The 127,349-nt window shown below is 32.1% G+C and overlaps 12 protein-coding genes, 1 long non-coding RNA gene and 1 other non-coding gene across 18 annotated transcripts; 5 read left to right on the top strand and 9 right to left on the bottom strand.

The window, feature by feature from the left end:
• Positions 1 to 13,996: 13,996 nt before the first annotated feature.
• Positions 13,997 to 15,151, bottom strand: LOC107936863 (protein FANTASTIC FOUR 1). The gene has a single exon (XM_016869638.2). The coding sequence runs from the start codon at positions 15,149 to 15,151 to the stop codon at positions 13,997 to 13,999; it is 1,155 nt and encodes a 384-aa protein (XP_016725127.1).
• A 7,532-nt stretch (positions 15,152 to 22,683) lies between these two features.
• On the bottom strand, positions 22,684 to 27,419 carry LOC107936865 (ARM REPEAT PROTEIN INTERACTING WITH ABF2). Its single transcript, XM_016869641.2, has 19 exons — positions 27,029 to 27,419; positions 26,786 to 26,940; positions 26,532 to 26,704; positions 26,325 to 26,445; positions 26,172 to 26,246; positions 25,976 to 26,070; positions 25,808 to 25,883; positions 25,522 to 25,629; positions 25,203 to 25,331; positions 25,043 to 25,111; positions 24,845 to 24,904; positions 24,607 to 24,730; positions 24,326 to 24,465; positions 24,069 to 24,132; positions 23,857 to 23,936; positions 23,594 to 23,658; positions 23,379 to 23,496; positions 23,109 to 23,233; positions 22,684 to 23,002 (listed from the first exon to the last, which is right to left on the bottom strand). The coding sequence occupies exons 1-19, from the start codon at positions 27,270 to 27,272 to the stop codon at positions 22,891 to 22,893; spliced, it is 2,133 nt and encodes a 710-aa protein (XP_016725130.1). The 5' UTR covers positions 27,273 to 27,419; the 3' UTR covers positions 22,684 to 22,890.
• A 26,657-nt stretch (positions 27,420 to 54,076) lies between these two features.
• LOC107936900 (probable inactive patatin-like protein 9) lies at positions 54,077 to 55,933 on the bottom strand. Its single transcript, XM_016869684.2, has 2 exons — positions 54,723 to 55,933; positions 54,077 to 54,520 (listed from the first exon to the last, which is right to left on the bottom strand). The coding sequence occupies exons 1-2, from the start codon at positions 55,650 to 55,652 to the stop codon at positions 54,305 to 54,307; spliced, it is 1,146 nt and encodes a 381-aa protein (XP_016725173.1). The 5' UTR covers positions 55,653 to 55,933; the 3' UTR covers positions 54,077 to 54,304.
• A 15,809-nt stretch (positions 55,934 to 71,742) lies between these two features.
• On the top strand, positions 71,743 to 77,468 carry LOC107930476 (protein TIME FOR COFFEE). 2 transcript variants are annotated; one of them, XM_016862148.2, is made up of 12 exons: positions 71,743 to 72,173; positions 72,284 to 72,616; positions 72,720 to 72,877; positions 72,988 to 73,270; positions 73,349 to 73,682; positions 73,774 to 73,834; positions 73,935 to 74,021; positions 74,104 to 74,323; positions 74,459 to 74,504; positions 74,614 to 74,680; positions 74,776 to 75,141; positions 75,274 to 77,468. In XM_016862148.2, the coding sequence occupies exons 1-12, from the start codon at positions 72,089 to 72,091 to the stop codon at positions 76,750 to 76,752; spliced, it is 3,519 nt and encodes a 1,172-aa protein (XP_016717637.2). In that variant the 5' UTR covers positions 71,743 to 72,088; the 3' UTR covers positions 76,753 to 77,468. The 2 variants fall into 2 exon arrangements, with proteins under 2 accessions (XP_016717637.2, XP_040964044.1); XM_041108110.1 differs by having other exon boundaries at positions 73,917 to 74,021.
• Positions 77,469 to 79,403: 1,935 nt separating this feature from the next.
• LOC107930497 (photosystem I reaction center subunit II, chloroplastic) lies at positions 79,404 to 80,388 on the top strand. Its single transcript, XM_016862166.2, has one exon. The coding sequence runs from the start codon at positions 79,701 to 79,703 to the stop codon at positions 80,331 to 80,333; it is 633 nt and encodes a 210-aa protein (XP_016717655.1). The 5' UTR covers positions 79,404 to 79,700; the 3' UTR covers positions 80,334 to 80,388.
• A 131-nt stretch (positions 80,389 to 80,519) lies between these two features.
• Positions 80,520 to 83,895, bottom strand: LOC107930487 (NF-kappa-B-activating protein). Its single transcript, XM_016862155.2, has 2 exons — positions 82,024 to 83,895; positions 80,520 to 80,825 (listed from the first exon to the last, which is right to left on the bottom strand). The coding sequence occupies exon 1, from the start codon at positions 83,804 to 83,806 to the stop codon at positions 82,031 to 82,033; it is 1,776 nt and encodes a 591-aa protein (XP_016717644.1). The 5' UTR covers positions 83,807 to 83,895; the 3' UTR covers positions 80,520 to 80,825; positions 82,024 to 82,030.
• A 1,789-nt stretch (positions 83,896 to 85,684) lies between these two features.
• LOC107930508 (FCS-Like Zinc finger 8) lies at positions 85,685 to 87,435 on the bottom strand. Of its 2 annotated transcripts, none has more exons than XM_016862185.2 (2): positions 86,089 to 87,435; positions 85,685 to 85,967 (listed from the first exon to the last, which is right to left on the bottom strand). In XM_016862185.2, coding segments are annotated over exons 1-2 (615 nt in total). In that variant the 5' UTR covers positions 86,702 to 87,435; the 3' UTR covers positions 85,685 to 85,965. The 2 variants fall into 2 exon arrangements, with proteins under 2 accessions (XP_016717674.2, XP_016717666.2); XM_016862177.2 differs by having other exon boundaries at positions 86,046 to 87,434.
• A 13,318-nt stretch (positions 87,436 to 100,753) lies between these two features.
• On the top strand, positions 100,754 to 103,099 carry LOC121224602 (uncharacterized). Its single transcript, XR_005922180.1, has 2 exons — positions 100,754 to 100,928; positions 102,479 to 103,099. It is a non-coding gene; the product is annotated as an uncharacterized lncRNA (long non-coding RNA).
• Positions 102,173 to 105,517, bottom strand: LOC107930519 (tRNA (guanine-N(7)-)-methyltransferase non-catalytic subunit wdr4). Its single transcript, XM_016862192.2, has 10 exons — positions 105,194 to 105,517; positions 104,683 to 104,847; positions 104,416 to 104,596; positions 104,243 to 104,299; positions 104,075 to 104,145; positions 103,691 to 103,769; positions 103,520 to 103,579; positions 103,145 to 103,242; positions 102,989 to 103,049; positions 102,173 to 102,764 (listed from the first exon to the last, which is right to left on the bottom strand). The coding sequence occupies exons 1-10, from the start codon at positions 105,388 to 105,390 to the stop codon at positions 102,375 to 102,377; spliced, it is 1,359 nt and encodes a 452-aa protein (XP_016717681.1). The 5' UTR covers positions 105,391 to 105,517; the 3' UTR covers positions 102,173 to 102,374.
• Positions 105,518 to 106,629: 1,112 nt separating this feature from the next.
• Positions 106,630 to 107,528, bottom strand: LOC107939405 (non-specific lipid transfer protein GPI-anchored 5). Of its 2 annotated transcripts, none has more exons than XM_016872739.2 (3): positions 107,173 to 107,528; positions 106,974 to 107,090; positions 106,630 to 106,867 (listed from the first exon to the last, which is right to left on the bottom strand). In XM_016872739.2, exons 1-3 carry the CDS (start codon positions 107,495 to 107,497, stop codon positions 106,737 to 106,739), a joined length of 573 nt encoding a protein of 190 aa, XP_016728228.1. In that variant the 5' UTR covers positions 107,498 to 107,528; the 3' UTR covers positions 106,630 to 106,736. The 2 variants fall into 2 exon arrangements, with proteins under 2 accessions (XP_016728228.1, XP_016728235.1); XM_016872746.2 differs by having other exon boundaries at positions 106,974 to 107,087.
• A 2,962-nt stretch (positions 107,529 to 110,490) lies between these two features.
• On the bottom strand, positions 110,491 to 111,978 carry LOC107939421 (non-specific lipid transfer protein GPI-anchored 15). Its single transcript, XM_016872755.2, has 3 exons — positions 111,566 to 111,978; positions 111,393 to 111,497; positions 110,491 to 111,279 (listed from the first exon to the last, which is right to left on the bottom strand). The coding sequence occupies exons 1-3, from the start codon at positions 111,876 to 111,878 to the stop codon at positions 111,161 to 111,163; spliced, it is 537 nt and encodes a 178-aa protein (XP_016728244.1). The 5' UTR covers positions 111,879 to 111,978; the 3' UTR covers positions 110,491 to 111,160.
• Positions 111,979 to 112,833: 855 nt separating this feature from the next.
• On the top strand, positions 112,834 to 114,467 carry LOC107930529 (non-specific lipid transfer protein GPI-anchored 16). The gene is made up of 4 exons (XM_016862201.2): positions 112,834 to 113,219; positions 113,345 to 113,371; positions 114,036 to 114,101; positions 114,201 to 114,467. The coding sequence occupies exons 1-4, from the start codon at positions 112,889 to 112,891 to the stop codon at positions 114,392 to 114,394; spliced, it is 618 nt and encodes a 205-aa protein (XP_016717690.1). The 5' UTR covers positions 112,834 to 112,888; the 3' UTR covers positions 114,395 to 114,467.
• Positions 114,468 to 115,068: 601 nt separating this feature from the next.
• TRNAF-GAA (transfer RNA phenylalanine (anticodon GAA)) lies at positions 115,069 to 115,141 on the bottom strand. The gene has a single exon. It is a non-coding gene; the product is annotated as a tRNA-Phe (tRNA).
• Positions 115,142 to 124,056: 8,915 nt separating this feature from the next.
• On the top strand, positions 124,057 to 126,638 carry LOC107930539 (50S ribosomal protein L24). Of its 2 annotated transcripts, none has more exons than XM_016862210.2 (6): positions 124,057 to 124,280; positions 124,364 to 124,429; positions 124,520 to 124,615; positions 124,705 to 124,808; positions 124,894 to 125,030; positions 126,331 to 126,638. In XM_016862210.2, the coding sequence occupies exons 2-6, from the start codon at positions 124,370 to 124,372 to the stop codon at positions 126,411 to 126,413; spliced, it is 480 nt and encodes a 159-aa protein (XP_016717699.1). In that variant the 5' UTR covers positions 124,057 to 124,280; positions 124,364 to 124,369; the 3' UTR covers positions 126,414 to 126,638. The 2 variants fall into 2 exon arrangements, with proteins under 2 accessions (XP_016717699.1, XP_040964043.1); XM_041108109.1 differs by having other exon boundaries at positions 124,350 to 124,429.
• Positions 126,639 to 127,349: the final 711 nt, after the last annotated feature.

Raw genomic sequence — 127,349 nt, 5'->3', positions numbered from 1 at the left:
CTTCTATCTTGATATTTGTAGGCTTTTAATGGGCTATCTCTAATCATTTCCTAAGATGCCACGTGTTGTCTATGCATTGATTCCGGGCTCTTTGAGATTTAGTTGACCTATCAATATTTTATCATCGTAAGTATGAATTATTATACCAAGATAACAAACATATATATATGATGTGTGAATCATAGATACTCTATCTATATCAATGTTGTGATCTCGATGGTATAGAGTCGCGAAATCTTAAACTCACAAAATGATCACTCTTAGTAAAAAATGTAGACTCATGATGTTAGAATAACACGAAAATGAGCTCAAGAGCTAGAAGATAACAATACTACTCCATTATGGGCTCAAGATTTGTGGGTTGATAATTAAAAATGGACTTGGTCCTCAATTAGCATATATTGGCTTTACTCATTTGTCTCAAAAGCACCGGTTGAGCAATTCTCATTTATGTTGACACAATGGGCTTCAATAGCTTATGCAAGATTCAAAGGAGAAACTTAAGAAGCTTCACAGCTACCACTATAATCCACACCACCTTAGCAATCACATAACCCCCACCCAACTGTGGGTGGTCTGAGTGAAATGATTCATATCAACCTATAAGGTATTATTATCCACTTCCACAGCTCATTGAGTTTCACAGCTGTATCACTATAATACACAGCATGTTAATAGTGATGTTAACACTTACATTAAATATCCAACACCAACTCAAAACCTCAAAACCTTTTCTGCTTTACAACTTAACCACAATGAAACCATTTTTTTAATATTTTGTATGTTCATTTTACTGTCTATGTTCGGGGTTCGTTGTTGCTCCTTCCAATAATATTGTATTCAAGGTTCAAACGGATTAAATCGAATAAAAAATGGATTAGGTTGGTGACATGGATGTCTACGACACATTATTATCACATAACATGACAGATGAATTTGAACGCGTAGGGAAAAGTGGGTAAAATGAGAGCAAGGCCACAAGAACTGGTGGGGATATACATATACAAATAGTCTTGATGTTGGCACGATGAGGCCTAGCCCACCATTGGAATAAAACAATAAATTTAGTCATTAAGTTTATATTTTTACCAAATTTATCTTTATTTTTTCATTAAATTTAATTATTAAATTTTAAAAAAAAGTTAATTTAGATCTACTTTTTGAAAAAAAAATTATTTTTTTTATAATTTACAAATTATTTATAAACGTAACATATTAATATGAAATATAAATAAATGACTACGTGGATTGCATGCTAATATCGTTAAAATTTTAATGCTTTTATCTGCATTTCCCTTAAAAATAAGTGGTTTGATTATTTTTTTTTAAATTAATGATGAAATTTAATTACAAAGAATGAAAAATAAATTAAAAAATATATATTTTGAAAATTTGTTGATAATTAGAGATTAGAGCTCGGGTTAGAATAGAACCAAGACATTGTCGGCACATGCCTTTAAGACTCGTCGTTGCAGTATTTTTAAGGTTTTTTATTGGTCCTCCTTAATGCGTGACGTTGTCGTGTATTAATTACGAGGTTGCAACTTTACTAGGCATACTTGTTGCCTTGTCATCTGCACAGAGACAAAGACAACCTAATCTTTGCTGCAGGTTTGTTCTTTTTATGGGTACGTCGTCATATTTGTGAGCGGCTATGGCTTTTGTAGTGCCGTACTAAAGTTTAAAACCCTTTCCTCGTCAATGCTGATGACGAGAGATAAACCCAAAACCTTTTAAACTTTTTCATTTATTTAATGATTATATGACAATCATTTATTAAAAAATTAAAAAGTATTTAGAAATATATAAATTAATTAAAAAATGTATTTTTTTCATGTTAAAAATGAATTTAGACAATCCGAACACATTTGAATCTGGACAGTCATTTGTTCAGATTCATTTCAGATGATTTGTAGTAAGTTTATATGTTTTTATTATTTTATTGTAAAATATCAGGTTACTATTATTTTGAAATTTAAGAATATAAATTATAAAAAAAATTTACATCAAAATAAACCTAACAAATAGTTGTCAAATTCAAATGCATATTGATAATCATTTGTCTAGATCCGCTGTAGATGTGATTTTAGTTCTTTTATCTATTTATCTATTTTTATAAATTTAAATTTTTTTATATTTATATATTATATGTTGTAATTCTTTTATATATTTTTCAATATATTATGTACTTTTTATCTATCTTTGATTGAATATAAATTTATATATTTTTAAAATAACAATAACTTAAAAACTAGTATTTTATGAAAAAGAAATAAAAAAATCTATAAACTTACTAAAAATACATCCAGAATAAATATGGATAAATGATGTCCAAGTTCAAATGTATTTTGACAACTATTTGTCTCGGTTCGTTTTTTATGTGAAAAACTTTAAAATTTTAAATAATTTATATTTTTTTAAAATTTTAATTAATATTTGTCACGTGCCCCAACAAATTGGATGTCAGTGACCACGTTAGCACAAACTAATAATGTTAGTGCAAAAGTACAAACCTGCATGACGAAATACAAATTTAAGTACCAATTAGATAAAAAGAAATTCATTACTAACTAGGAATTTTTACACAAATTCGATTTTTTGGCTCAATTTTTTATTTGTTTATTTTCATAAATGCATTTATATTGGATTCCCATAGCTATCATGGTATTAAAATCAATATATTTTCACTAAAACCCTGTATGAAAGGCTTATATGGTAGGCAAAATTTTCATGTTTGAGGTCACATATTATATGCTTGTCTCTACACTTCAATGGTTTTAATGTAAAAGGACAAAAAAATCACTCCCTTTTCCAATGAAATCAATTATTTGACAAATTCAAAAGGAGTAGACATTAACTGGTTTATTTTTTAGATTTTTTAGCATCCGATGACGATGTTGGGTTCGGGTTAAATTTGAAGTCAAATTAGATTAGACCTTTAAATACGAAAAAAAATTTCTTTTAACATTATTTTTTTATCCATAAGATTTAGATTCGAAACTTTACTTAAAATGTATTAAACGCTTACTGCTTGACCCAAAAAATTGGTTATTTATTTCTTATTAAAAGAAATTGTTGGATAAACTATTTGTCATGTTTTATTCATGTTACTATAATGTTTTGATGAATAATTTGGGGATAATTCCACCAAATGTTCTTGAACTATTACTCGGATTTTAAATTGATTCTTATATCTCAAAGCGTTTAAACTGAACTCGAAATATCAATATTATATCAATTAATTTTTCCTATCAACCTAACTAGTAGTTTACACATTAAATACCAGCTCAAATGCATATTTAAAACTTGTGGATTAAATTATAAGCACGTGTGTATTTACTGTATAGACAATTTGAATATAGCGTGTTAACAGATAACTCTCCTAGAATTTATCAGTACTGTTTGAGTTTTTAACGCGTCAAATCTAAATTATTTATATATAAATAATCCACATATTTCAAATATACTCCGAACGAGATATGATATTGATACATTAGGGACTCAGTTACAATTTATAGAAGTTGGAGCACCAGATATTAGACCAAATTTGCTATGCCAGACATCCCACCCCCAATGAGCCTCACTTACATATTCAACTCAAGCAGCTAAAGGACTTGACTAATTCTACTGTTAGAAACTTTTGCTAAAAAGTCCTTGGACTAAGCTATATTTGACATTTGTTTTATCTAATTTATGGAACCTGAAATGAGATAGGATTGAATTTTAATAGTAAAAATAGATATTAGACTCTTCAGTCATCTCATGCAATATATACATATATATATATATATAGGTTTTCTGCAAGGTCTTAACCTGTTAAGTCCTTCAATGAAGAATGATAACAGTAGCAATGAAAAAGATACCTTCCCATTGCTTTCAATCACATGGCTTCTCCCAGCCAACAAAACTACAACAATATTTGATGTTGTTTTGATAATAATTCAAAAGGAGAAATTCCTGGGAATTGGGTTTTGATGATAAATTTATAATTTAATTATTCTTAGTCTCGTAATTTGATGAGAAATTCCTGGGAATTGACTTAAGTATGGAGTGATTGTTAAAACTTTTGTCAAATACTTGCTTGAAACGGGTTCAAACCGTGTACCCATTCCCTACCCAGTATTATATATATATATATAAAAGATGTATTTTAGTTTCGAAGTCAACTTTTTGGATAGAACTCATTTTAACCTTATATTAACTTTATAATTTCAACAGGAATTAAATCATAATTTTACTATTTTTGGAGGAGCCAATGCCCGTACCAATCCCTGAAACATATGCCATAAGTCTTTGTACAAAAATAAGCCACCAAAAACTTTGAAGGGATTTATCGGAAAAAAATTGGTCTCATGATTGAAAATATACATTTTAAAAAATAGAAATACTAAAAATAATCAAATTAGGATAAATGAACTAAACATATCAAAAAAAATATTTACATAGTACAAGGACCTTTTATATAATTTGACCTAAAAGTTAAGGAGATTTTTTGCTCACTTGTGGGTACAGGGGCATGAAAGGTTTTACAAGCACACAACGCTAAAAAGAGAACGGATAAAAGCAACGTTTAGTGTTTAAAATTGGTACTTTTTCATTTTTTTTAATTTCTTATTTTGCTCATATTAGTTTTAGACTTTTGATAACTTTTCTCATTTTGGTCCCTAATTTCGGGTTCTACTAAAGTATGATGATGTGGTACTTAGAGATTATGTCATACCATTGCTTGATTTTCTTTAAAAGTAGTTTAATAATTTTTTGGGTTTGTGTATACTAGGAGGGGCTTTTTACAAAATTATTACAAAAAAATAAAAATTAACCAAAATATTATAATTTTTTTATTTACCAAAAAATATTTTTTTATTTACCAAAATATACCTAAAAAATAAAAAATAGGAAAAAAACCTACAAAAAGCCTGCACCGAAAATGGCAAGACCCTGGTCAGGCCAATGCCATTGGCGGCACCAAAGGTGCCAAAGCCATTGGCGGCATCAATGGTATAATAGGGGACCAGCCGGTGGTGGGGGGGGGAGAAGGAGAGGGAAAGAAAGAAAGAAAGAAATGAAGGAGAGGAAAGAAAGAAAAAGAAGGAAAGAAGAGGAAAGGAGAAGAAAAAAGAAAGAAAAAGAAGGAAAGAAAAGGAAAGGGGAAGAGAAAAAAAAGAAGAAGAAGAAGAGGGAAGGAAGGAAAAAAAAAAAGGTAATTTTTTTTATAAATTTAATTTTTTTGTAATATTTGTGTGTTAAAAATTTATGTTAGGTACATTATACGTATTTTATCATTTTATTTAGCATATATATTTTATGAAATATATTTAGAATGAAAAAATTCATGGTATGTACATTGTCATTATTTGTGATTAGGGATTTTTTTTTATGAAATTTACTTAGGAAGTTGAAATTAGTTATTTTAGGAAAATAACATTAAAAGTAAAATGATAAAGAAATATGTTTAAGAAAACATAAAATACAAAAAGAAAAAACGGAAATTGTATATTCACTGAAAATAATAAAATGAGAAAAAAATTGTATATGTAATAAATTTCAAACATAATGCATTGAAATAATGTAAAATTATAAAATTAAAAATTACGATATTTTTTAAAATAATAAAATGCGGATAAAAAATATGAACAAATGGCCGAAGTAAGAGTGTATTGGTAAATTTTTTAAAAAAATTCAGAAATAATTAATACAAATAATTGAAACAAAATGTCCTGAAATAATATAAAATAATAAAATACGAAAATAATATATTTTTATTGAAAGTAATAAAAATTGGGAAAATAATAATACGAGCAAAGGGCAGGGAAAAGGGTTTTTTCGGGTTTTTTACGAAAATATTACAAAAAAATAAAAAAATAGCAAAATATTAAAAAAAATTATTTACCAAAATAATAGAGGAAAAAAAAGAGGGTGATGGAGGGGAATAAAAAGGCGGCACCAATGGAGAGGAATAAAAAGGCGGCACCTTTGTGGCTAATTGCCTTTTAAGCCCTCCTTAATTATTATTTTCTTTTATTCCCCTTCAACACATTAAATTAATAAATTTTAAACATTATGCACTGAAATAATGTAAAATTATAAAAGACTAAGTTTATGATTTTTTTTTAAAATAATAAAATGCGGAGAAAAAAATACGAACAAATGGCGGAAGTATGAGTGTATTACTAACTTTTTTTTAAATTCAGAAATAATTAATAGAAAATATTTCAAAGAAAATGTACTGAAATAATATAAAATAATAAAATACGAAAATAATATATTTTTATTGAAAGTAATAAAAATCGAGAAAATAATACGAGCAAAGGGCGGGGGTAAGGGTTATTTTCTTACACCAAATTAATTTAAATAACACACTAAATTAATAAATTTCAAACATTATGCACTGAAATAATGTAAAATTATAAAATTAGAAATTATGATATTTTTTAAAGGAATAAAATGCAGAGAAAAAAATACGAATAAATTGCTGAAGTAAGATTTTTTTACTAACTTTTTTTTCAACTCGCAATGGCAAGATTGATTGGAAACGATGAACACATATATGATGCGGCTAATAACGCGGTATGATTTATTATTTGTTAATCACGAGTTCTATTTATTTAAAAATTATATACGCAGTATATACAAATAAATTATGTTATCGTTATATTTTTCTGTAATTTAACACTATCAGGACTTGTTCCGAGTATTAATGGGTCGTGTGAGTGTTTTAAAGAAAGTTCCGGATGCACGATTGATGCCGTACTTGGAGCTAGCCGGATTTGGGTCAGTAGCATTGATCCGGTCTTCTGACTTGCGCTTTGATTTATTATCTGCGCTAGTGGAGCGGTGGAGCCTGGAGACCCACACTTTTCATTTTTCGTGCGGGGAGTGCACGGTGACCTTGGAGGATGTTGCATTGCAGCTTGGGCTCCCAATTGACGGGAGTCCCGTAAAGGGAGTATCTTCATTTATCGATCCGACTGCACTTTGTTATCAGCTCCTAGGAGACTCGTCAGGTGACAGCGAGTCATATTTTTCCGGCATAAAATTTACATGGCTGAAAACCAAAATTAGACAATTATCAACGAATGCCACTGAAGGTGAGTTGATGTGCGCTGCTCGAGCGTACATCATGCATATGGTAGGGGCAGTACTCATGCCTGATGCAAACGGCGACAATGTGCATTTGATGTACTTGCCCATGTTAGCTGATTTGTCCACTGCTAGGTCGTATAGCTGGGATTCCGCCGTTCTAGCAATGTTGTACCGGATTTGTCGAAACTGGAAACTTGTAGAAAATTTTTGATATCCTTCTCCCACAACGTCTAAGAATTTTTGCATTAATCATTGCCTTCATTTCATCGAAAGATACATTTCTATTGAATCTCATTGCTATTTGTTGCCGACATTCAAATACACATCCAACACTTGTTGTCAATATGACTCCATCGAAATAAACAGATACAAGAAACTTAGCATCCATCTTCAATATTTAATCTGTCAAAAAAAACAAAATCTCATAAAAATTCTCGAACGGTAAATAATTTACTTAAAAGAAATTTAATATTTCAATATGCAATTTTGTACATGAAAACCGTTTAACCACTAATCCTAATAACTAACACAATAATAATATTAATAATTTTATACTCAAAATAATACACACTAAAATTATTAATTAGGGTTTTACTAAAAATAATAACTAACTAACTATAATAATACTAGTTTTTTACTAACTAGTTTATTTTGGTAAATAAAAATAATAACTAACCATAATAATAATACTAGTTTTTTACTAACAATAATACTACTAAGTTACATCTTAATACATTAATAACATCTTAATACTAACAACAACAACAACAACAACAATAATAATAACTAAAACTATCAATTTGAGTTTTATCAATCTTAATAACTAAACTAAAACAAAAAATATTACAAAATATACAAAACAATAACAACAATATAATCAATTATTTTTTTAAAAATACCTTCTTTTTATCTTCTCTTTCTCTCCTTTTCTCTTATTTTCCGCAGCACCTCTTCTTCTGTTTCTTCTGATTTTTCTCCCTTCAGCTGGACAGAGCTTGTGTTTATAACACGAGTAGTGCCGCCAATCAGTATGGCACCATTGGTGCCGCAATGGCTTTGGCCTGACCAAGGTGTTGTCAATTCGGTGCAGGCTTTTTGCAGGTTTTTTTTGTATATTTTGGTAAATAAAATAATTATAATAATTTTGTAAAAAACCCATACTAGGAGTGAAGGCAGAAAATCTTTTTTATGGGAGGCTGAAATTAAATTTTAATTTTTACGATAGTAAAAATGTAATTTTATCATTTGAATGGCCTGTATCATTATAATTTTTAAAGGATTAAATCAAAATTTTATCAATTTTAGGGGGTCAAAGTACAACTTTACCTTTACTAATTTAAATTTTTTTAAAAAATTTAAAAAGATTAAATGAAAGTTTATTCATCTTAGAAGGGCCTTTTATGTCACGTGTATAATAAATTAGATAAATGGTTGTCCAATTTCATTTAAGTATAGACAAAATCATTTGTCTAAGTTCATTTAAACGTATATTTTTAGTAATTTATATTTTTATAGTTTCAAAAAATAATAATAAAATAATTTTTTTAAAATAAATTTTAGGTATTTTTTTTCATTCTAATATTTTAGATTTTTCTTAAATTTTAATTTTTTTATTTTATTTTATGTACATAATAAACTTAGACAAATGGTTGTCCAAATTTATTCATATTCTTTTTTAACATTTATTTCTAATAAATTTATATTTATATAATTTCAAAAAACATAATATAATTTATTTTTTTAAAAGTTCCATGTTTTTAAATAAATTGGATTGGGAGCAAAAAGAAAAAGGAGGCTAGCACAATATAAAGTGCTCTTAAATGGATCTTTATAATTAAATAAAATTTTGGTTAAATAGATAATTAATAAATTTTTCTCAAGCTTAATTAAAAAAATTGAGGGCAGTTTATTTATATGTAAAAGGTTTATGGAAAATATTTTCTGCATTTTTTTGTGTTTATTTCATAGAAAACAGCTTGGTCAACAGAAAATGACTTACAAATCAACATAAAATAAGCTATTTTTCCTATAAAATGACTTACCATTTTGAGAAGCTTAAGTCATTTTTTTATAAAAGAGCTCATCTATAGATAATTTTATTTTTATATAAAAATTAACTTAGATCAAACTTAATATTATTATATTGATAATAATTTTTATTTTTATTTTTAAAAATATTTAAAATATTAATATAAAATATTATAATTTTAAATATTATTAAATATACATATTTAATCATTTAAATTTTGTCTTATAAAAAAAAGTCAAATTTCAAGACTAACGTGATCGAATAGCTTAGCCCAAGAGAAAATGATAGTATATGCCTTATGTTAGGGTAAATTTGGATGGGCGGTGCGTTTACCTACGGTTAGTGTAAAAATAGCGGTGGTGGTGATATTAGATACTGTAGTGTGAGACAAAAAAATAAGCTAAACGCACCGCACCGCACCGCGCCCATCCAAACCCACCCTTAGACAATTTCTACATCGTCCCACTTCTAAAGGCAAAGTACCTGAATGTATGGATACCCAAACTCCACGGTAGGACACTGTCCTCCGCTCCTAAGGGATGTATTATCCCCAATCTCGACTGGACCCGACTCAACAACCAATCAAATTCGACCCTTTATCAAAAGTTACCTTTTCGGCATCCCAATTTTTGTAGTAAAGACTAAAGTGTGTTGCTTTTGTACAAATGAGAAATTTTCTGTTTACCAATATCTAGCTTTGATTCGTTCCATGATCTTTCATCTTCAGTACACATGGATTTTCAGACAGACATAATAAAGTAGGGGTAAGAATTGTGAGGATATGTTTGAATGTGAAATGGAAATTGTCTGTCACATGACATGAAATATAGAGAGAGTAGAACAGAGATCTCACGAATCATATCAGGATCTTTTTTAACTGATTGGGAATTTTTTTTTAATAAATGGGAAGCGGCAGCTACCTAAGCACATGGAAGATCATGTTGTAATGAGGTCAATTTGCATGTTGGTCCCTTTGTGGGTCCAATTGTTATGACTGTGTCCACGCATTTGTACTCCCTTCGTACAAAATACCCCCAACAACTTGCCTTTCATCTTCCACATTGTAATTTAACTACCATAAATCCCTAACCCCATATGTTTTCTTTTCGAAATTCAAGTTAAATTATTAAAATAGTCACTTTTGGTTCCCTCGGGTTACATTTTAATTACTTATGTTTTAAATGTTATGTTTTAGTCATTGAGTGTTAATTGCCATTAATGGTGTAACGGTAAACTGATGTAGCACATTAATTGCCTTATATTTTTTCATTTTGAGTAATTTATTTTTTTCCTTTACGTTAAAAGAGATGGAGGAGGGAAGAAAATAAAGGGAGAAGCATAAGAGAATGACAAAAATAAAGGAAAATTAAAAAGAACATAAAAGAAAAAATTTTACTGAAAACGAAAAAATATGGGGACCAATTGTATAATTTAACCAAATTTTTTTGTTTGAAATGACGATTTAACATTTATGTTTAAATATTTTTTAAAGAATTACGTTTACATATTTACTTGACTTTAAAAAATTTGAAAATATTTAAAATAATAGGGCGGGGCAAAGCGAGAATAAATGTATATAACATCCATAAAGGTTAGAGGACTGAAGGATTTAGCAATATTCGCCCCCGCCCCACTCCATTGCCATCCCTAACATTGAACATGTTCAACCGATTATCGAAAAAGAGAGAAGATGTGTCTTCTCTTCCACAACCACAATTGATCTCTCTCTCTCTCTCTCCTTACTTGGTTTTGAAACTTATTTTTTGTATAATTATTTAAACAAAACCTTAAATGACACGATCAATGGTAGCTTAGTGTTACTTTTTAGCCTTTTAATTTCAACCATGAATTTAAAATGAATCTCACGGGATCTAATTATAATAGATGTTTCTACGGATAAAACCTATTTACAGAATTATCACAAGATAGAAAAAAATGAGAGATCCACCTATCATAGTTGTGAAGTGCCAACTTTAGTTAAAAGTATTGCACGGGCATAGGTGTCTATATTTTGAAAAATGAGCAAAAAGGTCCTTACACATTAAAAAAACTTGTAAAATAATCATATTTTATAACAGTTGCAAAACGCGTATCACTTCATATTTTAAACTAACATTATGTTATTTTTATATGATCCATATTTGTTTTACGATTATCTTCAGAATTTGTGATCGTCCCTTTCAAATATTTTATCTTCAAAATTCAAACACGCATCTCTTTTTAAAAATACAATATGCTTTACGCTACTATTCACTTCATAAAATTAACATTTTCTCTTTATTACAAAAAAAAAATCCCTTCATGCGTTTTCCGTAACATAGTACAGGGACTTGTATACACTGCATTTACCGCTAACCTTAAATTAGACAATATATTGGGACGCAGTGCAGCAGCTTGGACCGTTGCAGACAACCCCAACCATCCATAATAAATGTAGGAACACAAGTACTATGCTATCTGGGGGCAACTTTTTCAAACTTTGCTTTCATGGGTAAAATTATGATATTCTATTTATTTAAAAAAATATTAAATTCATCATTATTGGTTAATTTAAAAAATAAATTAGTCATTTTTACTAAAAATTCTCTCTCTTTATATTGTTAAAAATTGGAGTGGTGTATAGAATAACCACATAGTGACGCTTGGCGTGCTATGTGTACCTCATATTGGTTTATAGGGATCAGTTTTTAATAATAGAAATAGATAGAATTTTTAACAGAATGACTAGTTTACTTTTTAATCCAACATATAGAGATTAATTTATCCATTTTCTAATAGAAAAATCAAAATGAAATATAACTCCTAATATAAAAGCACCGATGATACTTTTACCGCTTTCTTGTAGTAATTTCGAGAGACAAACGAAAGCTTTATCCACTTTAAATTGGTATATAATTTCTTTAAAAATTATAATATTATAAGTTAATATAATAAAATTACATTTTATCCTTTAATTCAATTATAGCACCTCAACAAAAATTTAAGCTTCAAACTTCATGTGCTTATTTAAAAAAACTAGAAATTATGTTATAAATATATACAAATATTAATAAATCTGAAATGGTACTTTAAAACACACCAATACTCATATGGATCTATATTTTTATACTATATTTAAGAATCTTACTAAATTCGCGTCACTCGGGTACTAACTCAGTAGAGAATTTACCAAAGCCTCCTTATATTTATAAAGGCATAGATATTATTTTGAGGGCAATCTTATCTTTTCGTATAAAATTTAGAAAAATGCTTACATGTGACGGGATTTGAACCCAAAAAATCATCCTTAATTTTAACCTTTCAACTTGACCATATCAATCAGAACCACATTTGGTTTTTATATCATTTTTTAATTTGTTAAATAAAATTTTCATCCACACTAATACATAAAAAAACAACCACTAATATATATTCTTTTTATATAAAATAATAAATAATTAATTTATTTTAAAATTTATTTTCTTTTAAAATAATATTATTATAATGAAAACCACTATTTAAAGAAAAAAATGGTCTCACCCATACATTGGGGGATAAGGATTCTATCATATATCAACAATAACGTCTCAGGTGAAATCTTATTATAGTGAGATCCCATGAGATCTTTTTAAAATCAGCGACTATGGTTAAAAGATAAATATGATGAGACTGTAGCCATTTGATCAGGAATTGTTCTGGTGATTTGGAACATGGTAAATCAATTACCGAATATGTTGCTTTTATTTGGAAATCAGTTTCTCTTATTCTAATTTAGTGTTGAAACGGGTTAAATTGATTAAGAGGTAAGATCACATTTCTTAATGCAAATTTTACATGACATGATCAATGATGAATTAATGTTTCTTCTTCTCAGATCTCGTTATAACGAGATCTTTAAACAGACGATACATATCTAAACAATAAAAGAAAAAGACGAATAAGACCTTGGTTTTAACCTTTAAAATATCTCATATAACCAAAATTATAGAAACATTTTGCAAGGCAAAAAGAGGTTGTTGATACCAAAGATGTAAAAAGGTTGAGAGTGAGGTGGTAAAATTTCAATTTTGGACCGTACCATACATGTGGTAGTGGCCTTTTTCTTAAATGATATATGGTCCAGCAAAATATGCCCCCCATTGAAAGCGATGAGGAACACCATTAATTGATCGGGACCATCCATTTCATCTATTCTCGGTGGTTGGAAATTTAAGCCTACATTTCTACTTCATTGCTGTCGCTATGTCTTGTTTATTTCATAATGATGTTGCTATGTTTCATGTAATTAATCTATGCCATGTGGAAGATAAAACTATATATATGAATTAGGGTTCTTTTAGATGATGATAATTCTGGGTTTGAGTTGTTATTTAGGTATTTTTAATTGGGTTATTTTGAATTATTAGTTGAAGCCATTTACTCTCAAAGTCTTGGTTAGATACACTTAATTGACTTTTTTATAATTAAATTGGGTCAAGATGAATTTGGGTCAGAATTAATTGGATTAGGTTTTTTGGTTCTAGCTAAAATTGATATTGTTGATTATGAATTTCATCTCTTTGAGAAATTAGTCTATTTATTTTAATTTGTTAGAATCCGGTCCCTGTATTTTATGAAATTTAATAAGTTAGTTCTATTGTTGGTAAACATAATAATTTAACCCATTTTTTAAAAAAAATTTATTGAATATAAATTGTTAAATTATTAATTTTCGATAATTTATCGCACAAAATTTCTTTAAAAAAAATTAGGAAAAGGAGAAAGAGAGTAGTGCATGGAAGAAAATGGAGGGAAGATTATTGGTAATCTCAAACTTTTTATAGCTAAAAATTAGAAAAATGGAAAGAAAAAAAATTAGTGACATTCAATGCTAGTAATTCTCTTTGTTAGGGTTGAGAAATATTTTTAAGTAGCCACCAAGTATGGCTCCCAATCAAGCAACCCTTTGTGCCCACACCCATTTCCTTTGCAGCTTATTAGCCTTGCCAATTTCCCATTTCCAATTTGATCCCCAATTTTCCCATTCTTTTCATCCAAGTCCTCACCTCCCCAATAACACTTTTCTTCTTCAACTTCATCTTCTACAACACCATTTTCTTCATAATCTATATCTTCTAAAATATCATTTTCTTCACAAAGTACTTCATCTTCTACAACATCAATTTCATCCTGTACAACACCATTTTCTCCATAAAGTACTTCATCTTCTTCTACAACTTCATCTTCTTCGGCTACCTCATCTCGTTCTTCTTCTTCTTCTTTGTCATCGAAAATTGGGGTATTAGCGGTTGTTTCTTTCAAAAGGCAAAGCCTAAGCCTGCCCTCACTTCGTTCTACATGGAAGTACGTTTGACAAGAAGGGACATTAACGGCTTGAAGTACTAACCGGCCGCCTTCGCGGTGAGACGTGACTTGGACGCCATTCGAACCGCTAATGGACGTCAAAGGAGGCGGAAAGCTGCTGCTGCTGCTACGATTCATCCTTTTCATCACCAAAATTTCCCTTGTTTTTAACGGATTATAACTCATATTTGAACCGCTAATGGATGTCAAAGGCGGTGGAAAGCTCCTACTATAACTCATTCGTCTCGTCACCGAATTTTCCCTATGTTTCGATGGACTGCAGCACCCAAAGGTAATGTCGTCGCTGATATCGCTTCCGGTCTCACTGCCTAAGCTTTCGGTGCACATTTCAAGGCTTTTTTTACTTAGGGCAGAAGCTGAACTTTTAACGAGAGGGTGCACGTAAACTTCGTTATTCTCCGTAGAATCTTTGGGACCGGCGAGGGATTGAAGGAAACTCCACACACCCATATCAGCATTTTGCTTGCTTATATTGTCGCTGTTGTTGTTACCGTCGGTAATGTTAATGTCGGTGTCATCATAATCATTGTGGTATGAAATGGGTTCGGGTTCGGCAGGGTTAGTGAAACAGGGCGTGGGAGTTTCAATGGAGTCTTGAAAACTCGTTGGTGGAGCCAGTTTCAGCCTCAAAAAATGTGATTCAACGATCCTTGGCTCAAGGCATAATTGCAAACCTTGACATACACTTGAGAACATTTTTTTTTACCCACCAGAAGGAAAAAAAAAAAAAGAAAACAGAGGAAAAACAGGGGAGCTAAAATGAAAAAAGAAACCCTTTTTTCTTTTGGAGAATTTTCTGAGATCAAATAGGGATGTGGGGGATGTAAATGAAAGAGAAAGCTTGCATGAACAACAAAAAGAAAGCAATATATTTGGTATTGGAGGAGAGGAATATGAAAGAGAAGGGAATGAGTTGTAGGATGATTTATAGTTGAAGAAACAGAGGAGAGAGGTGATGACCTTTTAAAGCCCACTAAAAACTATTTACTCTTACCACACATTCATTACCAAAAGGAATAACACAATTTTGTAGTGAAATTGTTTGGTAAAAGACATATTTTGCTGTTAAAAAATAAATTAAGGTTTAAGTTTTAACTTCTTTCCCATTTTGAGATTAAAAAAGCACTTAACAAAGTTAACCCAAACCCAAATTCCTTCTTATTTTTAACCAAAATAAGTTAATTTGGAGGTGTGGGTTATTAAAAAGAAACAACCATGGTTAAAAAGGCTGGATTTCTTCTTTTAACTGTTTTGGCCATTGCTTCAGTTTTTGTCTTAGCTTTTTACCTTTCCATTTTTTGGTTAAACAAACTTGGATTTGCATATGTGAAAGTATACCAAAACCCTCTTAATTCTTTGCTATTCACTAACCGGTTGCGGTATTATAGAGATTCTTGTACTAAGAGTCAGATTGTATTTTATCCTCTTTACTCAAAAATGGGCAAATTAGTTCCTGTACATTAGATCAAATAGCAAATTGATTCTTTCTGTTAAAAATTTCATCCATTTGTACTGTTAAAAACTGGTGTAAGTGACCCAAATAACCAAACATTGACACACGGTGTGCCACATATACCTCATGTTGACGTATAGAGACCGGTTTTTAATAATAGAAATAGATAGAATTTTTAATAGAAAAAGCAGTTTACTCTTTGATGTAATATATGAAGACTAATTTACTCATTTTTTAAGACCTTCCTTTACATGACACCTGTCCATTCAATTTCTTTTTCTCTTTTTTTTTTACATGAGAATATATAATTGCTAAATTTTAGTTCTAATCTTTTTACTTTTTTGAGATTATATAATAATGGTTAAATTTTAGTTTTAATCCTTATATTTCGTTCAAATATGAGATTTAATCTATATATTTTAATTTTTACATTATTTGGCGCCTCAAATTTTATACTGTCATTAATTACTCCAAATACTTTATTCTGATTAAAATGTTGGTGGGAACTTTTAAGAATTATTAACACTGTTAAAATACTATATCAAATTCAGGTCCATTATAATGTCATTTTCTTGTTACATAGATACCAAGTGAGTAATATTGTCTTTAATCTTAAACATCAGCAAATTTAATAGAAGAATTTTAGCAACGTTAACAAATAAACCTAAATTTTTAAATTTAAAAAATAGAAGGACTAAATTCTTAAAAATAAGAATATGAAGATTAAATTCCAAATATGTGAAGAGTACAAGAACTTTAAATAAATTATAATTTTTAAATTTTTTATTTTACAATTTAGTCCAACACATCATGACCAAAAGTATACTAGTTCATGGTAATTATGTGGCCATAAATTTTGGACTCACATATGGTTTAATTTAGCCTTAATTCTCTTTATTCTTAAGACTTTTGTGAAATTTGAATCTATGCTATTAATTGGATTTTTATTTTTAATTTGGAACGTTGAATATTAAAATATCATATATTCAACTTTAACGAAAATTCATAAACAGGGTTACCAATTGAACGTTAATTTCAAATCGAATAAGTAAAGGGAATAAATTTCTGGAAAAAAAACCGAGAGATCAAATTTTCAAAATTCCAGAAAAAAGGTACAAGGACTAAGAGCCTAATTAATCCCACGGACACTCTCAAGTTTTGCCACTATTTTCAAATTAGTCTCCTTAATTTTATTTTTAGAAATTAAGTTACTTTACTTTTAGATTTCAAATTACAGATCTAACTATTAACACCGTTAGAATTCTTCTTACATTCTGAAATAAAAAGAAAATTACTCACCAGATAGCTATGTAACAAAGAAAACAACATTGTAATGAACCACAATTTAACAGTATTAACAATTGGACTCGCTTTTTCTTTTTCTTTTAAATCCAAAAAGTAAGATTAAGTTCCTTCAAATAAAAATTAAAGGATTAAATTCTAAACTTGTGAAAATACAGGGACTTGGAGCATAAAAATCATTTAATAAAGGGTTGAGTGATGTGTGCAAAATGGTATTTTAATTGGATGGTGAAGAAAGCAACAAGAACCAATAATCTTGTTTGTAAGTGTGAAATGATCAAACTGATTTTATTATGCCATTGCCAGATGCTAAAATCTCATTGGCACCCATTTTCATTGATGCTAAAAACTTAGAATAATTTAACCCATAGATTTTAATGTCCTGTTTTCAGCTATCAATCATATAAAGCTTACAAATCATACCTTAAATCTCACTTCAATTTAATACTATGAATATATATATAGTATTTATAAAGTGAATGCTAAAAAAAAACAAATTTAACCCATAAGTGGTAGATAGGTATATTACGCTCTCGAACATTTTCGGAAAGATTATTCTCTTTATGAACCATAAAACAAACATGGAAGATATTTTTGTTCTTAAAAAAGACAAACCAAAAGCTGTATGTCAATATGTATTTATTTTAAGTGTTTTACTGAACTGGTGTTACGGGTGAATTAGACATCGCCTCAGTTATGAAATTACTAAAATATTTTCTCGTATACAAATCAAGTTATATTTGAACTCAAAACGACATGCATGATTTTAATCAATATATTTATTACATAATTTTTTTACCCGTGTGCCATAATTATTCTGGTAGTAAAGATTAGTAATTAAGAAAAAAAAATATTTTATCTTCCTAAAAAAATATTTTATCAAACTTAACTCCCTACTAAATTAAAAAGATAGTCAAAAGCTCAAAGAGAAGGCAAAACAATAAGGGATCATGCATGTATGAATGGAAAAATTTTATTGTTGAGTATTTGTGTGTGTATATCTCCTTTAGAACTTTAGAACTTTAGAAGGGTTAAATTTTCTATTTATATGATACGGTTATTATTCATGGATGTGACGTCGTAGATAGGTCCTCATGTATGTCAACACGTACCCTACTTTAAAATTAACACGTGTTTTTTATTTGAAGGTTCATCTGTACAGTGGTGTGAACTCACACCGTGCGAGCTCATTAAAAGACGTGAACACCTCACATGCGAACTCAGAGCGCCAACAATGTAGGCTACGGGCCGAAACCCGACCGAATAACCGGATAGCGGATCAATAATAACAAATACCATAACATTTATCATCAAATTTTACTAAAGTTTCTCAAGCATTAGCAGACATGGAAGGCCACAAAGTTCTAAACACAAACAAGCAATCCAAAACCTTATACTATATATATATATATATTGGTACAACTTAAGATTTTGTCCAAGGTCTCCTCTGCCTTTCTCATTTATATGAACTTATGAAGTAAAGTGAACAATGTCGAGACTGTAGAGTTGCTTATGCAGTACTGTTTGATGAGTTCTACACACCCCATTAGGTGAGACGTGGTGGGTTTTTTTTGCTTATATTTTTTGCTTATATCAATCTCATTTTAATAGCACTTGAATTCAATTTTATGTAAAATTTACAATACTTGAATTTGATTCCAAATAAAAAAAATAATTTTTTTCTAAAATATTATATTAATTTTATAAAATTATGAACAACAGTTAAACTCTCATAAAATCTTATATGAAACTAAAGTCGAGTTATTTTGATAATATTTTTCGGGGCGGAATTGATCAAAACTAACCTTGACCTAAACCCAAAAAAGTCTGATTGAATTCGAGTTATTTTGTCATCCCTACTAATTTTAATATATGGTATGGGTTGGAAAACTGGCAAAGAATATGTACCTATTGAAGATACTCTTTGCCCTAACCATCGATTTTGCTTTCAAAATCTTGCCTTTGTTTTTTAAGCTGTGGTTTCATTAGCCAACCAAAGGAATAAGAGAGACTGTTGAAACCAAAGGAAAAAAGGGGCCTCTTTTGCACCCCTCCCACTGCCATTGGCCATTGGCCATAGGCCATAGGCCATTCGTCAGAATCCGCATTGAAAATGAAGTCATGTTTGTATATGCGTCTCTCCTTTCGGCTTTAAAATATGATTAAACCAAAAGAAAGATGATGGAATCAAATTCTTGGCCACCCCATAGCTTTTGTTTTTGACTATTTCAGCCCCCTTTCTTAAAAAGTATAGTTTTCTACCAGAAAAAACCTATAAAATTTACATTTCTTTAATTAAATTTGACCATCAATCTTATAAAATAAGTTAAATTTCATCGTTTGTTTTCCAAAAAAGTGTTAAATTGCTATTTTTAATGAAAATACTGATTAAAATATTTAAATTTTAAACACGGATATCTATATGGATGGTAATCAACGTGTATTTTTTTTAGAATTTTTTTTATTTTTGAATATTCTTATAATTTTAAAATTATCTGTTGACAAAAATAAATAATGTCATGCCAACATAAAGGGAAATGAAGGTCTCGACCAACAGTTTCGTTAGAAAAACTATTTAATTCTTTTTGTAAAGTTAGAAACTAAATTTAACTTAAAAAAGAATAAAAATATATATGTAAATATTAAGGTTTAGACCTTAATAAAAAACCATTAAATTAAAGTTAAGTGTTGGAAGTTATTTAATTAATATAACAAAGGCGTTGACATAAAAAGGAGCTTAATGGAGGGTATAATAGAAAAAATAATAAGATAGCATTGTTGAACTCCACTATCTAAAGCTTATAAATGGTAGCTAACCCACACAGCAATTCCCAATATTTAATACTTTGATTAAATTTCTAAGTCAAAATACCCATTATTTAATACTTGATTGGAACTACTATTTATTGTAGTAGTTCATGTAGATAAAATAATATTATGCTACAATAGGATTTCAAATTCTCAATAAACTTAAGTTAAGGATTAAGTTAAATTTTAAATCTTTAAAATTTAAGAAATAATCAAATAAAAAATATTAAATTTTGTTGTACATACTCAACCAGAGATACCTTCACCTCCTTGCTCAGTTACACATGTTACACCATGGTCGCATCTATTAGTATTTAGAGAATTTTGTGTTTACGTTTTGAGGATTCTTTATTTTTGGGTTTTCAAGGTTTAGTTTTTATCTCCATCTCTTGTCATTATAGTAAATTTATTTTTACCCGGGGTTTTTCCACATTAAATTTATGGGTTCAATTTCTCAATTTATTCCGCTATTTTTTTTTCTCTTGTTGCTTAATCGGGCCAATCCTGACAAGTGGTATTAGAGCTAGTTCAATTTTCATATACCAGCCCGTTCAGAGATGGCAGCAACAAGGTTTGAAATTGAGAATTTCGATGGTGAGACATTTCAATCTGTGGCAAGTTTGGATGATGGCAATTCTAGTTCAAACCGACTAGAAAAAGGTTGTTACCAGGAAAAATCCTAAGAATCTAAATCAAACAGAATGGAAAGAGCCTGATGAAAAGGCATTGTCTGCAATCCAGTTGTGCCTCGCGAATACGGTATTGCAGGAGGTATTGATGGAGAAGACCTCATCCGCCTTGTGGAAATGGTTAGAAACTCTTTATGCGACTAAGTCTCTGGCTAACCGTTTAGTGTTGAAACAATGTATATTTACGTTTCGCATGAACAAATGTGAGCTTCTTAGAGATCACATCAGTCAATTCATTACTCTTTTAAATGATTTAAAGAACGTTGAGGTTCATATTGATGATGAAGATCAGACTATGCTATTATTGTGCTCTTTACCCCTTTATACAAGTCTTTCAAGGAGACCCTGATTTATCGCATAGACAAACTCTCGTTCAAAGATGTGAAAGGTCATTTGTTGAGTAGAGACAAACTCGACAATGAGTTTGGTTTGGATAGCAAGGCAGATAGGCAAGCTTCTGTTTTGGTAGCATCAAAGAAACGAGACAAAATGTGTCGCTATTGTAAAAAGTTAGGTCATGTCAAAGCATATTGCTATAAACTGCGAAATAAAAGAGTTGGTGAGAGTAACAAGGAAGATGTAGCTGGTGCTAATTTGGCCGATGAAAGTGGTGATGATTTCTTGTTAGTGTCAACGAGCGATAACCCCAAGCTCACGTCCAAGTAGATCCTAGATTTGGGATGTTCTTTCCACATGTGTCCCAATAGAGAATGGTTCTCCCCATACAATTCGGTTGAAGGTGGAGTTGTGCGCATGGGAAACGATTCATCTAGTAAGGTAATTGGTATTGGTACTGTTAAAATGAGGATACACGATGGGACGATTAGGACACTCTCAGATGTCAGATATGTATCTAATTTACAAAAGAATATCATCTCCTTGAGTATTTTAGACTTGAAAGGATACAGAATCAACGTCAAGTCGAGCGACATTAAAGTATCTCGTGGAGGCTTTCATTTTGTTAAAAGATAAAAGAGCCGGCAATCTTTATATTCTCGAAGGTTCTACAGTGACCGGTAAAATCGGACGTCCCTTGTCCGTTACGGAGTCGAAGTCAACTCGTTTGGAGCGAAGGCAACTTGGTCATAGGAGGGAAAAATGTATGACCGTTTCGTTGAAGAGAGGTTCTCTTTTGGATGCAGGTTTTGAAAAATTAGGGCATTGTGTTTGTGAAAATCAGAGCCGGGTTAGTTTTGATTTGGCAATGCACAAGTCGAAGGCTAGAAGTCTTCCAACTTCTAAACACATATTTGACTCAATTAATTCCCTACATAGTTCAAAACAGGCTCGTGGCTGGTTTTGGCAAAAATGGCATTGTAAAAATTCGTGCTAAGGTGGAGATTGTTAAAGTTGTATAACCCAAATTCTAAAAGATCGATTGCAAGTCAAGTTAAACAAAATATATTTTCTTTCTAGAAAATTTAGTATTTATTAGTATAATATATTTAGCATTTATTAGCATAGTTTATTTAAATTACTAATTTAGCCTATAAAAAGGTTTTTTTACAACCTTAAAAAATACACCCATTAGATATTAGAACTTATAACACATTTAGAAAATTTTGTATTTACGTTTTAAAAATTCTTTATTTTCGAGTTTTCAGGGTTTAATTTTTATTTCTATCTTTTGTAATTTTCGTTCTTTTATTATTATAGTAAAATTATTTTTGTCCAGAAAATTTTTTATCTCAATTTATTCTATTATTTTTTTTACTTGTTACATATTTCCATTTGTATTTTCTTTCCTTTATATTCGATGACAAAGACAGTTATGCGAAAAAGAATGCTATTGAACAGAACCCTTCGATTTCTCTGAACTATCTCTATCTTTTCTCTCTCTTCTGTCAACAATCTTACCAAGTTGATGCCCAAAAGCTCACCTATTCATCGTTTTAGTCATTCATGGTCAATTACTGCCGGCTCGGTCTAGAGATTTGAATGCCATAACAATTACACTGCTGGAATGGAGACAAATAAAAGGGAACTGTGGAGCTTGAATTATTTTATTATGTTAAAAAATCACAATATGAAAATATAAAAATTTGGGCCGACTAGTAAATTATAAAAAATATTAAAACAACCAAATCATGTACAATACCTAATAACAAGCTGATGGTGTAACCTAATTCCTACCAATTCCTAAGCTATCTGTACAATACCTAATAACAAGCTGATGGTGTAACCTAATCCAACGGCCATAAAGGCGAGCTTACATTAGAATCATAACACTTTACAAGTGCACTTACGAAGAAATTCCTTAAATCTGGAATGACGCGTTGAATCAAACGGCCACACCTGCAAGTTTTACACACCATGGAGATCATCAGATTCAATTCCCATAAATTTCACCCTTCATGACAAGACTTTTCAACAATCAAAACACCGTTTAGGAATTACATACCATGGTTTGGTACTTATTCTTTCAAATTGTTCTAATATGAAGAGTAAGCATGTTTCTCGGAGTGTGGTGGCATTGAAGGCCTCGGCTAGTTCGTACATTAGCATAACATCCCCCACAGAAATATCCTTAAAGACAATTAGAACAAATAAGCATGTGTATCTGTCGTGTAATTAAAAGCTATGGCATCGAGATTCGGGTTTGAGTGACTCCAGTTTCATTTATCTTTTCTAAGTTTTTTCGGGTATCATTATATCAGTAAAACATACACACCTGTGCTATGGCATATTCACAAAGACGCTTAAGGCCTTCAAGAAGATATTGGTCGGCAGCTCTAAGAAGTTCTTGAGCATGATCAATCTCGACGGTTACTGATCCTGTGTATATATACCTAGCAGCATGGACCGGGACAGCATACATGTAAGAACTTTTTCGAAAACACATGGTGTATTTACATGCAAAGGCAAATTCAGGTTTGTCGTTTGTACCTCATCATTAACACAAAAACATCCCATCTGATATTTGGAATCTCTACATCTTTGGCATCCCTCTCCTGCAAATCAATTTTCATATTAGTCATCGTTCTATCAACTCCCCTCGGATCTATGGTATTAAATCATTCTGTTCTATTATCTAGCAATGTGCTCCTCAAATTTATGACAATTGAAGAAGTCCGCGGGATGGTGATAACAAAGCAACAAGGAAAGAAAAACAGATGACAGAAGCGAAATACTTGAACTGTCTGACTCACCCGGTAACCACCATCAAACATGGCCCGGAATGCATCCGAAGAAGCAAGAAGACAAATTCTGTGAGCATAGAATCGTTTACCTGAAAGACGAATGTGGAAATTGAGAGGGAGTACATTACTAAACTTGTGGAAAAGTCCATAGCACATAGGTAAGAATGTTTCAACTAGCACATGGGTAAGTAGCACAATCATTCCAAAGAAAAGATCCGTACCTTCAACCAAAAATGTAACATCAGAAAGTGTAGGATTATTTACATACTGCTCGCCCAAATACACCTACAATTGTGAATGGGAAAAGAACATCCAAGACCACAAAATTTATCAATCTCAAAAGACATTTTGCTAGATATATAAATAAGAAATTGGTAAAATATGCCTATGCATCCAGCACTCCTATCATCCTATGTTACTAAAGGATTTCCAAAGCAAATGTAAGAACCTTCTTGTAAACCAGCAGATATAAACAGACCTGTGGGGTTGGAGATACCGGGGCGGCATCCACAGATGAGAGTGAAGTACCCTTTGTAGCCAGCTTATACAAGGCCTCTGAACCATCTTTTTGCTGCTTGAAACTTTTAGACTCAAGAAGGCCCAGTAGCAGCTCCAGCCCTGGAATAAATTGACAAGAACCCAGGGAGCAGTTAGAAATTGCAACCGGGAGAGGGGAAAAAAACAGAAAGAACTGCTCACGGTAATCAATGTGCAAGAATAAAAAGGAATGATGACAGTTGAAATAGAAAACTGCTATACCATTGTTGTCAACAAAAATAGTTTTCCGATCATTAGGAGCACAAAGATGAGCAAGAGCCAAAGCAACTCGTTTTTGAACAGCCTTGGCTGCTGTCCGCATAAGGTACAACAGATGACTCAATGCCTGTTAAGAGGACGTATCAAATAAATGCCACTTTCTAACTCTAAAAGCTACTGGCTTAACCTTACTGTAAAAGCAAGTAGGAAAGGGTCTAAAGTTAGGAAAGAATAAACTCACTCGTCCATGAATTTTTTCCTCCAATCTCTTCAATGTCTTTGCTACACAATCTTTTGTTGGCTGCAGTTTTACAAGATAAATTCATAATTAACAAACTGGAAAAATTCGTACAAGTCTTCTGACAATATATTCTAAGGGTATGCAAAAAATTAACTTAAAACGGTAGCATCCAAAAAGCAGAAGAATTCTAAAGCACACCTGAGCAATGAACTCCCCTTCCAGGAGTTTCTGAACACCTCCAGTCTTGATAAGATCCACAACATTATCCTATAGAACAGACTAATTAATCGTCAATAGGCTCACCATGTAAAAACTGCAGTTCAAGTTGAAAAAATTACGGTAAACCAGTGTCATTTACCTCATTCTCAGCAAGGCCGTATAGGGCAAATGCAGAATTATGCTGCAATGGTCCACCTTTTGAGTCAAGTAGACTAAGCAACGGTACTATTCCACCACTCTGTACAATTCCAACTTGATTGTGTGTGTCCTGCAATAAGAAAATCGTTAATTGACAAAGAAAGTAAGATTTCAAAAAAAAAAACTGTTGAGCATTTGGGACAGTTTAAAGTGAGAATTTAGCATGAATTCAAATAGTATAAGATATCAAATAACTAATGTTATTCTTCAAGTCCTGCCAGAGGAATTTTAACCCAGAAAGGCAGCAAATAAATACAAACCTGGGCCAACCGCCCAAGCGCAAATGCAGACATTTCCTTGAGCTGTACATCTGAAGATGTGAGCATTTCTATTAAGGGTGAAACAGCACCTCTTTGGACAATGTGTACCTGTAGAATCCCCAACTTCATAACTTTTAACAGAGACGCATTTGCATAAACACAGAATCATACGCAGAATTATACCTAAAATCTAAGCGTCTAAAACAGTATTTTATTTCAGATGCTTTGAGTAGTGATCACAAATTCACAATGTAAGTGCCAAATTAGAATTAAGATGTCAGCCTACCTTGCAATCTGAATCAGCAGCAGCAAATTGACCTATGAGTAAAGCCGCTTCCCTCTGGCTCTCCAAACAACTAGAACTGTTGGCAAAATCATAAACATGGACATCATATGATTAAAACTGAAATCATCCCGAGCAAAAGTGAAAACCTAATGTATAACTCGGCATTACCTAAGTAACCTAATCACAGGCTGCAGTGCTCCAGCAAGAAGAACGTCTTTCTTTATGTTTGGAGAGGAGTGGACAAGGTTCCCAATCACGCCAACCTGAACATCCTTTGATGTCAGCTTATAAGGGAACGGTAACTCTCCAGAATGTGTATTAAGATGACCAAACAGAAAAGATAAAAGTCAAGAAGAGAACTAACTGCTTCATAATGTACTGTAACGTCCTCAGAGGAAAGCATTAGTACGAGGGTTGGTAGAGCATTGCATTCAACAATCTGCAAATATACAAACTATATTAAAACCCGCAAAAGAGAACCAGGTAATGCTACCGCAAAGTGCAAAAACAACCTTACCTGATTTTTGTTTTCGTCGTTCTTAAACGCTAGGGTCCTTAAGGCCCCAGCAGCTGACCTCTGCACCTTTATGTCGTGATACTCCAGCAACTGAACGAGAGGAGGAATTCCACCCTCAGTCCTAATATTTGTAGATCGAAAAACAACGTATAAGGGTGTGAAAATTAATGCTAACAAAATAAAAAATAGATATCCAAAAAAGCCAACCTGATACGGGTTTTAATGCGGGCATTTTCGTGAGCAAGATTAGTTATAGCATCAGCAGCTTTCCTTATAACACCATTCATTTCCCGAGAATTACAATCATCCTTGTGCATTTTCAACAAATTCACTAGACAGGGCAGAGCCCCGGCGTCAACCACTAGTTGTTGATGCTCTGCCTATTTTGACATAAATACAACATATTACCTAAAAAATTTTAAGTAATCTAAAACCAAGTAAATGAAAGTCTGCACAATTACCTTGACCGCGATTAGTCCAAGCGCAAACGCGCATGCTTTCTCTACTTCATACTCAAATGGTATCGGATCGGATTCTGCCAATAGAGGCGGCGTTTGAATTTGCTTTACCAGAGCAGGAACGGCCCCGCACTCCACGATCAAATCCACGATATCCTCTAACAGCCAAATAATAAACAAATAACAAATAAACACCGAAATCCATCCCGCTACAAATAATCGAATATTCAAAGATCCGAAACGTACCGTTCATGGCGATTTTCGAAAGTAACTGAGCGGAACATTTGGCAGCGGCGCGATGGGCTTCTGTAAAAGAGATGCAGGTATTGAGAACGTCGACGTGAATTCGAACATCGCGGATGATATCTTGGTGAGTACGGCGGGACTCGACGACGGCCGCCTTGCACCGACCTGATTTATCTTCTTCGAATTCTTGCTCCAGTTTCCGCTTCAAGCTTCTCCTTGTTTGGGGTTTGTTCTGGTGATCCATTGGAGGAATGAGGGGAAATGGAATTTATGAGAGAGAGAGAGATCTTTATTTTGCTCTGAAATAAATTCAAGGTATTTTAGTTTTTAGCTTTTGGTTTTTATATCGCAGGGTTTCAGTTGCTTAGTCTGAGCGGAAAGAAAACGCGCCAATTAAATTTCGAATTTAATCTACTTTAATGACTGCCTCCCTCCGCTCGCGCCATTTTTGGCCTTTGCCATTTATCTCCTTAAGAGTGCGGGTGTGAATATATTTTTAAAGGTATAATATCAAAATTTAGTCCTCAATCTTTATATCTTTTATTAATTTTACCTGTATTTCTTAAAATGTAAATTTCACTTCATCCTTTTAAAAAAATCAAATCAAATTTAATTTTTAACATTTTAACATAAATGCTTATTATTTAAATATGGTTGTCCGCATAGCAATTTATATGCATTTCATGCTATTTTAAAAAAATAATTATGAAATTTATATTTTTTTTTTAGTTTTTAAATTATTTATTGATGTGGCGCCATATAAAACAAATAGTGCAATGTCAACATGAAGTACGCGTGGACTGCCACATGGGTTATCACACCAATATCGTTAAAAAATTAATGTTTTAGTTACATTTCTGTTAAAAAATAATTTGACTTTTTTTAAAAGGTTAATAACCAAATTGCCCACAAAATTGAAGGGGTAATAATTTGGATACCTCAAGTTGTTATCCACAGAATTAAAGCTAAGATTCTCAGAGCCGAACTGATGGCAAAACTTGTTAAATCATTGGTTATTGGGTTGTTTAGTTTAATTAAATAAATTCTTAAAAATTCATAAAAAAAATATTAAAAATCAGTGAAAATCAATTGAACCGGTTTTTTAACACAGAACAATAGGTTTCGAGCAATTTGCTAGTCATTTCTCTAACCCCTCTTTTCTGACCGATGCCCCGACCGGTTTCAAATCCAACCAATTGACTCATTCCAGTTTAAACAACATTTATTAAGATAAATTTAAATAACGTTATCTTATGATTAATATCAACATTCGTTCCATACTTATGATTAATGTCACATCAACTCGGTTAAAAATTAAAAAGTTGTATAAATAGAAAGATTAAATGATGCTGAAAATTTAAAAGGAAGCGATGAGTTCTGTATGGGGTGGTATTGCTATCAGACAATTGGGCCTTTTAGACTACACCAGAACAGAATCCAATTCGTGTTGAAGCAAACAGCCCAGGCCCAATATAAAGTTCCATAAAACCTTTATTCATCAAATTATGTGTGTATATATATTTTTTATAAAACAATATCAATTTTGGGTGGATATGTAGGTGGAAAGGATTATGTTTTTTTTTCTTTCAAAAAATATAATAATTTATTTGGTGCTCTTATTTTTTTATATAAAAAAAATTTATTTTAGTCCTTCATTTCATTTTTTTCTTTTAATTCTTAATTTTGCGTTATTTGTCAAATCATCCCAAAATAGATGAAAAATTAATATCTGTTTATTTTAAAAGTAAGTTTTCTTTTTGGTTTTCTCTTTAAAGTTGTGGAAGAACTTTTCACTCTCCAATTTATTAGGGTTCGGCCTTAGGAGGTTGGTTAGAGTCATTTGTGGAGCTTGTTGTAGATCATTCTTCAAAAGGTTTTATAGGATATCATCTTTTTCGCCACTTTTCATCTTTCTCGATTCTTTGTTTATCTTGATTTTGTCCAAATTAAATTCTTTTTTAAACGCTCGACATTCTTTTGAAATTTCAAGTTTCAAGATCAAAGGATTTCTTTGCAAGAAACGCAATTTAAACATCAAGAGTATGATATTTCTCAATCGGTTTGGATTTTTTTTTTCATTTTATTTTTCTTTAATTATGTTTTTCTTTCTTTGTTTTTTAAAATCTGTTTGGTTTCTTCTTTTCGGGTTAGATCCGAATCCCCTATTGTCGAAGAACTTGAATATGATCTTCGTTTGCTGTCCCTTATCACATAGATTGTCACGTTAGAAATTAATTAAATTTTTAAATGTAAATTTTCAAAAAAAGAATTAAAAGTGTAAATTTTATTAAAGAATAAAAAATATATAGAAATTATTAAAAATATTTGTTACATGTTTTTTTAAATTAATTAATCGCAGGAAAGTTAAATGACATTAACTTTTTCTTAATATTGGAGTGGTTTGATAAATAATGCAAGTTCAATGACTAAAAGAGACAATAAATTAAATGAATGGCTAAAATAACTTTCTTTTGTAGAATTGGAGAGTCAAATAAGTCATTATATATTTTCAAAATAATAGGTATAAATTGGTTAATAGTTTTTCGACTGTGTAATCCAGTTTACGGGTATCATGAAAAATATACATTTTCCCCAAAAAAAGAAAATGAATAAAAGAGATGTTACTTTGATTAAGCTAAAAATTTATCATTTGATTAGTTTGACCACCAATTTAGTTATTAAAACTTTGTGTTGCCTTAACCACAACACACGGTAAAAGTACTATGGAAGCCTTTGTACTATGAGTTAAATTAGGGATGGCAAAATCCGAACCACCTATTGGTTATAAATCAATTAACTCCAAATGGAGCTTTGGTTGAGTGAAAAATTCAAGGTTTGACCAATTCATTTGGTGTGGGTTCAAATCCTATCATATATTTATTTTTATTGGTTTTTCTTAAAATAAAAAAGATGAAAGTGCCCTAAGTTTATACACCTTATTTTAAACATGAAAGGACATTTTTTTTAAATTTTCTTAATTCAATTAGTGTCCAATTGACTCGTGACACTAATCCAATCAAAATATTGATACAACATTCGAATAAATCATTTCGTAATCGAGGATGAAATATTATATAAAAATTAAAACATAAACCTAATTGGTTCCTTCCAATTACGTAAATCAATAGTTCAAACCGCACTCAAAGTTAGGGCATTTCCCATTTTTATAGGAACTTCTGTACCAGAAACAATGGTATCTCCAATTATAGCCCATCTGAGATGTAAAATTGATCTCTTCTCACCATCCCCATAGTGTATGAGACAAATGTATGCATTTCAATTAAGGTTGTATTCTATGGTTACGACTCACTCATTTTCCATTGCTATTTGTTAGGTCATCATCAATTGATTGGATCGGGAATCAGTTAAAGTATTGGTTTGAAATAAAGGGTTAGAGTAATTGACTTATGAATTGGTTGAATTGAAAAATTGATTGAATCAATTTTCTTATATTTAATACATTTAAATATTTACTATTTTTAATAATTCATTTAATTTAACCAAACAGATTAATTAAATTAAAATTTTATAGTTTGATTGGTTCGACCACTGATTTACATATAAAAACCACCATGGAGGCTCTTATATCGAGAGTTAAATTACATTTTGTCCACTGTGCTAAAAAAATGAATGAATCAATCATAGTACATTAGATCAAAAATCAATCTGATTATTTCTGTTAAATAGTTCATTTATTTATACTTTTAAAAACTGACATGATAGATAAAATGATAAATTTTTTATATATAACGTGTGACATATACATTATTTTGATAATATTAAAAATTGATACGATTTAAATAGAATAACCAAATTATACCTTAGATCTAACTTATTTAAAATAAAAAATAAAAAAAAAATATTTCTATTTTTAATACAAATTATTTTGTCTGAAAGAGGCTCGGGCATGGGTGTCGGCGAGGAAAAGTAAAGAAATAAAGTGTGGAATACAAAGAAAATACGCGTAACAGTTAAGAAGCTTCCACGTCCCCTAGTGTTTGGTCGGCTCCAATTCTGTTTCTTTTCATACCCAAAACCGACAACAAAAAAGTCAAATCAATGAAGACATTGCCAGGTGTTTTTCTCTTCGAAATCATGAAAATGACCCTTCCCCACTCATCTACTGTTTGCCACGTGACTCTCCTACTGTCTACTGTCATCTGCCCACTACTATAACTATTGTTCTAGTGCCTAAGATCAGATCATATACTGCTAATTTGTGATTAATTAGTATAAAAATAAAAATAAAATAAAATATTAGAAATAATCACGGGGTTGGTTCTGCTCTATGATGCATTAATTGCTTTAGTTTTAACCACCAATATCATTTTGAACCTTGTTTGACTTAATGTCATTTGAGAGTTGACTTGTTGGACCCAATCAAACTTCAACCCATTCACATGTTTTTGGATTTTACGTCTAAAGTTTTACTAAATTGTTATTGTTAATAATATGAATAATTTATAAAAATTTATATGCTAATAAATAAGTTATTATATACATCATTAAAGTAAATATAATAATTTAAAAAAAATAAAATCCAGCATCGATTGTATGTGATTGCACAGGAGGTCTATGGAGCCATGATCCGATGCTCCCGCATGGTTGCCAAGTGTTTTCCCGTGTGGTGAACTTGGGAGAGTGTGAGGGCCATAAACTAAGGATCAAATACATGTTATTCACCACACATCTGTTCCTTCTTCGAAGATTCTCACACTATTCTGCAAATTCTTTTTAAGCAATTATCTCAAGATTCCATGAAGGAACTAACATGTTTGGCATGCGGGAAGCCTAAAAGGAAACAAGGAAGTAGCCGTCTCTTGGAAAGTGAGATGCATTGTCATTCTATAAGCTCTTGTTGGCATGAGCCATGTGGTGTAGTTGGCACCTGTGTTAGGATTTCCTGAGCCGAATGTCATCTTTAGTTTGCACGATGATGCGTGGGCATACGACATGATGTATGGCAGGATTCCAGTCACGAATTAAGTGATGAGTATAAATGGAGTGGACATCTAAGTAGAAACATCATATCTGTTGAGTACTATTCATTAACATGATATACTAATTAGGTAAGCTTCATGCATATAGATATATATTATACTCTAGATTTAACACGTGATTATAAGATTTTATATGAGCTTGGCCTGTATATATAACATCGCAGAAAAGTAAGCTCAACCTGCGAGTCGATATTACGAGCTTATTATAATCCAACCCAAATTAATTCAGACTTTGGGTGGGTAATGAAAATTGTCTAACAGTATCATTTTTAGTTATAGCTTTACTTCTCGACCCACAAACACTAGTTCACGTGCTTTTCTTTTTGCACCTTGAGAAATTAAGGTGATTGAAAGAAGTGGGAAAAGGGGGTAATAAAAGAAGTGATTTTAAGTGGTTCTTGTATTACATTTTGTAATACATCTCAAAGGTTTTGTTTTTTGGTGGAATCTCGTGACAGTCCCAACAAATACACAGCAAATGGATACCCATATCTAACTAGCTTTTTACATAACTTTGGTTCCCACTTTCCACCCTTAGCCATCGACAAAAGAAACAATCAAAAGATTTCCAGCACCTAATTTTTATGCTTATACTATTGATTTTCATTTGGTGACAAGTCACTTTCTCCTCTTTATAGTTTTAGGGTTTTCCTTTACTTCGAGTCTTCAAACAGTTAACTCCAAAATTTTCCATTAATTGGTGGGAAGCCAAAATGGGTTAGTAAAAGATCCAAAGAGCATGCTTTGCTTATGAAATGAATCCCACCATAATGCCATCCATCATTGCATAGGAAGAAAATGGAAGTGTCTTGGGGAAACTAAATGGAATAATCAGCCATTTGGTTGTATTCACTTTGCCAAAAAAAAAAAATAGCCCTCCATTTAAATTTTATCTTCTTTTAGTTCTTGAATTCATATTGTTTATCAAATCACTCTAAAATTGATGAAAAAATTTAATGCCTGTTAATTTTGTTGACGTGGCAGTCCACTTGTATCTCACATTAACAATTAACTAAATTTTAAAATTAAAAAAATAATTTTAATTTTTAAAATTTAAAAAAAATTATTTACTTACTAGCATGACATCTATGTGGCAACCCACGTATATTCTATGTCAGCAAAATTAACAGACGTTAATTTTTCCATCTATTTTGGAGTGATTTGTCAAATAGTGCAAGTTCAAGGGCTAAAAAAGGTGAAAAATTAAATGGATGACTAAAATAAATTTTTTTTATAAAGTTAGAGAGCCAAATAAATCATTATGCCGAAACAAAAGGACATGCAGTTACTATATGAAGAGTAATTCAATTCAGATAAAATATGCTATCCATTTATGCATTTTGATAACGTTTTTATTCTTTAAAAGTTAAAAATTAAATCTTTTTCTTTCTTTTTTTATTTGAAAATATTTGTGCAATCATTAACATTATTAGTGTTTACTGTAAAAAAATTCTCAATCGGGCACATTTATTTTCTATTAATCATATGCCACTAATTTTATAAGAAGCGGATCGGAAGTCGAACTAATTCAACCTGATGTGTTAATCACTTAAAAATAAAAATAAAAATAATTATAAAAATTATTCAATCGATTATCAAAAGAGAGAAAATATGTGACTTCGTTGTGTATGTTTCACCCAAAATATAGGTTTATAATGGATTCTAAGGGAATCCACTATAATAGATCTTTGTGTATATTTCACCCAAAATATAATGAAAAAAATATTAAAATGTAACACCTCAAACCCGGCCTAGACGTTATGGTCGAATATGGAGGAATTACATTAGTTTGTTTAAAAACTCAAAAATTGAAATCTAGCTTTAGAAATCATGTGATTAAAAAACATTACTTTTGACAATACTCTTACATGTTATTTATTTTACGAAAAGAACTTAATTTGACACTTAATTTTGTAGCAGAAATTTTGGAGTTAATATTTGAAACTCATGATCTCGATAAGTAAAACATATAATTTTGCCGAATGTGCATATTCTCAAACTTACGTAATTTAACTTTCGTAAAACTTATTTTATATTTGTAACGAAAAAACCTTAATTTATTTAATTTTGGAAACCAATAATTTATATTTAATTGGCAGAAACCATGTGGAAATTTATAAGGAAATAACAAAAATCATCTCAAAACCCAAAACCAAAAATAAAATCCGAAAATTAGTCCAAAACCAAAAGTTTAGAAAATTCAATTATTAAAAAAACAAATCGTTTTATGCGAGAAGCCAACCTGAGTTCTCAGACGCTGCCCAATCCTAATTTTGTCGATTGCCTAAAATGGTTAAAATGAAAAGGGGTGAACTATAAAGCTTAGTGTGTAACTAAATTAAAAAAGAGACACAAATAACATATTAACAAATCAAAACATTGCAAAGAATTTCATCGAACTCAAATAGGCAAAACTTAGCATGAATGGTTATGTGAATGCAATAAATTTTCGGAAAAACGAAATGCAGATTTTTTAGAAAACTTCCTACCCAATTCCACTACACACCAATTAAGAGTTCCCTATAACTCGTCCATCCAAAACACACCAATTAAGTCATTCCGGGTTGCCCGACAATGATGACTTATCAATTTGCAGTTAAACTGCTAGATCAAATATATGTGGTCAAGCCACTATATTGCAGTCAAGCTACCAGAAAAGAAATGTGGTTATACCATCAGATAGTGCAGAATATTAAATTTCTAGATGTTCCTCCTTACCATATTAACCCAACCCCACGCAATGTGACATAACATGCAAACACAGAATTAAAATAGTAAATATGTTGAACATGCAATCGTTTATTTATAAAAAATCAGTAGGCATGAGGTTTCATGCTTTGCAGAAACAGATATGTTAGATTTCAATATTTACAAATCACTTAAATAAGAAAAACCAAAATGTCACATGCAATGGGAATTGAATAAAAACATACTTTATCAGTACTCGTATATACTTAACTAATTAGAATATAAAATCATGCTTATAGAGATTGCATAAATAGTAACAGATTATCAGTTTTCACACTCATATCACAAATATATCGCATTATAGAACCTACAAGCTGAGTAATCTTGAATTACACTTCAAATACGACCCTAACCAAAATTTGGAGAAAACGAGCCCACACCCCCAATTGGCCCAGTCTGTGTGGCCCACACAGTTTGGCACATGACCTAGCACACGTCTGTGTGATCCACACAACCTAAATAACCCAGCCCGTGTGGCCCACACAGTCTGGCATACGGTAGTGTGGCTCACACGGTTTGGTACATGGCCGTGTGACGTCGACAATGAATTTTTTGGCTTTCTACCGTTAGTTGTATTTACGAGATCGAGTCACTCACCTGATCATTTTCTGATGTAATCACAATAGCGAGGATTCCCGCACCTAAATCGACAATCAAAACAAGCAATTTCAGCAACGAAACACTAAATCTAAGCCACTGATTTGACCCCAAACAGTAAATGTTAGGTCTCAACAACACTAAACAACCACTAACACAACAAATTAATTCAGTTATCTAATCGGAACAGCAACCTTACGAGTCTCCTAATTCGTCGTCGATAATCCGCACTTCTTACAAACAGAACCAAATCAATTAGTTTAAAACCTACCTCATTGCAACGAAATAATGGCATACTAACAAGGAGATATATAAAGCCTTACCGAACCTTTACAATACGCACCACCAACACCAAAGATAAAACCACAACAAGACAAAATCACAAAATGGAAAAAGAAAGTCATTAGGTGAAATAAAGAAAATGAGCACAGTTGCTAATTTGAGAAAATAGAAAAATGGCCAGCAAAACCGAGGGAAAGAGGGAGAGACGTGTGGGGGTGAGCATTCGATCGAATCGAATCAAATAAAAAATTTTCGAGTTAACCGAGTTTTCGAATCTCATTTTATCATCCTAACTTTATTTGAAGTTTTCTCGAATCGAGTCGAGTAAGATGGAATTCGAATCAAATCGAATCGAATATATTTGTTCGAGTTAAATTTTAAAAAATAATTTTGAGTTCTTGTAACCACTGTCACCCATCGTAATAAAATTTGTCCGCCTTAATCAAATTTTTTATTAACTTTCATCACCTCATAATTTATTTATTAATTTTTTATATATTGGTTAGCTTCTTTGCTTGCTAAGTTGTTTCAATTATCTTCATATTCTTATCACTATGTATTTTGGAATTAAAACATATATTAAATGTAAAAATATATTTTTTTAATAAAAGTTATTTTAAAATAAAATGTGAAATTGATATCAATATAAAAATTTAACACGAATATTTTATGGCATAATTAATAATTCAATTTTAATATAAATATTCAATATGACTAAACTATTCAATAATATAAATAATATAAAATCTGAAATTTAATTTAATAATATAAATAGTATATATAAATAAAATTATTACAATTTATGTTTAGTGATTTTTTTTGGATAATTTTAATTTTTTATTTGAGAGTAAAGGGCGAGAAGTAAAAGTTTAGAGGGAAAATAAAAAGTTTTGAGGAATAAAAGTTTGAGGGAAAATAAATAGGGGGAGTAAAATTTTGGAGGGAAAATATTTAAAAAAAAATTGGAGGGGGGAGGGTTTGGGGTAGATGGGAGGTGAGATGGGAAGGGAATAAAAGTTTTAGGGGAAAAGTAGGAGGCAGTAAAAATTTTGGGGGAAAATAAAATGTTTTGAGGGTTTTTGGGAGTAAAGTTTTGAGAAAAAGTAAATGGAAGAGTAAAATTTTGGTAGGAAATGAATTTTGGGTAGATTGGGGGGTTGGGAGGGGAGGGGAGCAAAAGTTTTGGGGGAAAAGTGAGAAGGGGTAAAAGTTTTGAGGTAAAAGTAAAAAGGTTTGGGAGTTTGGGGTAAAAATGTAAAACATTATAGTTTGATATTCGAATTATTCGAGTTATTCGAATTTGAAAACTCAACTCGATTCGAACTCGAAATTTTTTAAAAAAATTCAAGTTGATTCAAATAATTCGATTCGTTTAACTCGAAATTTGAATATTTTTCGATTTTTTTGAGTCGAATCGAGTTTTGCTCACCCCTAGAGACGTGAGAGGGAGTGACGGAAACGTGAGAGAATTTTTGGGGAAATTTTTTCTAAAATTAGAATCTCACTAAATCCCAAACTAACCACCCTATCAGAATTTTCCTTGAATTCGAATTCCATCGACCTACTACAACATGGACAACACAAGCAATAAATTAGCAAAAATATTCCCGTTTACACGCATAGGGATTCAAACACAAGACTAAAGGGTAAGCTAAAGTCTTACCACTGAAATAGCGGGCTCATTCTATTATCAGTTGAGCGAAAATAATATATAAGCTATAAGTTCGAAGAAAGGGAAAAAATTCAAACCAAAAACCTCTCACACATAAATAACACACTTAACCACTAAATCAGATTAAATCACTTGACAAAATTTCCACAACCTTAATCCAAAAACAAGACGTGACCACTCCTGATTTCACTAACTCAATTTCTACTAATCTGGTTGTTGGGATATAACACAAAATTTTGCTAATAATGATAAAATATTTTTTTGAATCAAATTTTCTTGTTTTCAATTTTTGATTTTTTACCAACTCAAAACGGTTAAGCTAATTCCGATTTATATGTCACTGGTTGAACTTTTAATTTTCGGTTCAATCGACTGATTTAGTTCTATTTTGATAATTTTGTAAGCCGCACCATATATGAACAACCTAATCAATATGTTAAGTTGATATATTTTAACAAAAAAATACTAACAACATTAACGATTCAACCGATAAAAAAAAGTATATTTTAACCAAATTAATTTTGTCGTTATTGTGTAGGAAGAAGAAGACAAAAATGAGAAGTAAAGCCAAGGAGACAAGATCTTATCATGATCTATATGTATAATCGTTCATTACCAAGTACATTAAGACTCACATATCTCGTGGAGTAACACACGTGTGCTTAAGAGATGTGGGTGCAATGGGGGCATTGTGTTTGCCCTTTGTTTATCGCCTTCAAAAGAGTGTTAACTGTTAACACAAAACTTGGCTTCTTATTTTACATTTAGTTTAGTTTGCATATGCTGACTATTCAACAATAGCCAGCTACCCAGCTGATCTTTCTTTTTGTCATCGCCTCCCAAGTGTGCCCATTGCGCTCAAGTCTCAACATGTTGCCTTGTCTCACTCACTCGTCCTAGTTGTTGCACCTGATATGAATAGTGAATCTGTGTGCTATCTGCTAAAACACTGTGAGATGATGTTTTGGGAGTAATGCAAGCAGTGGGCCAAGATGTTGTTGCCCATCCTGATGTTTGAAACTGAATCCAATCCTATTCGGGTTGAGAATGATATTCAAGTAAAGTTCTTGGACGAGTGAAATTTGTTTGCAGAAAACTGATATGAAACTGCAAAGCATTTCAGACAGTGATATTTAAATGTATTGGACTGTCATTTCAGAAAACATAAAATTCACTCTGTCAATTGTCATCTTACTTTTGTACTAAATTATTTAATGGAAGGTGTTATATTTATTCTTGTAAGGCTGCAACACAGTAACTACAAACAATCTATATATTAATGTAGAGCTGGTGTACCATAATTGTATAGCAATAATCAAAAGATGAAAAAAAATGTGAGCTGGTAGAAATGAGAAATTAATTTAATGCATTTATTTGTGGACCACAGTGATTATACTTACTATGTGGTCTTAAGCAAAGAGTTCGTCTAAGTTAGACTAAATTCTCTAATGTGTCCTATCCTGAGAAAATTTTGTGATCTTAGGTTAGTAATTTGCTTTAAAGTGTCTACCTAAATCAAGCTTTTAATTAGAACAAGTAGTGTGGTCTTAAAATGCTTTAAACTGTTTGTCTAGGTCAACCTGGACCTTCGAAGCTAAGAATCTCAAAGAAATGTAACGTGTCTTATCCCCAAGCAAACGGTGTAGCTTTAGGCAGAAAATTCGCTTCAAACATCAACATTTTAGAGCATATTGTACATCCTCATATGGAGAATTCGCTTTAAACCCCTCAATTTATTTGCTTAAATTAACCTGAACCCTGAAATATAAAAATCCTGAAAATTGAAATTGTCTAAATCAACCCCAACCTTCAAATATAAGAGTAACTTTTCTTTTAGAATAAATTTCTACCTTCACTCAAATAATCAATAATTAGATTATATCTTATTTTCGTTTTTCTTTTTTGGAGAATAACCCTCTCAACATGAAATCAACCAGAGTGCAAGGGTGTGTAGGTACCCATAACCTATCATTTGTACCTACTGTCAAAATTTTGTTTTATATGGGTACAATGTCACATTGCGAATCCAGTAATTAATCCATCGCATTCTATAGGTTCATTAAGAGGTAGGTATTGGTATAATGTATAAGTTTTTCCTCCACCATTTTTTTATCATTATTTGGAGTCTAAACTTAATTACTTTTTTTCATATTGGGGTTTGAACTTTATCTTTTGTTTAAGTTAAGCAATGAACTCTACATTTGTTCCCACATTGGGATTTGGACTAGGCAATAATTTGGCTTGAACTTTTTTCTATTCATGTTAGTCTCTGAACTTGGTGATTGGTCCCATATTGAGGCCTAAACTTTAGGATTTTCAAGGACTAACTTGGATAAAAAAAAGTTCAAGCCTTAATTTGAAAACAATCGTCAAGTTCAATGCCTAACTTTGATAAAAAAAAATTCAGACCCCAATATAATAAAAGTTGCTAAAAATAATTTTTTTTGTTATGTTGATGAGTAACAAATTTGATATCTGGTAATAAAATTTCGGGTTTAAATATTATAAAAAATTATCGAGAAAATTTTATTTTTCATTTAAGAATTCCACCATAATTAATTTTAAATATAATTGAAATTGAATGTATTTTAAATAGGGAATAAATTATATTGGGATCATCTTAAAAAGTATAGTTTTTAGGTACCAATAAAATAGTGCCACGCCATTAAAATTTAAAGGTAACAAAGTATTATTATACACTCATATATATCTAATATCTTCTCCAACTTAATTTAACTTTAATAAAATTACTTAAAATGATTAATTTTTAAATTATAAACAAACATATTTTTTTCTTTTACAAATTTTAATCATTTTATTTTTTTTCCTCTCCATAAGTTAATATTTTTTTATTTTTGTGTAACAAAATTTTTTAAAAAAATTAGTAATTTTTGTGCAATTTTTTCCATGTCATTGGTACATAATTTAGGTAATTATTTTACCTTAAACTATGAACCCTAAATCTTGAACCCCGAATCTTGAGGTTCAAGGTTTGAGTTCGAGATTTAAGATTTAGGGTTCGAAGTTACAAGTTTAGGGTTCTAGGTTTGCGATTTAGAATTTGAGATTCTAGACCCAGGGTTTAAGTTTTGGGTTCGGGGTAAAAAAATTACTAAAATTATGTGTCAATGACATTGAATTTTTTGTTGCTGAAATGTTATTAAATAATTAAAATTAGACTATGAATAATATAGTAGGAAGGGTCCATAAAATATTTTCTCTATAAATAAATGTATCATAATAATTTCATGTCTTTAGAATTTGAAAATGCGAAAAATTCTGACTAAAATTATTCCCTTTTAAATAAGATAAAGTTGAAACCGACCTATGTATTGGAAAGGAGGCTGAAATTAAGATGGCGTGAAACCCAAATCAGGTCGAATCTATGGCTGATCACGACAGCACATTTTTTGTGCAAAATCAATATACACGAATGGCTTTGGAAGTCCATTTAATTTTGGTAAAAGAATTGGAATTTCTTACCGGAAAAAATATTAATATGGACTTTTGTTTTTGTTTAAATATATGAGAAAAATGATAAAAATTAGTAATTGTATCACACGCATATTCGATATTCGATATAAGGATTCTTTTACCAACAGTCAACCCCATTTGTTAGAATAGTTTCCATTAGGTCCCTGCACTTATATATCTGTGTTCATGTTTATTTTTGTAAAATAATAAAATAATAGGATTCGGCTCAGGATTGCTCATTTTTCATTACAGGGTTTCTCTGAATTTGAAAGTTATCACTTAGTAAGTTTCCGTATCAAGGCTCAATCCCATTAAAATTGTCGTGTACTCCTTTTAAAAATTTTAAAAATATAAATTAATATAATGGTAAATTTGCATTTTGCCTCTCCAAAATTTATGATTCATCTTTGCCCCTAAAGCAATTTTCTGACTTCGCCCTTGATGTGTGTATTTGGGAGAACCATATATATAAAATATAGATGTGTGTTTAAAAGTAACATTTGATGAACAATAAAAGATTTATTTAACAATTGAATCATAAGTTGAGTAGTAACTTATAGTAAAACTTTCATCGATCCTTGCTTGGTATTGAGTTGAATTTTTTTTATGTAAAAATATTGAAATTTATAAGAAAAAAATCAAATTAAAGTCTTTGTTAAAGTGATAAAATTGAGATTTTAAGGGAGTTGATGTCACGGGTTCAAACATTATGTGAGATTTTTATCGAATATACTAGAAAAAAAGTTAAAAACTATCTATAATTTATTTTGTGTATAAAAATATTTTTTAATAATTTCTTCAACTTAATTAATGTTTAATTAACTCATGATATCAATTCAATCAATTTAATCAAAATTCAATCCATTTCTATAAATACAAAAAAAAAAATCTTGTCTAGAAAGAGATATCTGTAAAGAGGCATTAAAAAAATCAAATAGTTAAAAAAAATATTGATCTTTTTTAATAATCTTGTTATAGGTTTTGATCATATCTGCTCTTTTTGACATGATGCCTAGAACTACCCATAACCCCTCGCTAATTCGCAAATAAAAGGATAATGTGTTTCAGCGCACTCGAACTCATGTCCTCCTACATTAGCAACAGTATCCATGCCAATCGAATTATGACTCAATGAGCTATAAAGTAATGCTAAAAAAGTGTTTCGTGAACAAAATCGCATAATTAATTGATATAATAATGAGAAAATGGCATGCCGATCCTAACAAACAATCGTTTAAATACATCGAGTAAAGTTAAAGTGATGGAGATCGAGTGATTACCAAACTTCACAACCAATAAATTTAATTTTTGTTTATACTCTTGGCATTATTTTCATTGAACTCCATTACCTTTTTTTGGGTAACAATGAGGTAAAAATACATTTTGTCATTCATTATCCACCTAATTGAGTGATTTTCCAATAGCACCCCAAAAAAAAGAGAGATGAGCATGGATGGTCCCTCACTTTTTGAGTGTGTACCCTACCTAGGCAAATGAATGGTATTCAAAAGCTTTTAGTAACCATTATGATTGAATCAATACTTTAATAGGCAAATTCCCTAAATAAAGGGATAAGAATGTATGTATGATGTCAACTAATTATAAGCCAATTAGGGTAGTTAGCTTGAAACATTTTGCAAGCATTTTTTAATATCATTATCTTTCAATAACCTTTTTGGCTTCGTCTACTATTGGGTGCTTGGGAGGGGCATTAAACTGTTCTTTTTATTGCTTTGGTCATTATATAGCAAAAGTGTGTACATGAAAGAAACTTTTTTTGTGGTTGTTGTTGTTGTTTTGAGTTGGAAATGGACAAATATTCTTAATGAAGACTATATAGTTTGAGTCTTAAAGTGAGTTTGGATGGGTGGTGCGTTTACCTGCTGTTAGTGTAAAAACAGCGATGGCGGTTAGATTAGATACTGTAGCGATACTGTAACGTGAGATAAAAAGTAAGCTAAACGCACCGCACCGCACCCAATCGCCTATCCAAACCCACCCTTAATGTGGGGTGGTCTTTGATTGTCTCCCCACACACACAAGAAAACAAAAAAAAAAAAATGCATCACTTGAACCTTACACCACTCTTCCTCTCCTTCATATTCTACACTCAAAATAACTTTGCTCTTAATCATATTGGAATTTCTTATATTATGTGGTTTTCATCACTTGAATAGGATTGCTCACCAACCATTTTCTTCAACTTTATGATAAAAAAAACATTGCAGATATTATGGTTTAAACCCAAACTTATAAAATGTCGTATTTTATAAATAATTGTATAATCAACCATTGTTAAACGTAATGAGAAGTTACGTTGTATACTTTTCTTGAAAGTAATATTATTGAGAAAAATAAGTATAAATATCGAAATAATTCTATAAATTAAAAAAAAACTATCATACTTCATCATTATTTTTTTGTTTTTAAATAAGGTGGTCGAACTACGAATTATTATATAATTAATTTTTGCTTAGCAAGCCAAGGCTAGAAACCTAACACCCTTGATTCCCTTATCCTTTTTCATGATGTTATGTACCTTCCACTAAATCTCTTTGGGTAGAAGAAAACTAGTTTATTAAGCTTAATCTTTATAGAGAAATAAAAAGGGTGGTGGAATCTTGCTTTACTAAAAGAATAAAACAAACTCTTAAGTGCCCCTTAAAATAAGCACCCCATGCCCATTGGATAAACCAAATAATTAAGTGGTGATGAAAAAGCCTACTAACAATAAGGGAGATGCTAGCTACTCAAAAGCTTTTTCAACCTTAATTTATAGCCATAACCAAGAAAAAAAAATCTCAACAAGATTAATACATGTCAATCTTAAGTGGAGCTTCCCTAGGGTGGAATCTACTCTTTCTTTTCACATAGTTCTTAGTGGCCTCTTGTATATATAAATGTTAAAAGAAAACACTTTCATATGTGTTTTAGTACAAATACCTGATATTTTTCATTGCTTAAATCCTAATCATTAGAATTTTACATGCACTAATGGTAATGCTTAGAAGTTCTTTCATTCCTGTTTTTTTAGAAAGTTGATAGTTACCTTTTCAATATTGAATTAAGAGTTTTTAAAGAAGATTTAGCTTAATGATAAGTTGAGATTTCGAGAATTTTGATATCCTTGAGTTTCACATTGGGTAATTCAAGTTTGGCATTACAACAAATTTGTCAATCAGTGACGCATTTTTAGTATAACGCTTGAAATAATGTCATAAAATATACTACAAATGTGACGAAAATAAATAATCTTCACGTTTAATGATTGATTGTATATCTTAGATGAAAATTTCAAAAAAGTCTTAAGTTTTTGTCACTATATGTTTGGAGCCAAAATTTTAACTCAAAAAATTTGGTGGGAAATATTTTTATGACGTCTTGACAAAATTGTGATGATTTTTTTATCATCACCAATGTAAATTCTTATTAGTGGCGAATTTATATTATTTTATATTTTAAGAATTTTTTCCTTCTTTATGTCATTATTATTAGTAGGTTTTGTTTGTGATAATTTGATTTGTCGTATTTATAATACATAAAAAGTGATGCATTACTTTTATCACAAAAAAATAGGTTTAACATGACAAACACAATAAATTGTCACTCTTTGTTATTTTTTTTTATATTTTATGTAACGATTTCATGAAACATCATGGTATTGTGTCACTTTATCACATCCCAAAAATCGGGTTAGTAGAAATTAAGTTGGTGAAATCAAAAGAGGGCACGTCTTGTTTTTGGTTTAAGGATTGTGAATTTTTTGTAAAGTGAATTGATCTGGTTCAATGGTGATGTGTTATATATGAGTGTTTAAGGTCTTGTATTTGAATCCTTTCCCTTGAATTTTTATTATTTTTGTCTCTATCTTTAAATCTGAACGTCTGACCTTAATTTAATTCTCGCGCAAGTTTAATAAGAATGTGCTGGTTGGTTCAATGGTAATACTTTAGCTTACCCTTGGTCTTGTGTTTAAGTCATTGCGTTTGCAAAATGGAAATATATTTTTGGTCTCATGTGTTGTGCTACTTTGTGTTAGTAGTTGAGTTCAATTCGAACTTTGGGAAAAATCTGATAAGTTATCAAAATCAACCAGTTGGTTGGATATTACCATTTATTATTATTGGGATGTAATACTCCAAACTCGGCCCAAATATTATGATCGGATTTTGAGAAATTACATTGACTTGTTTAAAAAATTTTGATTTAATCAAACTTAGAGTGCGTTTAGAAAGCATAAATTTTGGCAAAACTCTTACAAAAGTTTAGAAGAGCTTATGTTCAGAAATGCGTATTTTAACCCATAATTTAATTTTGAAATCGTGTGATTTGAAAGTATTAATTTTGGCAAATCGTTTCCTGTTTTAAGGAAACGTTCGTTGAAAACTATTTATTCACTTACGGAAAAGCACTTAAGTGTTTACTTAATTTTGCAACGGAAAAATTTCATAGTTTTAGTTTTGAAAACCAAATTTTAGTTTGATAATTCAAACGATTTTGTAGTTTAACTTTGAAAATATCAAAATCCAACAAACAAAACAAAAACCAGAACAAAGCCCAAAAACAGTTTTACAGTCCAAAAATCCAAAAAAAAAAATGCAAACGTAAACCATCATATTAAATGAACCGAGAAACAATTTGAGCTCCCGCACGCCGTTTGTTTTTAAACTCAAAGAATACTTGAAAAGTCAGAGATAAAACAAAGGGGTGAGCTATAAAGCTCACTGTATAACTAAACTCAAATAGAGATCACACATAACACAATATACAAATCAGAGTATCACAAAGAAATTCATAATGATGAATTAAACAGAATAGAGAATGCATGATTATGTAAATGCGGTATTTTTCAAAAAATCATCATGTAGATTTTTTTTAGAAAATTTCCTACCCAACTCTGCTACACACCAAAATAGAGTTCCCCAGAACTCGTCCAACCAAATGACACCAACAGATAATTGTGGACAATACAACCAGAGTTGCAGTTAAAACTGCTAGATCAGATCTTTGTGGTCAAACGACCATATTGCAGCCAAGCTGCCAAACAGAATTGTGGGTAAACCACCAGATAGTGCAGATCATTAAACTGTCAAAACTTTCTCCTTACCATATTATCCCAACCCCATGTAATGTGTCATGACATGCATATATAGAACCAGAATAACAAGCATATAAGACATGCTGATGTATAATAACTGAAATCAAAAGGCATGGGAGTCCACGCTTTACAGAATAGATTTATCAAATCTCACTGAAAACACATTAGTTTTGCCATGAAGTCACATGCATGGTTACATAACAGATTCAGAGATATACAAATTAACATATTCTGACTTCACATGCTCACATCCAGATATAGTAACACAAAAACAAGCCGTCAGAATTGACAGAACACATATCATATATGTATAAATCACACACCTTAAACACAACACTCACAAAAAATATTAACATATATATTATTTCAAGTCTTATTTAAGTAGTATAGACCCTACAGAGAGTTTAATTACGAATCACGAATCAAATCGAGCTTAAATAGAAATTTTAAAAAATGGGTCCACACGTCTGTGTGGGCCATACGACTTAATTGACCAGGTCGTATGGCTCACACGGCCTCACACACGACCGTGTGGCCTATAGGCTCGTGTGGCCCACACGATCCATTTGACCTAAATCGTGTGGTTCACACGGTCAAGCATACGGTCTGGTACACGGTCGTGTGGCGTCAACAATCCACTTATCAAAAGTTTTTAAACTGTTTGCTGCATGTTTCCCCTCACCTTTATTCTTTTCTTTTCTTTTATTATTTTTTCCCCACGTTTTGTTCACTTTTGGCTTTTTTGTGATTTTTCCTTCTATCCCCTTTCCATTCTACTTAGATTCTTTCTTGTGGTTGCTACCTTAGTCCCTATCATATTTAATGTCATCGTCCTTTTGCCAATTAATCCATGGTAACTTTGCGTGGTAAGTATTTCAGAATTAGATTCCTGAGTTTGTTATGGGTAAAAGCTTCGAATGTTTTCATTGAGTGTTTTTATCGTTGAGTTATAATGGGTATTTTGTAATGTTGGTTAGGCAAGGGACGTGGATTTTTGGATCCTCCAATGAATTAAACTCTCGTTGGCTACTATTTTTACAAAGGTAAGTGGATGAAAGTTCAATTAAGGGCTGGATTCATTAGTTTGTGTTAACGATTTGTTTGTGGTCGATGTATCAACAGTTTTTAGAAAAACATTTATTTATTATTTATTAAGAAACGATGATTTAGGTACTAGAATTGCTGTTGTGGTGTCAACATCAACAAATAGTCAGGTGTGTATCAGAAAACTTAAAAAAAGTGAACGACGCGAAGTCGTAAAACTCACTATCGACATCACACGACCATATGGTAGGTCATGTAGGTTAGACAACCGTGTGGACCACACGGGTTGGCTATTTAGGTCGTCTAGGTCACACGGGTATGTGTAGGTCGTGAGTTAGGCCATGTAGGCCACACGAGCATGTGGGCCCATTTTCAAGAAAATTGTTACTTGGGGTTGTTTTGATCTGTGATTCGTAATTAGACTTTTTGTAGGGTTCATACTATTTAATAAGACTTGAAAAAAATGTACCAGTTAATATGTTTCTGTAAGTGATGTGTTTAAGGTATGTGAATTATATCTATATGATCTGTATTTTGATGGTATGTTTTCATTTTGCTATGTTGAGTATGAGCATATGATGTTTGAATCTGTTAAATTTGTGTATATTTGAATTATGCTATATGACCATGCATGTGACGTTATGGCAAAATTGATTTGTTTTTGTTGAATTGTGACATGTCTGTTCTGTTAAAGCATGGAATGCCATACCTTCTGGTTTCTGATATTGTACGACTGCACGTCTTACATGCTTTTCATTCTAATTCAGTATATGCATGCCATGCCACATTGCATAGGGTTTGGATAACATGGAAAGGAGGAAGTTCTAGCAATTTAATGATCTGCACTATCTAGTGGTTTACCCACAATTCTGTCTGGCAGCTTGTCTGCAATTATGGTGGCTTGACCACTATGTTTGTTCTGGCAGCTTGGTTGCAATATAGTGGCTTGACCACATGTATCCGATTTGGAGGTTTTAATTGCAACTCCGATGGCATTGAGCACAATTATCTGTTGGTATGATGGGATGGATGAGTTGTAGGGAATTCTATTTGGTGTGTAGCAGAGTTGGGTAAGAAGTTTTCTGAAAATTCTGCATTATGTTTTTTCTGAAAAATACTGCATTGGCATAAGCATGCAATCTTAGTTTTGCTCAGTTGATCGATATGAAATTCTCTGTAATTTTGTGATTTAATTGTTGTGTTATATGTGTTCTTTGTTTGAGTTTAGTTACACATCAAGCTTTATAGCGCACCCTTATGTGTTTGATTTTTTAGGTAATCAACAATCTTAGGATCGGACTGTGTGTGGGAGCTCAGATTTGTTTTCTCGTTTATGTTTGTTTGATTTACTATTAATTAAGTTTCTGGACATTTGGTTTCTGGACTAAGTGTTCGGATTTAAATTTTGGGTTTAGGGTATTGTTATTTAATTAAAGTTTTTCGGCATGGTTTCTGTTAATAAACAATCAATGTTGGGCTTTCAAAATTAAACAAACTAATAATTTTCCGCTTCTTTTCTAAATAAATGATTAAGCGATTATGTTGTGAAATAAGTGATTTTGAAACTTGAGATTTTTCTAAAACTCATAAGAGCTTAGCTAAAATTTAAGATTTTTGATCACACGTGATTTTTAAGTTGGATTTTAAATTGGTTTTTCAAATGTGTTGAGGCAACTTCTCCAAATTCTGCCATAACGTCTAGGCCAAATTTAAGGTGTTCCACATTAGTACAAGAATTATCACAAAAAGATAAAAAAAATTGTTGTTTGTTGCTAATTCAAAAATTTATTAGTAACGAATGTTGAAATGTGTTGTTTTACTAATAAATTTTTAATCTCATTCTCCTTATCGTAAATACATTTAGTGGGTGACAGTTTAAGTTGGAAATTACTATGATGCAAATATAATGACACCCATTCATATGACATTATAAGTAGCATTGTAACATAAATGGAAACATAATAAAAATGAGGCGTTCAACTTCAGGCACCCATTGATTTTTATTTTTATTTTCATACTCATAGAATGATTATTTCTATCTTTAATTTTTGCGTAGTTAAACTCCAAAAAACCCTAAAAAACGAGATAAATCGATAAAGATAGTCTTTCTCGATTCATTTAATAAGCATGAAATACACGTAAAGTGATTTTGAGTAATATATAATTCACCTTAATTAAAATAATATATATAATATTAATTTCTATACATGTAAACAAATCAGATAACCTTCAATAAGAAATTATGAGGTATATAAGATTTTAAAGATCAGAAATAAAAATACCAGATTTATGATTCAATAAAAAATAAGTTGATTTATTTAAAAGTAGAGACAACCCAATGAAATTTGCATTCATGTGGATGGTCAAAATGCCTAAGAATATTTCAATCAAATGAGTTAGTGGGTTTTGACATTGCAAAGTGTTTATTTATCTATTTATTTATTTTAATTGTTGCACAGATTAAAGGTGGGTTTGATGAGTGGTACATTTATCTGTGGTTAGTATAAAAATAGCCATAACGGTGAGTTTATATATTTTATTGATACTGTAACGTGAAATAAAAAGTAAGCCAAACGCACCCCACTACACCCCACCGCCCATCTAAACTTACCCTCACTAATGCACTTTATAACCTTCTCAAAATAATGGAAAAGAATATTACAAGAAGCAATTCTATGAGTATGCACAAAAGTTTTGAAAGAAGTGTCTATTTTTAGACCATTGTTTGATTAAGTAAAAGGTAAACCATCAAAATAATCACTTTTGTTTACCTGCGGTTATATTTTGGTCATTTATGTTTGAAATGTTACGTTTTAGTTATTTATGTTAACGTGTTGTAACATTTTAGTTATTGAGTCGTTAATTGTCATTAATGGTGTAACGATAAGCTGATGTGGCACGTTAAATCATCATTTCAAACAAAATTTTTATGTTAAATTATACAATTGGTCTCCGTATTTTTTCGTTTTGAGCAAATTAACTTTTTTCTTTTATGTTCTTTTAACTTTCTTTTTTTTTTCCTTTCTTTTTCATTCTCTTCTGCTTCTTCCTCTGTTTTTCTCCATTCTCCATCTTTTTTAATGTAGTTTTTCTATGTTTTCCATTTGTTAAAGCTAAAGGGGAAGAAGAAAAGGGGGAAGTAAAAAATAAAAGTATATGGACTAATTTCAAACATAAGTGACTAAAATATAATCCGAGATAAATAAAAATGACTATTTTGATAGTTTACCCTTGACTACAAGAATAAGCTTGCTAATGATTATATTTTTCTTTTACATGAAGCATTTCATACCCTTGATTCATTATTTACGTGACATCCATGTGGCAAACCTCGTGTATGCCACGTTAGCAATTAATTACTAAAAAAATATTTTTTTTAAATTATACTTTAAAAATAATGTTAATAATTTTTAAAATATTTGTTGAATGTTTAAAATTTTAAAAATTAATTAATTACTGATGTGGCATTCATGTGTATGTCACGTCAGCAAAGTTAACAAACGTTAACTTATTCATCTATTTTTGCAGTGATTTGACAAAGAACATAAATTTAAGTGCTAAAAGAGCCAAAAATTTTAAATGGATAGTTAAAATGAATTTTTTTTTATAAAGTTGAAGGATCAACTAAATCATTGCGTTACATTTGCGATGAAGCGCCGTAACAATACAAAAAAAAAATACCAAAATGATCAAGAGTAATCAATCAAAGATTTTCTAGATTTTAATAGGCGAAGAGAGATCAATATTTTTATATGTAAATCAATTTATCTTATATAAAATATATTTTCAAATTTTATGTGATCAATTGATCTCGCAATCATGCATGTATTTTTGTGAATGTATGCAAGTATATTGTGTGTATTAGATGTTGAATATTAAATGTGTTATTGATAACACTCGTATTTAGAGTTGTTTTAGTATAGTTTTTATATTTTTTTAGGAGATAATTTTAGCATTTAGATTAGTTTCTAGTGCATTTTTATAGTTTTTTGATTAATTATATTTTGTTTAATGTTTATCTTTTTTAGAGTTTGTTTGGATTTACTTGATATTTTTCTCTCTACATTGTAAGTTTCGAATAAAGAATGGAATACTTGAAGCATAGGGTAAAAAATAATGATGAGAAGTCTTCTGCTCCACTGGATTTCAATGAGGTGGAGCACAATCTTCAATTTAGAATTTTCAAACAACAAGCAATCTGCTCCACTGCAATTATGCGCCCGGTGGAGTAGAAGGATAAAAACCCTATAAATAAGGGGTGACTTGATTTAAGAAGAAAAGAGAGGAAAAAGAGCAGAAATTAACTTGGAGGCTAAGAAACAATTCTCTCACACCAAAAGGAACTTCAAGCTTGCAAAGACGAAAAGGAAAAGAGATCTGAAGCACTCGGCATTAAGTGGATAATTATTTTTTCTTTCTAGATTTTTTCTTTTTACTTTTTATCAATGCAAGTTCGTTTTGAATTTCTTCTTGTGATGTTTTCTCAGCTCAACATGAACTGAACTCTATTTTATTGGAGCGATGATGGATCATGCTTTTAGTTAATTAATTTGTTTTCTCTTCAATTGTTTCGATTCTTGTCAATTATTTATCCAGTCTTGTGCTTATTTAATATGCTTGTTTGACCACCAAGTTGCATTAATTTGATAATCTTGATTTGTCTTTGAAGAGAAAATTAAGGTTTAGATTTAGACTGAATAGATTAAGATTAACTTTAGTAGCGTCGACAAACGAGTTAACTTGCCGTTAGTATAGGAATATACTTAATGTCCTAATCAACCCAATAGGTTTGATCGTAGTAACTTTACCCAACTTGTCTAACATGAGAATATAGCTAATGGAGAAAGGAGATTAATTTAACTAGATACGGGAAGAGTTTAGTTACTACCGCCGAATCCTAAGTTAATAATTATATAGATTGAACAATTGAGCGAGAGATAATTGATTAACTAATCAAACTATCAATTTTTAATTCCATCATAATGTAATATAAGTGAGTGAGTAGTGGGATTGTCTCATCTCATCTAATGCCAACGCATGCAACGCAAGTGGGGGAGAAGGGAGAGAGAGTAGATGCCTGCAAATCATCACCCACCAAACCTACCTACCTACCAAAAGTAGAACAAAAAATTTTCAGAGGATCATGCTATAAATGAAATGATTCAGTGTAAAAATTGCCCCCTTTTTGTTAATGATTTTACAGTGGATGAAAGATATTATGTAACAGTAAGAGGATTTGATTCCTCTTCAAGGTCTATTCTTGTGTTTGCATCCACAACTACGGAAAACAAAAGGGTTGAGATTTGGGAAATAATGGATTGGTTAAAAAGGAAAACAGAAGTTTTTTGTATTTAATGCTGGACCCATTTGGCATCCCAATGGGGTCTTGTTTGCCAGTTCGTCCTCGTCCTTTCTGCTTCAACTTCCAACCTATTTTTCCATAGTTGTGATGAATTTTGGTAGCTCAGCTGTATGCATCTGGATTCTAGCTAAATTTTCAATTCCTTTATTTACTTATTTCAACCTTTTAGGTAAATTGCTGAAATTTTAGTAGACCACTTGCTCTAGCCAATTGTATGTATATGTTGGTCAAGGCATGTCATTAATGTCAAAGAGGGCCAAATCTTTCCCACTTACAAGTCAATCACTAAACAATATTATTCATCTTTTGCTAGTTTTCGTTTAAAATCAGAATGAAGTTTTTTCATACAAGGAGTTGTTCAATAAGTTTTTTTATTTAGGTTACTATCATCCTTACTTAGAGGTGAAGTCGAAATTAGAAATTTATTTTAAGGCGTCAAGATCAAATTATAAACTTTTAAATTATAATATTTTGCGAAATTACACGAAAAGAAAATTCTGTCTAGGAGAGTGGGTAAAAAGCGAAACTGTTTGCTATTCTTCCAATCTTTCCTGGGAATTTAACTTAGTGCGGTTTCGTCAATTTTCTTCCTGTTTATTTTCCGATCAGATTTCCGATCATCTGCTTTTGTTGTTCGGCTTCCATTCCTTTCGAGAAGAGCAATGTCAATTGTGTTCCACCTTCTTTGTTCGGATGTATGAATATTGATTACACCGATTATGACAAATTTGCTTCTAATACAATGGTTCTTCCACGGCACAGTGATTGCTATTTTATTTACACTCAAGTTGTTTTTTGTCAGCGCTAACAATTTTGTTTTGCAGCAGTATATTTCCAACAATTTTACTATTAAACTAACTTATAATTTTAGAAACATCCCTTGGCACCGTCCTTTCTCAAAGGTCTACACTCAATTCGTATTCCTTTCGTCCTAATACTCAACCAGATCAATTACAATAACAATAGTTATGACATTCCTAATAAAACCATCTCTTGATTTATCAAAATATTAATGAATACTCAATAAACTGAATCAACCCGTATTGAGATATATAAGAATTTCCGGGTAGACTTGTTAATATTATTATTAATTCATGAATTGTTGTTTAGCCATTAGAGAAAGATATGGGGTGGTCCTTAAATTGGAACTTGTTTATAACTTGAATGTAGGGATGTGATGGAATAACACTCTTTTTTAACTTCTTATGGACTCCCTTCCTAAACTAATTAACCATGAATCCATCTTGCCTAGAGGACCACTTCATAATTCTCATCATTTGCACTTCACATTAGGTTCTTATGGTGACTATTTTTATATTTCATTTATATTATTATATTGTGAATGAGATATTTTTGTTTATAACACATAAATTCTTCAACAAAGTGTGAGTGTTTTTCTTTTTTCTTTTTTTAAGAAAATAATGTAAAAGCGCATTAATAAACAAAATATAAATTACACCAACTAATAGTAATGATTTTAATACATAATTAATAAATATTTTTTTATTATACGAGTATATACAATATTTTTAGAATCGAATTGGTAACCGAACTAATTAGACCATCGATTTTCAATCTGATTAATTTAAAATAAATAAATAAATATTAAATAAAATTATAAAATTTAATTCAACTAATTAATTTATCGACTTTATCGATTTACAATGTTAACCGATTTTTGTCGCTCTTCAAATCAATACCTCAAATGTCTGAGGTATATTTATAATGATATATTTTGAAATTTGGAGTATTTAAAGGAAAGAAACTTTAATTTGGTAATATAGTGACGTGTCATTCATTTAAATCATTATTAACTCAATACTTCAGTACATTTGGCTAAGTAGCAGCTATTTTTTATCCAAAGTAGGGCAGTTAAAAAGTAGATCTTGAGGAGGTTTGTTCCATATTTCAACTTACAAATGGAGGGTTAAAAGAGGAAAACCAAAAGGAGTGGGTAAAAAGAAGAAAACAGAGGAGAACAAATATTTAAAATGAGTAGCTAACGGCCGTTTGCTAGTGGGCTGACGGCTGATTCCTTGCAGGGGCTTGGGGGGAGGCTGGTTTTTCCGGAAGCAACAAGGCGTTGCACAAAGCTTTCAATTCTATTTCCGTTAGTCTCTGTCAGTAACCTCTTCCCGCCAAACGGTAACGACTCGACCCCTCTTTCCTTCAGTACCTCCTCCATTCTCATCCTTCCACTCCCCAGTCCGTTTGCCTGCACGTTACAAACCGTCAAATGTGGTGTGGTGGGTCAAATATTAAATCCAAAATTTTAAAAAAAAATCGTTTAAATCTGTTTGGCTACCGAGAAACCTGAGTAAAATTTACGTTGTTTAACAATGGATTAAAAAGTTTCTTTAAGAACCAAACAGAGCATCGAAGGGAGTAGAGGAAGAAAAGGTTGATGATATGTATACCTGAATTCGAACATAGTCAGTACGGTTCCAACAGAAAGCGTTCCCCAACATCTGGTCCACCGTCTCCGAGACACCGTCAAGCACAATGTCAACGACGGAAGAAGTGGAGCATTCGCCGTTACTACCGACCTTCGACCTTCCGCACGACGGACCGTTGCCTAAAGACAAAACCATCAAATCCTCAACGCCGTTAACGGAAGGGAAATCTCTCTTGTTATGGAGCACGTGCGTTACCGCGGCGGCGGTAGGGTTGTTCATGACCAGACCGCCGTCCACGGCATAGCACGATGTCTTGCCGTCGATGGATGACAATTGGAAAGGTTTGAAGAGGCTTGGAGTGGCTGACGTGGCGCGGCACACTTTCCAAAGCTCGAAGTTGAAGCTAGGTGATCCGGAAGCGTCGGCGCGAGAGAAAACAAAGGGTGCTGAACTGTTGAGGTCAAAGCAAGGAACCAGGAGAGGCTTACACGTGTCCTTCAGTGTCAAAACCGTTCCGTCTTCTCTCCTAAACATTTCCTTCAGCACCTTATCCATGCTCTTACCGGAGAATTTTTTCCGACGGTGAAGAACTCCGGCGAGCTTATTGACTCTAAAGAGCCGAGAGTTGTTCAGCGTGATAAACTTAACAGCTTCTCTAGCAGTGAAAAGTGGATGGCCAGTTCCATCGTCGGCAGAAAGCATAGCAGCAAGGATAGCACCGACGCCAGTGCCGGAGATCATATCGAAGAAATCAGCAATTTGAGCATACGGATCACCGGTTTTGAGTCGGATCTGGTCTTCAAGGTGGATAAGAGCAGCAGCAGCGACAATGCCAGTCGTTCCACCACCATCGATACTAAGGATTCGAATCTTCTTAGTAGGTTCACAGTGAGATAGCCATTTCTGCTCCAGTTTCGTGAAGATCTCGAAAGTTGCCTTACTTTGCTCCATTTTAGAACAAATTAGTTTTCCTTTCGGTCACCAATTAGCATTAATGGTGACGATAAGCAAGAAATACAATGCTTCACTATCTCTCTGACTCCAAATAGTGATTTATCAGTTTTGTGTGTGAGCACTGAGTTGAGTTAGAAACGGGGGTGAGCGAAGGGACGAGTGAGGAGGATATATGAATAGGGGAAATAGGACTGTTTGTTTGGGCTTTAGCTCTGTGCTGCTGGTTCTCTTTATATATGCTGAGTGCTTCACTGCTTCTTCGATTGTTCTTTCCATTTTTGTCGTTTTATTTATTTAATTATTTGTGTATGTTTTACTGAGAGTTTACTTTCTCAGTGGTGGTGAGAGAGTCGTACGTGTTTGGACTGTCCTCGCACGTGTTCTTATTGGGTTAAGCGAAGCGCCAACTTCGGCTCGGCTTCCGCTTCCCTCCTTTCTTTAATGCTTTTGTCAAATCTCTTTTACCTTTACTTTTTTTATTTTTTTTACATAACAAATATATTTAATTATTTTTTATTAATTTATTAAAAATCTTATCACACGCCCCAAAATAGCATATCCAAATTATAAGAAATCTCATAGAAGCCACAAGTGCGGAATTTACACCTTCCAAATTTATATTTGTTTGGGTATGGAAATAAATCACAAATACGATACAAGTAATAAACGCTCAAGTTTCCTTTGGGTCCCCCAATTCCAATATGATCTCCACGCCTCATTAGCCCATACGGCTCCCGAAAGAATTCTTATGGTTAAAAAGATAAACCTTAGACTAATAATATGATAACTCCAACTATCAAATTGTTGAGTCAATTGATATCTGTAATAATTTTTAGACGAAAGAAAATAAGTGTTTAGTAAAACATTGCTTCTTTGAGAGTGTAGAAACAACAAATATGGAAGATAAATGTGTATTTATAAATAATAAAACACATGAAATATATACGATATTAATAATTATCTTATTATGATTAAATTTTGATTAATTTATTATATTTAAAACTCTGCATGATGAGATTAAAATTCCGATACTCAAACACCGAAGACCTTAGCTTTTGACAATTATAAAATATTAACTATTGATTTATAAAAAGAGCTTAATTATTAGTAGTAAAAGTTTTATCACACGTGTACATGTATGTTTAAAAACAACATACAATAACTAATGAAATGTAAGATTTGAAATTAATAACAGTAACACGTATGCAATGTCAAAAATAAAATAAAAATAGTTTAAATTGTGAGTAAAAGGAAATTTAAATAGGTAAACAAAAAAATTGTAAATGCACTCTAATATTTATTATGGTATTCAGGGCGAATCTAGGGGCTAGCAGGGGCTTGGCCCCCTGAAATGGAAAATTTTTCATTTTGGCCCTTTAAAATTTTAAATTAGTAAAGCTAAAACTACATTTTGGCTCCCTAAAAATGATAAAATTTTGATTTGATCTTTTAAAAATTGTATTTTTACTATTGTAAAAATTACAATTTAATTTCGGCCCCCCTAAAAAGAATTTTTGGCTTCGCCCCTGATGGTATTGCCATTTTTCTTGAGCTGGTATCGAGTTTACTTATGACATTAGCTCAATAAATATACAAACAATGTGGGTAAAACAATTTGTGTAATAACATCGGAACGCATCAAGATATCGGGATAAAGCTTTGTTAAAGTGGTAAAAGAATTTGTATAGATGCTAATAATATGGGTTTAAATATCAACATTCGTATATTTTTTTTCATTAGTTTCTTTTAATAAGAAAAAACAGATAAAAATACCATCATAACTATATAACTTATTTAAGATATGTAACGATAGTTTAGTAATTTCATTGATTGAGCTGATGTCGAATAAGTTTATTAATATATAGTTGATTGAATCATGGGATTATTTACCTTTGATATTATCCCATGTGAAACAAACAGAATTTTCTTAATTTTTAATTTAAAAACCGAATCAATGTAGAAACACAGTTGAAGCAGCTCATTAATTTTTATATTTTTTTAAGAGTTTAATGCTATCGATATCATCGCCATTTCAATTTCAAATTTTGTTGTTTTGAATTTTCAAAATTTTAATTTTAGATTATTATTGAAGTACAAATATAACTATTTTTAGGGTGAGTTTGGATAGGCGGTGTGTTTACCTGCGGTTAGTGTAAAAATAGCGGTAGCGGTGAGATTAGATACTGTACCGATACTGTAGCGTGAGACAAAAAGTAAGCTAAACGCATCACACCCAATCGCCCATCTAAACTCACCCTTAATATTTTTTTTATTTCTTTTTAGTATTGTATTAAAATTTAGTCATTTACATTGTTACTCTTTGCTGAGGGCTGAGGGGTGAGATGTCTATATTCAATTTTAGCTTTGAGGTTTTGTCTCTTTATTTTGAGGAGAGTTTAAAGGGGTTCACATAGTAGGGAGACAAAACCCGACTATAGACACCCTTAAATAATACTTCCATTGTTTGAAGATCTAATCGATTACTCAGTAAATGACACTTCAAAAATTTCTCCTAGAAAGAACCCAACTCAATAGATTGGAATTTTGTCTCTCGAGATTGGGTTGAAGTTAAACTATGCTAATCAAACCATTGATAATAATAATAATTACCTAAAATGAAGAAATAGACAAAATTACATGTAAGTAACCTGTTTTTTTCACTCTTCTTTGTAGTGTTAATTCCTAACTCATGGATGTTATGCAAAAAGCCTTTTATGTAACCCAAGGTTATTTGGTTTAGTTAAATGCTTTACTAACTTCTAATAGAATTGATCACTCTTAACTATTTCAAGTTGCAATAATTTTAGTAGGGCTAATTATTATAAGCATTGAATTTAATATTTAATTCAATTCTAACTAATTAATTATTATGAGGTTGACTCTTTCGATTAAGTTTGTTCTCTTCAATTTGAACAAAACTCAAATGCTTGAATTTGTTATAATAGATAGTGAGTTTATCAAAGTAGAAGCATATCGTCGGGATAAATTATGCGAGGCACATGATCATCTACCAAGAAAAAGTAAGCATTTGTGTTTGGCAGAGTTTGAGCTCGTGCCTTATAACATATGACATTTACAGCACGTTTGGATTGGAAAAAAAAATGAGGGAAAGCTGAGTGAAGTGAGCGAAAATGGGTTACTTTCCTTTGTTTGGATAAATTATTTTTGTAACGGATGGGAATTGACAATCCTCACTTTCTTTGGTAAAATAATTCATATATTTTCTTTTCCCCAATTTAACAGAAGAAAGGATTTCCTTTCTAAATTTTAACTGTAACACCCCTTACCCATATTCGACACTGGAATAGGGTACGAGGCATTACCGGAGTTTACTAATTAATTTTCAGACATTTCATTTTTATCTAACGTTCATATTTATAACCAATCAAAATTAAAACATTAATGAGCTAACGTTAACCAAATTAACTTATACACGCCATAATAACCAGAATTAAGTCATCCAAAATTACCGATAGAACCAATGGATAATGTGATATATCTCCCACAAGCTTCCGATAATCATTTCAAAACATCTAATAACCATAAAAATTCTATAAATTGTTAAACTTTCAAATTATTAACATGCTTTTATAATTCTTCACAATATAAATAATGTAACATTTCCTACCAACCACAATCAAGCTTTCGATAATCATCTCACTGCATCTAATAATTGTACATATTACCAATAATAATTCAATTTCAATATTAAAACACATATCCATATAATATTCATCATAAAATAACATTCACTTTAATTAAAATTATACAGAATATAGTTCATACGAACTTACCAGGCTGATATGCAGAAATACCAAGATACAAGGGCATTTTAGTAATTTTCCATTTTTCTCGATTTTCTATCCGATCTTGATCTAAATTAATTTTTCATTTAATAAAACAACTCATTTCATGCAATTTGGTCATTTTTTGACATTTTTCCAAAATTACCCCTAAAGTTTTACTTTTATTCAATTTAGTCCCAGAGCCCAAATCATGCAAATTAACCATTTATAATGCAAACCCATGCTAGCAGAATATCCATACATTTATTTTCCTCCTCCTCCTCTCCATTCCACATCCTTAATATATATAACATGCTTATATGTAACATTATCTATAATTTCACATTTATTTGTATTCATTCAAAGCTGTCCACTTGAGTCATAGTCACTAAATTATTTATATCTTGAGCTACAGAACTCCAAATTGAGATCCGTTAATTTTATCTAAAACTAGACTCACATATATTCTTACCATAAAATTTTAAGAATTTTTAGTTTAGCCAATAAGTACAGTTTATTCTTTAAAGTCATCCCTGTTCTGCTGTCTGACAGTTTCGACCCTTCTTCACTAAAAATTAATTATCTCATCGTACGGGATTCGGATGATGTTACCGTTTATTTATATTAAAAATAGACTTAGTAAGGATTTAAACATATAAATTTAAGCCACTAATTATTTTTCTCCAATTTTTTATGATTTTCCAAAGTCAGTACAGGGGAACCCGAAATCATTCTGACCTTATCTCACAAAACCTATTATATCTCATAATTTACAATTTTATTGCTTACACCGTTTCTTTTATGAGAAACTAGACTCAATAAGCTTTAATTTCATATTTTTTTCATCCTCTAATTCAATTTATATGATTTTTGGTAGATTTTCAAAGTCAGACTACTGCTGCTGTTTCAAAACTATTTTAGTGTAAAATGTTGATAACTAAATTTATAACACTTTTCTTTCCTTTCTCTTCAATATATTCCATCACTTTCTCTTATTTCCCTTTACTAACATAACAAGAATATAGAACCTTATATAATGAAACTTTACATTAACATTAATTTCCTACTTTTTCAATAATATCAAACTCAAAAGTATATAAAAATCTTGATGTTCTTACCTTATGACATTGATTTCAATCTTTAACTTGATTTTCTCCCTCCTCCAGCTTCTATTTCTTGAATCTAACTTGATATTCTAGCTCCCCATAGTCTCCTTGCCATCTTTCTCTCTTGATGGATATGGAAATTCTTTTGATTTCTAAGTGAAAATGGTGGATTTTTGGTGAAAGGACCAAATTGTAAAGAAAGCAAAGCTTTCTTTCTTCCCCTCTTCTTCTCACGTTAATGCATGCAAAAATGGTGGGAATGGATGGATACTTTTCATCCTTCTTTCCACATATATATACTAAATAAATTAATAATAATAAAATAATATCATTAAAAAAATCAAATTAAAATATTAATAAACTAATATTTATTTATTTATTAATCTAAAATATCTCCAACATCATCATTATCTTCTAGATTTCTCTCTCTTCTAATTGACCATTTTGCCCTTTATGATCTTTTAAAATTCCATCCTTGAGTCATCACTTAATTTGGTAAAATTGTGATTTAGTCCCTCAAACTTCTTCACCTTTTTCAATTTGGTCCTAATCCATCCATTTTTCTTAGTTTCTAGATTATTCCTCCCTTAAAATATTTACACTATTGGTCCTTCAACTTTTTCATATTTACACTTTAACCCCTCAAGTTTTGAGTATTTATTCTTGGGCAACAAAACTTTTCTCACTTTTGCAATTTAATCCTTTCTTGGATTAATATGTCATAAATATACTTTCCAATGTTGACATAACTCAATTACTATTTTTATCACTATATTCTCTTATTTTACCATATCAGTATTTTCATGGAACATTCCTATCATAATGCAACCCATGTCATAATTTTAAAATAATTTTTTTTCCTCATCGAATTTGTGGTCCCGAAACCACTGTTCCATCTATCCCCAAAATCGGGCTGTTACATTAACTATCCAAACAATAAATATATACATGTCATTTCCTTTATTTAACATTTTCTTACTTTCTTTTCCTTTCCTTTAATTATGTTTATCCAAACATAGGCTTACAGGTATGTTGCCACTTAGTATTTAGTAGGTAGTTGTTCATCGCGCACAGCCAATCTAGATAAACCGTTACCTTAACCAATCTCTCAAAGCACTTTGGCTCCTCCAAAGAATTGGGAGACAACACTTCAATCGGGGATAATATTAACAGGTTTAAGTATTCGTCGGCTTCAAGCATACGACATTTCAAAGGCTTGTCCCGAACAATTCTCTCTCTTCAACCTTGTGGTTATAATTGTATGTATAAATGAAAAGCAGAGATTTGGGCAGTGCATTGATGTGGAATCTATATTAACAAGCAAACATATTTATGTAGCAAGTAGTTATTATAAGAAAAGGAGGTTTCCAACATTTTCCCATGGAATATGTAGCTGAGCTTGGGGAAGCCAAAACACTTCCCTCACCATTGCCTGCAAATTTTAGAATATGCAATTTCAAAGGGGCCATCAATGAATTGTTTCATGCTTTGTACTGGAAGAATCTGCAATGATTTTGTTGGTAATATTGGGCCAAAACATAAAAGGGTTTAGGGTTTAGGGTTTAAGTCCCTTTTTCAATTGTCATAATTAAATCATGGAATCATTCCATATATATACTAATCTTCATGTAGGCCTGAAATGTAAGTTTTAAATTTGAACCAAATTTGTTTATATTTATAAATAGCTCATTTAAATCCATTTAAATTTGGCAATTGTTCTTACATTAGGGTCTGAAATTTTTTTTGGTCCAAGTTAGACCCTAAACATGATAATTGTTCCCACGTTGGGGTTGAACTTTAGGATATTCAAGAACTAACTCAGATAAAAAAAAAGTTCAAGTCCCAATGTAAGAACATTTGTCAATTTCAGGGCCTAACTTGGACAAAAAAAATTCAAACCCCAATATGAGAAATTTTGAAGTTAAGTGACAAAAAAAAAACACGTTAATAATTGGGGTGATATTGGTTGAATTTACCCAGAATAAATGAATATTTAACATTTTCTTAAAATGTGTCATAAATCTCTGTACTCTTCACAAATTTGGAATTTAGTTATTGTATTCTTATTTTTAGGAATCTAATCCCTTTCCTTTTAAGATGTCAAAACTAAAATTCAACTGTTAATACTATTAAAATTTTTTTTATTAAATTTGTTGGTGTGATGTTTTGAAATTTAAGAAAAGTAAGCACTTGTTAGCCATATAAAAAAAAATGTGTTATAATGAACCTAAATTTAATAAAATAATTTTAACCGTGTTAACAATTGAACTTGAATTTTTAAATTTGAAAAGTATAGGACTAAATTTCTAAAAATAAAAATATAAAAACTCAATTCCTAATTTACGAAGAGTACAACAACTTATTTCGAAAAAAATAAGAAGACATTAAAGGGGATTATCAAAATCATGAAAGGATGGAATCCTTGTGGGTTAAGAGAGTTGGACCCAACTCAACAGTCAATATTAATTAGCTGTTGCCCACGGGCTACCCATTTGGATTCTAAACTTCAGCCCTTTGGTAATACCTCTCAACAAAACTCATTTTCAATTTAGTCCCTATATTATTAAAAAGAATTAATCAAGTCCAAATTGTAACAGAGTTAAATATTTATTGTATAAAAAAATAATTTCAAATTTATGTTTATCAACTGTAACTTAATTTCAAACAAAATATTTCATTTACAAAATCATAAAAACTTTAAAAATATTAAATCTAAGTAAATGATAATTTTTTAAACATTAATGTCTCATTTGGTTATTAGTGTAAAAACACGAGAAAAATGTTTATTTATTATATATGTAATAAAATAGTTAGTCTTAAAATAAAGAATAGCCAGTACAATTATAAATTTGAAATGAAAAAAGACGAGTAAAAACTCTTGGAAAAAATAAGACATCTTCAAAATAAACAAAATTTATTTTTATAATTTATTTTTATAATTTATATGTTTTTTTTATTTTTTATATATTTATTTTCATATTTATATTTTTTAATGTGTATATACATTTACTATAAAAGAAAATATTTGTTTTTTTACATAAAGACATCACGTGGCACTTTGTGAATATAGTACAACATTTTTTAAATATAATTATCTATTTAATATTTATTAATTATATATATTGTTGTTATATTTTTTGTGCTAAATTTGTAAACATAAATATTTCAACATATTATTTTAATATTTATATTATAGTATTGTATATTTAATTTTCGTAAATTACATGATGTATAAAAGAAAATAATAATATATTATAAACTTAAGGTTGGGCGGACAAAGACAAATGGGACCTCAAAAATGGTAAAATTTCCATTTAGTTCCTTAATTTCTTTTTGAAATTATATGTTGGAATAATAAGAAAATTGCAATTTGATCCCTAATTATTTTTTATTCATCTCCAACCCTTTAAAGTAATTTTTTAAATTCATCCTTAGGTTTGGGCCAAGTCCAATCGGTCTCAGGCTTTGAATATTGAAGCCTGGTCTCTATCTATATTTCGGAACAAATATATTAGCAAGGAAAAGCTTGGAGATAGTGGGCCCAGTCCAGTCTGAACTGGGCCTCATACCAACATTCTTAAAGGTGGGATGGTTTGGGACATGTTGGTTCAAAACTTCTTTTTAATAGTTTTATTATATGTTCTGATCATATTTTTTCTTTCGAATATAATGTTTTGAACTATCTATAGCCATTTTTCTAACCCATAAATAGTAGGATAATGTGTTTTAGTACACTCGAACTCACGTTCACCTATATTGACAACAATAACTATGTCAATCGAGCTAAAGACTCAACCCGGCCAAAAACCTTAAAAACTTTGTTAGGGTGTGTGGTTAAAAACAACCGAACATAGACCCTGCAATAAAAGCCACAGAAATGAGAAAACCTCATCACAAACGACTCTGTGGGATGCGGTGTAAAACTAGCCAAATAGTCCACACCTTTGCTCTGCGTTTGACGTATTAAGGGGGAAATATGTGGACCATCCTCCATAACCCAGTTTGACAATGCTACATGTTGCTTCATAAAATAAGTCAGATGTCCAATAGATAGAGTTGCAGCCCTAATTGACTTTCCTTCTCCAAGAGAGCGATGGTGCATTTCCCCTCCTCACTTTTCTGCTTCTATCACCACCTGGTCTTATGCCATATTAAAAAGCCACCTAATTTTCTTTTTAATTAAAATTAATATTTTAAGATGTCAATATGGTATCAATTATATTGTTCTGTCAATCTACTTAGGATTTATCAAATATTTTCGCATATTGCATATCATAAGGATTGCTAAAGGTTTTGTCCCTAGCATGTTCTAACAATCAAAGTTGAAGCAGCTACTTGGATGAGCAATTCATGGAAACTTCAGACGAGTAGTGAAGATAGATAGGAACTTTTTCTCTTTAAAAAATAAACCAGTAAGTAGTAGTATCTATCCCATTGCATGGACCCGCTAGCATAGGTTCCTTTTAATCCAAGATAGTTTCTTTCTTTATTTCTTTATTCATTTCATGGTCCAACTAGATCGGATTCCCTCTCCCCCCCCCAAAAAAAACCCCTAAAAAGAAGATTACTTGCTTTTCTTTACTTCATATTTTGCAAAATCATATACCCTTTTCATCTTTTCTTGTATTAAATCATTCGATATCATAATATTCACATTGGGTATTTATCAAATTCGCAATTTAAATTGATTCAAATGGAAAGCTTGAATCGCCGATTGAGTTTTAACTCAATTAGCATAAGTATTGTTGTCAATGTAGGAGGACATGAGTTCGAGTGTGCTGAAATACATTATTCTTTTATTTATGAATTGAGAAGAGATTATTTATATAAAACTCGAATGAGACACGTAATTTTAAATACATATGCTTTTGCATTTGTATCCAACAAATTTGTGCTTTATTTTTCTTTCTTTTGAAAAAGAAAAAGAGTGATGTTTTAAATGGTTGCTTTTAAGTGATGTTCATATAGAAAGTGGACTTAGACTTAATTAGGTCCCTGAGGGTGGTCGGCTGATCCTATGGCCTACCATCCAACGGTTTACACCTACCCTTATCAATGTATAAATGATTTTTTAAGTAAAAACCAAATCAATTCTTTCAATCGTATTCGGGTGAATAAAATTCGATTTGATTCAAAAAAATTCGAATTTTAAGTATTTCAAGTCAACTCAAATAAGTAATTTGAGTTTCTAGTTCAAGTCGAGTTGAATTTTACAATTCGAATAACAGATTGGTGTAAATACCCCTTTGGTCCTTCTCAATTTTAAAATTGAGCAAATTGGTCTCTCTCTCAACAAAAATTATAAAAAGTTCAAAATAATTTTCAAAAATTCAAAAATTTATTTTCTAAAATAATTATTTTGAAGACTTAAATAAGTTAATTAATTATTTAAGTTTCTTATACTAAAGTATCTTAGTTTTTTATTATTATTTTGCTTTAAATTTTTTTTTCAAATATATATGATTTCAAATTCATGTGATCCGACATTGAGTTAGTTATACTATAACAATATTTGAATTTGACATGTTTAATCTTTTAATTTAACTCGAACAATTTCACTCGATTCGACTCAATCAAACGCTCACCCCTACTCAAACTATGACTTGGATCCTAAATCAACCTTAAAATTTATAACATTCTGATTGAGTTCTCAAAATATCAGTATTATATCAATCGAATCCTTCCGTTTTTAGGTGTTAAATACTAGTTCAGATATGATGTATAATATCTTTAAAATATGTGTGTACTTACTATATGGATAATTTAGATTATAGTGTGTTAAAAGAACAAGTAGTGTCATTAAAATTTAGAAGGGCTGCTTCTTTACACGTTAGATTCAAAAAGTTTGCATGATAAGTACACACATGTTTCGTACATACTACATGGCGCGAAATGATTTGATTAACAGATTGATGCGTTGATACTTTGAGGGCATAATCAGAATGTTTTGAAGTTTGAAAATCACTTTAGAATCTAAAGAGCTAATATGCTATTTGGTGCCTGTATTTGGCTTAAATGTTCAATTTGATACACAAATTTTTTTTTTCAGTTTTGGTTGTCCCATACAAGTATTTAAGTTTAACTTCAATGTTCGATTTAATACTTGAATTTTTCTTGTCCCGATTAAGTATGCAAACAATATATATCAAATACACTAATTTATTAAAAGTTGTTTAATATAATGAAATATAAAAATGGACATTGGAATCACTATATATATATTTTTAAAATGGGTTGGGACCCAAATTAAAAAAAGACATTGACTTGTTTACTTTGCCAAAACCATTAGGTCATGTTTGCCGGTTCAAACATCGTTTCTCTAATTCCCACAATTAAATTAAACATTCTAATCTTCTCACCAAATGTTTCCCATTTTAATTCAGATATTAATATTCAATTCGATTTTATTTAATTCGACTCAGTTATTGCTTAAATCTAATTGGTTCAGTTCGATTTTCGTTTAATGTTACCTAAAATGAATATAAAGTCAAATAATACGAACTGAAACACGAGACTAAAACCCAAAACCTCGACTCGTAATTTTTTTTAAAAAAATAAAAAATTAGAGACCCACTAAAAGAAAACATTGTTTGAAGTAGTATGATTAAAGGGTAGGGTTTAATAATAATAAATTAATGTAAGATGATTAGTTTAGAAATTGGTTGTTTGACCATGTTATGTACCTTCCCGAAACCTCCCTTTGAGGGCCACTTCATTATGGAACACCGTATTAACAAAATAAAATTTATGTTTTCCACTTTTGTCTGTTTAGCCCACTTTCAATATTTTATTCTTAAAAAAAAAATCACGAGTTTTATATGTAAAGAAATCTAGTTTTAAATTTAATAAATAATTGTAAGAAAAAATGTGAGTGTTGGAACTGAATTGAATCGGTCGATCAGATTAGTCAGGTTGGGAATTAACTGATACGTTGATTTGAGACTACGAAAAGAATAAGTTAACCAATCAGATTAAATCGAAAATCAGTGATCTGACCAATTTTAAAATGGATTCAAAAGCACTTGTCTCTATCAAGCAGTGTTTGCTATATTGAGTTGTGCATGTGAATAAAATATGAGGCAAAGCAAGGTTTAAGTCAAAATTAGAATAATAAAAAAACGAGAGATCGAGAGGTGGAAATGCGCGGATAGTAATCACATGGATTAGAGGGTAATTAAAAACGTAGATGAGACATAAACTTGGTTTAATTAATGCTGGGGTAGTGGAAAGAAGATGGATATCTTTATCTAGGGTTTAGTATTAGTTTTAGAGACACAAAGTACTGAAAAAGCCAAAGAAACATGCTTTTATTGCTTTTTTATTACTAATAAAATAAGGTTAAATTAAAAGGTGGGAATAGTTTAAACAAGGCTAGCGTGCAAACCCATATAGAATAAACGATTCTGGTGTACTAAGATTTCTTTTTATTTTATTATTATATCATGCTTTCATCTTTTATTTAATAAACAAATTTTTATTTATCAACCTACTTCTCTACCTTCATTTTTTACATTTTGGTCCTTGTATTTTCTGGAACTTAAGAAATTAGCCTACCTTATCGATCATTTTTACATATAAATTAGTCGAGTTGTTTAAACCCAAACATTTCTACTTTTCGGACGAGCGCCCATGAACCGGTCTAGTTTGAAGTAATAAAATAGGTCTAAGGTAGATTACATATTAAAATTTGCATATTCAGTAAACATAAAGTAATGGAGGATTTATTTTTATATTTTATATCTTTAAATATTCCATATGCAAGTTGGTAAGTGTTGGTGACATTAAAATTATAAAAAAGCACATAACCTTTTTTTTATTATAAATTTTAAATATTTTAAATATGAATTAGTATTTGATAAATTATAATAATGATTTTTTATGATAATTTTACGATATATATTCGAGCTCGAAATTGTTTTTCTAATAATATAAAATAATTGTCTTAAAACATTATATTATTAATTTAAAGCTGACGTGCCAATAACGAGATCCGAGGCCAGTAGCGGTTTGGAACCAAAGAACAACGAGGCAATCACAGCCCCCACGCTCACTGTCGTGATTGTTTTTTTCGGATCCTGCCCTATTTACATGTGTATTTTCCCAGCTACCTGTCTCCCACTCGCCTCCTTTCCTATACTCGCCATGCTACACACACACTTCTTCCTGCCTTAACAATCCTGCCTGTCACGGCGCGAGTACATTGCACATCACTTTCGACATTAATTGGATGCGCTAGATTCATTTGAACACATGGCGAAGAGTGACATGCAGGTAATTTTTTTTATTTATAAAATTTAAATAATTATATTTATTCAATATAAAAATAAATCGATGTATTTGTTTTTTTAAATGTATATAATTAAATCAAAATTAAAGTTTCAAGTATACATTTGAACCACAATTAGAGTTTTACGTGTATAATTACACAAAATTAAAATTCATGTATACAAATGCACATTAAATCAAATGATGATATTTTATTTGTGATATATTTTTTCTCTAATTAATTTAAATTAATTGAGAGATAAATAATAAAATATATTATCACTAATTAAAAACAAAATAATAAAATAGTTTATTTTATATTTAATTAATTAAGTTAATAAGAGATAAATAATAAAAAAATTAATTTGATTCATAGTAAAACAATCAAATGAAGCAGTTATCTTTTACAACAACTTTCTCTTATTCATGAGATTAGATCAAATGAAGCGATTAAATTTTACAAGAATTTTCTTTTATTCATGTATTTTGCATTATAAAAAGAGGTTTCCAAGTCATTCTACACATTCACAAGTTCAAGAACAACGTACAAGTTCTAAAGGAAAGGCGCATTTTGATCCAGTTCAACCGTAAAAAAGAAGACAAAATTCGTTTTTGAAGAAAATCTCTTATCAACCCGTTTCAACTAAAGAAAGGAGGTCGAAACCCATTTTAAGAGCAAGTTGATATGACATTTGAAATAATCCACATCCATTCAAAATCAAGTTAGACGACCCTTGAATCAAAGTCAAACAAGAGAGAAGAATCAAAAGATATTTTTCTTTGCATTCAATAAAATTCCAAAGATTGTAACCTTTTTCTTTCTTTCTAAGTTACCAATAAAATTTAACTCCAAAATTTGACTTGAAATTTGTGTGTACATTAATAATTCTGTTTTAAAATCTTAAACAATTTATTATGACTAGTAATTTTGGCATTTGGTTTACGCTATCTTAGATGATTGTATGTTATCTCACATTTCGAATTAAGATTTTATTTGTTCGGATTTTCACTATTTTGATGATTTTGTACTCTCACTTTCGCAAATAGTGTCAAGACATTATAATATATGCTATAATCTCAATATCACTAATTCTTTGAGTAATCTTAGATTACAAGTAGAAATCTGAAATTTTGAATCAATTTACTACTTATTTTTATTATTTTAATTAATATTATCATTTTTTTATAGCTTAGTTAAAAAAAAATGTTAGGTGATACATTGAGGGATTGCCACGTGGTACCATCGAATTGGTTAATAGTACCACAGTAGCACAATCAACGGGGCTAGTGTGAAGATATCAATTTAGTTGGAGAAATACAAGTTTAGAGACCAATTAAATACAAAAAAAAATTAAAGACTTACTAGGTACAAATGCACAAGTTGAAGGGCCAAATTATATATTAAACCAAAATACTTCCATCCGAAAAAGCATATAAAATATATGTAAATATCTGGTATCTGTTATTACCGCTTTATTTTTGGTAACGTCATGCAGAGATGCCACGTCAGTAAAAAGCCCCACGGGGACCCGCCATTCTCGCACGATTATTGCACTCTCTGCTGCCAAAACATTATTGACCGTCGGATTCGACGGTAGTTGTTGAATCTCGGTTCCAGGTCTGACTCGCTTTATTTTCTAATAATAAATCTAGTTCGTGACAACCAAGTTAAAGCCACGTCGGATTCCGATCCAATGGATGGCATTTCCCTATCGGCGTCGGACAATAAATCTCTATCCTCAATTTCCTTGTGGGTCCCATTAGAAAAAGAATTTGTCTGACCGAGCGGTCATTTCGGGCCCCACCAATTACCACGTGACTGATCTGCTCCTTTTTTTTTCTCCACTGTACGGTAGGGGAAAAAGAACGATATTTCGTTTTAAGTGGATCAGCGAATGGGAAGTGGACGAGTGTACTTTCTGAAGTGGGATCCACCTGGTTAAAATGCGAATCCTTTTTTTCCTTCACATGTGTTCACTCACGCGCCAAACGAACGCGTGGGGTAGAGAGTGATTGAGAAATTGAAGAAGATGAAGGTGACTAGGTGAGCCCCCCCGCTTGTTCCGGCCCCACAAAAAGATAAAAAAGAGAGATAGATTGGTTACGTAGAAACGCCAAACTAAATTAATGATTATTTGTTTATTAACAACATTATTTTTTTTATATTTTATTAAATTTCAAAAAGTATATATTGTCACTTGATTATTAATTAGAGCTGACACATAGGTGTATAATGAAAAAGGTATTCCTATTTTGGTTAAAATTTTCAAGTATTTGTAGAGTCAGAAATTTTTTCTCATACCTAAAATTAAATCGTAAAAATATAATTTTTATTATTTTAATAATTTTTAAATAATTAAATGAAATTATTATTATTTTTTGAGCGATAAAATATAATTTTATTATTATTAATTTAAAATTTATAAATTATAAAAAAAATTTATTTTAAAGAAACCAGGTCCATGCTAATCTCATTACTTACGAGTAAAAAAGATAAGAAAAATTAGTATGAATAGCAACATTTGGTTTGCTTTCTAAGGTTAAACTCGTGTATCTAAAACTCACCTATATAATTGCGCATGAATAATCTCTTGAAAAATGAAAATGAAAATGAAAATATTGGATTAAAATGGTGTCGATATTTTGTGGAATATAATTTGAATAAATAACGACTGAAACGTGGCAAGTTAGTGGTCATTTACCATATTCCATCAGGAAAGTGACGTATCTGTCACGTAGGCATCTAGAATGCCACATCTGTCCAAATATCGAACGGTGAAGATCAAGCCATTTCTCGGAAGTAAAAATCTGGAGCGTCAGAATTCAATACGGGCTCCTGAAGTAGGTTTCCACTATCACGCGAGTGAAATGACCAACAACATTAAAAAAGGGGTACAAATTGGTTCACAGCTGGCCGTTTAAAGTTAGTTAATAATATTTTTCATAAAGTTTCAAATTAAATAAATAATATTTAACTTTTTTTAAATCAAAATATCAGTGTCTGGTTAATATTTCCCATTAAAAAAAGAGAGATAAGTTCAAAGGAAAAGGGAGAGAGATATTTTTTAAGTTATCGCAGAGAGGAAATAAAGACGAAAAGAGGAAACGGTGAACTCTTTTTTATGTATTCATTTCTTTTTACTTTGAAAGAAGTTTGAAGCTTGAGGTTTTGAAACAGTTGTTTTTCGCCGGAAATTATGGCGGATTGCTTAACGGCGGGGTGTTGTCGTCGGAATATTGTTTGTTTTTGAGGTTCAATTGAAATAGAAGTTCTATTATGGAGAGAAATAGAGAAGGAAGAAGATCGAACATAGCTCAGTCAAACGGGTTGCATAAACGTCGTCAACGGAATAATAATATCCGTCAGTCACCTGATTTCAGACTCTTTTTATTTTATTTTATCTCTGTGTGAAGGTTTTTTTTTTTTTGGAGTTTGATTGATTGATATATAGTTTTTGGTTGGGTTTTGCAGAAGATGGAGAGATGGAGATGCAAGAAACGGCGAGGTTAAGAGAGAGAACGAGCAAGAGAGACAGAGAGCGAGATTTGTCGAATCGGAGCAAGCGTAGGCGGTCGAATAAGGTGGTTTTACGTGAAAGCGATAAGAGAGAAGACGGAGAAGAAAGTTCGGAGGAGAGTTCAGGTGGTGAAGAAGAAGAAGAAGAAAACGAAACCAAGCAGCAGCAGAAGCAGCTCAGTAGCCGTAAAATCTCACCTTCTGCTAGAATTTCTGGGCAGGCGACTCATTTGAAGGCCAGCGATGAAATGATGATGAGTTTTCCGGTTCCCAGAAAAGCTCGCTCAGGTATCAAAATTGTTGGTTATTTAATTATTTATGTTTTTATATATAAAAGATGGAGCTGATTTCCTTTTCTTCTTTTTTTTTTGGTATTCTTTTTCTTTTTCAGCTTCAGTGAAAAGGTCACATGAGAATTGGGTGGCTGGAAATGGTGGTTTCGTCGATGAACAAAACCATCTGCGAGGTTCGGTGTCACCGGCTCGTCGGAGCGTTGAGTCTGACCGTGTTTCACCGTCTTCATCAAATGGTTCAGTCAGGAAGAAGATGGTCAGCTTATGGGCCTTTTCTACCCTCTTTTCTCCTTTTTTTAATGTTTGACGAAATTGAGAGGATTTAGCTGTTTTTGGGTCTTTTGTTTTTCCCACGAAATGTTGCAGAAGACGAATCGACCCAAGACTCGGCTTCCAAAGGCGACCAAGTCTTCGAGCTCAGCTCAAGAGGATATTGAGATTGAAATTGCAGAGGTTCTTTACGGATTGATGAAGCAATCGCATAGCTCCAAGAAGGAAGATAGCGCTGGAAACCCTTCGTCAAAGCTTGAATCTGAAGATGCGAATGTTTTCTCTACGGATATTAAGACCTCTTCTTCTCCTCAGATTGCATGCTCTGCACTCAGCCAATCCCAGACAACGGTTTTAAAGGATCCATTAACTGGCCTTGGTAACTACTTTTATCATTAAATCCTTTTGCTATACGGTATTCTTTTTCTTTATTTATTTTTATTATTGGCATTTGTAGCCTCAAACAAGAGCAAAGTTGAAGTTGTGGATTCTCCAACTCCACTGAAAGTTGAGAATGAACAGCAGGCAGAAATGGGAATTTGTTCACCAAAAAGGGGTCAAATTTTGGGACTTAATGCTGCAATTTCTGATAATGGCGTTGCAAAAACTGCACCAGTGGTAATGGAGTCATGGGAGAATGCAATGTTGATTAAGCAAGGAGATCCGAAACCATCTGCTGTAGAAGAACCGAATTCCGTAGATAGAGCTGTGACCAAGGAAAAATCAGTTACTACCAAAAAGGAATCCGCTAATTTGGGTGTTGATTATCAGAATCCCACCGCGACCGAACCGTAAGTATCAAAGAATCTTGCTTTCTTTCTATCTCCTTTAATTAATGCTCTCAAGATATCTGATTTCTTTTAAATGGCGGGACATCGATAGAGTATCGGCAATGACAATTGTGGAAAGCCAGCTTGAAGAGAAGTTCAAGATCGATTTGATGGTGAGAATCTCCTTCTGTCAAAATTAGATTACTTGGGTTGGTATTTTGCTGTCCAAATTACTGAAGAAGGAATAATGAGTAGTGCCACCTTTTCCAACAGGCTCCTCCTATGGCATCATCTCCAGTAAAGGATGGCTGTGTGGATATAATGTCCGATCCTAATTGCAAGTTTCGGGATGCAGAATCGGTGAGTGCATTTTGGCTCTACTGATTTCTCCTTCTGATTTTTGTTCATGGATTAAACATATTATTTTCTCATTTTTATGCAGAAGGTGGAGACCTTGGTCAAGGATGAAGCAAAGGTTGTGGAGAAAGAAATGAAAGCACAAGATAGTAAAGGCAAGAAGATGGATACAATTAACGAGAAACGAGAGTCGTTGAACCTTAATTTGGAGAAGCCGGATCAAGCTGCTAGTGATTGTTGTACATTTGAGCTAGGTCAAAAGCCACAGCTATCTAAAGTTGGCATTTCTAAAGTGACGCAAACAGGTAAATTTTTAATATATTTCAGGTTTTGACTCTCTGTGCTGCTCAATGAGTTTTATTTGTTAACTTTAGCTCTCTCGGTTTGCTTGAACTATGAATTGATGAAGTTTACTAACTGATTCTCTTCTCTTAATTCAGCTTCATCTAGTTCAGTGCCTGTGCCAAATGGTCTGCCACCACTGGGGTAAGCTACCAAGACTTTGTTCCGGACCTGCATTTTGTTTTTGTTAAATGGGGTTGCGGAATTATATCATATTGTTTCTAAGGAGTTTGACTTTTACTTTTTATAACAGGTATATGCCTCCCTTCCAGACATTTCTGCCCATGGATGCAAGCGTCGGATCATCCATGGCATTGCAGGTATGAATTACTGATTTCCTTTCTAGGTCTAAGGTTCAAATGGCTCTGGATTTTTCTTGGCTTTTAATTAACTATTTTCTATCGAAAATATGCAGCCCTTTCATTTCTTGCTTTCCCAACCTCGGCCTAAAAGATGTGTCATGCATCACTACATTGCTCAAAATATACAATCACACCAGCAGTATGCAAAAATGAACCATTTTTTGCCACCACAGACTGGTTCTGTTTCTCTATCTGGGGGCAAGCCCAGCAATTTCAACGTGGCACCAGCTGCAGAAACTTTGATTCTTGGAAATCCATTAGCGAGTCTAGGCCCTACCTTGGAGAAAAGTAAGGTTGCAGCGAGCTTTCCTGGTCTTACCAGGAAAGATAAAATCTCTGAATGCTCGAAGGACGCAACAAAGAAGAAGCAGGTTGTGGTTCAACAGGCTTCCCAACCGCTATCTACTGGTACCTTGAAGGTATGTTAATGCTTTTTAAAGTTAATGAAGCTTTGTTGCTACTTCATTTTTTTTTTGTTTCTTTTATTCATTTTCAATCATTTTGTTTCAGAAGTTTTTGTTTTCTAAGTCTTGTTTTCTGTGATGTTGCAGCATGGCCCTGCTTTCATATTCCCTTTGAGTCAGTATCAAACAACTGCAAATCCATCTGGGCCTTCTAAATCTGCTACCTCAACTGGCAAAGCATCCTTGACTGATAATTCAACACTTGGAATTTCGACTAGCTCTACGGTGTTACCAGGAGTAGCAGGAGCTGTGAGCTTTAATTACCCAAATTTGGCTGCTAACCAGGCTCCGTACTTGACTATATTACAGAACAATGGTTATCCTTTTTCTATCTCTGCACCAGTCGGAAACCCATCAGCAATTAGAGGAGGAACCCCCAGTCAGTCGTTGCCTTTCTTTAATGGGCCTTTCCATTCTTCTCAGATGTTCCATCCTCAACTTCAACAGCAGCAAGCTCGCTCTCAGCCTCTGGTTCAACCAGCTTATCAAAATACAGTCCCGTCAAGTGGTTCATCGTCGTCCCACAAGCAACCAGAAAGTCAGCAACCACGGGGTGGACAAGTTTGTGGCAACAATTTTTTGAGCTCAACAAGCATGCATTCGCAGCAGCTTCAGGAGCATAATGTTCTTTCATCCAATCAATCTCGTAAAATGGAACAGGAGATGAGTGGAGAGCGTCCAATTGCAAACGCCCAGAAAAAAGTTCATTCCCAGAACCCACCTCTTCCTCATCAGCCGCTCAACTTTGCCTTCGTACCCTCTGCATCAGTTGGTGGAGGCGGAGTTGATCTTGTCCCTACTCAAGCATTTGCCATGTCGTTTGCCTCCACTGGAAACAACAAAGCTTCAAATCTTAACTTCTCATCTATGGCACAAAACCCTGCAATTTTGCATAGCCTACCTGAGTTGGCTCGGCAAGGATACCAAGTTGCACCTGCACCACAAGTTGCACAGCAGAAGAATCACCAAATATCTGATGGGAAGAGTGGATCTAGTTCAACCAGCAAGGATGATGGAAAAAAGGCAAGTTCGGGGAAGTCGCATACAACAAATGGTCAGACATATTTTTTTGACAATTCAGCTAGATCTTTGAATTTTGTATCCTCTACCGTCACTGGAAATCGGACTCCGTGCTCCATTACCTCCACTACAGTAGCCATAAGTCCTCCCATTGTTGCTAATTCATCAAATTCCCATCAACAGCTGCTTCAACTTCAGAAGCAGCACATGGTGCAACAACATCATCAGCAACCTCCTACAGCTTCTCGAAGCAAAGTTCAGACAACCAACACCATGCCTGCATCTTCCATTGCTGCTAAATTTTCTAGCAATGCTGCTATATACACACATACTGTGCCCCAAAGCAACCCTGCTGCACAATCAACCCCATGGAAAAACTCAGCTAGAACCCCAGCTTCCCCTGCTACCAATGTTAAAACTTTTCCCCAGCAACCATTGAGGCCTCCACAAGGCCAAACGCAAATATCGTTTGGGGTAAATACCAAGTCCGTGTTATCGCCACAGGCACAAGAAATACCTACAGCAGCCAGTCTGCATCGCCTATGATTGTTTGGTTTCATGTAGCAGTGGCAACTCGAGAACAAGCTCAACAAGCAGCATAGTTGGTTTCATCAGTTCCTACATTGCCATCACAACAGGGCACAGAATTCTTCTGCTCGTAATGGCCAAAAATCATCTCTGGTTTGTGGAAGAAACGTGCCTTCAATCTTTGAGCACATGCACCAGCCACCTTTTCTACAGCAGATGCCTTGTTATTACAGGAGACCCCCATGGAATTATGAAGGGACAAGGTTTTTGAGGGGACCAAAGCTCTTCATGTATGCCTGAGGAACTAAAGATATTAATTGTCTTGACAGATTCAGCAGAGGTGTAAAACCAAAGGAGCTTATGAATTGAATAAAGATTAGAAGATAAGATTTGGGTACAACTCCTGCCGGTACGAAGCATCACAATCACATTGGCTTAAAGGCCTGGGGGGTCATAGCTCTTAAAGAAGAGAGGATACTATTAGAAAAGGGCTGTTATTAAACCATGCCGTTTTGAAGTAAGACCCAAAGTAGGGGAGCAACCGATACCATGTTTTGGATTTTTTTTGCTTTGGGTTGCCCTATTAAAAGTATGTTTTGTGGGGGTGTTAAAATGGGGTCAAATTTATTTGATTGGTTAAAGGTGATGCTGACAGTGTAAATAGCTTAATCATTTGCTGAGAAAAACGATGTTCTTAATTTGGTTACTATTTTATTTGAAAACCATTAACCTTATGCTTTGTTCAATTTGCCATTGATTTTGTTGTTATTGATTGTGGGTGGAGTTGTGGGGGTGTGCCATTAGAGCTATTTGAAGTTAAAAAAAAAGGCAGAACCAAAAAATTCTCAAAGGTCAGAGGTGGAAGCAACTGAATATTATTTGCCCCCTTTTATTTTTTGTATTCTTTTGTTGCTTTACAATTGCACTACCTCTTTAGAATTATTTGGACATGATAGTTCATTTTCAGGCAAGGTTCCTTAAATAATTGGGAAAAGCAGGGTATACTGTCATATGGGGTTAGTTTGTTGTAGTATCTGCCAATAGTTCATTGTTAAGGACAGAAAAAGAAAGGTGGAAGGTATCCAATAATTAAAGGTTCCCACAGTATGTACAATTTTTTGGACACTGAGGAAGATGATCCTGCCAGTCTCTTTAAGAATATTGAAATAATTACCTAGTTCAGATTGAGAACAATTATCAAGTTCAAGACTCATTTGGACAAAAGAACTTCGTACCTCAATGTGAGAACAATTTCTAGTTCAGGCCCTAATATGAGAACAAATAGCAAGTTCATGGCTAATTTGAACAAAACAAAGTTGAGATTCCAATGTGAGAACAATTGTAAGTTTAAGAACTAACTTGGATAAAAGAGTTTAGACCCTAATGTGTGAATAATCATCAAGTTCAAGGATTAACTTGGACAAAAAAAAATTTCAAGTCCCAATGTGAGAATAAGTTACCAAATTTATACCCAAAAAGTAATTTAACCCTGAGAATAAAATTTAGTCTGAAGATGTGGAAAATTGCGATAAAAAGAAAAAGAAAAAAAAAAAGAAATCCTGCTATTATATTTTTTTTTGAATTTTAAAATTTTAATTTTGATCAAATAGTACAAATTAAATTTGATATTTGGATTTTTGCTATCAATCATATAATAGGGAAATTATTTTATGGATCATTCTCACCACATCATCCATGGTTTCTTTCCAATTATCTAATGACATTTCAACAATTGTTTTCCATGTCATTGATACATAATTTTGGTAATTTTTTTACTTTGAACATTAAACCTTGAACCCCCAACCCAAACCCAAACCTGTCAAATTTGGGGTTAAAGATTCAAGGTCTGTGTTTGGATTCGATTTGAGTTTAGGATTACGAGTTCGGGGTTCTAAACTCTAACATAAAACCCTAGACCCAAAACCTAGAATCTCGAACACCAAACCCTAAACATAAACCCGTTGAGTTTGAGGTTTAAAGTTTAGTTCAAATTTGAGTTTTAGGGTCTAGGGTTCGAGTTTGAGATTTGGGATTTTGGGTTTTGGGTTCTAAGTTTGAAGTAAAAAAAATTCCAAAATTATGTATCAATGACATGAAAAAATTTGCTCAAACGTTATTTAATAATTGAAAAGAAAAAGACCATGGATGATGTGGTGAGAAGGGTCCATAAAGTAATTTCTTCATGTATTATACATAAATTGTGGATTTAATTTTTGCTCTCCAATTTAATCAATATTAGTCAAAACTTTTTTGAAATTTAAAATTAAATTCATTTACCAAAATTATTTAATTTTTTGTGAGTATTATGTGAAAATAGGTGGTTAACGTGACATTACAAAATAATTATATGTTTGCCACATAAGAATTTTGGAATGATAAAATTTAACTAGACAGATTTAACAATTACTATTTGGGTCTAAATTAAATCCGTATTAAAATATAAAGATTAAATCCATAACTTACATATGATACAATAACTACTAGCAAAATCTGAAGTGATTTCCATGGATACTGATGCCAAGGCTCACCCTGCCCCTAAACAAATTTACCCATAACTGCAAAATGGAGCATTAGATTAAGTTGGGTATTGGTAAATGCATGAATGTTTAGCTTGGCAAATGGTAACTTATGGGGAATTTCCTAGGTTCAATGCATGTTCCGAAAGAGACCTTGTTAATGTTTTGCCTATAAAATGTGTTGTATTTAGGAATTCCTTTAGAAGATTATGAGATAATCCAAATAAATGTAGAGGATATTAGGAGAAGAGAGAACTAGGCTTGGGTAAGAGTAAGCATCAAAATCAATCATACTATTGGTCCAAGTAAATATCATCTTATCCAAACACCACCCACCCATCAAAATTCATTTTCTTTTTTATCATCCATCACATAAATCTCTAATCCCCCCCCCCAATAAAAATCAACAAAAAGAACTCATCAACTGCAGCTCTAACATCCATCATCTACATGGCCATGGCAACTCAAGCAGGTCTCTTCACCCCCACAATCCCCACCCCAAAATCTTTGGCCCCATGGAAACCAGCCTCATCATTTTCCTTTGCTACCTCTTCCAAGTCCCTCAACTTCTCCATGGCTCAAAGAACCATTAGAGCTGCAGCTGCTGATGAGGAAGCATCATCTGCTGCTGCTACAAAGGAAGCTCCGGTCGGTTTCACCCCTCCGGAATTGGACCCCAACACCCCATCACCCATCTTCGGAGGAAGCACTGGAGGACTGCTTAGAAAGGCTCAAGTCGAAGAATTCTACGTCATCACATGGGATTCACCCAAAGAACAAATCTTTGAGATGCCGACTGGTGGGGCGGCCATCATGAGGCAAGGACCTAACTTGCTCAAGTTGGCGAGGAAAGAGCAGTGTTTGGCTCTGGGTACTAGGCTGAGGTCTAAGTACAAGATCAAGTACCAATTTTACAGGGTTTTCCCTAATGGTGAGGTTCAATACCTTCACCCCAAAGATGGGGTTTACCCTGAGAAAGTGAACCCAGGTCGTCAAGGAGTGGGCCAGAATTTCAGGTCTATTGGGAAGAATGTCAGTCCAATTGAAGTTAAGTTCACTGGGAAACAAGTTTATGATTTGTAAGATGGAAGATGAAATGATGTAACCATGATTTTATATGATTATATCTACTTTTCTCCCTCCTGTACTTTTTATACTGCATTTATGTAAACCGTTCATCAACTTTTTAGGTAACAAGTGAATTACGTAAGACATAGATGCCTAACAACCGAACAAAGAGACCCAAGCAAAACAGATGCAGACCAAAGAGAAAAAAGAGAGGCTTTTAAGTACATTTTCTACTCAAATGATTTCTTTAATAATCGTATTGACATCATATTTTGCAATAAAAGTTGTTCACAAAAACAAGCAAATAACAGTCTAGTTTTCACCGTTGGTGCCTGCTATGCTATTCATCAGTTACATGCATAATACAATACATAGATTCAAACATCCAGGGACGGATATGCCTCGATGAACTTCTCCATTGATCCGTGTAAGGTCAGAATCTCCGTTATTGACTCCAAAGCCTCAGATGACGCGGTTTGGCCAAATTCAGATGGCAAGCTCAAGAATCTGCATGAGCAAGTAATATGTTTAACGTCAAGTCTCCTTTTCAATAGAACATAAACTAATAATCTTAGAAACTCTTTTCAAATGCTATCAGAACCATTTCCTTTTATGTAGAGCATGTTCTACCGTAGTTCGAAGTCCATTAAAAAAAAAAAACTCCCTAAACAGGCTGAAGATCATGCTACAAGCTCTCATTCTTCTTGTTACCTCTAAAAACATTCCTAAAAATTATTCTTAAAGGTTATTGCACTCAAATCTTTCTCCAATGTTCAACACGTTCAGCAGAAACCACAAACCATATTAACAACAACCAGAGCTGGGATACCATAAACACTATATGAATGTATCAATAAGGGCGAAAAAAGAGAACACATTCTAGACATCCTATGGACATGACAAGAGCAGAAGCAAGATGCCTATTCTGCTTCCAAAACTACCACAATGCACATCATTAATCATCGACCATAACTTAATCACTGGGTCAGATCTAAGGTATCTTTAAAATAAACTAGATATAGAATGTAACCAAGCTATTGGATTAAGAGGAGAGTTAACCTAATTAACCTGGTAAAAATCTCAAAAGCCAACTCAACCAAGCCTACCCATCTATTAACATTGAAAAACTTGATATGCTCCAATGAGTTCAAAGACATGGCAAACAATTTAAGTTTCCATAACAAAAATCCAAGCTTTTATCCCCTAAAGCTTAGACACTTGAAAGATGTCCAGCATTTGGACCTGAAGTTGTATGACAAACTTCTATCAAAACTTTAAATATACAACCAAGAACCTTTTTCCAGCTTCTGGAAATGTCGAGATAAGAGGTAATTAGGGATTTTGTTGTCCATGTATATTATTATCATAAACTGAACAGTCAATCACCATGAAGTCCAGGATACCATAAATCTATCCTTAAGTGTTTCTCTTTGTCACCTTTGGCCTCCACCGAGACCAACTTACAATAATATTCTCAATTTATGTACCGCTAATTAACACCAAATAAGGGAAAGGAAGTTGATAACAATGCAAATTGTGCCAACATACCACAATTTTTCTTCTATTCCATATTCTAAAGACAATATAAAAAATGCTGCCTTTTTAACACATACACCCAAAATCAAGATGATGCTTTCATTACAAATACACAAACAAATTAGCAATAAATTAATAGTGCAAACAGCATATAAATAATTGAACATACATGAGATTCAAGCATCAGCCCCATCCTTTCCAGCAAAAGGGTTGTGAGTAGGACCAACATCCTGCCCAATATGACGCTGCACCAGCCGTTGCAAATCAGCCATAACCTTGTGCTCACGTTTTGCTTTCTCTTCATAGTTAAACATAGCCAATGCCCTCTTGTCCTCTGCACTGTAAACCTGGTTTTCTTTCCTAATACGAATGGCATTCATTCTCTGATGTCTGCTACCACTCATCACAAACCCGAGGCTCTCGAACTTCTGAATCTCCTCAGCAGAAAGACCGACTTCACCTCTTCGTGGGATACGCTTCCCCTGTTGCACATATTGTGCAATGGCATCACCTTCACCAGGCCTCAGAGCACCACCATAACTTATATGTCCCTCAGCTCTTGGCAATGGTGCTGGGCCGACCATAGGCTCATTATCCAATGCAGGTTTCTTCTGAGCCTCTATCATTTCTTTAAACATAAGAGCCTCAGCAGCATTAATTTCAGCAATCTTAGGCTCATCTATAATTGTTTTACTCTTGGCATCAACTCCAGAATCCGAGCTCCTATCAGAATCTGAAGCTTGGCTATCAGTTTCTGATCCTCTCCTTTTCTTACTCCTCCTAGACCTCGAATTTGAAGAGCTTTTCCGCTTCTTTGACTTGACACGATCATCAGAAGATCTACTCACATCAGATTCATCAGTTTCCCTTTCACTTGCGCTCTCATTGGAATCACTATACCTACTCTTCTTCCTGCTTCTTTTCCTAGTACTGCTTTTCTTGCTATTCCTATTTCGCCTACTCCCCTTTCTCCTCGACTTCCTTCTCTGCTTGCTATCTTCCTCATCATCGGATTCACACTCGCTCTCATCAGATTCGCTATCACTGTACGACGATGTTTTCCTGCTCCTACGTTTGCTTTTCCTACTTTTACTTTTAGAACTCGACCCCTTCTTCCTCCTCCGAGACCTTGAATCATCTGATTCAGTTTCTGACTCGCTCTCTGATTCGCTACTTCCAGAATTTTCAGACTCAGACTTGGATTTGACTCTCTTATTGCTTGTCATCTCCCTTTCTTTATCTGAGTCGCTCTTCCCATCCCCGTTATCCTCACCGTACTTCTCCGAAATTTCATCACCTTTATCCTCCAAATCATCGCCATCATTCCTCGGCGGACTCGGAGTATTCTCCCAAATACAGAATCTCAAGGCCTTTCTCATCTTCTGTCTCTTCAGCCTCCTATACTCTTCAAAGTTCAATCCTTTCAACTCCTCGTCCGATTCGGACTCTGAATGTTTTCCGTTCCGATAATCCCGGTCCAGGTAGCTGCGATTCTTGCCGAATTTCTTGGGCAGAGAGTTTAGGGTTCCGTCATGTGCAGGGTTCCGCCTTCTAGGATTTTCGTCTCCAGGCGACTCCGAACGGTGGCGGTTTCGAGGTTGGTCGCGGTCGTAGACGTCGTAACTGGGACTGCGGCGACGACGGCGGTAATCAACAGAGTCATCCGATTCGGATGCGTAGCGACCATTTTCGCGGTCAAAACGCCGTCTTCTTTCAGGACTTTCGACAGGGCTTCGTCTTCTAGGGTTCCTGTATTCAGATGAACCAGAAGGGTTACGCTGTTGGTAATCTTTGCGGCTCTGGTGGTCGCGTTCATAGGCTTCGTAGCTAGGGCTACGGCGACGGCGGCGGTAATCGGGGGAACCATCGGATTCAGATGCGTACCGGCCGCTTTCTCGATCAGATTGGCGTCTCCGTTCCGGAATTTCGACGGTGGATGTCAGGCGGCCCATCAGAATTCGTTTTTCGCAAATTTTTTGAAAGAGATCAGATCATCGTATAATAATGTTCATTCAAAAATTTATAATTTACCTAAAAAAAGAATATAAAATAGTAGGCCAAGCCTAACCGACCTTGTAAATGAGCCGAACATCTGAACTGGCAGCAACCCAAAGAAAGCAGACTAGCCCAATTCTTATATAAGCAGGCTCGATATGGGCCTATAGCCCCATTAATGAACCCTTCTTTATTATTATTCAAAAGGATTACTAAAGGATAAACTATTAAAATAATCACTTTTGTTTGCATTAGGTTATATTTTAGTCACTTATATTTGAAATGTTATGTTATCGTGTTGTAATATTTTAGTCACTGAGCCATTAATTACTGTTAACGGTGTAACGGTAAGCTAACGTGGCACATTAAATCATCATTTCAAACGAAAATTTTAAGTTAAATTCTACAATTGGTCCCTATACTTTTTTCATTTTGAGCAATTTAATTGTTTTCTTTTTATTCTTTTAACTTTCTTTTTTTTGTCTTTATTTTCTATTCTCTTCTGTTTCTTTCTCTGTTTTCCTCCCTTCTTCATTTTTTTAGTGTAGTTTTTCTATGTTTTTCATTTGTTAAAGTTAATCCACAAGTTTACCTCACTCGAAAAAATTAAATTTTCCAAAAAAACAAAGTATAGGGGATAGTTTTAACAAATGACAAATATATAAAAACTATGTTAAAAGAAATAGAGAAGAGAGGAAAACAAAGGAAGAAGCATAAGAGAATGGAAAGTAAAGAAAAGAAAGGAAAGTTAAAAGAATATAAAAGAAAAAAAATTTTCTCAAAACGAAAAAATATAGAGACTGATTGTAAAATTAACCTAAAATTTTTGTTTGAAATGATGATTTAACGTGCCACGTCAGCTTATCGTTACACCGTTAACGACAATTAACGGCTCATTGACTAAAATGTTACAACGCGATAATGTAAGTGGCTAAAACGTAACATTTCAAACATAAGTGACTAAAATGTAACCTAAGGTAAATGAAAGTGACTATTTTAGTAGTTTACCCGGTATGAAAAGCACAAAATTTTTTTTATGTCTTTCTGGATTACAGTTTCTTTGGAGCAATGCAATGTTTAGAGTGAAAAACAATGATGCTTGAATCGAATCGAATCAAATTGAATCGGATTGGTTGATTATGATATTTGCTTGGAGATATACATAAACTAGTTAAATCAAATTAAAAATATTGTTGAATTGGTTGAATAATATTTTTTTAAAAATTTTTATTATTTTATAATAATTTATTTAATTGAATCGGATGAACTGATTAAACTAATAAATCGGTAACTTAATCGGTTTGACTACCAATCTGATTGTTGAAAACCTTTGTGCAATAGATTCTTTTGTTACTGGTTTTCTTTTTCACTTGTATTTAAGCATTATAAATTTGTTACTTTCGAGTTATAAATATATATTTGTTTTGATTCAAGTAAATTGATAATCTTTAACCTCTCTATTATTTGATTATTGTAATTTCGACCCCTGTTATAGCTCTCTTGTTGCTGCCTGAGTTTGACACTCTATGGCAGCCATTGAAAATCATTTAGATATCGAAACTTAGGTTGAGTTTGGATGAACAGTATGTTTATTTGTAGTTAGTGTAAAAATAGCGGTGGTAATAAAATTAAATACTGTAACGTGAAACAAAAAATAAACTAAACGCATAACACTGCCTATCCAAACCCGAAAAATTCTTCGTAAATCATAATAAATCATAAGTGAAAGAATTAGCCTACCCCTTTCAAATTATGGGATTCTTTTTAATAATTAAATAAATTTCATTCATATTTATGAAGAATGATTGAGGTGAATGATAAAGAAAAAAGAGAAATAAAAGGCAAGATTTTCAATCATTTATGATCAACAAAATTAATATTTAATTAAGTCTACATTATCTCATCCTCTCTTATCTCTCTATCTGCAGGGCTGAGAGGATTAAAAGCAAAACCCAGAAACTACAAAAGAAAACAAGAACGGGGCAATGTTTGGTTTATGAAATTCAGTCATTTTTGTAATTGAAAAATGATTTATCAAATGAAAATCCTCAATTCCCCTCTCCATCTAAAACCATTTCTTGGTATCGACACTGTTGACTGCAAAATGCTTTGTCACCTCTGCATTAACAAAGTAGATACAACAATGACCAAATTATTTATGCATTTAATCAAAGTTGGATTTCAAGGAAAACGAACCTGTAAATATAAATGTCGATTTTCTGTCGAAGATTTTTCTTACATGTGTGACAAAAGCTGAGGAAATTATTACTCTCTGATGGTGCAGACTTGGGCTGAGTATTCGATATACTACAACAGCACTCCACGACGCAGTCATGGAAAATATGGGTGGTCTTGGGGTTAGGACCGTGAGATATCACGCATGTATAATCCTCTGATAGCTCCATAATTTCTTTAACTGGAAAACACCCATTGAAGACCATAGGAGGATCCTTCACATGAACACTAGTTTTGGGAGAGGTAAATGGTGGAGATGGTGTATGAAGATTCTTGGTTTTGGTCCCAAAATCTGGTGGGATTAGTGGAATCTGAACCCTGAGTTCTGTCCCAAACAAAACCTTACAACTCTTGTGTGTGTCGATGATGGCAAGGCCGATACCTTTTGGTTCTATATTTTTTACAGGCGAGGAATGTTTTGGGGATTTTGGATGGTTTATATCGTAGTGGAAGGATGATTTGTTATCGAGGATTGAACTGGGGCTGTTGAGAGCTTCGGTTTCATTGAGCTTTTTTGCAATGAAAGATGGGATTTGGGCAATGAAATTCTTTTGGGAAGGTGATGTTGCCATTAAAGCTTGCTTGCTGGTCACTGATTTGGACCTATTCCTCAGCATAACTATCACTTATAAGGGAAAAGGCAAGAAAAAAATTTACCTGGAAATGATGAATGACACACACACCCCACCATGAGTTGCAAATTCCTCTCTGTTCTTTTTTTTTTTTTTTTTTTTTCTGGTGAAAACTTTACTGCAAATCCCTTTCAAGCCTTACACACAAATCTATGCAAGTTTTTTTTAAGTTTCAAATTATGGGAAATTGAAATGCTTCCTAAATCTTTGTAGCCTCCATGACAGAACTGTAAGAAAAGAAAGGACTTGGTTTTCCTATATTTTTATTTTTTCCTCAGTTTCTTCGATCAAACTGCCTTCAACAATGACAAGAATCAATACCCATCATAATAATACCCCAACGTGCAAAGCACATGGTTAAGAACAGGCACGATCAACTGTTCACCGCTCTGCCATTTTACTGTATATATATATCATGAAACCATAAGTGCTTTTACCAATTACCTTATTTATAATCTAATATTTATATTAAATATTTAAAATTTATTTCAAATGAAAAACTTATTGCAATTCCTATGAAATGGAAGCCATCACCAAGTAAATGGAAAGATTGTAAGCTTCTCTCTCTTTCTCTCCCTTATTTCTGAACTTTTAGTTTCAGTTAGTGGCAGTGGGGCTGTCTCTCATTCTTGACATGGATTTAACCCTGCAAAACCGGCACGAAAATATGCAGAACTTTGCAAAAGAGAGAGAAAAGGTAAGAAAGGAGAAGGGTAAGGGTTTTGTCATTGCGTGGAGCCTTTTTAAAAGAGAAAGAAGAGAGGTGAATGCAACTATGCTGATAATTAATGACCTGCTTTGCAGTAAAAGCCTGCAACAATTTCCTTTTTCTTTTGTCTCTCTGTGTTGTATATAAAAAGAACTGCAGCGATTTTTGTCGTTTCCTGACTCAAATTCTAAGTGCAGGTTTTTAAGGATTAATTACATCAAATACGTCTCTAAATTCTAATTTAGTTTTCAAAGTTATAGTATTATATCATTTAGGTCCTCACTTGGTCAGCTTAGATTTTCTAAATCTTAATTTGAGTACCACGTGGAACATATTTGTAAATACATGTGTACGGGCAACTTGTATCTAATATGTTAAAAAAATAAAATTTAGAACGTTACTTTTATAATATGTGAAATCTAAATTATCATACAATAGATACAAACATGTTTATAATTTAATCAACAAATTTTAAACATACTCTATGTCAGATTTGAACTCGTATTTAGTGCTCAATCTTAATTTATACTAGAAATACTATCACACGTGTACGTGCGTGGAAACCACATATTTATAACACAAATGTTTGTTTAAAAATAACATACAATTAAATGTATGGTTTGAAACTAATTAACCATAATAACACATGAAATATATATGATATTAAAACAAAAATATATTAAATTATGAGTAAAACAAATTTTAAACACATAAATACATCAGATAAACAATGCTAAATGCACTACAATTATTTATTATGGTTTTATCATCAATTGCGAGTTAGTGTCGAGTTAACTTGTGACACCAACTCAATTAACAATATTATTAAGATATACAATTGGTGGAGATAATAACTTGTTCATATTGAAAATACAATGTATCAAAAAGATAAAATAAAGTTTTGATTGAGTGGTAAATTTAAAGTTTTACTAGTTCAATTGACGAGAGTTCAAATATAACTGTATGCATATTTTTCTTGGTTTTTGTTAAAAATAATTTAATTACGAAAGGATATTTTTGTAATTTCTTAATCGAGTAGGTACCTAGTTAACCCGTGACACCAACTCAGTGTTAAAGATTCACTTAAATAGCTGTTGGAAACGGGATTGTAGAATTTGGATTTGGATTCCAAAAGTAGTGTAAGTTGAGTAGTAAATTGGTGACACGTGTCAAGTTTTATTATAAGAACACGAGTTTTACATTTATATTGATGTGAGCTTTGTAAGAAAAGGGGGAGTTGTTTGAAAACACCATTGTTAACTTGTTTTGGAACTGATCAGGGATCTTTATTGTTGAGGTAAAACTAAGGATTGGAGTTCATGCAGAAAACTGTCTCATGCATAAAACTAAGGAGTTGTTTGAAAACACCATTGTTAACTTCTGAAAGAGTAAGGGTGAGTTTGGATGGACGGTGCGTTTACCTGCGGTTAGTGTAAAAACAGCGGTGGCGGTGAGATTAGATACTGTAGTGTGAGACAAAAAGTAAGCTAAACGCACCGTCCCGCACCGCATCCAATCGCCGATCCAAACCCACCCTAAGTTAAGGTGTTGTATACATATTTTGATATATATTCAAATATTTATATTATTTAAGGTTATTTATTTCTTTATATTATCACTCCCCAAATTCCAAGCAAAAGCAAAAGCATGAAATGTGCAGAGAACAAGACAAGCAGAGGCCCACAATCTCATCAAACATCATCCAAGAAAATAATTCGGTCTTTTGTCTAATGGGGCCCATTTCTGTAGGAGGTGGGCCCTTTGAAAATTATCCGTTAGGAAATAAGCTGGGGTTTTAAGTAATTTTCTGTAAAATTAACTCTAGCGATGAACGTTAGATTGAATCGAGTGAAATTTTTTGAATAAATCAAGTTGACGAGTCTTATTTTATCATGCTAACTCGATTTTATATATATACATATTTTGAATCGATTCAAGTGAAATGAAATTCGAATTGAGTCGAATCGAGTGAACTTGTTCGACTTAACTTAAAAAATTAAACATATCAAATTAAAATCTTATTACAATATAACTAATTACATATTAGAGTACATAAATTTGAAACCATATATATTTGAAAACTTTTTCAAAGTAAAATAATAATAAAATATACTTTAGTATGATAAACTTCAATCATTAATTAACTTATTTAAGTCTCGAAAATTATTATTTTAAAATTTTTAAAAATTTAACTTTCTTTGCATTTTCTTTATAATTTTTTTAAAATATAAATTTTGGATTTTTTTGTTAAATATTTTGAATTATTTTTATAATTTTTGTTGAGAGATACCAATTTGCTCAATTTCAAAATTGACAAGGACCAAAAGAGAATTTATACCAATCTGTTACTCAAATTATTTGAATTGTAAAATTCAACTCGACTCGGAACTCAAATTACTTATTCGAGTATAATTCAAATAACTCAATTCGATTAACTCGAAATTCAATTTTTTCCGATTTTTTCGAATTGAATCTAATTTTACTCCACCCAAACTATAACTGCACATTTTTTTTCTTCTTCTTATTACTTACGGTTTGGAAAAATAAAATATGTAATAAATATAATCATGAGGTTTGGAAAAGATGTGTTTTAAGTTAAAAATCTATCATAATATTTTATTAATAAAATAAAAATTAATAAAAATATACTCAATTAGTATTTTTTACTTTGTAAAAAATAAATGACATTTAATCATTTCTCAATTGAATTGATGTTCGATTGACTCATGAAACTCACTCAATTAATAACTTTAATAATAGCGCACACACAACTATGTAAAATTATTATAAATATATGTTAACAATTCGTTATAAATTTAAAGGGTAAATTATAAAAATAAATATTTAACTATTGGCGTATTTTTGTTTTTGTTACCTAGGTTTAAAAATTTATATTTTAGTCAATCATTTGTTAAATCACTAACGAAAGCCTTTTTTATTGGCATAATAACAAATTAACCCTCCAATATTTATAAATTCTATCAACTTGGTCCTAACTTTAAAAATTCAACAAATTTATCCCTCAGTTTTACACATTATGTTAATTTACAGTCTTGATTCTTAAAAATTACTTGACCATTCTTTAGTCCTTAAGCTTTAATTAACTATTTTATCGATGAAATTACTAAACCATTCTTTAGCATATTTTCATATTAACTTTGTAAATGTTCTTATTTTATATTTACGGACTTGATTTACGAAAATAAGATTCCAAAACTGTATTTTCCTATACCATTGAAAATCAGGTTGTTACATTTACAATCCCTATCCTTTTTCACAAGGTTAAGATAAAACATTTCCCCTAGTTTTTGTGGCTAAACTAAAGCCCTTTCTAGTTTTTGTAGCTTAACTAAAACCCTTTACAAATTACTTAAGGTTTTATACCTTAAAAACCTTAAGAAAAGATGTAAACAATAAAAGCTCTCAAAGGTGTGTGTGTTAGGAATCGCCCGATTAAGCACAAGTAACAAAAATAGCGGAATAAATTGAGAAATTGAACACACAAATTTAACGTAGAAAAACCCCTCCAAAGAGGATAAAAAACCACGGGCAAAGATAATTTTACTATAATGGCAAAAGAACGAAGAGTACAAAAGATGGAGATAAAAACTAAACGAAAACCCGAAAACAAAGAACTCTCAAAACGTAAACACAAAATTCTCTAAATGTGTTATGAGTTCTAATCTCTAATGGGTGTTTTTACTAATGTTGTAAAAGAGCCTATTTATATGCTAAATTCATATGTCAAATAATAATAAAATAATCTAAACTAATCAGTGTTTGACTGAAACAAATAAACAGAGTTTAACTAAAAGATTATTTATCAAATTTGACTAAAAATAGGAGTCATACTTAACAAATCTCCACCTTGACTCATATTTTCACAACGCCATCTTTGTCAAAGCCCGCCACTAGCCTATCTTGAACTATGCAGGGAATTAACTGTGTCGAATCTGTGCTTAGAAACTGGAAGACTTCTAGCCTTCGACTTGTACACTGCCAAATCAAAACTAACCCGGGTCTGATTTTCATGAACACAGTGCCCTAACTTTTCAAAACCTGCATCCAAAAGAGAACCTCTCTTCAACGAAACAGTCATACATTTTTTCCCTCCTATGACCAAGTTGCCTCCGCTCCAAACAAGTTGACTTCGACTCTGTAACGGACGAGGGACGTCTGATTTCACCGGTCATTGTAAAACCTTCCAGAATATAAAGACTGTCAGTTCTTTTACTTTTTAACCAAATGAGAGCTCCACGAGATACTTTAATGCCGCTTGACTCGATGTTGATTCTGCATCCTTTCAAGTCTAAAATACTCAAGGAGATGAGATTCTTTCGTAAATCAGGTACATACCTGACATCTGAGAGTGTCCTAATCGTCCCATCGTGTATCCTAATTTTAACAGTACCAATACCAATTACCTTACTAGATGAATCGTTTCCCATGCGCACAACTCCACCTTCAACCAAACTGTATATAGAGAACCATTCTCTATTGGGACACATGTGGAAAGAACATCCCGAATCTAGGATCCACTCAGGCGTGAGCTTGGAGTTATCACTCGTTGACACTAACAAGAAATCATCACCGCTTTCATCGATCAAATTAGCACCAGCTACATCTTCCTCGTTACTCTCAGCAGCTCTTTTATTTCGCAGTTTATAACAATCTGCTTTGATGTGACCTAACTTTTTATAATAGTGACATCTTTTGTTTCGTTTCTTTGATGCTACTAAAACGGAAGCTTGCCTATCTGCCTTGCTATCCAAATGAAGCTCATTGTCGAGTTTGTCTCTACTCAACAAAAGGCCCTTCACATCTTCGAACGAGATTTTGTCTCTGCCATAAATCAGGGCCTCCCTGAAAGACTTGTATGAAGGGGGTAAAGAGCACAATAATAGCATAGCTTGATCTTCATCATCAATATGAACCTCAACATTCTTTAAATCATTTAAAAGAGTAATGAATTGACTGATGTGATCTCTAATAAGCTCACATTCGTTCATGCAAAACGTAAATAGATGTTGTTTCAACACTAAACGGTTAGCCAAAAACTTAGTCGCATAAAGAGTTTCTAACCTTTTCCACAAGGCGAATGAGGTCTTCTCCATCAATACCTCCTGCAATACCGTATTCGCGAGGCACAATTGGATTGCAGACAAGGTCTTTTCATCAAGCACTTCCCATTTTGTTTTATTTAGATTCTCAGGCTTTTTCCCGGTAACAACCTTTTTCAAACCGGATTGAACTAGAATTGCCATCATCCGAACTTGCCACAGATTGAAATTTGTCTCACCATCGAACTTCTCAATTTCAAACCTTGTTGTTTCCATATCTGAATGGGCTGATCTTTGAACTAGCTCTGATACCACTTGTTAGGAATCGGCCCGATTAAGCAACAAGTAACAAAAATAGCGGAATAAATTGAGAAATTGAACACACAAATTTAACGTGGAAAAACCCCTCCAAAGAGGATAAAAAACCACGGGCAAAGATAATTTTACTATAATGGCAAAAGAACAAAGAGTACAAAAGATGAAGATAAAAACTAAACCCAAAAACCCGAAAACAAAGAACTCTCAAAACGTAAACACAAAATTCTCTAAATGTGTTATGAGTTCAAATCTCTAATGGGTGTTTTTACTAATGTTGTAAAAGAGCCTATTTATAGGCTAAATTCATATGTCAAATAATAATAAAATAATCTAAACTAATCAGTGTTTGACTGAAACAAATAAACAGAGTTTAACTAAAAGATTATTTCTTAAATTTGACTAAAAATAGGAGTCATACTTAACAGTGTGTTTACAAGTGTTTAGCTCTATCAACGAACTGATATGAGAATGATAAAAATATCTAACAATAAGCACCTAAGAGATACGTACAAGAGAAAATGAATGAATAAAGAATTTGATGCTTTTCTCTTAATTTCTATTCTTGACTTGAATATTTACTCTTTAACTAATTTCTAGGCGTTTGGAATCGTTGGAGAGAGTTTCTAGCTACTGGGAGCATTTATTTTGTGCATTTAATACAATTTGCCATAATATATCTCGAGACATACAACCCTAGGCTAGAGACAGGAAGAACAAATATGATCACTGAAGCCTGAGGTATCGACACATAATAGGCATGTCTCGAGACAATTGAATATATGCCTTGAGACAATTGCTCGATTATCTTGAGACAAGGCTCCCCTGAAGCCTACCTTAGTTTTGGTGTTGCCTGGGCTTGAGACAATATATCTTTTGTCTCGAGACAAGGTTTATTTGAAGCATTTTTAGTTTCGATGTTGGTCAATCTAGAGATAAGCTTACTTGATCTCGAGACATGATTGGGAACTTTAAAAAATGTGGCTTAGAAACATTTTAAATGATTTGATGGATATCAAAAACTTTTGTAGAAAGTTTAAGCCATTTAGAAACTTTAGTTATGAATTTGTAACACTTGAAAATATATTTGGATAAGATTAAAATAATTTATGCAAATTTAATTAATGGAATTTATAATTAAGTTTATTATATTAAAACAATTGAAAATCACTTACTACACCCTTCATCGTCTTTGGGTGCCTAGGTATCCACCGTAAGCCTTTCCTCATTTGAACCTCACCCTTAACTTTATTTTACTTTAATTTAAGGCTATATCATACTAAGATGCTACTAAGTGAAATGGAAGGATCTTATCAACGTCCATGAATGATAAATCATAAATCGAACTAACCTCTAAATCAGAAAAATTAGGTACTATCATATAGCTTTGTTTCGGCTAAGTTCACAAGTTGGAGATAAACGAACTCAAACCATTGACATTCGCCATAGAGTAAACCACCGCCTCTCAGGCCCTATAACTATTTACTAAAGAATATTGAAATTTTATTTTACATCAATGATCAAATCCATAAATCAAATATGAGGTTTCACCTTTAACTAAAATATTATCATATTGATTTTTCATATTTTATTTTCAATCTTTCTTTCAACATTTTTAGTTTTTATCTTCATACCTCACTAGTTATTAATTTATTTTTATTGAATAAATAGAATTATTACTAGTCTTTTTATATACAACCTTACTCACGGTTATCCATTAAATATTAATTAGTGTGGTTTACCCTTTCATTGACATTACATGATAGATGAAAAATAAATGTGGTCATGAGTCATTCGTCTTTGCGATGAATGACTTAATTACTATTTGATAGTAATTGACTTTTCATGAAAGAAAATGTAATAGTTACCATGAGATAAAATAGGATTATATTGGGAGAGCGTATTTATTCCAAAGAGATTGAGGATATCCTATGGGGGTAACTAAACACCGCTAGACGTGTGAACGTATGGGTTGGAAATACTACAACAAAAAAGATATAAAATTAAACAGCGGTGTTCGCAAGTATACATGTCAAATTGTAATATAGTAAAGTGTTACAACGAAACATTTCGAGAAGTATTCCAAAGATTGTACCCAAAAGAGGTTGAATTAAACTAAAAATTATTTCCTACACTAACAAGACTAAATAGTGATAATCTAAAATCATAGTACGAAAAATCAAATTAAAATTAAATAAAAAAATAACATAAATTAGATAAAACTAAGGAAAACAAATTAAAAATCAAAATTGACTCATATGACAAACAAACAGATGATTAACTCACATTAGTGGTCATAATTAACTTCAGAACTTGGGTTTTAATGAATTAATTACTAACTAACCAGTTATTACCTCTCGACCTAACTAATTAATTAATCAATAAAAACAACTTATCTCTCAACCTCACCATTTAAATCGAGTTAAATTAAGAGATGCTCGGTAAACCATTCTCTCGACCTCATTTACCTAAATTACTTCTTAAGGTTGTCAATCTAGAGTTTAAGCATACATAATTTAATCCAACTAATTCTAAGTCAAACCCTATTTCTTCAATTAATTAATCCCACATCCGATCATTAATCTCCTTAAGGAATTTAACTACTCATAACTCTAGATGCACAATTTCCTAACTTCAATTTAAACATGTAGAGCAAATTAAACTAAAGAAAAATGAATAAAGATCTATTTAGTATTTGAATGCACTTCGGAGCCAAAATCCCTTTTAACAGTTGTCGAGATAACATTGATTGCAATTGACGACCAAAAAGAAACTATAAATTACTGAAGGAATAAAAGCTTGGAGTCTAATAGAATCCAAGTCTGAGCAATAGAGAAAATTCTATGTTTTAAAATAAGAATAAATTGAAATAAACTTTTAACTGAAATAAAATCCTAAAATCTACTCTAAAATGAGTTTCCAAAAAACCTCCCTTTAACTTAACCAAAGTATTAATATATATATATATACAGCAAAAAGGGTTCTGCCTTAATTAGGTCAAATACAAGTCATTAGACTGAATAAGATGCATTGTGCAGACGAAAATACCCTTGACTTTTAATTGCTTTCTGCCACGCCGGTGTTGCGACACCATAGTGTTGGAAAATTGGGTTTGGAAAACACAGTGGAAATTAAGTTTAAGGAAAAAATAGAGTTTTAAAAAGTTTTTCAAAATTAGAATTTGGTTGTGATATCTAAAGTAATAAACACTTAATCAAAATCAAGAAAAATATCTCTAGAAATGTTCTAAAATAATTTCTTTAGAGAATTTTCCCTCTACAACTTTATCTTGAATTCAAGTGTGTAAAAAATAATAACCCATAACTCTCTTATATAGGAAGAGTTTAAAGAGTTCAACTATTATTAAACTTAATCACTTTAATATTCAATTAATATAATACTTATCAAGATAAATATTAGATTAAATTTAATATTAAATTTATTAAATTAATAGAATATTTATCTTAATTAAAATTAATATTAAGATAATCACTTTAATATTAAATTAATAAAGTACTATTAATATAATAATTAAATTAAATTTAATAGTAAATTTATTAAAATAATATTATTTTTGAAATAATTAATCTGAAATCAAATTATCCACTAGAGTCCCAGTAGGAGTGGGATTCCTCCATTGCTCAGCTGTTGCCGGCACTATGTGCTATCGCAGGTGCGACACCTTCATGGCACCCCGAGCCGGTTCAGTCTAGACCTAATGACGGCTCGACTGGTCCAATCCAGCCACTGGTTGGATCATTGTTCCAGTTTCACATATCAGGCTTGATTGGACCAGTTTTTGGGTATTGATCTTGGTTTTGGGTTCTACGTGCCATTACAGGTGCAACACCGGTTGGATCATCGTCTCAGTTTCACATACCAGGCCTGATTCAACTAGTCTTTAGGTCTCAATCTTGGTTTTGGGTTTGGGGTCCAATTTTTGATCGCAAGTCTAATTTTCAGTTTCAAGTTCAGGACTGCTTTCGTCGTTGATGGCTTCTAGCAATATGAGAATCGCTTATTTAGCCACATGTACGAGTTCATAGCCATGTCGTTGATTAATTGACAGACTCGCTCGTAAGTTAATTTTTTGAATAATTTATGCAATCGATTGCATAACTTTCATTTATGCAATCAATTTCCAAGATTATCAAAATCTAGAATATTTTGAAAATGATGGGAGATTTTTTGAATATTTTCAAGATATTTATAATGTTCCAATAGTTATAATTGAAAAGTTACAATTTATTCAAAAGCTATGTCACTTGGCTATTAACCGAGTTGTCACTATTTATAGTAATGAGCAACTCTCCTAAACATTGGTTTCCACATCGATGGCCAGAGGAATCCAAAATTACGATAACAATTTCAACTTTTATAACTATACTAACAGAAAAGGTAGCAGCGGTGGAAGCCAATACTTAACACAATCTTTTCTTTCCGCCTCCCTTTTGACATTTTTATAAACATAATGGCAACAAAAGTAGCCGTGGTGGAAGCCAATACTTAGCGCAATATTTTCCTTTCGCCTCCTCTATCACTTTTTCTACCACTTACAAAGAAGATGTGCTCCATAATTATCACAATGAAACAACATAGAAATACTTGAGGTGGGGATGAAAGAAAAGGCTAATCTCGAATTTAAAGTGTGTTGAGTTCATGAAACTACTATTACTACTATATTGCTGCAGATATATAATATAGTTGGATTTAATTATTGATTCATTTCTAGTTGGTAGAAGTTGAAAACCTTTTGTAATTTTATGTTTGTATTTTTGGATTTATTTATATAACTATTTGTAAAAAGAAGGAGGTTTTAGGGCTTGCCTCCTTTGTTGACACGTGGGTATACCAATTCTGTTCTATATTAAATTTCAATTTTAGTCTTCTGTTATGTTTAAATTTGAGATTTGATCTTTATACTTTGATTTCTAATATAATTGAGTTCCTGTATTTTTATAATGTTATTAATTAAACAAAATAGTTAATATCGTTAACTTTCTGATTAAAATGTTACGTGGTTACATATAATTTGAATGTCCTAAAGCTCCTAGATATTACTCCAAATAATTAATATCGTTAACTTTTTTATTAAAATGTTACGTAGTTATGTATAATTTGTATGCCTTTAAGATCCTAGAGATTAACACGTGGCTTTCCATTTTTTTTGGGATTCATCTTGCTTTTTTTTTTTGACATTATATAACTATTTCAATCAAAATATTGACATCAATTTTTCTTAAAGAACACTATCCCAACAAAAAAAAAAAACTATTTCACCATGACAAGTTCGAATGAGTATTTTTAAGAAAAAATCTACATTAATATTTTTAATGTTATTTTTATTGTTACATGACTACCAAGTAAATATTTTAATTTTAAAATGTTACACTAATAAATTTAATAGAAGAATTTTAGCATTGATAATAACTGAACCTGAATTTTTAAATCCAAAAGTAGAAGGATTAAATTCTTAAAAGTAAAAGAAAAATTCCAAATGTATAAAGTGCATAAGAACTTAAATCATATTTTGACCTTTGAAATTTGTACTTTATAATTTGACACAAACATATAATCAATTTAAAGTGTAACGTAGATCAAAACCATACTGGTTTCTAATAGTAATAAGGAAATCAACCTTGCACTTCTACTTTTTTTTTTGGGTACAATTTGCAAACCAAGTTATGACCATGAGAAAGAGATGAATGTTTTAGAAGCACAAGTTGCCCACTGTTTTGTTTCCTTTTAAGAGTTTCCACCCTGCAATAGTGTGCCCAAGAACAATATTAATCCATTTTTTTTTATCTTGTTGAGGAGACCACAACGATCAACATTATTTAATTTGAGAGAAATCAATATAGATCGCATTGTAAGGATTCTAGCTTGGAGTTTGTTGATAAATTTGTAGCTTTTGATAGAAATCAACTGAGATTCATCTAGTCCTTTGGGCGATCGCAACTCCACCTATAAGACTCTTGTGGCAATCAATGGAGAGATTTAGGCAAAGGGTCCAAGGGGACAAATGAGATTCAAATTGGATATGTCTTGAGACAACATGTTTGAGAGTTAGGTAGAGATTCATCATGGAAAGAGTTAAGGATAGATTGGGCGAAACCATTAATCTTGATTATGGCTCTAATAAGGGTGGGATCAATATTTGTGAAAATGAGCTCATTTCAAGATTTCTAGTGGGCACTAGCAACCAGAGTGTAAAATCTTCTAGTTTCCTCAGTAATAGTATCATTAAATTTGAGCCAATAGAGAATCAAGAGAGAGATAGAAGGAATACCATTAGGATTAGGGCAAAGAGATTGTTGGTACATTTTCAAAATATTTATAATGTTCTAATGATTATAATTGAAAATTTATAAGTAATTCAAAAGTTATGTCCATTGGTTATTAACCAAGAGTTGTCATTATTCATAATGATGAGTAATGTCTCTTGTTACCAAAAGTTATATTACTTAATTAATAACAAAGGATCATAATTATTCAAAAAATATCTATTGGATAATTATATTTATTGCTAAAAGATGTGACTACCCATTTGGATAGTTATGTCTCTATGAAGAGACATAAGAGCTCTTATAAATTTGAGTTAAAATTCATTTGTTCGATATATTAAAAACACATTAGAAGTTGAGAAACAAGGGTTTGTTCCTATTCTCCTCTATCTTCTAATATTCCTAATTTTTTTTTATAAAATTTGATGCTCTTACTATGCTCCGCTCAATGCTTAACGGACTATTTTCGTTAGTCCAAAACGTTGACAATCATTAGGTTTCATTGTATCATCAAGGTTCATTTGTCAATAACTCCTTTACACACTACAATATAGGTGAGGGCGAATAGAACCTTAAAGTGATATTGATATACGTCTTGAAACCTTCGTTAATTTCTCATAAGTTTATTTTATTCTCATGCACCAACAACGAGAAAAAGAGCTCCTAATTGAAAAACAATTTCTTTGACTTCATTACCAATAAAAGGTTGGTTGAGAAAAAAGAAGTCATTTTGGGAGCAGCGTGGGATGTTCTGGGAGCGTAAGCATTCCAAAATAGAATCATGATTCACAATAGAAGCGTCAGAAAAACATTTTTCAAAATAGTCAATGAATACTTGATTAATAGAGGAAAGGTTGTCAACCCAAATATTACTAGAGTCATAAAATCCTTCAATTCTATCCCTTGCTCTGTTGAGCTTGGTCATAAGATGGAAAAAATTAGTATTCCCATCTCTCAATTTAATCCATTGAAGCCTAGATTTTTGGAGCCAATGTAATTGTTCGTGGTTCTCGAGCAACTCTAGATTTGCTTTAAAGTCTCTTTCTTAAGAGATAGAGAAGAGGATAGATTAGATTGATACTTCGTTAAAGCATTTTTCATATCAAGCTTTCTCTTATGTAAATCATCGAAGACATCTTTATTCCATTTACGAAGAGAAGATCTAGTAATTTTAATTTTACAGACCAAGCTATAAGAGGGGGATCCCTCAATTTGTGAGTTCCATGCCTCTTGTATAATCTCTCTACATTAAGGGTGAAGAGTTCACATTACCTCAAAACGATAGGGTCTTTTATTGGTAAACATTATCATCGGGATATGATTCGAATGAATGATGAGTAAATTTAGAATCAATAAGTTCAAGTAGTGGGCGAAGCAATGATCATTTTGCAAGATTTCTATTATTGATTTAAGTCAAGTAGGAACCTTTTGCAAGATTTTTCGATATATTGAAAGAATTAAGGCACTAAAAAGGGGTCAAAAGCTCCTCTAAGATCATTTAGATTATGGACTTTATTATTTAATTAAGAGTAAATTACACCAACAGTCACTCAACTTTGGAGTAGCTGACAAAACAGTCACTTAGGTTTCAATTCAATCACTCAACTTTCGAAAAATAACAAAACAGTCACCACTAACCATTTTCCGTTACGGACTTAACGGAGTTTCCATTTTCCGTTAGAGACTTCCATTTTCCATCCCCCTTTCCCATCCCACTCCCTATTCCCTATTGTCCATTTGCTAACCCTTTTCCCTTAATCTTCCCTCTCTCCCACCATCCCCCTACTTCAATTCTCTCTTTCTCTTCCTTTCGAAAATCATTAAGTTTGCTGCTTTGGCCATCGGTAAGTCGAATTTATTAATTCAAGTTCTCTTATTAATTCAGGGTTGGGGTTTCATAGCTCCTTTTGCTAAAAACCCTAGTCTAATTCCACTTTCTAAGAAATTTGGAGTAGTTTCTCAATGAGGAATTATTGTCTCTATGCTTTAAAAAATCCTAGATTTCGTGGAATTTTCAATGGATTATTTGCTTTGATTCTGATTTTCCTATTCTATACCTACGTTAATTTTTTAAGAAACCCTCAATTCGCTAGTCGTCTCTGCTTATTAACTATGTGACTCAAGGACCTGGTTTCACTAATGGGTATGATCATTTTAGTGTTATTCGTAGAAAAATTAGTGAACTTGATGCAGATTCATCAAATTTAGCTGATAAGAATGCTCAAGAGAATGATTTGAGCGTAAGCTCGAGCAACCCTGCTTTGTGTTATGGATTGTTTGATCATCAGGGTTTTGCTAATCCATGTGAGTTCTTGAAAGCTCATCCCCAATGTTCTTCAGATGGATTCTTTGATGACATTAAGTTTTTCTATTGTGGTTGCAAAGGATTTAGGATAGTAGGGTATGTGGTATTGGGTGTTTAGCTTGCTGTTTTGTTTTATTTGTTAGGCAACACGGTAGCGAAGTACTTTTGTTGTTCATTGGAGAATCTTTCACATCTGCTTAGGTTGCCTCCAACTGTTGTTGGGGTTTCACTCCTTCCCGGGAAATGGGGCATCAAATGTGTTTGCCAATATAGCTGCATTTTTGGGGACAAATACAGGTGAAGTGGGTCTTAATAGTGTGTTGGGTGGTGTAGTTTTGTTAGTTGTGTTGTAGGGTCTGTCTCCCTCTGTGTAGTAGAGAAGAGGATTTCAGATTGATAAACAATGCTTTATTAGAGAATCAAAGTAGGGGGAGGGTTGGTAGGGGAAAGGGAAAGAATCAGAGTAGGGGAAGAGGGTTAGCAAAAGGACGATGTTGGGGGGGGGGGAGGGAAAGCATAAGAGTAGGAGGAGGGATAGTAAGGAAAAGGGAGGGATGGGAGAGGGGGATGGAAAATGGAAGTCTGTAACGGAAAATGATAACTCCATTACACACATAACGAAAAATGATTAGTGGTGACTGTTTTGTTATTTTTCGAAAGTCGAATGACTAAATTGAAATCTGAGTGACTGTTTTATCAACTGCTCCAAAGTTGAGGGACTATTAGTGAATTTACCCTTTAAATAAAAATAAATGTCACATGCGAACGAAACAAATTGCTAAATGTAAAAAACACATCAATTTTGCATTTAAGCCATAAAATAACTATATGTCCCTACTTATTACTAGAATGTATATTTGTTAGATTAGACATCCATCAACCAAAAAAGGCTATAATGGAAAGTTTTTGCAGTGCCTTAAATAGATTGGGAGATTCCCATATAACTAATGTTACATGTACCAACATTGTCAATCAATACACTGAATCAATGCTTGCTTTTCCTATCATTTCTTGTTCGCTTTCTGAACTCTCGTTTCTCATCAGAATATTGCTTCTTAATTAACAAATTGCACATTGCTGTTTTTACAGCATCCGCCGCCGCCAAGAACACCTTTTCATCAACTGAAATGCTTCCCTGCAACTTCTCTAGCAGTTTAGCTCCACCGGGTATTTCACTATCCACCAACACAGCTGGTTCCTGCTCCGAAGCGTTGGGACTGCTTTTCTCAAAACCAGAGATGACTTTCACTCGAGACAAAGATGAAACGTCAGAACCTCGCAACTTAGAGGCACCTGTTACCATCCATAACAATCCTCCAGATATACTACTACCAAGGCTAGTAGGAACGAAATTCTCCCCAATGATCGAGACCACCTGCCAAAATTGGAAGTAATCCAGGAAATAATTGTTAGCTGTGCATTTCACTAAACCAGAAAGTTCGGATACATTCAGAGAATATCCATATCATATTATAACAAAGCTGAGATGGATATGCAAAATGCATGCTAGTATGATGTCAAGCAAAAGTAATGAAACTGGTCTTCCGAGGCATGCAAGTTTTCTTTTGTGTATATTGTTGTTAAAGTTGCAGTCTCTACCTTCATAACAGAAAGAGTCCGAGATGAAAGGTCACAGCTCAACAACATTATTCCTCGCAGACTACAAAGAACAGAATGACTGTTATGATAATTAACTGAATGTTTGGACCATTGAAGGAGAAGGGTAACAAGCATATAGGATACTCAGAATCTGACCTTTGAATGGCTACTGCAATAAGGGTACAAGCGGGAATTGTGCATATGTCAGTAACAGTTGAACAGTTTCCTTCTGTAGTATCAGACTCAAACTGAGCCTTCAGTAAAGAAGTAAAAGTAAAACAAAGATGAAGGGGTTAACAGCAAAACTAAAATTGGAAACAGTATTCTCAAACTTTCAAAAAACCATTTTTCCTTCTAATGAATGGCACCCCAAAACTGTGAAACCACACCATTTTTTATATATTTTGGAAGATGGAAAAGCATTAAGTTAATGCAAACATTAAATGTTATTTTTTGTGCGAGAGAAAAGGAAAGAGAGGCCAAGGGATCTATGAACAACAGAGGTGAAACATCATCAGTAATGAAAGATACCTTTGCACCAACTGCACAAGTATCAAGGAGGGATCCAGATATAATATCCCACATGCGAACCTGAAGAAGAATACAAGTTGATTGTTTGCCGAAATTTCAACTTGAAAACTTAGAAGAAGACAAAGAAAAAACAACTTCACAAATTACTCAAACAGCATTCTTAATACTCACAGTGGAATCACCACCACCAGACACAAGAATACCCTGCGGAGAATCTGGAGTGCAAATGAAGGCAAGGCAGGATACAAATCTGTACGCAATCAAGTTAAATGAGCACCTACCAATGATTATGGAAATAGAGATTTATATATTCTCAGATAAAAAAATGGACATTTAAGTAAATCGTGATTACTCGAAAGAGTCAACAGGTAGAAAATCAACCTACAAGTCCTTGACTAGGAATCAAGTAAATTCAAGCATACTATTGCTTCTTAATTCAGCACAAGTTTTCTTCAAAGATAGTGTTTTAAACCAAGTAATGATATATAGTACCCTTTAATATGTACAATATCAAAGCAATGCAACAGAAACATGTAATCGTAAAAACTCACTCACTCCGTATGACCAAGACAAACGCTTTGAACCTCATGAGCTCCATCTAATGGCTTCTTGGGAAACACTGTAACCTGCAGATAACAAAGTAAACATGTAACATTGGTGCTTTATCAAGTGAACAACTATCATGGTTATAGAAACTAGAAAGGTTAAGGCATGATGGCTTACACGAATTTTAAAATCTCTGTCAGCACTGACAATAAAATGTCCATCAGGTGAAAACTCCTGCAAATAAGACAGGATAATAATTTGGTAACTAACAAGCAAACCATGCTAAAGCCAGTTAAAGGGGAAAGAACGAAAAACAGTGTATATCAAGAATAAGATTGCTAATCAATTACCAGGCTAGTAATGATACTACAATAATGAGCAAGCAAAGGCACCGCCTTCTTGTCAAGAGGAGCTTGAGTTTCATCAACCCCTGGAAGATCCACTACCCAAACCACTCCAAATTTGTCAGCAAAACAAACATGAAGACCATCATTGCTTATAGCAACTGCACTCACTCTCTTCTCAGAACACCTGTCATACATCATACTCATAATGCCTCACTAAAATGAAGCATACATTTCCCCCCAAAAAGGAAAGTTAAGTGTTTATGAACTTACACAGTAGCAATACAGCGCCAAGACTCGGTAGACCAAACCTTGACAAGCTTGTCATCTCCAGCAGATACAAAGAGTTTCCCATTTGCTCCATATTTAATACCTCTAATTGAATCATTATGTGAAGCCCCGCCTGCCTCATCCACCAAAATCACAGCACAATCTTCTCTGCCAACGCCCAATATTTTCTTTTAAAACTACAATATTCATTTCTTTATGTTCCTTTTGGAAACATAGGTTTTAAAATTTGGATTTGGATTTCATTTTATTATAGAAATAGCAAGAGTGTAATGCATACATTATAGAGAAATTAGTTGAGATTCAATATATTACATATTTGAGAAATTATGGTGAATATTATATTGCTAACTATTCTGCCGCTCAATTTACACTATTTTGAAATTAAATTCTAAATTCTAAAATTCAACTTTTCGAGCGCTACCTATTTGAGAGAGCAAAAAATCAACTGAATATGAAAGCAGGAAGAGAAGAGAAGGGAAGATGAAAGGCTTACAGGAGATTGAAGACACGAAGGTCCGATCCGACAGCGACTGCAACTGAGTTCCGGGTCGGGTGGACGGAAATAAGGGCGGGTGCGACCTCCATGTGTTTATTGTTTTGCTCAGATTCTCCCATTTGAGAATCTTCGTGTGTATTGTTGTCATTTTCACACTCTTCGATCCGAAAATCCTCCATTTGTGCTCCTTCCATTGAAAGGTTTCTTGCTTTTCTTTTAGGGTTTTAGTTAATGCCGGCTAAACGGTTTAAGGTTCCCAGTGGCATTTCAAGTTATTGGGCTTTTTGGTTCTTCTTGGGGCCCACTGTGACCAAAGTTTTCAAATTTCGGAGATTTTTACAATATTAATATTTTAAAATGTTAAATTTCAAACTACTTTTAAAATTAAAATTTAAGAGAATGAATCTTGAAATTTCTTCTTTGGATGCGTCATTCAGAGAAATATTTTTTTTATTTCTTCATCATATAAATTGTTTTTTCAATTTTTTTATAGAATATAGTTTACAAAGTTTATTTTTTTAAAATATTTATAGCCATATAAGAAAGTAAAAATATATATATCTTTCATCAAATTAAAAGGTCTTTTATTGTAAACAGGGTGAAGCCAAATTTTTTAATAGAATTATGTAACGTGGAGCTTAAATTAAAATTTTTTTTATTTTTGGTGACTAAATTGAAATTTTTTTTATAGTTGGGTGACTATCTGTATAGTTTACCCAAACTTAAAACAAATAAATAAATACATAAAAATTAATATTTAAACTAGTAATAAACTATATAACTTTCAAACAATTAAAAATAGTATATTTACTAGAAACTCTATGCTTGAGGAAATAATGTATTTAAAACTCATATTTGTGTTTGAAATAATGTATTTAAAACTCATATTTGTGTTTAAAAATAACACATAATTGAACTAGTTAATAATAAAACATGACTTATTACGATATTAAAATAAAAAATTAGATTAAATTATAAGTAAAACAAAATTTAAACACGTGAATATATCAAATTAAGATTACTAAATAAGTACAATTATTTATCATAGTGTTGTCATCAATCCAAAGTTGGTGTCGAGTGAATTTGTGACATCATCTCAATTAACAATATTATTAATATATACAATTGATAGATGTAATACAGTGGTATATAAGGCTTTGTCAACCTAATTAGCATGGGTTCAAATCTCATATGTGTATATTTTTATTGCTTTAAATAAAAAAAACTTAAAATTACCCTAAAATAATATATTTTCTAATAAATAGCATTAATAAATTAACATAAAACAATAACTTTTTATTGAAAACTGTATTGATGGAAACACGTGGAAGGCTACAAGTTGTGAATGTGATGTTGTCATGTTGATTAGGGTTGCGTTTCATTTTATATCACTCATGAATTTCTTTTAGTGAATGGGAACAAAACTGTAGTCATATAGCAATGGAGTCTCATATTTCCATTAAGCATACATCACAAAGCAGGAATACAAATGGCTACTGTCTACTAGTAGGTAAAGAAGCTCCTGGTTCACATAAAATGCTTAATAAAAGGCGATAATCGATACGTATGAAGCAATGAACAGAGTGAAGAGAGTAAGAGGAAGCGGCTTTTCCATGATACTTCCATTTGATATGCTGCCTTCTGTTGTAGGGACTGTTTTAGACCCAGTTCCTGCATATTTTTTCATGTGTTCATAGGATATATAATATACCATTACCACCAAAGCATAGAGATTAAGCAGATAAATAAAGTGTGACAAGCTTTAAGTTCTGTCTACCTGAAGGAATGCTCGGCATTGATGATGTAACCGATGTGTCAGGCGTGTCATCGGAACTATCAGCTGAAGGACTTACTGCAGAGCTCACAGGGGGAGATGCTGGACCGTTGGCGGCTGCTAAACAATCAAAATTTACTTATGTCAAAGATATTTTCTGTTATCTTTCTTCGGGAATACTTTATGTTAAACTTGACCTTACCGTTACACCTGCTAACTGGTGGTGTTTGCACATTGCAAGCACCAGGGAGTGACAGAGCTCGAGTCTGGTTGATGGTAACACCAAGCGATGAGCCCCCACCATTGAGCACCGAGCAAAGACACTGAGGCTGCGATTGAACTACACTCGAAAGCTGAGAGCAGCAAGTCGATGATGGGGTCGTCGTCGAGTTCGACGTAATGTAGTTTAAACACGGGGCTAAACCCAAGAGCACGCTGGTACAACCTGACTGAGCCATGGCTTTATAACCACAAAGCATGGTCACAAAAACCAGGGCAAGACCCAACTTGACATTTTCTAAAGCCATTTGGAGGTTCAGTATGTAGCAAGGAGATGTTTGTGTCTTCCCAAAAGGGAACGGTAGCACATATATAGCGCCTTTCATGGCAAAAGATCATACTATTAGTTGCATTTCGGGTGGCCAACTTTTTCTAAATAGGGGTGATTTGGTTTAACAGTTTTAAGAACCTCAACCATACTTACATGGCAAGTCTTTAGACTAATAATATATTTACACTGCTACTTAAACAGCTAATCTTTAGTTTCTTAAACAAAAGGGGAAATAATGGTAGCCCAAGTCTTGAATCAGTTGGCCAGAATGGTTGACGTTAAAAAATTTTCCACTTTCCAGGTCTTCAAAACCATATCACTTCTAAAGGAAATGTTAAGAAGAGTGCCAATTGACACCTTGTTAAGATCATCCCTTAATCCTCAATCTCATTCCCCAATTATCCAACGTATCAAATAGAAGAAAAAACTCATGGTTTTTATGTGACTCATATTTAAAAGCTTCTTCTTCATAGATGAATGTAAATTATGAATGTAAATTTTACACTTCTGAAAAAGTTAAATAACAAAAAAAAAACCCATCAGATTGATTAATCCAATTGATTAAATCGATCCAATAGATCACATGAAATCGATTTAAAAAAATCAATTGAATTGATTTTTAAGTTTTTAACTTTTTTTCTACTAAAAGCATTTTTAATGCTTAATTACTTTTTCACCTCTTCAACAATATGGTACTTTTCTTTTTCTTTTTTCTTGGTGTTTAATTATAAATGTATTAAAATTATTAATTAAAAATAAAAAACATTTCTAAAAATAATACAAATATTAATATCTAATTACAAATATTTAATGGTTATATTTAATTATTTAAAATATAATTTATATATTCTAATTAAATTTTATAAATAATTTAAAATGAACTCCTTGGGATTTCAAATAACCTCCAATACGGTGAATTTTTGAAGTTTGATAATTTAAAATTAAAACAATTTGATAAAAATTTAAATAAAAAAATGGAAAATAATAAGTAGACAAAAGTTATTTATCACTTAATGAAGAATAATTTTAAATTTTATTTATTTATTTTAATATTATATTATCTTATAAAAATTTTACGTTTAAAATTTAATTTTTTTTGTTTAAAATAAAGTGAAATATTTAAAATTTAAGAGTAGAATATATTTTTTTATAATTTAAAATCTATATTTACCATACAGTCTAATTAATTTTAAGTAATATATCAAACAAATTTTAAAACTTAAATCCATTACTTAAATTTTCAATACTTAATTTTTAACATTTATTTTTTCAGTTTATCAAATAGCACCTAAATATTTGCATTTGTTTTTTATTTAAAATTTTCAAATAAACTTATTAGTTTAATACATTATCATGTTATCAAATTCAATATGTATTTTATTTTTACAACTAAAATTTTTAATTATTTTAATTTTTAATATTTTGAATAAATTTTTTTAATATTTTATTTCCTTTAATATAATAAAAAATTCATATAATTATATATTAATTAATCAACATATTTAAATAAATATATGAATAATGTACATATATTTTAGTAATTTTAATATTTTTAATTATTTATTAAATTTTCAAATATGTTATAAATTTCATTACATACAAACATTATTCTAATGTTTTCAATGGTCAATTTGTTCCTCTCATTATAATTTATCTCATTGCGCCATCATTGTGCTTGAATCCAAACACATATCACATAATTGATTTTAATCTCACTGCTATAATAACTAATCTTACGACATGTTAAAACTCTTCTAAAAGAATCTTAAGACAAATTCTTGAAAAGAAAACTCAAAAATAATTTTTTTAACTCAAAAGAGAAGTTAAATAATAATAATTTGTGTACAATGCAAAGGCCTATATATAGGCTAGCTAAATAAAACTTTTAAGTATACTAGAACTCTAATTAATCTAAATAAGAAGTAGTTTTAAACTAAACTTTCTTGTTGACATAAAACTCCTAAATAACTTAAACTACTTAATAATTATTAAAAATTTAGAATAATTAAATAATAAAATAATAAGAGCTAATAAATACAATATTGGCCTCCTATATAATAAAATAATAAAAATTCTCGTCATAATCACGTCTAGAAATTCTGTTTGCGCAGTCTTTATTAAAACGATCATAACTTGAGCTCCCGAACTCGAAATCGAGTGATTCAAAGTGTATTTCAAAGCTAAGATATATATCTTCGAATTCCATGGGACATCTCAACCCAGAAATGTTTGGATCCCATCCAAAAAGTCGTCACAATTTTACTGATTTCCCAAACTTGAAAATTGACAGCTTTGGTGAATGGAATTTATTCAATTTCACTCCATTCGTGCATGTATCAACAACGACCATGATTCTGTTAGAATATTGTTTGGCAGTTTCAGACTCCTTCATTTTTAAGTTCTCAAAATCCTTCCTCAAGTTGATAATTTGCTGCCAACTTGTCTTGTCTGTACCTTGAAACTCTTCATTTAGTTTATCCCAAGCTTGCTTTGGAGTCTCACAGATCATAATTTTAGTGAAAATTACATCAAAAACATCATTTTAAAGACATGACATCACCTTAAATTTCTTAACATGATCATCACTATGCTGCCTAATCTGTGCTATCGTTGGATTAGTTCTCAACGATGATGGCTCTACATCCGCATTCACAATCTCTCATAAATTATAAGCTTATCTTCATTTTGACTACCCAAATATGATAGTTTTCATCGTTAAAAGATGGTGGTGGAGGAGGTGTAAAGCTAGCTGAAGACACTTTTACAAAAAACAAGTAAACAGAGGTTGTTTCTTCTTCTTCTTTTTTTTAAAAAAAAGCCCTCAAAGATGATTGACTCTAAATATCAATTGTTGGTTTTGTTTTTTTACAGAGGAAGAAAAGAAAACAAGGAATAAATTTAACAATCAAATCTAACTTGCTATTTCATTTGTCTACTTCTTTTTGCTTACAAAGTACAACTTTAAATAAGAAAAATTATCAACTGCAAATTGACAAGTCTAGATACATGAATTCGCTCATTGGCTGATTTCTGTTTAATCAGCATTGATTACATTAACCTATTAAATTAAAGATAAATAAAATAATCTAACAACTTTTCTAAACAAATTGACAACTTATTAGCTTGTATTAAAAGTTTTAGGATAGTTCGCAGCATCGTAGTTCGTGTGTCAAGATAACTCGCGTCTTGTGTGTTTGCGAGTCTATTTATATTTGGACAGTCTGCCAAATAGTTCGCTAGCTAATAGTTCACCTTTTTGGCTTACTGTTCGTCACTTTAGCTTGCACTGCCATTTTAGCTTGCACTTTGAACTATCCGTAGTGCTGCATGGTTGATCAACTTTCAACAAATGTCCGTACACCTGCTCCATTAACATTGTCATTGTATGGTTTAACTAAAGTAATTATTTTTGTTTTGGCTGTTGAGTTAGATGAGAGCTTTTCTTCTTCCATACTTGATTTGGATTAGTTAAGCTAATATTTTGCAAGAAACAATTAAGGAAACTGAGACTGGGAGAGTCCTTCCATTGATTCTTATTGATTAAAAAAATTCAAGCAATGTAGTGCAGCAACACTCTTCTTATTGGAAAACAATAATCATACCCCCAAAGAAAACATCAATCATCAATCAACTCTATAACTCAGAATTTGGCTACGGTTGCAATGAAGACAAGGCAGATAACTGAATGAAGGGAGGCTTTTGCTATGCTTGCATTGGACGATCCCACTTCGATCGATGGGACCGACTTAGATCCTGTTCCTACATATTTATGAAGCCATAATATGAAAACATGTCCCTTAATCATGTCATAATATATGAACTTTTGTTTTCTTGGTATAGTTTGATGACCAGAACAGTACAAATGTGTGTACCTGAAGGGATGTCTGATGCTGATGGTGTAATGGCACTGGCACCCTCAGATGGTGAACCAGAAGGAGATGCTGCTGGTGCAGTTGAAGGTGTTCCAGATTTTCCACCTGGGAAAATTTATGTAGTTGGTATTGTAATCATATAAGCATAAACCAAAAGTTAATGAAGAGCTTACCATTACACTGGCTAAGTGATGGAGTTTGAACCTGACAAGAACCAGGGAGTTTTAGAGCAAGGGTTTGGTTTATAGTAATCCCCAATGAAGCCCCGATGCTGAGCATGGAGCAAACACATTGCGGAGATGATTGAACGAACGTCTTCAGCTGCGAGCAGCAAGCAGGTGATGGGGTGGACGTATTTCCAGTAATGTAGTTAAGGCATGGGGTTAAGTTGGTGAGTGCTGGAGTGCAGCTTTGAGCATTGGCTCCTGCCCATAGCATTCCCATCAGGGCTAGAGTAAGACACATTTGAAGTCCTATTGAAGCCATTGCTTGGTGTTACAACTTTTGTCTGCGTATAGACACTGGCGATCGAAAGTCAAATTGTTTGATTGGATTTGGAGACTTGGGGTTTACTTCTTGAGTGAACAAAAAAGAAACAAACCACTGGGGTTATATAATAAAGTGAGGAAAATAACAAACGGATTTGGTATATTCAGATGGCCAACTCTTACTAATTATTCAGAAGCATAACCAATTAACCAATCTATTTTTCCTATTTTCTTTCTAAAACCGTCTATAGCTACAATGAACTCAACTCAAATGGAATTAAACTAGGTTGGCATCCCTTTTTACTAAAATAAAGATTATCATAAATAAAGCAGGATCATTACAAATACACCAAATATCACTATAACAAAAGGTACTAGATTTCAAAAAATAAACCATAACCATGGTTATAATTCATAGGTTAAAAAATATGAGTTCAGTTGTTAATCCTGTTAAAATTTTTCTTTTAAATTCAGATTTGTTATAATTTTATTATTTTTGTTGTATGTATTTTTTTTAATTTCAAAATTAATTCATAAAACCTTGGTAAGATTGTGGGAGATGGTTATGGTTTACTTGTATACTACTAACCATTAAAAAAAAAGCATTTCAAATGGACCATATACTGCTTGACCATTGGTGACGATAACATGCCTACCCTTGTTTTATGTGATAGTAGGAAGAAAGGGCTGCTATGGCAGCCAAAATGAACCGAGTTGTTGATGAACATAATTAAAAAATAATAAAAAGAGGAAAAATATAATGGAAAAAATCCAAGAGTTACAACTAACACGTAAAACTACCTACCATGAGCTGCCTTTGGTTTCATCATATCATAAAAAAAATTATTACTTCATTGATGAAATTAGTTTAAAGTAGTTGAACTCCAAAACCCACTTCAAAACTGCCTGTTTTCTGCTTGAACCTTCTCAAAGGTTCAAACTATAAATCTTTCCTAATTCCATGGCTTTACCATTACTCCAAGCTCTTTCAAAATCACTGAGAAAGTCATGGAAGGTTTCAAGGTTCTTCACCTCATTGCAATACTATCAACCCTTTCGATGGTTTCGGTTAATGGACAGATTTCTACAGCCTGCACTGCCTCAATGATCTCCAGTTTCACCCCATGCTTAAATTTTATTACTGGGAGCAGTGGGAATGGCTCATCATCACCAACACAAGGCTGTTGTGGTTCATTGAAGTCGCTTATGAGCACTAGCATGGATTGTGCTTGTCTTATTATTACTGCTAGTGTACCTTTTCAATTGCCCATAAATAGAACCCTGGCACTAAGTCTGCCTCGAGCTTGTAACATGGGTGGTGTACCAGTGCAGTGTAAAGGTGCAGAGCTTGATTTCTCTTGGTTTTATATTATAACTTCGACTAATTAGTCCGCCTCATATAAAATCCTTCAGTTTTCAATGAGATCAGTGACTCTCTAACACCTCATTTCTTGCATTTTGCAGCTTCTGGCACTCCTCTACCAGCTCCAGGTAACGTTTTTGAAGTTTTCTTCTACATATTTACAGGATCATGTTCTAATACCCCTTTTTAAATATGCATCAAACGAGGATGTTGATAGGTGACTAAGATGAGTGGTTCACCCTGTGTAGGACAGGGCGGAGAGCTGTCTAGTAGGGTGGTCAGAGTAGGAGATAGGGAGGGGAAGATAGTGCTTGGAGTTAGGTAGTAAGAGAGGAGATGTATGTTGCTTGGCTTTGACCTTAGGCCCTGAGTCTTATCACTTGTCTCGAGACGCCATATGTCGGGTCACTATTGGTGAGTCAAGGGAAAGTAGTCAAATGGTCTAGTGTCATAGGCTTAGATAAAGTAGTCATCTCAAATAGAAGATTGTAATAGTTAAGATTTAATATGACGGTTAATGAATGGGTTCCGCTTGTTAAACAAGTTATAAGGCAAAGGATTCTTACGAAGAGTTCCTCTAAGGATTTGCATGTACTACTCATGGGTATTTTTTGTAAAGAAATGCTTGGTGGTCTATTCGTACTGCTTGGGGACTTAGCCACCCGGAGGAGTGTAACACTTAAGGTTAAACAATATTGTGAAGTGTATTAACAAGGAATGCTTTCACCTATAATCAATCATGTATTCATTGGTTACATTAACATAAACTAATCCGAATAACATTTTTGGCAGGCCCTGTTCCCTTTCTACTTCCACCAACTTTGGCACCAGCAGCCGCATCTCCCTTAAGTCCAGGAGGTGAATCTCTAATCACAGTATTTTCATTACCACAATCCCACATTTTATGAAACAAGGAATTTATTTTTCTTAAAGGAAAATATTGTTGTTTCATCACAGCTTCCGAAGCTTCAACACCAGAATCTGATACTCCCCTGGACCTAGCACCTGCATCGCCACCAGAAGCTCCCTCGGCCACAATGAATCCTCGGATTAGACCAGTATTACAGCCATCGGCATCTACTCCATCTTACGTTTCCCTTCCATTGGTACTCACACTATTGATTGGTACCACAATTTTCAAGTTCAATTAAAGTCCAAATTGTGTTCTGCATTATTTGTTGTTTTAAAGTCCCTTTGTCTGTATGTGAGTTTATTTGACATTCATTTGAATTGTATCTTCAACATTAAATAAATATATTTAGCATTAAGGAACATGAACGCCTAGTCAAATTAAACAACATTACTTGGGAAACACTCCATGCACCATGGCACAACCTAAGTACTTAACTTGGAGGGATATGAATAGATTCAATGGTGATGATGAGTTCTCACATTATCCAACAATCCCCTTTGAAAAAAGAAAAGGATTTTAAAACAATAGAGACATAATTCTCCATGATGCATTTATCAAACAAATAATATGGGTCCTTCTATCGATAATCAAGAGACAAATATTTAATCCACAACCAAATGCACCCCCACCCTCATCAATCTTGTGAAGAATGGTGATGCATGTCATCAGTGTAATAGGGAATGTTATTTTTAAATTCAAAAAATAGAGATTCTAAATTTCAAAACCTAAAAGTATAATTAAAGTGTAATTTAACCTTTAAATTTGTATTCTATAATTTAACATAAATAAATAATCAATCATAACTAATCAATTAAATATTTGTTTTTACACCCTTAAATATAACCCAAAAAAACTCAAGATTTAAACTTGCCCAAATCCCAATTGACTCAATGAATCACCAACAAATAAAAATGCGGTGAACATGGATCGAACACGTGACCTTCAGATCTTCAGTCTGACGCTCTCCCAACTGAGCTATCCCCGCAGATGACTTCTCAACATTTTTGCAGGTATAAACCCTATTTGCTGTTTCTCCAATGAGATGCCAAATTCAATCCACCTCTCCCTTGACTAGAACTGTTATACAGACCAACTTGATTTTCAATTTAGAGTGATATAGATCACGCCGTAGATACATTGATGCCAAATTTTCATTTCACAACATTAGATATTATTAGATTTTAGAATCGATTGTAGCTGATTAGATTTTCCGATCACCTAGAAATTTAGAAAGGTTGATAAAATCGGAAGGATTTAAAAAGATTTTTTTTTTTCAAGAAAATTGAAGAAGAAAGTACCTAAGAGATGAGAGTTCAAACCAGAGCGTCAGTGAGGTTGATAAACTTACAAAGACGAAGCCGAAGAAGCTCCGATCATGGAAGCAGAGAAAGAGAGTCGGCTAGAAGAAACATGGCGGAGAAAGTGGCGCCATTGAAATGTTTTTTGTTTGGCGGTAGTTAGTACTGTATCAGTAGATTGCACCATTTTTTTATTAAAATTTGTTTATTGATATTAATTTATTTCAATGTATTATTTCAGATTTATCAATATTTAAAATATATATATTTAATATATGTATATAAAATTTTTTATAAATATTAAATGGGTAATATTAAATAAATTTTAAATATAAAAAATTTATGCACCAACCAGACAATAATTTTTATTATTATTTATTACTATAACGGTAAAAAATTAGAAGTTTTATATATTTTTTAATATTATTCATTCACCAAACAATTCAACCGAAATTAGTTGGAATAAATTGGTGTCATTAGCATGGATTGAATCTTCAACCAGTACGGAATAGAGTGTTGGTTCTACCAATTTATTGTTAAAACGGTGTGCATCGATCTAAACGGCCGACACCAATGTAGAACCGGCTACACTGGGATAAACGCTCTCAATGCTAAACCGTGAAGATGATGATAGATCTCTTTAAACCATTAGATGAGAAATATGATGATAGATCTTTTTCATTTATATAGGACTTTAAGAAAGATGACAATAGATTTTTTTTTTCATTTATATATAAGACTTTAAATGAACTGAACTTGAACAAACGAGTTTACATCTATGTTCATTTATTTATATTTAAGTTTCTTTGTATTCAGTTTATGTTCATTAAGAATTCATCTATTTTTAAAATTTTAAGATTCGAGTCTAATTGTTAATTTCACCTTAAAATTATTTGGCCAAATTAACTAGTGTAGCATTTTGAAACTAAAAAAACTCACTTGGTAATGGTAGCTACGTAACAAAAAAATAATGTTGTGTTGAACCTAAATTTATTAGAAATTTTTAATGGTATTAAAAATTAAACTTGTATTTTTTTAATTTGGAAAGTAAAAAAAAAAAGAAACTATATTCCAAATGTGCAAAAATGAAAGGAGTTAGAGGAAATTTTAACCAGATAAAAAAACATAAACTTCAAAATGTGATTTTTATTTAATTCTAATATATGTATTTAATATTTTATTTCATCAAAAATATTTATATATTTGTACAAATGTTACTATATTCATATTGCATACTTTTTTATATTATTTTTAATATATTATTCTTTTTTATAATTATATTTTAATTTATGAAAATTTAATAAGCTAAATTTTTCTTAAAAATAATTATTTAAATGAAATAATTGTAGCACCTCACACATGACCCGATCGTCAGGTTCAAATTAGAAGCACCGCATTCGTTGCCGGAACAACTAATATTAACCTTTCTTTTAAATTCAACTCAAACATCATATTTTACAAACTAGTTATTTCAAATATAGACAAGTTTAAACAATCAAACACTTTATAATTTCATGAAAACAAGTTCAAGGATATTAATTAAAACAAATAGAATTTGTTTCCATTGAACATCAATGTGGTGTATTGCTTTTATCATAATTTACAAAACATTCGTATAGATTAAAATCAAGTTCAAGTCAAATTAAAAACTTTTAAAACATTTTTAATCGAGTTCTAAGTATTCGGGGATGAGCTGGACCAAGTTGGGTCTTCGAGGGTCAAAATAAGGGAAAGACCTCTATCTGATCTAGTTTTATCGGTACATGGGGTACTTGTGCTAATGCTTCTTGGTGCTGCTATTCATTTTAGGCTATTAACTTACTTGTATCGATACATCTAACCACTTATACCAGTAGAAGTTTGTCATGACCCAAAAATGACCCCAAAACACACCTAATTTGATCCAAAATAATGCCATATCATCTTCACATATTATAGAACACTATAAAAAAGATTAAATCACCATTCCTGTGACATCCTCAATGAAAAGTGAGCTTGGTACAGTAACTGGTCGAGTTAGGAATATTAGAGAATTTTAGAAAATAGATCTAATAGGAACTTTAGAGCAATAATATAGAAAATAGTTAGAGCTAATAGAAAATTAGAAATATTTTCAAGATGAGAAAAACTAATTCAAGGTAATGACTTAATTGTAGGAGAATGGAAAGTGATAGAGCAGAAATAGGAAAATCAAAAGCTTGAGATAATTATATTGAATTGGAGGAAAAATGAGGAAAGACTAAAAGTGAAATTTTACCAAAATAAAGCATGAATCATGCATGGTATTGTAGAGAAAGTTGAAGGGTTAAATAATAATTACTTAAAATAGATAATTATGAAAAAGCTTAATGATTAAGGATGAGATTGTGTTGAAATGGGATTGGTGGACTAATTTGCAAAAATATTAAATTTGTTATTTAATTAAGAGATATTTTAGTAGAAAAATGTAGAAAAGATAAGAAGGATCTTTCATCTTTTATATGTGCTTCACATCACTCACCAAAACCATCTAACGCAACTTTTACTTTTATTACTATTAGGTCTTTCCACCATTTTTAAGCCTTTCCAAGCTCCATTCCTTCCCTTTATTTCATGTTTCCTTGGTAAAATCAATAGAGGAATCTAGTAGTCATCTTAGTTTCATGAAAAGAGAACCAACATTTGTCTTGAAAGTGAAAGAAAATAAGGACTAGATTGTGAGTTCAAGAGATTAAGGTAAAGGATGATAAGTTCTTCATGAAATTCATGTTAGTTTCATTAGATAAGCATAAATATGTTATTTTATTATGATTTTAACAAGTAGATGTTATGTGATTTGATATGAAATGAAGAAAAAAAGAAGAAATGAGAATATCAAATTGAAGGCAAAGGAAAAGGATTAGCAAAGGAGTAAAAGAGAAGAAAGTACTCCATTCAAGGCTTGGTTGTAAGTACTTCAAGGATTTTATCTTATTTCTTTTAGATTTAAAAGTATTTTATTTAGTTAATTAGTTATAAATTTGTTGTTATAATAGAAAAGACTAAATTGTAAAGAAAATAGAATTTATCATAAGGACATAAATGAAGACAAAAAGGAAAATAAATGAAGTATCTGTTAAAATATATATTGTGAATGTGAAATGTGTAGTAAAGTTATATGTTCTTTGAAATTTATGACTTCAAGGACTAAATTATAATATGTGAAAAGTTGAATTGATTTTGTTAAAGCCCATGTAGATGAGATAAGAACTATTGAGATATTGATGCGCGTTCTCTGTTCTATTTAAGCATTACAGTGTTGTTATGTTCTGATAAGCATATTCATGTCGTTCTACTCTATTAACGCACTTCTGTGCCCACTGTATCTGTTTCAAATATCTTAAGTGTTCTGTTTAGTCTACGATGGGCTAAGAAAGAGGAACGAGACATCCGGTAAGTGTGGTTAATAATGAATGGGGTAAGTGGTTTAAAAGCTACAAGTTGATAAAAATTGTTTATTTGGACTAATATATAGAATGAAATAAACTTATTCATGTGTTTGTAGTTAATATTATTATATTTTAGAAATAAGATTTAAATTTTTGTAGTACTTACTAAGCCGTCTCAAGCTTAATGTGTTTCTTTCCAACGCGTAGGTAAAAACTAATTTTGACAAGCTGGGGCAGTGACTGACGGGGGGCTTATCTCATCTCATCACTTCTTCTAGCTTGAAACTGTTGAGAAATGTGCCTATATTGTAGTAAATTGTAATTGTTTTTTTATGTATTTGAATGATGAATAAATAAATTTCACATGTCACTATTATGTCTTTTGTATTTCTGTCTTTCATATTTTGCATGCGTAGCGAAATTGTGACAAGCAAATATTATCTCATTAATTGTCCAAGTTCAAACTGATGATAAGTGGCATTATAAGAATGTTTGCGACAAATACCTTACTTCAGTAGATAATCTAAACGAGTTCATAATCCCCGTAAAAGAATCAAAATGAACATTCAATTCGAATACTAAGAAGGATTATATTGTCGTCTACAATTTTAATTTAGGATATGGCTAGTCTTAGCTATCAGAGCAGTTAACTCCACGAGTAGAGACATAAATGTATTCAATAGTAGAATGATACATTGGACTAGACCCAAGATGAATTAATTCTAAATCCGTTTGTGAATTAATTCACTTGTGACATTCATGGTGTGATTTACCTAAATCCTAAGTTAGTCACTGACAATGCATTTGTTGGGTACATGACTTGTGTATGACATGACTTTACTAGCAACAATGGAATTCATAGCTCAATTAAAGAGTTAACAATATCTTCTCATTGGCATTATGTGGAATGATAAATATGGAACTTGGCCACGGGTTGCTTGTTCTTGAACGAGCAATTTATCACAGTCATTTGTTGACAATGATCATATTAATCATTAAGAAGACACAATGGTGATAATAAGATAAAATATAATTATATTGAGTGGATGGATTCAACAAAGGAATCAATGATGTAACACACACATGACGAGGTCATTGGATAAAACAGTTGGATAAATTGCTTTTGTAAAGAGTATACAATTATAAGTTTTCAATCATAGTACTTCTTGTGGATTGACTCCATGATTAAGTAATTGCGAATTATTTGAACGATACTTCTAGACATAATTGTAATCACAAGAGCCTAATTGTATATGTTTGATTGGTCCCTCCGCTAGCTCAACAAAAGTTCAATCAGACTGCATTTGATTAGAAGTAAATTTTACGACTTTGAAAATAATTTAATTGAGTCGATTTGTTCGATGTGGAATTAAATTGGGCGATCGTGAGAATTGTTCAACTAGAGAATTTGATTAAAGAATTTTCTTGAAAAATTAATTTGAAAAATCTAAGTGATTTTTTGGAAAATTAATTTTGGTCAAGTAAAATTAAATTAATCAAATTAATTAAAATTAATATGATATTTTTGGAAATTAATTTTTAAGTCAGACAATTGGCCCAATGGGTAATTGAATTTGAAAATTAGACTTGAGATTGTAAATTGGGTCTAGGAGCCCAAAACTGAGACCAAGACACAAAAATTGATCGAGCCGGACCGTCACTGGCCCGAACTAAACCAGCAATAACCGAACCTGCTTGGGGAGCTGGCGGCATTTTGGTGGCTGGAAAATGGTCGGCGGCGGCGGTTCTTTAGTGGTTGAGTAATGGAAGAATTACACTCCTACTGAGACTCTACTAGAGAATTTGATTTCAAATTAACTATTCCAATAATAATAATATATTAATAGATTTAATATTTAATTTAATTTAATACTTATCTTAATAGTATTTTATTAATTAAATATTAAAGTGATTATCTTAATATTAAATTTAATTTAATGTTTATCTTGTAGATAAATATTCTATTAATTTAATAAAATTTAATATTAAATTTAATCTAATATTTATCTTGTATATAGGTGATTCGTTTTTGGTCAATCTTAAATGTTGGTATTATGGTTCTTGATTGCGGTTTGAGTTTTGAATGGCTATATGTTATGTATATAGGTTATCTTGGATTGATGGTTTTGAAGTCCTAAGTCAAAGTTGTAATGTATTTTTAATGTTATCATGTAATAGGTTGAATTTAAAGATTATGCATATACGGTAAATGATGAAACCATGTTTGGAAATGGTATGTTTGATCTTAGATTATGAGATTGTTTGAAAATAGTTAAACTTGGATGAAATATTGGGTATATATGTTAGTTGATTGTTGTGATATATGCAGTCATGTTAATAAGATGTTGCATGCATATAGTAAGCTTTGATAGGTACTAAAGTAATAGTATGATTGAGTTTTGTGTATGGTTTACTTTAGTAAAAGTTACGAATGTTTTTAAGTTGATAGAATGGTATGGTTTACGAGGTATTTATGATAAAATGCATATTGGTGTTTAAATATATGCTTGTATGAATGGTTAGGTTGTATATTTTGAATTGGTTGTGATTGTGCCATATTGGTACATTGGTTAGGCACTTAGGTAGGGTGATTTGAGTTGTGCTTTGGCACATTTTTTATGTATTTGAATTGGTTGAAGTATAATTCAGTGCTTGTTTGTAAGGTAATGAACTTAAGGATCTATAACTTGATGTAGAAGGCTCTTATAGGTACACATGGCTTGATACACGTCATGCTACACGGTTGTGTGTCATACATGGGTAGATGGCATGGTCGTGTGGTCTGTTGATTTAGATGGCAATTAGGTTCACATGGCCATAATGAGTTACACGGCCTGGTGACACGACTGTGTGACCCCTGTTTTGTATTTTGCGATACTTTTCTGGAATGTTTCAAATTAGTCATTGTTTTGTTCTAGATTGTTTTAAAGCTTTCGTAAGCTCGATTTAACCCCCGAAAATGTATGAATAACATATTTAACTGAATGCTTGATGATTAATGAATATTTTAATAATTTTTGAATTGATATATCATGATTCTGTTTTGTTAAGTGCGGTAACATCCTGTAATCCTAATTTAGTGGCAGAGGTGAGTGAGGGGTGTTATAGTTTGGTGACGTCACGACGTGGAGAATGTGACATCATAACATCAACCCTGAATTTTCAAAACTTTACAATTTGATCATATTTTGTGCTCGGGTTAATAAAAGAATTATTGTAAGCTCGATTAAGGCTTGAATTTAGTTGTATATCATATTATGAAGGTGTTTAAGACATAAATTTTTGTTTAAATGATATAATTACAATATGTTTAACAGTAGTTGCTCTGGCAACAATTGTAGCATTTCGTAGCTCGGACCCGACGTTCGGATCGGACAAAGGGTGTTACACAAACTAACAATTTCTTTCTTTCTTTCTTTTGTACGGCATGACAATATGATGGAGAAGATGAGTATTCTTCTCTCTCCCTCTAACATTATATTTATATTCAAGGTTAGTGGATTAATTAAACTTAATTAATTACAAATGAATTATTATAATTATATATTAAACTACTTAGTGGAAATGGATGGAATGATTTTTTCTCATCCACTAACTCATGAATAATAATGGTTAAATAACCATTAGGTCCCTTGCATAATTGCTAATTAATTCATCAAGCATTTCATAATTTAAAACTCAATAGAGATTGCACTATTACAATTTAGTCCCTCTATTATAATTAATCGTTTCCTTAATTTAATTTCTAGATCATCCAATAATATATTTTCAAATTAAATACATAGGTTCTTCTATTCATTATTTCACTGACTTGGTTTATGAAATTCTGTTCTGAAACATCAATTTTTGACACCAGCTAAAATTAGATAGTTACAATTCTCCCTTCTTTTAATAAATTTCATCCTCCAAATTATTTGGAAAGAGGTGGGAATATTGTGATTTCATCATTTCTTCCGACTCCCACGTGACCTCTTCAACGCTAGGTTTCGCCATGGGAGTTTCACTAAGTGACCTCTTCAACCCTAGGTTTCGCCATGGGAGTTTCACTAACGACATGCGTTTGTTTCTTAATTCTTTTACTTTTCGAGCTAAGATTTCCATTGGTTTTTCCTGTAGGTTAAATCGGGTTGTATTTAAATCATTTCTATGGGTATCACATGGGAGGGATCAGAATGATATCTCTGTCACATTGAAATGTGAAATACATTATGAATCTTGTGCCTTCAATGACTCATTTTCGTTTGCTCGAGTTGGTGACTCTTTATTTTTGTCAATGTTTGATCTGAAGGGTTTTTTTTAATAAAAACAGTATTAAAAAATAATTAAATTCAAAAATGGTATGGGAAACATATTCATTACGAAAATGAGATGTTGTCTATAGTGAATATCGATGGCATCTGATTGGTTGACGGCACCACTATGGTTTTCAAAAAAAAAAGATTTTTTATTAGTGCCGCCTGACATAGTAACGACACGAGATTGAAGTGTGATAAAACAAAACGTTCAAGGACCTGATATGAAACTTTCCCTTTTCGATTAGTTGTTGTAAAAAAAAACCTTGATATAAAAGTTTTTTCTTGAAAGAGCTATATGGGAACCACTAAGTAAGTTATGGACATTGACAATAGAAAGAATGCACTAGTTCGCAAACAGGGGCGGAGCGAGGGGGTTGGAAGGGGCCGACCCCTAAAATGGAAATATTTTCATTTAAGTTCTTTTATAATTTATAAAATTTTAATTTAGTAATAATAAAATTACACTTTGGCCCCTTAAAAATAATAAAAATTTGATTTAGTTCTTTAAAAACTATAAAAATATAGACAATTAAAATAGTAAAATATATAATTTAATTTCCACATCCCCAAATTTTTTTTAAACTTCGTCTCTGTTAGCAGAGCTATTGGTGACTGAAGCACAAAGAGGGGTTTGTTTTTGGGCTGTTTGTGATTTACCAGTGTTTTATAGTTGTAGTAACTTTTTTGGATCAAGTGTTTCTGGGTATGTTTCGATCTTCAATCAGGTGGTCATACCATTCTCTCCGATGATGGTTCGCGGCAACTCTCTCTCAGATTACGTTCGGGTTGCTTCTAGGCTTAGGGTTCCTTACACAGACTTTGGGCTTCTATCTTCTGGGCTTGGTCTTTACCCTTTGTGCTTTTATGTTTCTAACCTTTTTGAGGACCATTCCTTGATTCAGTGGAATCCCCATTATCGAACCTCCCCAAACAAACAGAGTGGACTCTTTTGAAAAGCCCAAAGCTGAAACCAAACGGGTTGTCAAAGAGTTTTAGTTCCCAACCCGTCGGAAACCCCATAATCCTTAAAGGTATAAACCTAAAACCCTAAAACCTAATATAGCAGGAGCACGATCCAGATCTTTCGAATCATTGGCGAAAACTCCGCGCTTCAGTTATCTAAGGTACTCTCTACCCTACCTTTTTGTGTTTTTGATTTTTCAGTTATCTGTTTTTGTTCTGAATTTCTGAAGCTTTGGGGGTAAAGATTAAAATGGGTTGGAAAGCAGCTGAGAAGCTTATTAGGCACTGGAAAATTCTTAGGGGTGACAATGTAAGCATCTGATTTTGAATTCCCATTTTGTTTTTAAATTCAAGATAAATTCGAAACCAATTATATATATAATTGTAATGGATTGAACAGGTAATGATAATCAGGGGCAAAGATAAAGGTGAAACTGGCATTATCAAACGCGTTGTTCGCTCTCAGAATCGTGTAATTGTTGAAGGGAAAAATCTGGTCAGATTCTCTTCAAATTTTAAGATACGCGTCTTGCTCTTTTACTAGGAAGTATTAAAAAAAGTGAGTTTTTTTTCCCTATTTTACAGGTAAAAAAGCACATTAAGCAAGGTCCAGGTCATGAAGGTGGTATATTTACTGTTGAGGCTCCACTTCATGCCTCAAATGTTCAAGTTCTTGATCCTGTTACTGGGTATTGGCTTTAATTCTGATTGTATATTTTAATTTTTTATTTTTTAACAAATGAAAGCTTTTTTGATGGATTACTAATGTTGTAGGAAGCCTTGTAAGGTTGGAGTTAAATATCTAGAAGATGGAACTAAGGTGAGAGTATCTAGAGGTATAGGAGCTTCTGGGTCGATAATTCCTCGCCCTGAGATCTTGAAGATAAGGACTACTCCAAGACCTACAGTTGGTACTTCACTATGCTTTTTGTTCTTCCCCAATTTAAGTGGAATTTTGCCCCTTTTTTTCATATATATATGTCTAGCATTTCTACCTTATTTTTGGAATTGCATCAGGAAGAGCTCATTGCCTATATGAATTCGAAATTCAGCTCATTGTCTATAATAATAAGATGGTCATAGGATAGTGAAGCTAGTTGTTGTGTCACAAGGATGGAAATTGTAAACATCGTTAGTCGGTTTTCAGTTCAGTGATATTGATGAAGTGGTATCATAAGTGGTCACCTAAGAAGGCTATCAATGGAAGTTAGGACTTAGAAAACTGGTCAAAGACTCTTAATAGAACACAGTAAACTATACCCTAAAATGTAAAATTTCAAGGACCTAGAACTTAGCTTTTTTGCTATTTGCAACAGTACATGGTATGCTTTAACAATGACTACAACTAGCTTGCCTACATAGTTGCAATTCTAGAGAAGGCTATAAATTGGAATTGAAACTAGGAACTTGGATATATATGATTCTGTGTTTGTAAATATTTGCCTTAAATGTTTGATGTAAATACTCTAACAATGACACTATGTAAATATTCCAAATTTCCTTTACATGCGTACTTGGTTACCTCGTATCTTTTGTATGCTCATTGCCTATTGCTGTTATCATTGTATACTCATTTCAGTTCTTTAAATCCAATTCTTTAAAAGCTTGGATGTAGTTGATGGTTGAGGGAGAAATTCCATTGATCACTTTGTTTTTTTTTGGGGGGGGGGGTAGTCTTGTGTGATTTGAGTTTAATTCCCTCGTTTTAAGGAATACCTGAAGGGATAGTGCATATGTCCTAATGAGTGGGTAACATATATATATATATCAATCAGAGACTGTGAAGAGTTGAAATTGAAAATTTCTGCTTCTCTTCTGTTTCACCACTGCTTGTCAGTCTGTCATGGGTTCTAAATTGTCAGGTGCAAATGAAGAATACAACATGGCTTTTGGCATTGTGTGCATATATGTCATTAAAATCCAGAAAGATGATACTTTCTTTCGCAGTTTTCCTTTTCAAAGATAGTTGTTATTGCTTGTCTGTTATTTCTGCTGTGTTTAGTTGGGTCACGTTACCTTCCTGTAAGGTATCAGGTCCATTTGTACTTCTTAACCATCATTTAGAAACAGGCTTTTGTTCATAAGCATGTCATATATAATTGTGTAGGAAGTGGAAACCAGTGCAGCACAGTGATGTAAATTTGTTATATAAAATATTTCCCCAGCGCTCAAGTTCTGCCTATAACTTATTCCGGTTATTCTGTGTTGCAGCTGGTCCCAAGGATACTCCAATGGATCTTGTGTTGCAGAAGACATACGATCCTAAAACCGGGGTGGGCATGCCTGACCTTTAAAGAACCTTGTTCAATCTCATTCGAGGCACCAAACGTATGGGGCAAAGAGGCTATAGAGATATGGTCCATGGTTCAGGGGCATTTGCCTATCATCAATAATACTCTTGATCAAGGTCTGCTTCTAGCGTTTAATTTGGTTGGCAGATCTTGCGATTAAATATTTTGGATTGTATTTAAACGTCCGAGGTTAAACAGTTTACTAGAGTATAGCTATTTATGGTGCCATATTTTCTTGCATGAACCATTCACCACTTTCTTCCTTATGCGTTATAATGCATTTGTTAAGTTTCTCACGGTTGAAAAATGGTTATCTATGCATCTTGAATCGGCAAAATTTGACCCTAAACTCGATTTAACTGGATTTGATAATAAAAAAGATAAATTTAAATTTGAATTGATTTGAATTCAAAATTAATTTGAATTTGAAATAATTTAAGGGTCTGTTTGATTGACGAAATTGATTTTTCGAAAAATCATTTCCAACTTTTCCAGCGTTTGATTGGCGGAAAATATTTTCTATTTGGAAAATGAACTCCAAAACAAGGGTAAATGGGTTACATTTTAGGGAAAATGTCTTACCCTTTCAATTTCCGTAAGACATTTTCTGTGCTCTCCTCTCTATCGCCTTCTTCATTCCTTTCTTCATTTTTGGTAGAAAACTGTTTCTGTTTATCGATTTTTTAGTAACTTGTTTTTTTAATTATTCAATACTTTTTTTTAACACAATTACAAATAATTTATTTGATATTAGTTTTTTTTAATTTATAACGATTAATATTGTAGCTTAATAATTGAGTGTTATTATAAATAAATTATTGCAATATATGTAAAAATAATTTAAAATATAAAAATTTATTAATATATATTAATATATGTAAAAACAACTTTTCCGAAAAATATTTTTAAAAAATTTGTCAAGCAGCAGAAAATATTTTA

Source organism: Gossypium hirsutum, chromosome D12, assembly GCF_007990345.1.
Source record: "Gossypium hirsutum isolate 1008001.06 chromosome D12, Gossypium_hirsutum_v2.1, whole genome shotgun sequence".
In the NCBI taxonomy this organism is placed as follows: domain Eukaryota; kingdom Viridiplantae; phylum Streptophyta; class Magnoliopsida; order Malvales; family Malvaceae; genus Gossypium; species Gossypium hirsutum.
The sequence above is the reverse complement of the archived record's forward strand: the minus strand, read 5'-3'. Positions and strand labels throughout refer to the sequence as shown.

Coding starts and splice junctions, on each gene's coding strand:
- LOC107930497 (XM_016862166.2), top strand. CDS start 79,701: ATGGCCATGGCAACTCAAGCAGGTCTCTTCACCCCCACAATCCCCACC.
- LOC107936900 (XM_016869684.2), bottom strand. CDS start 55,652: ATGGAGCAAAGTAAGGCAACTTTCGAGATCTTCACGAAACTGGAGCAG. Junction 54,521..54,722: donor CTGACTATGTTCGAATTCAG/GTATACATATCA, acceptor TGTAACGTGCAG/GCAAACGGACTGGGGAGTGG.
- LOC107930476 (XM_041108110.1), top strand. CDS start 72,089: ATGGAGAGAAATAGAGAAGGAAGAAGATCGAACATAGCTCAGTCAAAC. Junction 72,617..72,719: donor TCCCAGAAAAGCTCGCTCAG/GTATCAAAATTG, acceptor TTTCTTTTTCAG/CTTCAGTGAAAAGGTCACAT. Junction 72,878..72,987: donor GTTCAGTCAGGAAGAAGATG/GTCAGCTTATGG, acceptor GAAATGTTGCAG/AAGACGAATCGACCCAAGAC.
- LOC107939421 (XM_016872755.2), bottom strand. CDS start 111,878: ATGGCTTCAATAGGACTTCAAATGTGTCTTACTCTAGCCCTGATGGGA. Junction 111,498..111,565: donor ATCACTTAGCCAGTGTAATG/GTAAGCTCTTCA, acceptor AAATTTTCCCAG/GTGGAAAATCTGGAACACCT. Junction 111,280..111,392: donor AGCATCAGACATCCCTTCAG/GTACACACATTT, acceptor ATAAATATGTAG/GAACAGGATCTAAGTCGGTC.
- LOC107930487 (XM_016862155.2), bottom strand. CDS start 83,806: ATGGGCCGCCTGACATCCACCGTCGAAATTCCGGAACGGAGACGCCAA.
- LOC107930529 (XM_016862201.2), top strand. CDS start 112,889: ATGGAAGGTTTCAAGGTTCTTCACCTCATTGCAATACTATCAACCCTT. Junction 113,220..113,344: donor TGTACCAGTGCAGTGTAAAG/GTGCAGAGCTTG, acceptor TGCATTTTGCAG/CTTCTGGCACTCCTCTACCA. Junction 114,102..114,200: donor ATCTCCCTTAAGTCCAGGAG/GTGAATCTCTAA, acceptor GTTTCATCACAG/CTTCCGAAGCTTCAACACCA.
- LOC107936863 (XM_016869638.2), bottom strand. CDS start 15,151: ATGTTCTCAAGTGTATGTCAAGGTTTGCAATTATGCCTTGAGCCAAGG.
- LOC107936865 (XM_016869641.2), bottom strand. CDS start 27,272: ATGGATCACCAGAACAAACCCCAAACAAGGAGAAGCTTGAAGCGGAAA. Junction 23,659..23,856: donor TGTTTGATGGTGGTTACCGG/GTGAGTCAGACA, acceptor ATTGATTTGCAG/GAGAGGGATGCCAAAGATGT. Junction 23,497..23,593: donor GTTTTTGTGTTAATGATGAG/GTACAAACGACA, acceptor CCATGCTGCTAG/GTATATATACACAGGATCAG.
- LOC107930539 (XM_016862210.2), top strand. CDS start 124,370: ATGGGTTGGAAAGCAGCTGAGAAGCTTATTAGGCACTGGAAAATTCTT. Junction 124,430..124,519: donor AAATTCTTAGGGGTGACAAT/GTAAGCATCTGA, acceptor TGGATTGAACAG/GTAATGATAATCAGGGGCAA. Junction 125,031..126,330: donor TACTCCAAGACCTACAGTTG/GTACTTCACTAT, acceptor TCTGTGTTGCAG/CTGGTCCCAAGGATACTCCA.
- LOC107930508 (XM_016862177.2), bottom strand. CDS start 86,701: ATGCTGAGGAATAGGTCCAAATCAGTGACCAGCAAGCAAGCTTTAATG. Junction 85,968..86,045: donor ATCGACATTTATATTTACAG/GTTCGTTTTCCT, acceptor TTGTTAATGCAG/AGGTGACAAAGCATTTTGCA.
- LOC107930519 (XM_016862192.2), bottom strand. CDS start 105,390: ATGGAAGGAGCACAAATGGAGGATTTTCGGATCGAAGAGTGTGAAAAT. Junction 104,146..104,242: donor ACAGAGATTTTAAAATTCGT/GTAAGCCATCAT, acceptor TGTTATCTGCAG/GTTACAGTGTTTCCCAAGAA. Junction 102,765..102,988: donor GGACTCTTTCTGTTATGAAG/GTAGAGACTGCA, acceptor CAATTTTGGCAG/GTGGTCTCGATCATTGGGGA.
- LOC107939405 (XM_016872739.2), bottom strand. CDS start 107,497: ATGGCTTTAGAAAATGTCAAGTTGGGTCTTGCCCTGGTTTTTGTGACC. Junction 107,091..107,172: donor ACCAGTTAGCAGGTGTAACG/GTAAGGTCAAGT, acceptor TTGATTGTTTAG/CAGCCGCCAACGGTCCAGCA. Junction 106,868..106,973: donor AATGCCGAGCATTCCTTCAG/GTAGACAGAACT, acceptor AAAAATATGCAG/GAACTGGGTCTAAAACAGTC.